The following is a 144,179-nucleotide window of genomic DNA, read 5'->3' on the forward strand; positions in this document are numbered from 1 at the left end:
GGTAGTCACCATTGATCACCTGTACGTCGAAAAAAAAGACTGAACAGAGTGAGAATTGAACAACAGATACAACTTCACAGCTTTTTTCATGTGCCATACTTTTTAGATTCCTGTACGACTTTAGTTAAATTAAAAAACAAAAAAAACTCAAACTTTACATAGACGCTGATTTTTATATAGAAGCTGATTAGTCATTTACATTTAGCATAACATATTATCAATTAGCATCATTTATTCAAAAATTCTGATAATCTAATAAACGATTTTTTCTTGTCCAGTTTTCATCAGTTTTTTTGCTTATGATTATTCAGTCTATTTTGATTCTGATAAAACACTTAACTTCTAACTAAAAAGACAATTGAGTAAGTTCCTCACTAGGCTTTTTTGCCTTTTGATGGCCTTTCGATTATGTATATATAAACCTCATAGAACAATGCTGTCTGTATATACATACTTGAGAACAAATTATCATTATTACATTTTTTAAGTGCTTCTGTACCATCGTTGTAATCGAATGAACGGGAAATTATATCCCTATTCATATAGGGTCACCATGATTCTGATGCGAAGATCACTCATACCCCTGATGTGGGGATGTGGGGAGTCCAAAGTGGGATCACTATCTTTTCCTGAACACTTTAGCATGCTGCTTTATTTGACATGCAAATCACACCAAAAACTATGATCGTCTGATGAAATTCGACAAAAACGTTCCTTATGATTGTTGATGAAACAATCCCAGACATCTTTGAAAACATTCTTATTACTCCCTAGTGAGACCAGTGGAATATGGGTCAACATTTTAGATTAAAAGTGTCGCCGTGGAGTTGTTGTGATTGTTTGTTGAAGGGATTGATTTGCGCGGCGTAAAGCTAATGCTAGCGCTGCAGTTGTTGTAGTTGGAGCTCGAGAATCATTATTTATCCAGCCTACTTCTAGGTCATTCAATTGGACTTGGCTTTGGGTGTTTATTGTGACCGGGCAAGCCTTTTTTTGATGTTATAAAATCTCACCGGATTTTTTGTTGACGCGTCAACTGATTTGAAAAATGTAAATTGATCAAAAACTGTTGACTTGCTGTAGTTTCGCCTGATTATAGATGTATGTACAGTTTTAAATTTTGTGCAAGTTTTTTGTCTGTTTTCTAAATTAAATGTTTCTTGAATTTACGCTTTCATTTTAACAGTATTAGTGTTATGTGAAGAGTGCATTTTAGTTGTGAAATTTATACTTTTGATATGTGAGGCATCGTTGAAATAGTTGTTAACTCTTCAAAAAATAACTGATTTGCAGTCCGCTCTCTATTATTCATAATTGCTATGGATAATTCCTCGTCATAATTTTATGCGTGGCTCGACGTTTGATTAGAGTCTCCGGATAGGAAGTAAACGAGTCCAAATTTGATCAGACAAATGTTTAATAGTAAAATGAAAGGGAAGAATTAGATCATTTCACGTGGTAAACTACTGTAAAAGATTAATTGCATTGATGTTTTATCATGATGAACAGAAATACATGATCATCTGTTGAATTATAGGCAGTTTGCCAAACAATTTGTTTATGAAAAATTCAAGACGCCCAGCAACGCCAAGCAAATCAAATTTATTAAAACTATATTCTTCTTCGTCAGAATTAAGGAAACGCGACTCAAAAGCAATAGTTTTGGAACGGTCTTGTCGAATTGTTCTAGCGGTTCTCCTAAAGCCGCGCCCAACGGATCGCATTGAATAGTTGATTCGAGGTTCGGATTATATGAGAATGGTTTTGATGTTCCATTTGGTAGATTAGCAATTGTGTTGCTAATACTGTTTAATTTAGATGAATCCACTATTCAAATGTGACACTTCAAATCTCCTGTTATTAAATTAGAGGTGAAAAGCTTATGCGAATTCACGTCGAAAAGTTGCCCTGGAAAACTGCTATATTTGGACTTTGAATTACTTCGCGCTCAAAACTAGAGGGTTAGAAGAACAACTGAAATTGATTAAGATTAAGAGAAGAACGAAATGATAAGTAAAAGTTGACGACATGAACCAATAAACATCCTTTCGAGACAGAGGTAAAAATATTAAAATGTGAAATTTTTACAGTCATGAACATAAAATGCCTCAGTGAATTGAGGTCAATTAAATTGGTACATAATTTTCTAATATGCCCCATATCCGCCGCTTTGACAGGGTTTTGAGAGTAACAATAACTGAAAATAAATTTAAAAATTAACCAAGTATTAAGTGTCAATTATAGTAATAAAAACATGAAAATGTAATTAGTAAAAAAATATTTTCTGGTTATCATATCTAAAAATTTATATTTGCTGGTTATCATAGCTAGTAATAAGTGGTAGTTAAAATTAACTGGATTTCATAGCAACTGTTGAACAAAATCACATGAAGAATTTGGTGGCGTAATTGTGGTGAGTTTCCACAAAAATTCAGCAAACGTGGAAGATTAACAAAAGAAACGAGATTACTTTAAGATTTTTTGAAATTAAATTGAATGTTTGTCACGAATGAGAAACAGAGTGATAAATATGTAACTGAAAGAAATGAACAAAAAAAAAATTGGAAATGTATCACGAAGAAGTGACGAATTATTTAAGAGCCTACGGAATGAATTTAAAGATTTACATGAAATTGAAGTTTTAGTTATTAAGTTTGATTTAAAATAGTCCAAAAAAACGTAGTCTGAAGGAGAAGTGGTTATTGGTCTATTTCTCGTATATGGAGGGCTAACTACAGGGAGTTCAAAGTTTGAATCTTCGGATTGAGGTTGTGTATTTTCCTCCTGATCAATGGTTGCAATTACGGGCTTTCCGTTCTTTGTCTTTTTGGAACAGGGATCAACTCAGATTTGCTAACGGAACAGACAGAACTTTCGAATCCGTAATAAGTCGGAGTTTTTCTGGTACGTCTGCCAGGTGGAGTTGAAGAAGTCAAAATTGCGGAGGCTGGAGAACCAAATTGAGTTGGTGTACTTCTGCCACGAGTGACAAGTTGATGAGGTTTGAATGGTTTTTGGGCTGTCATTGCCTTCGAAATGTCGCTGTTTGCAGAAAAAAAAACCCAAAAGATAGTCAGTATTTCTTGACGAACCTTTGTGTCACCACTGTACTTCTTTTTCAAGTCTTTGTTGTGTTGAGCAGTTTTTTCTTCAGTAGTTTTCTCTTATGGGAGAGGTGTTCGTCGTGCATATTGCCAAATAAGTGTATTTCGCTCAATTTTTGCACTAAATTTGGCAAAATCATTATTTCTTACTTTGACTTCAGGGACTGCTGGCTCTTTGAAGACAGTAGTTCTAGAGCAGGTGTGGGTTCCTACCCTTCCAGGAGCGAGGTTAAGCCACAAACCTCGAAGATCCTTCTTTGATCGCTTTGTCACTTTCAGGGTTAATTTTAGCTCAAACTACTTCTCTCTTCTGGGTATCAGGTTGCTAAGTTTTGGATGCATAATAAGTCTTGACATGGATTTATCTTTGTCACCATTATATAATCGACCTGCATCTAATTGAGCGCGTGTCACGGCCTCCTCAATCATGATGTCACTCTTTTCATCCGAAACTTATCCGTTGTCATCCAAATATTCTGCCATTGGAACTGTGTCGTCGTGTAAACAGTGATTCGATATTTGTTTGCTTGTCAAAATTCTTGAGTTGGTAGGGGACCGTAGGTTTTGTCGGATAAACTTACTGTCGTGTATTTTGAGAAGCGATCAATGCTTGCCAAAAACCGTATATCTTGAAGTTTTTAATTTGTTATTGATCCTCAAAAATCTATTTGTATTCCTTCATTAGATTCAAAACAGTTTTATCGTGATTTCCACTTAGATGCAGGTATAACCGGGTTCAGGTTCTTACCTATATCCGTTCAGGGTTAGCATTTGGCTGGCTCATCCTGGGTGGTCCTTCCAGCCAAATGGGTGGTTAAGGTTCTCCAACTTTATGGGTGTTTAAAGTGGAGTAATTCCAGACAAGCCTCCTATATAGACTTTGGTATTGCTACGCGTTTGTCAATGCATGCACATCATGAACGAACGTGAAGGTGGCCCCAGTATGAATGCATATAAAGATAAACCTCCTTACACCGTCGCTCGTCATTCTGTAAGTTGCAGTCGCGTACCTTTTTGAGAAAAGCATCTTTTGTTATGAGGATCGCCAGGAACTTTGGTGAAAAGTTAGGTGAGGCACATTTCATTTGGGTGTCTTTTGTCCCAAAATTGAAGCATTTACATGAATTTAAGTCGAATTTTCATTGAAGTTATGGTTGGATTGAAAGTCACCCGTCTTGGGTATCCGGAAGGAGTCTGAGATAATGAGTTAGTGTTTCTCATGTTGTTGAAAACTTGAGAAGGGAATAGTGCTGAGTTTGCAAAGAGAGAGAAAAATCAACTGATTGGTCCGACCAATCAAGCCAAAAAACTGTTCGGAACTGTTTGCCTGCTGAGCCTTAGTGGCACGAGTTCAATATGCTTTTTTACAGCGTTATTGTGCTCTCTTTGACATTTTGAAGGTGCGGATTTTCTATAAATTGCAGTTACTTTAAATTACTTGTCATTTTTGTTTGTTACTTTTTGCTTTTTAATTTCGTTGGCGAGAAATTTAGTCTACGAGTCCCATTTTGGTAGCTGGTTTGTGTTCGATGTTAAAATCAATGGGTAATAGTCGATTTACCCAACGTGTGTGACGACTATTTTATGGTTTAATAGATTGATGTTCTTTCATAATGGATATTAATGCTCTTTAATAGATGATGAACAAAAAAGAATTTTCTATATAGAAATTAACTGAATTATTCCACAGATCAAGTTACCCCCAAAGATTCTAATTCATTGACATTATATCTTTCCTCATTGCTGTTAAGGAAAGGTGATGCAAATGCTATTGTAATCAAGCCTGATGGTGATAGTTGTCTTAATGCTTTATCTAAACCTGCGCGTGAAGCATCGCGTATGATGCGGAATTCCAAATGTGTTTTATAAAGCATGTTTTCGGTTTTATTTGCTACACGACTTTAATGTGTTGTTTAATATTCGTTATTCCATTCAAACTTTGTGTTTTTTTAAGAGAGGGCGCAACGAAGGGCATAGTTGTGAGAGATTGGGATAGAATTTTATTAAATAATGTACTGAGCCTAGGAAGGAACGTAAATGTTTAGAACTTTGTAATTGCTGAAAAATTTAAGATAGCTGAAGTTTTTATTCTAATGGGGAGATACCGGATTGCCTAGCCATTCAATTTTGTCTGCACAAAATGGTAGTTAATTAATTCTAAGGCCATCCACCCCAAGTTTTTTCAAGGCATTGAAAGACTAATTTAAGATGTTCCTATCTAGCTCCTCGACTAACGAGAATTATATCTTCAAGAAAGCAATGTGTGTTTGTTAATACAACTAGAGTGTAGTCTATTACTTTTTGAAATGCTTTTGGCATATTAGTGAGACCGTAGTAACCAGTAAAGAATCGATGTGCCTGTACTTTCGCCACTAGTTAAATTTGCAATGGTGGGACGTTTCCGGATCCAAATTTAATTGAATATTAGCGTTCCAACTGCAATGTCGTAGAGTATGTTCTTTCATTTGATGCGTTTGTATTAAAAATTTGTTGAATAGGGTCTATTGGACTTTCAAAACCAGGCATCTAATATTTGTTTTTATGAATAGATTTAGTGAAGGTTTTGGAATCTAAAGCAAATTTTACAGTTTTACTCCGTTTAACAGTAATAACGATTGGGTAATTTTGAATAAGATATGAAATTTTTATCAGAGCAGCTATTAAGTTTTCTTATTTGTTTCTCTTCACTTAATTTTTGAAGTGATTCGATATTTGTTTGCTTGTCAAAGTTTTTGAGTTTGGTTTTGTACTTACATTGCTTAGTGGTGTGTTTGTTTTTCTGTCAAAATGTGCTTGGAAGTGCGTTACGCTTGTTGTTTTTTGTTAACAAACGCGTAATTCATATGATATTGACTTTATTGTGAATGTGTTGGTTTTACTTGCTAGCTTCATGCATTTTAAGCATTTAATATTTGTATCAATCGTTCTACTAATCCACTAGCTGGATGATTATTTGCAGCTGCGGTTATTTTATTGATATTATTAAGTTTGCAAAAACTTTTAACTGTATTTCCTTTTAAACATCGAGCTTGATCTATATGAAAATTTTGTGGCATCCCATGAAATTTAAAGTCTCATCTAAAAAATTTACATTGCTGGGACCGTAGGTTTTGTCGGATAAACTTACTGTCGTGTATTTTGAGAAGCGATCAATGCTTGCCAAAAACCGTATATCTTGAAGTTTTTAATTTGTTATTGATCCCCAAAAATCAATTTGTATTCCTTCATTAGATTCAGAACAGTATTAATGTGATTTCCACTTGGATGCAGGTATAACCGGGTTCAGGTTCTTACCTATATCCGTTCAGGGTTAGCATTTGGCTGGCTTACTCAGAAAATCGCGATGCAATTATGGCCAAAAGCTTACTCGCCAATGGATATCATTCCCCAACTTCCTGGGTGGTTAAGGTGGAATGATTCCAGAACTGCCTCCTATAAAGACTTTGGTATTGCTACCCGTGTGTCAAAGCATGCACGTCCTGAACGAACGTGAAGGTGGCACCAGTATGAATGGATATAAGGATAAACCTCCTTACACCGTTGCTCATCATTCTGTAAGTTACAGTAGTGTACCTCTTTGAGAAAAGCATCTTTCGTTATGAGGATCTCCCGGACAACTTTGGTGAATAGTTAGGTGAGGCTCATTTCATTTGGGTGTCTTTTGTCCCAAATTTGAAGCATTTACATGAATTTAAGTCAAATTTACATCGAAATTATGGGTGGATTGGAAGTCACCCGTCCTGGGTTTCCGGAAGGAGTCTGAGATAATGAGTTAGTGTTTCTCATGTTGTTGAAAACATGAGAACGGTGTTGTGCTGAGTTTGCAGAGAGAGAAAAGTCAACTGATTGGTCCAACCACCGAAGTCAAAAAACTGTTCGAAACTGTATGTCTGCTGAGTCTTAGTGGCACGAGTGGAATATGCACGGTTTACAGCGTTAATGTGCTCTGTTTGACATTTTGATGGTGCGGATTTTTTATAAATTGCTGTTACTGCAAATTCATTGTCATTTTTGTTTGTTACTTTTTGCTTTTAAATTTCGTTGGCGAGAAATTTAATCTACGAGTCCCATTTTGTAATCGGTTTGTGTTCGATGTTAAAATCAATGGGTAATAATCGAATTACCCAACGTGTGTGACGATTATTTTATGGTTTATTAGGTTGATGTTCTTTCATAATGGCTAGTAACGCTCTTTGATGGATGATGACAGAAAAAGACTTCCTATATAGAAATTACCTGAAGTATTCAACAGATCAAGTTACCCCCAAAGATTCTAATCCATTGACATTAAATATTTCCTCATTGCTGTTAAGGAAACGTGATGCAAATGCTATTGTAATCAAGCCGGTTGGTGATAGTTGTATTAATGCATTAACTAAACCTGCGCATGAAGCATCGCGTTTGATGCGGAATTCCAAATGTGTTTTATAAAGCATGTTTTCAGTTTTATTTATTACACGAATTTAAAGTATTATTTAATATTCGTTATTCCATTCAAACCTTGCGTTCTTTTAAGAGAGGGCGAAACGAAAGACATAATTGTGAGAGATTGGGAAACACTTTTCTCAAATAATGTACTGAGCCTAGGAAGAAACGTAACTGTTTAGAATTTTTTAATTGCTGAAAGATTTAAGATTGCTGAAGTTTCTATACTTATGAGGAGATACCGTTTGTCTAGCCATTTAATTTTGTCTGCACAAAATGGTACTTAATTAGGTTAATTCTAAGGGCATCTTCCTCAAGTTTTTTCAAGGCATTGGTAGACTATTTTAAGATGTTCCTATCTAGCTCCTCCACTAACAAGAATTATATCATAAAGAAACCATTGTGTGTTTGTTAATCCAACTAGAGTGTAGGCTATTACTTTTTGAAATGCTTTTGGCATCTTAGTGAGACCGCAGTAACCAGTAAAGAATGTGCCTGTACTTTCGCCACTAGTTAAATTTGCAATGGTGGAACGTTTACGGATCCAAATTTAATTGACTTTTAGCGTTCCAACTACAGTGTGGTAGAGTATGTTCTTTCATTTGATGCGTTTGTATTAAAATTTTGTTAAATAGCGTCTGTTGGACTTTCAAAGTCAGGCATTTAATATTTGTTTTTATGAATAGATTTAGTGAAGGTTTTGGAAGCCAAAGCAAATTTTACAGTTTTATTACGTTTAACAATAATAACGATTGAAGATATGAAAATTTATCAGAGCAGCTATTAAGTTTTCTTTTTTGTTTCTCTTCACTTAATTTTTGAAGTTCAGTATTTGCTAAGGGTTGAAGGTTAAACAGTAATCGTCTGCTTTTCTGATTATTTGGAGTAACGTGTTTTGAAAAATTGAATTAACAGTGTGTTTGTGAGACTTACTAATACGTGAGATGAGAGTAGGAAAAACAAGTGCTTGTTGTTGTTTAACAGGGCATTGATTTTGATTAACGTTTACTAATTGTGTTGATTTGTTTCCAGAGCGTCCTAGCTTTGAAAAAACATCACGTCCAATGATTGATCGATGTCTGTCTTCTACGACTGTAACTTTAACGTATTTAGTTGAGGATTCGTTGCCTGTTACTGTAGTTTTAATGAAACCAACTATCTCGATTGAATCATTGGAGAACGTTTTTAAACCTTGTAACCCTGACGGTTTTATCCATTGGCTATTTTTGTTGCTCATAACCAATACATTTGCAAGACTTTTGTTGATAATCGGGAACTTTTGTGGGAACTCTGCAAGAATCCACTAATGTTCTACTGCTGATGTTGCCAAAATGTACTTGAACATTGGCTGGTATTTTTTCCTTGAAGTTTTGGTCGTCTATGATGACTGCTGCTACGCTGTTGAACTCGAAATCATCATAGTCAGATTCGTAGTTTGCGTTGTAAAGATTATGTTTGTTTTGCGTTTTGTCTATTTGATTGAAATATTCATCTACCGATGGTGATGTTGCTACAGTAGCAGCACAGTAGCACTAATGGCTTGTTCTAGCGCTTTCTTAGGAGATTTTGTCTCCTTTATGAATTAACTTTGGATTTCCCCATCTTGCATATTTGCCATGAATACGTCGCGTATTTTCAATTTTTCATGACTGCCGAGATCAAAATTAAAAGAACGTTCCCGCAAGCATACCTAGAATTTGTTGAGTGGTTCCCTGGTTAGTTAGTTCTTTCCTTGCCAGAAAAAAATAGCGATCGAAAGTTATGTTTCTTTGTTTTTTTAAATATTTTCCAGAATATACCACACGTCTGTTGTTGTTATTTGAAATATCTGGACAAAATATTATTGTTAGCAGAAAATTTTACGACCTTCCGTGCTTAAACTAAGATAGATAAGGAAGACGGCTTTGCTGTCACAAAATTTCCTGGATCTGTTCCCGCAGCCTCGATCTTTTCACATTTGTATTATTTTAGCAATATTTAGCCGTGTAATCTTTAGCTGTTCGTTTCAAATCTCCCGTTTGCGTTCACTTTGAGCCATGCTATGATCTACATCCTCATAGATTGGTTCAGAAGGTTAGGTTACCTTATCTGGAGGTGCCTCGCATAGAATGTGTAGCAAATTCCTTTATAATTGCTAATTCAGAATATTTTTCCAACATTCCCATCGAAGTGGGGTTTACAGAAAGGGTGTTTTCCAAAAGGGTTCAAATCCAAGGCGAGCACGTTCTTTTGCTGTTGACTGTGCCATGTAGCAAAAGTCAACAGTAGCAACTGTTCAATTTAAATGATTTTGATTTGCGGCACGAATCCATATTCGGATGTGACAGTTAAAATCTCCCTTTATTAAGTTAGAGGCGGAAAATTGATGCAAATCCACGTCGAGAATTTGCCTTGGAAAACTGCTACGTTTCTACATTGATTAACTTCGGGCTCGAAACTAGAGGGTTAGAAGAACAAATGAAATTGATTAGGATTAAGAGAAGAATGTAATGATAAGTAAAAAGTTGGTGGTATGAACAAATAAACGTCCTTTCCAGACGGAGGTAAAAATATAATCAAGTGAAAAGCTTACAGTCATGAACATATCATGACTCAGTGAATTGAGGTCAATTAGTTTGGTACAATATTTCCAAATGCACCACAATGGTGTTCAAGCAAGCACATCAGTCCAATTATGCGTTTTGGATAGTTTGAAAATTGGTCGTCACTGGAAACAAAATTTAGCTATATTGGGTATAAATTTAGCAAGAAGGTAGTGAACTCAATCTGAAAATCATAATATTTGTTTTAGGTTTTGGGGCAATCTGAAGCCAATATTACCTGTGCCTTCCTTTCATCTGGTTGTTTAACAGTTTGTGTTAACTTATTGCCAACCCAAATTATAATATTTTTAGCGAAATGGGGTTTCGGCCAATTTAATTGCAACTTTTGTCATCTAAATGTTGAGACAAGCATTTACCAATGTAAAGTTGTCTTCTAGATTCGCTTGGCTGACAGGAAAAATATAATCTGGAGAGTAATGAGCATCACCCAATCCAATAAGAGCGTCATCCATCGCTTTTTGAAAATCGGCATACCATTGAAGCCATAGAGACCTATTTTAAAACGATAAGAGCGGGTATCATATTCACTAACAGTATTGAAACTACAATGGGGTGTCGTGGCTAAAGTAAATTTATTGGCTGTACGTAGGCGTACTTGAGATCTCTCTTTGAGGAAAAAAAACAGATTTTTGCTTTGCAATTACAATCAAAACATTCGATATTGTATCAAGGAGTAATTCGATTATGCGCATTTGCTATTTGTTTTTATGAGCTGTTTGCCTAGGTCTTTCGAGTCTAATGCTAATTTTATTGAATGATCACGCTTAAAAGCTATTACAACAAGCGAAACCAAGTTTTGGTCAGAACATGGAATTCAAATTTTTTTGATGTTGTCTTCTTTAAAGAATGTCTCTAGCTCAATTTTTCTTCATCGGGTTAAAACGTTATTTACAGACTTACCCTGGGGTGCTCTTTGTGATACTGTTTTTTTTTCATTGTTAGAAATAGACCAGCAACAATTTTTCTCGGGGTTTGTTTTCAACAACCACAACCCTGATACCAACCACCATTAATTTACTTGGCGGGCACTTCATTCGTTCTTACTTGAACCTTTTCGTTAGAGAATCACGTTAATCTTACAATGCCTAATCTATCTAATTGGCTGTTTTGCAGCTTAATTTGCACTGCAACCTGACAGATTACAGTTGTGCTTGCACTACAGTAATCGAACAGCTTTTCACAATGCATGTTCCCCAACGTCATAATTGTCAACCGTCACTATACAGTTGTTATCAGAAAACTCATATATTGAAACACTCGCTTCGTTGTAGTTATTCACAAAATTTTAGTTTGTATCCGTTGTCTGTTGGCTTCCTTCTGCAATGTTGTTATTTCCTTTTTTGCTGAGCAGTTATGGGGTGCGCGTCTCCCTGATTTTTTCATCTATCTAAAAACTTTCGGAAGTGACTCCCTTTACTGATGTTGTTGCATATTTTCCCATCAAGTGGTCACTTTTGGCGATGGTTAGGGGAAGAATGCACTTTTGGCCACAAATCCTAAAGAGCTTATTTTGGTTGCGTTGATTGGAGCGAGTTTTTTTGTGAAGGAGAAATAGTGCTCGCGTTTGAAGTGCCGGAGACACAGTGCTGGAATTGAAGAAAAAATTGCATCTCATTATTAATAGCCATTTTTACGACTCGCTGGGGATCAATCGCTGCATTTCCGCATAAAGCTTATTAGTTATAAGCACATTGTGATTGAGGGTCCCCCACTTAACATAGTCGACAATGTTCCGCGAGCATTTAGAGAATTGTATTGCATTGAATTGGTCCGATTTCTCCATTGTTTGTTGCCTTTTATACAAGAACAAATATCGATCAAATCTGATGATAAAAAGGCGTGTTTTAGCAGTTTTTCATCATCTCTCGAGCAGAGAATTCATCAATTTTGATATGTTGATTTCTTTGATTGAGTAGACGGCGTCATTTTTTCCCAACATTCACATAATTAGAGTATGTAGACACAATTTTGGTATGCAGTAGACCAAGTTTTGTCGTCAAACATTTCCATTTTCATTGATTCCTTGACAGCGCATCTCCCAGGAATGTCTAAATTGTGAAATACGAAGCGCTCTTTCACGTTCAATCTTTGTTTGCGTTTGCATTCGGAGTGTGTGTGCCCCGTAGATAGATAAAAGCACAGATCGCCTTGTTCATCAGATTTTGGTCAAAAAAGAATGTCAGTTCTTTCGCTTTCTCTTGATGAGAAACTTTGATTAATCTAAATTTTCGGCATTTTCAATTTTAGGGTCGTAGTTTTCTCCCAAAAGGGGTCGACTGAAAAAGATCTTTGACAGTGTCACAAGATGCTAATTGCGCCCGTGTTATGCGTAAATCACGCAAGCAATTGAATGTGGGATTGTCGGTGCGAAATTCAGCTGTAAGTTGTAAGCAGACATTTTCTTTTCCTTGCCAAATACTCAAATCGCGATGCTAATTTAATAACTCGAGCTATATTGAGAATAACCAGAACATCATTTTATTGTCGAAGAGAAAAATTCGACGAAAGAATTATTATTGCAACAAAATTTTCACGACACAAATTGGAACAACAAATTAATTATTGAAAATTTCAGATTTCGCTGGGCAATTGCAAGAATCAAACTGAGGCAACGATAATGAACAATAGAGCATCATATGATATGTAAAACTTAGTGCAAATTGCTATGTATTAAGCGGGAGTCTTTCAAAAATTTTCGTATCTGAATCAAACGGCCTCCAAGAAAAAATTTTTTTTTAATTTTCCGTTGGTGCATTAACATTAAAAATCATATAAAATTCTGTTAAATTTATCTGATATGACAAAAGGTGAAAAAATAGACGGCAATTGAATATAAAAGTCTCAAAATAGCTTGAAAAGATCTTCAGCTATCTGTTTACAAATCCTTATTACCAAAAGCAAAGCAGCTACTTGAGTCAAAAAATTAGTGTCGAATTGAAAATGGGACCTACTTAAATTTCTGCAAGCGATTAAAACATTGTAAAATATTTTTGGGACTTTCTTGCTTCCGAATAATGCGTCTGCAAAAATCTCTTTCTCTCATTTCTTTCTTTTTTCGTTAAACATATTGAACTAATTACTTGCTTCCTTCCGTGGCATTGATTTTTACAACCTGACACTTCAGCAATTATGAAAATCGACGATGACCTAATTCTTTCCGAGTCTTAGAACTGAAGCTCACCATAACTCTAAAAATGCACAGCGCCTAAATAATAGTCATCTGAATAGCTGATGGTTGCTATTAAAAATTGTTGTTCTGTTGGTCGGAACACTTCCTGCTCAAAGCACAGCCGATGCCCAATCTTTTTACCCTATCTTTTTACATATCTCTTTTTACATACTTTAGCAGAGATAATCTCAAGTTTCAAAATAAAGAAAAGAGAAACAGATTCGAGAGAAATCATTGACACTATGTAAGAAATCATTGACACTATGTATTAAATATATGGAATTAAAATTTCTATGTCAAAAGTTATCTCGAAGGAAAAACCAAAGTAAAAATACTTTGGTTTTTCCTTCGAGATAACTTGACATAGAACTTTTAATTCCATATATCTAATATAACTTACATAGTGTATGATCATAAACCTGTGGTCCAAAAATTACTTTTTTTCCTGAATTTAAAATTGATAAATGAGTTGACTGCACTCTCAATTCTTGTGTTCAATAAGACTGTTCATTTCATTAGTCAACTTTATTAGCAATTGCAGAGGTTTTTTTTCTGTTTATTGTTCAATCAATTACTCATCTTAAATATCAAGATCTTCATATCGACCACTTTCGTTGGCTCCGGTTACGACTTCAGCTGCTGTCTCTTTTGGTTTTGGTTTATCGGCCGATTGTTCGACGTCCTCTTTGTCGGGCTGTGGTGGCGCAAAAATCACTGGTTTTTCTAATTTGGTAGCCCGGAAGCCAAACGTGTCTCGGTATTTCACTTTGCAATGTCGAGGGTGGGTAAGCCACCATTGCATTATGTCTTGGCTGAAAGTAGAAATAAGTATTAAAATTTGATTTTCCACCGATATTCAAGTCTTGCAAAATCGACGGTTATCTAGTAAGAATCCTATAAGAACAACGGTTATCTGCTAGGAATCTTGCAAGATTAACGGTTATCTGCTAAGAGTATTGTAAGAGCCCTTACAATATGACGCATAATCATACAAGAGTCTTGCAAGAGTCTTGCAAGATCTTAGCAGATAACCGTCCCAATTTGACTAGGGTACCTTTTCATTGTAAGATCCGTATGAACTATTAGTAAAATTCAATACTTGATAGCGGCTAAATTAAATTTAAGTCATATAACAATTCAGCTGTAGTAGATAATTGATTGTCATTCTTATATAACAGCGCTTTACCATTTAAACAAGTTTAATACTAAATTGCTGTCGCAAAGGTCAAGTGCTCATAATCGGCAATGGGGGTTCATTTTTGTAAATGACGTGGTAAATGCGGCAAAAAATAATTGGTCAGTAAATTTGCACAATTTTTTAATAAACCATTGCTGTTTTCGCTTATGAGGCATTTTATTTTTTAGGGAAACCTAGGAAAAAAGACTAAGAGCCTCTTAGTCTGATAGGGGAAAAATAGATTTGTCATTCTTCTTTTTCTTCTGTCGAGTTTTCATTTTTCGTTTTCGCATGAAAGACAAAATAGAAAAACATCATTTTGTAGCCCTTAGATTTAATTTTTATCATAAAAACTACAAATTTTATTGCAGGTTCAAAAAGGGCATTCAAAAAATTCACTCATAGCACTTTTTAAGATATCTTCAACTGAAATCGCCAATTCCAGAAACCTCAAATGCAGCACTTTCTGACATAATTTCAACACTTCAAAGTTCAGAGTCTTCAGCTCTAGAGAACGGGGCTGTGGAAATTTTGTAAGGAAAAGTAAGAAAATATGTAATATAAGCTCTGATAGTGCTGAAGTTGTGCTAAGAAAACAATGAAATTGCGATGAAAGTATGTTAGTTCTGCACACAGTTTAAAATGTGTATAGAATGTGTTAAAAATATGTAATAAAATTGATGAAAGTGAAGAAATTATGAAAGAGATGGGCTAAAAGTGTGGTAAATAGGTTAATAAAGAGTCGAAATTGTGCAAGTGCTAAAATTATTTTAGTTTCAGCATGCATAATTTTCGGCAAATTCCTCGACCAGGGCTGCAATGCAAACTTATTGGTACGTTTTATTTACAACTATTGAACGCCCACAAGTGGTGATAAAAAGAGCTGAAAACAAAATGTGTTCTGGTTTTAGCGAGGTGAAAACGAACAAACATGAAGAATGTGTAAAAATAAACACCGATCATGACTGATTATTTTGTAAAAGTGCCTGATCATGACTGATAATTGTCAAACAGTGCCTGATCACGACTGATTATTTTCTAAAATTACCTGAACAAAACTGATTATTTTTTGAGAGTGCCTGATCATTGCTAATTGTTTTTTTTTTTAAATTTTGATCATGCCTGGATTTTGTCTGGATGAAACTGACCAATAACAAGCACCTCAAACTTGGTTGTCCGGGGTTGCCCCTGAACTATTCAGACCACTATCTTATGAGAATATAAGTCCATGAGAATTTGGATTATGAGAATATGGACAAAGGCGTATGGATGTACTTTTTTTCACCCTCAGTGATTGAAAAATTCAAAATCTTGCAAGTATCTTGCAAGCTATCTTCCCTAATGATGAGCGGATTCAAATCTTGCAAGAATCTTGTAAGATGATTCAAAACTTGCAAGATTCTTGCAAGAATTTTACAAGATAACCATCAAGGCAAAAAAAATCGGGGTACAAACGTTTTAGGAAACATTTTTGAAGCAAATTATTTGTTTATTAAACAAATTACAAAACCGAATTCAAAGAAAAAAAATAGCTCGGATTCAAAATATGGAGAAAGGCGTATGGATGTATTTTTTTCATCCCCAGTGATTGAAAAATTCAAAATCGTTCAAGAATCTTGCAAGTTTATGAATTCTGGAAAATTTTTTTGTGTTTTTTGGTAGCTGAAACTAACTGTAAACCAAGTGAAACGACTATTTCCTGAATTCCTGATCAGCAGAACTCTATTTAACTGACTTTTTTCGTAAACAACTTTTGAATGAGAAATCTTGCAAGAATCTTGAATGTTTCTTGCAAGATTTTGAATTCAAATACAACTTCCCGAAAAGTAATCAAAGATATCTCGAGCCATCAAAATCCTTCTTTTTTTAATTTCAATTTACCGAAAAAACAACAAAAACAAACACTTTCAATCTTTCTCTTATTTTTAATCAAACGAATTCTTTAAGAATTCGATGAAGAAGCTAACAGTTGACATTTTACTGATCCTATCGGTAATTCATGGTCACTTTTGTTATTGTAAAAATTATTTGAATCACTGTTAGGTCTAATCAACTTTTAAGATTTAAGTGAACCCTTTTGATGCCTTCAGTTGATAGCTATTGGTGTTGATTACCTTGAAGTTTTTTTCATTCCAAAATTATAGGTGTGTTTTTGAACTTGACTTGACTTGAGATAATTTTCTGACACTCTGTTTGCTATTTTGCATTTATACTGATTTCTTTTTATCTGGTTTAGTCGTTTTGTTTGTTTCGGAGAACTGTGTTAGTGCGGTTTTTTGCCGTACTGAATCAGTACTCCTATAGTTTATTTCAGTAACTGCGCCACTGCTGGTCCCCAGCCCAGAATGAAAAAGGAGGAGGGATGAACCACAAAAATCATACTGGAAAATCTCGAAAAAGTCGGATTTTTAACTAGACTTAATTTGAATTTCCTACAGTAGCTTAACTATTTCAGCTCGATCAACCACTGAATGCAGCCAGCTAACCAGGTAAAAAAAATATCGAAGAATTCAAAATCTTGCAAGAAACTTGCAAGATGGATTCATAATCTTGCAAGATACTTGCAATTTGAATCCAAAATCTTGCAAGATTCTTTCAAGATGAGTCAAATCTTGCAAGAATCTTGCAAGCAGCTTGCAAGTAGTATGTAATCCCTTCCAAGATTGCTTGCAAGGTTCTTGCAAGTTTTGAATCCAAATTGCAATGTTCTTGCAAGATTTGAATCCGCTCATCACTACTGATGTTACTCTTTTTCATATACGCACATTCTAGCCTCAAAAGCGTTGTCTTCTTCATCTGACTCAAAATCACTGTCCAACGAGAATGAAGTTGCATCTTGACTCTGTTTCTCCTCCTTTGACTTTTTATCTTCCTCCTCTTGTTCTAGAATCTTCTTCATCTTTCTCTCCCCATGTACAAAGAACATCTTTGAGTCGTGGTCGAATGTATACTCGGCCAAAACCATTGTGAACCCTTTCGATGATTTGTGCTAAAAACACTTCACATCATTTTTTTAAGTTCACGTCATTTCACATCACTTCACATCATTTCACAAGTTTTTGTAAGATCTTTGCGTGGTTTTCTCGCGAAAAACAGACTTAAAAGCTGATATTCAATTTTCACAATATTCACAATGCTGTTTTACGTTTGATATTGTAGGTTTCAAATCACATTTTGGAGTCAATAGATACCATACGGAACAACAATTAAGTAAAAATTCAATTTTTGACAGAAAATTACTCCATCTTGCCATCAAATTTTGGAGAAAAATTTTACACCATTGATCCACTGTTCTCGACTACTTACGAAATTCAGATAATACGCAACGGTACTTGACTGTCACAAGAAAAAGAGAGTTGTCTGAAAATGTCATATGTTTTCATGTTTGTTCGACACTGATTTTCGAAAAAGTTTGAATTTGCGTTTGAGAGTTGGACGGAGTTAGTCAATTTTTTATTGGAGAATCTGGTAAATTAACATAGCGTGTTATTGGAATTTCAAGGAAGACTATTAGTGCAAGGGATCAATGGTGTAAAAAAAAACTTCTCCGAAATTTGATTGAACGATGCTGTAATATTGCCTCAGTATATATATAAATATATATATATATATATATATATATATATATATATATATATATATATATATATATATATGTATGTATATATATATATATATATATATATATATATATATATATATATATTGACGTTCATTTTATATGGCTTGTTCTGTTTCTGTTTGACATGCTGTTGCAATTCGAAATGTACAATTTTCATGAGCAAAAAAGAACAAAAGTAACTCAACCTTAAATCAAGATCTAGCACACAGCATTCTTAAAAATTTTGCCAAAAACGTAGCTTGCTATATGTATCTTCAGCAAAGGAATTGGGAATCTTTCGAAGAAATGGAACAAGATTTCCTGACCCGAAATACTAGTTCGGACAATGAATCACTTATGTTTTGAGGCATAACACAATCAGACGGACAAAAACTGTTTGCTAGATTAGATCTTCAATCAAGCTAAAGGTCGTTAGAAGCTTATGTGAAAAGGTTAATAGAACTGAAAGCATATTGGCTTGTAACTTAAGAACTTATTTGAACTAAAATTGTTCTATTACTCGATGTCTTTTGGCACTTTTTAAAAATTCTTAAGGTATACCATTGAAAATGTTTTTTTCGTACCATAATGTATGTATGATTTTAAGATAATATACTTTTAAGATTCTTAGATTTTGTACATACTATCATAGATATACAGACTCAATCGATATTTTTTCAACAAAATGTTTGCATCATCACAGAAAAGTAAATTGCCATGGCCAAAAGCGCTAAATGCGAAGCTATAAAACAGTCAAGTGGGGGTTTTTTTCTGTGGGGTATTTTTCCTTTGGGGTTTATTTCTTCTCTGAAATTAAGTGAGGAGTATTTTCCTTGGATTTCGTTGCGAAACCGATTCTACCCCCCTCCCCTCCAAGCTTGGTAGGCGTACAACTTTTTACCCCTAGGCGCACGTGCTATTTTTCATAGCAATGTTCCATAATTGAAAAAAGACAATTGCGGAGAAACAGAATGCATCCACATATTATAGTCAGTCCCATAAAGTTGAAACGCAGTGGAACGTTTCAAAGGTCAAAGTTCAATTTTAAAACGTGCAGATATCTAGCAAAACACTGTCCATTTGCAAGCCCCGAGCTTTTCGATCGTTCGCTTGCGTTGCAACTTTATGGGACTAACTATATTTCAACGCACGCATTATTTAACAGTTAAACGAAATATTATACCTTTATCAGGTCAACTTACCCGTTCCACTTCTGTTCTTTGGACTGATTTGAATGACTTGATCTCGTGTCTTCCGAGAGGAACTCTCTTCGTATGTGTCAACTGCAGTGGACGCAAAATCACCATGGCTGAAAAAGGCGAACGTTTTCTATCTGATTGCTTCATACAGTTATTGAAACATATTGAGAAAAAAAATGATTTGAGTAAAATAGCGTTTTATCTTTCATGCAAAAAGTCAAATCAAGCACTTTCGAGAATTCAGACTTTTAGCTAGTTGTTGCAAATGAATTGCTTTAGAAGCTGTAGTTATTTACCCGGGTCGAGGTGTCACCGCCATTAACCGCAAAATTATGTAAGATAAGCGGTGAATGCGGAAAATTTTGTAAGATAAGCGGTGAATGCGGTGAACTTACATAAACCAGGTGGTGAATGCGGTGAAAAAAACCTTAATCGCCCGGTAGCGGTGAAATTACATAATTATACCGCTGAATTTAGCGGTGAAATTACATAAATTCACCGCCTCGAAACAAAATGTCCAAAATATGTAAGATAAGCGATGAATGCGGTGAAATTACATATATTCAACGCTTAATTTAGTGGTGAACTTACATAAATTCACCGCTTGGAAAAAAGTGTTAACATTTTGCGAGAAGAACAGTGAATGCGGTGAAATTACATAAATTCACCGCTTAACTTAATGGTGAACTTACATAAATTCACCGCTTAGAAAAAAGAGGTAAATTTGTGTGAGAACAGCAGTGAAAGCGGTGAAATTACAAGAAATCACCGCTTGTTTTAATGGTGAAACTACACAAACTCAGCGCTTGGAAAAAAAGTGTTAAAATTTGGTGAAAACAGCGCTGAATGCGGTCTAATTACAAAAATTCAATGCTTGTTTTAGTGGTGAAATTACACAACCTCACCGCTTGGAAAAAAGTGCTATAACTGCACGAAAACAACAGTTTTTTGAATCCGTAGCTTTTGGAAATTTAATATTTTGTTTTTTTTGAAATCGTGAAACCATTGTTTGATTTTGTCAAAACTCACAAAATACCCTGGCCTTAGGATGAGGTGGGAAATTTTTCCCACTTCGCAGTAGAGGTTTTGGGTGTTCAGTAATTAATGAGTGTTCTTTAATTGCGTACTGATAAGTCTACGTTGCGATGTTTTTGGTCGTTTTGCGTGATTTTCCTAGGAATTGGGGTCTTATAATAGCCCGAAAATTGGGCTAGGCCTAATGTTCTTGACGATTTCTCCCAATCTACTTTACCAAGTGAGACGCTCATTGCTGCAATTTGTCGGCACTAACCTCCGTTTTTTTAGTGTTTAATTGGTCTCTCAAATTGGCCTAATCGAAAAGTTTTTAATGTTTATAATTGAAAAAACTCGAAGTAAAATTTTGTTGTATTTTAGGGACACGCTTCACGTTTCAGATTTTTTTTCCTAAACTACTTTGCCAATTTGGCCGGGCATAATAGCGTTTTGTTTAATTTAAGTTTTCATGGTATGCAGTTTTTAATTGTTGTCTAAACTGACATGATCGGAAGGTTATTAAGCTGTAAATTTTAAAATTCAAGAAATAAAAATTGTTATAAATTTTTTTTAGTATTGATGTTTTTTTCTTCTAAATTGGGTTAGTGTTAATTGCGTTATTCAGACTTTTTGTCTATAGAACTTTTCGACTCCTTAGTTTTCGGGAATTCATTTTTTGTTGGCAAAATCTTGATTTTGCCGGAAGTTGGCGTTTCCCATTAGCTCAAAAATCCGGGTACGCTTCATGTGTTTGACAATTTTTCTAAAACTACTGTACAAAATTGCATGGTTCTAATTTCGTTTGTTGACACCAAACATTTCTTGAATGTAGCGTTTAGTTGTTTCCTGAAATCGGCCTACTCAAAAAGTTATTAATGTTTAAATTTAAAAAAAAGTTCGAAAAATTTTTTTTGTGGCTCACGCTTAATTCTTCTGATGATTTTTCTTAACTTATTCCGCCAATTTGGTCGTGCACAGTCCTGTTTTACTAATTCTAAGTTTTTACAGGCGTGCCGTTTTTTAATTGGTGTCTCAATTGGCCTGCTCAGAAGGTGATTAGACTTAAATCTGAAAAAAATTAATAATAATGATGTCTCAATTTTTTTCAGTACTGATGTAGTTTTTCTTCTAAATATGGTTATTATTACTTGCAATTTGTATTATTTAGGCTTTGTTTGGGTCTTTGAAGGTTTTCGAATCCTTAGTTTTTGGAAATTCATTAATTTTTTTTGCGAAAACGTTTAATTCTCGTTCGAGTTACATTTTTGTCAAAAGACCCAAAACAAACCGGCCTTTATGGCGAGGTGGGATTTTTCCCACTTCGAAAAAGAACTTTTGAGTATTCAATAACTACAGAGTGGATCTGAATTGCGCTCAGAATGGTCTACGTGGCGCCGCTATTTGTCGTTTTGCGCGCAGAAACTGGGCTCTCGCAATAGCCGAAAAATCGGGGTATGGTTCATGTCATCAAAGATTTCTCCATAACTACTGTACCAAATTGCACGGTAATTGTCGCATTTTACTGAAACTAAGCTTTTATTGCTTGCAACGTTTAGTTGAGTTCCCAAATCAGCCTAATCGAAAAGTTAATAATGTTAAAATTTGAAAAAAATGGAAGTAAAAATTATATTTTCGGGGGCACGCTTATGGTTTTTGACAATTTTTGCAGAGCTACTTAACCAATTTGGCCAGTCATAGTCGCGTTTTAGTGACTGGGAGATTTGTAAAGGCCTGCAGTCTTTAATTGTTGTCTAAATTGGCCTGCTCCGAACGTTTTTAAACTGTAAATTTTTAAAGTTTAAAAAATAATGATGTTTTAAATGTTTTCCAGTACTGATTTAATTATTCTTCTAATTTGGGTTATTGTAGCTTGCAAATTGTGTTATTTAGGCTTGGTTTGTGTCCCTGAAGCTTTAGGATACTTTGTTTTTGTCAATTCAACAACTTTTTTATTATTTCCGAAATCATGAAATTCTTGTTAGATTTCTTTTTTTTATCAAAACACACAAAACACCCTGGCCTCTAGGGCGAGGTGGGAAATTTTTCCCACTTCGCAGTAGAGGTTTTGGGCGTTCCGTATCTTATGAGTGGACTTGAATTGCCTTCAGATTTGTCTACGTGGCACCGTTTTTAGCCGTTTTGCTAGTGTTTGCGAGAAATTGGGCTCTCCCAATAGCCCAAAAATCGTAGTCTGCTTCATGTCATCAAAGATTTCTCCAAAACTACACTACCAAATTAAACGGGCATAGGCGCGTTTTGTTGCTTATGAAACCCTTGTGATTGATGTATTCAATTGTTGTTCTGAGTCAATAACCGAAAAAAGTTATTCATGTCCAAACTTTGAGAAAATTTGTAATTTATGGTCATATGGGGTCTTTTTTGGTCATTTTCGATTTTCTCATTCAATTTTTGACCAAAATGAGTTGTTACTGGCTTGATCTGTTGCTGTTAAGACGTTCTTCTCTGGAATGGCTAGTCACATTCCTGAAAATATCCTTTAGAACACTTATTTACTGATGAATGCAGAAAATTAAAATTTTTTCTCAAATTTTATGGCAGAAGGGTGTTTTGCGCAATTGAACAAATTTTTCGGCGTGCGTTTTGTGTTTTCTAGAGACTATTTAGGTTGTTGAAGCTAAATGTGTCAAATATTGGGGTTAATTCATCAATTTATCTTTTTTCGCGATTTCATCAAAATTCTGTGGATGTTGTTTTATGTCAAAACACACAAAACATAATAGCCTTCATGGTGAGGTGGGAAAATTTTTCCCACCTCTCCATGAAGGTTTGACGTGACCTAGAACTTGGAAGTGGACCAGAATTACACCCACAAATACGCCGGGAACGCTGTTTCACGTTGTTTTACGTCGGTTCCGGAGATCTTGGGCTTCGATTTTAGCCCAAAAAATGGGGTACAGAACAGTATATTGTTAATAACTCCTAAAGTACTGGACCAAAATAAACGAAAGTGGTCGCATTTTGTTAGCACTGAACCCCTCTTGCTTGCAGTATTTAGTTGGTTTCCTAAATCGGCCTAGTCAAAAGTTATTAATGTTCAAAGTTGAAATAGTTCGAATTTTCGGGCTATTCTGGGTGACCCAAATTTCGGTACTACAAAAAACCCGATTTACCCAATAAATGTTAGTGTTTTAGAATCCTCAGTTACTGGGGAGTGTCCCCATATATATTTTTCATACTAGTTTGTGATGTTCAGACTGTCAATTTGTCCTCTGAACAGATGTCACTTCGCTTTTTCGCAATTTGGTACGGTACCTTGTTTTTGCTATAACTCCTTCTACAGTGCACCGATTGGGCTCATTTTTTAATATGATGCGTATCTCAAGCAGTGCTACAAACAAGGCGTTTGTTTTGTTCAGCCGTTTTCGAGAAACTACCCTGTAAACTTGACCCCATTTTGACCCCAGAAGCGGATGACGGTCAGTCTGATCACTTTTTTCACTTCGTGAACACCCGATTTAACGGACAAATGTTAGTGTTTCAGAATCCTCAGTTTATGCTGAGTATCCCTATATATATATATATTTTATGGTGTTTTACGTAGTCCAGGTGGTCAATTTTAGCGAAACCTGCTCCGTACTTCTCCTATTTAGTCATTTGGTACGGTACATTTATGTTGGAATATCTCCACGTAGAGTAAACCGATTTTTGATCTGTTTGTTGATTTGAACTCAGCGTGAGCCGTACTTGAATCCCTGTAAATGGCGTTTTGTTTCTTTCAGCCGTTTTCGAGAAAATGGCCAGGACACATACCTCCATTTTTACCTATTCGTGTCCGGGTACATTTCGGGTATGTACATGTTAGACCAACAAAAAAGACGAATTTAGCCCCGCGAATTGGTTCTTTAGACTCCCCTGATGGTGAGCATTCTCCTCATATATGTTTTATAGGGCGTTTTCCGTAGTTCAGAAGGTCAATTTTAGCTCTGAAAGTGACGTATCTCTCTTCTGGGGTCAGTTGGTACGGTACCTTATTTTTGCTATAACTCGTCGAATAAAGCACCGATTGGGTTCATTTTTTCATATGATGCGTATCTCAAGCAGCGCTACAAACTGTACTAAGGGGGTTTATTTTTGTTCAGCCGTTTCAGAGAAATTGGCCAGTAAACTTGCCCTCGTTTTAGCCCCAGAAGAGGTTGACACCAGTGGTGACACCAGTGGTGACACCATTGACACCTTGAAGCGTTGAACTGTGTTTTAGAAAATTAGTGTTTTGAATAGCCCGTCTAACGTAGATTCCGAATATATATACTATATATATCATTTTCTGTGGTTTAGGTGTTCAATTTTAGCTCTGGAGGTGGTGTATCTCTCCTCCATGGTCATTTGGTACGGTACCTTCTTTTTGCTATAACTCCTCGAAGAATGTACCGATTGGGCTCATTTTTTAATATGATGCGTATCTCAAGCAGTGCTAAAAAGGGTACTAAGGGTGTTTGTTTTTGTTCAGCCGTTTTTGAGAAATTGGCCAGGGAACTTGGCCCCGATTGACCTCCTTGGGAGAAAAACACCACTGCCCATCGACTTTGAATTTCTAAGTACTTATCAGAAACAAGTGATGGTATATATAGTTTTAAAGCCCGTTTCACGGGCAATTCAATGAGCTATGTCTCGTTTCAATTGGTTCAGTATTTCAGAAGTTATTAACAATTTTCGACCTCGAACCTCCGAAAATGACCACATGCTCACTCCTCGATCTTTAATTTTTCTTTAATCAGAGTGTTTATGTTAACAACCAGTTAATATGAGTTACAATATCATTGTATCAAATTTTTAAGACTATGTTGAACGTTTTTGGTTTGCTCTTCGGGAAACAATAATCGAACGAGCGTTTGGTACCAATTGAAAAAAGGGCATGGTGACTGAATGGTCCGGAATAGGTCTTTTTCATCGGGTCAAAGAGTTGTTCAAATCGAACCAAACTCGGTATGTATTATCCCCTGTGTATATAGTGTCTAAAACAAAAAGAATTTTTGCTAAAGCTTGCCTAGGAATAAAGTTAGTTTTTCATACGGAAATTTGCGAAATTCGCTATTAGCGAATTTTAAAAATAGGTCTTTTTTATTGAATCAAGGAGTTGTTCAAAGTGAACCAAATTGATATCCCAAACTACCAGTACTATTTAGGTTGTAATGCAAAACGAATGGTTGTGCTAACTTTCCTAGAAAGAAAGTTCGTATTTCATACGGAAATTTCCTATTATCTCCGAATAATTTTGAATAAGTTTATTTAAGAATAGGTCTTTTTCATTGGGTCAAGGAAATGTTCAAAGCAAACCAAACTTGGTATGGAGAATCTCCTGTGTAATAAGATTATAATAAACCGGCAATTTGTGCTTTGGGGTCAATACTTCAAAAACTCGTAGAATAGAAATGTTAAGTTCGGAAAGCTATAGCAATTTTTTTTGTTTTACTCTCTAGATACACGTGGTTTGGCTCCATTTGAACAACTCCTTGACCGGATGAAAAAGACTTATTCCGGACGATTCAGTCACCATGCCCTTTTTTCAATTGGTACCAAACGCTCGTTCGGTTATTGTTTCCCGAAGAGCAAACCAAAAACGTTCAACATAGTCTTAAAAGTTTGATACGATGATATTGTAACTCATATTAACTGGTTGTTAACATAAACACTCTGATTAAAGAAAAATTAAAGATCGAGGAGTGAGCATGTGGTCATTTTCGGAGGTTCGAGGTCGAAAATCCATATTTGAAAATTAAATATTCCAAATAATCGCAAATTTCCGTATGAAAAGCTAACTTTTTTCCTAGGCAAGCTATAGCAAAAATTCTTTTTTTAGACTCTATATATACAGGGGATGCTCCATGCCGAATTTGGTTTGATTTGAACAACTCCTCGACCCGATGATAAAGGCCTATTTTTAAAATTCTATGATCGCAAAATAGTTGTCTATGTGTTGTCAAATTTCGAGCTCTAAAAACTCTCTATTTAGTGTTTCAACTTAAATTGTTTTTCAACCTATTCAAGGACTTACTCAATTAGTTTGAGGATCTAAGGAGGAGTGTCAACATATAGAAAGAGTCTGAAACCGAATGACTTTTTGGCCTAGCTGCCCTTTGAAAAACTAAGTCAATACGCTGTCAAATTTGAGCTCTATCTAAACCGAGCCAGCGTTAAAACTGGGTGCACCCATTCCCGGGTATCAGGGGACGCCACCAAGTGTGAACTGGGACCACCCACCACGGGTCGGAGTGGGACCACTCAGCCCCGGGTATCAGGGGTATAGGATTAGGGTTTAACGATTCGCGTTTGGGGTTTTTCTCTTTAATTTCTCTGACATTTTTTCAGACCTGAGCTTTTAGAACTGATTCTATTGACATTACTGTTTTAGATTCTTTGCCTTCTGCACATAAAACTTTGATGATGGACCCAAAACGTGTCGGCGTTCCGTATGCAAACTTAGTAGATGAACCCCCAAAAAAGAGGTTTAAGCCGAGCTTCTCGAAACAGCAAATCCAGGGACGATTGTGGAAGGAGATAAATGGACAAAAACTCGAGTTTCTGTATAACAACTTTGATAATGAGAAGAAGATCAAGACTGCAATCGTGGGAGATTTCATTGTGGACTCCCTTTGTGTAGATGGATGCGTATCTTTGTCTCTGTCTGGTGGCAGAGTGGAACAGTTCTATGCCCTTTTGGACACCTTAGAGAGTTACAAAAGTGTCATTTTCACAATTGGGGGAAACAATCTCTCTTACTTTAATGAGGCGGGGGAGGAACCCGAAATTGTTATGGGAAAGATACGAAAGTTCTATAATGCGATTCGAGAATTGCCACAAAAACCCAAAGTAGTCGCCTGCACAGTGCTAAAGAGATGCCAGGCTAAGCATTTTAACATCGACCGGTTTAATGCAATGCTGACCAGTTCTTCCATAAATTTTTATCGTATGCACCAGCATGTGCATAAGGCAAAATGCTTTAAAGACAGTGATGGGATTCACCTAACAGAAGAAGGTTTCCATGCGCTCGCTTGTGGAATCAACAAATGTATCATAGACAAAAAACTTGATTGATTGATTGATTGAAGTCCTTACTTGCAGTCCTTTTGGTTTATTCATAATTTGCCACTTCATATGACATTATTTGAGCAGTTTCAGTTTGACCAGTGTCAATTTGACCGGTTGCAATTTGACTTTATTTGTTTTATACATTTTCGTTCTCTGGTGGTTTTATATATTGATAACATTGAATTCTTAGTTTCTTGTAATTTTTTTGGAACAGTTTGCTACTGTAGTTGCATATGATCTGAAACAAAGCTGTACTGACCACTGGAAAATAAAGTTGTTTTGCGAGAGAAAATTCTTTCTTAATTTGTATAGGAAAAACTTTTTCAGCTGGCGAATTGCTCGCTGCGGCTTAAATAAAATAGAAATATCTGTGGACTTGTACAGCGGGCGTTTTGTCTGCTGCGGCCTATGAGAATAATTGATTAGATTTACTTGCGTAATTCAGTGGACATTTTGTCTGCTGCGAAATAGGTCTAATAGCGTACTTTTTCAGCGGGCAAATTGCTCGCTGCGGCTTAAAAAAAATAGAAATATCTGCGGACTGGTACAGCGGGCGTTTTGTCTGCTGCGGCCTATGAGAATAATTGATTAGATTTACTTGCGTAATTCAGTGGACAATTTGTCTGCTGTGAAATAGGTCTAATAGCGTACTTTTTCAGCGGGCGAATTGCTCGCTGCGGCTTAAATAAAATAGAAATATCTGCGGACTTGTACAGCGGGGGTTTTGTCTGCTGCGGTTTATGAGAATAATAGATTAGATTTACTTGCGTAATTCAGTGGACATTTTGTCTGCTGCGAAATAGGTCTAATAGCGTACTTTTTCAGTGGGCGAATTGCTCGCTGCGGCTTAAATGAAATAGAAGTATCTGCGGACTTGTACAGCGGGCGTTTTGTCTGCTGCGGCCTATGAGAATAATTGATTAGATTTACTTGCGTAAATTAGTGGGCATTTTGTCTGCTGCAAAATAGGTCTAATAGCGTACTTTTTCAGCGGGCGAATTGCTCGCTGCGGCTTAAATAAAATAGAATTACCTGCTGACTTGTACAGCGGGCGTTTTGTCTGCTGCGGCCTATGAGAATAATTGATTAGATTTACTTGCGTAATTAAGTGGACATTTTGTCTGCTGCGAAATAGGTCTAATAGCGTACTTTTTCAGCGGGCGAATTGCTCGCTGCGGCATAAATAAAATAGAAATATCTGCGGACTTGTAGAGCGGGCGTTTTGTCTGCTGCGGCCTATGAGAATAATTGATTAGATTTACTTGCGTAATTCAGTGGACATTTTGTCTGCTGTGAAATAGGTCTAATAGCGTATTTTTTCAGCGGGCAAATTGCTCGCTGCGGCTTAAATAAAATAGAAATATCTGCGGACTTGTACAGCGGGCGTTTTGTCTGCTGCGGCCTATGAGAATAATTGATTAGATTTACTTGCGTAATTCAGTGGACATTTTGTCTGCTGCGAAATAGGTCTAATAGCGTACTTTTTCAGCGGGCGAATTGCTCGCTGCGGCTTAAATAAAATAGAAATATCTGCGGACTTGTACAGCGGGCGTTTTGTCTGCTGCGGCCTATGAGAATAATTGATTAGATTTACTTGCGTAATTCAGTGGACATTTTGTCTGCTGCGAAATAGGTCTAAAAGCGTACTTTTTCAGCGGGCAAATTGCTCGCTGCGGCTCAAATAAAATAGAAATATCTGCGGACTTGTACAGCGGGCGTTTTGTCTGCTGCGCCCTATGAGAATAATTGATTAGATTTACTTGCGTAATTCAGTGGACATTTTGTCTGCTGCGAAATAGGTCTAATAGCGTACTTTTCCAGCAGGCGAATTGCTCGCTGCGGCTTAAATAAAATAGAAATATCTGCGGACTTGTACAGCGGGCGTTTTGTCTGCTGCGGCCTATGAGAATAATAGATTAGATTTACTTGCGTAATTCAGTGGACATTTTGTCTGCTGCGAAATAGGTCTAATAGCGTACTTTTTCAGCCGGCGAATTGCTCGCTGCGGCTTAAATGGAATAGAAGTATCTGCGGACTTGTACAGCGGGCGTTTTGTCTGCTGCGGCCTATGAGAATAATTGATTAGATTTACTTGCGTAATTCAGTGGACATTTTGTCTGCTGCGAAATAGGTCTAATAGCGTACTTTTTCAGCAGGCGAATTGCTCGCTGCGGCTTAAATAAAATAGAAATATCTGCGGACTTGTACAGCGGGCGTTTTGTCTGCTGCGGCCTATGAGAATAATAGATTAGATTTACTTGCGTAATTCAGTGGACATTTTGTCTGCTGCGAAATAGGTCTAATAGCGTACTTTTCCAGCAGGCGAATTGCTCGCTGCGGCTTAAATAAAATAGAAATATCTGCGGACTTGTACAGCGGGCGTTTTGTCTGCTGCGGCCTATGAGAATAATAGATTAGATTTACTTGCGTAATTCAGTGGACATTTTGTCTGCTGCGAAATAGGTCTAATAGCGTACTTTTTCAGCCGGCGAATTGCTCGCTGCGGCTTAAATGGAATAGAAGTATCTGCGGACTTGTACAGCGGGCGTTTTGTCTGCTGCGGCCTATGAGAATAATTGATTAGATTTACTTGCGTAATTCAGTGGACATTTTGTCTGCTGCGAAATAGGTCTAATAGCGTACTTTTTCAGCAGGCGAATTGCTCGCTGCGGCTTAAATAAAATAGAAATATCTGCGGACTTGTACAGCGGGCGTTTTGTCTGCTGCGGCCTATGAGAATAATAGATTAGATTTACTTGCGTAATTCAGTGGACATTTTGTCTGCTGCGAAATAGGTCTAATAGCGTACTTTTTCAGCGGGCGAATTGCTCGCTGCGGCTTAAATGGAATAGAAGTATCTGCGGACTTGTACAGCGGGCGTTTTGTCTGCTGCGGCCTATGAGAATAATTGATTAGATTTACTTGCGTAAATCAGTGGGCATTTTGTCTGCTGCGAAATAGGTCTAATAGCGTACTTTTCAGCGGGCGAATTGCTCGCTGCGGCTTAAATAAAATAAAAGTATCTGCGAGCTTGTACAGGGGGCGTTTTGTCTGCTGTGGCCTATGTGAACAAATGATTAGATTTACTTGCGTAATTTTTAACTGGATCCAAATTGCTCCACTGCTTCCCACTTATAGCATCTCATCCCAAAAGTTACTTCGCCATTTTTAGTTTTCAGAAGTGATGCCACTCAATAAGTTGTTCTGTTATTTGTTCAGAAATGAAGCGGGAGACCTACAGTTCTTAAATTTGATTGATGACCGATGGCCAAAAATGGTCATAACGCAGAAAATAAATCTACAGCTATTGAGTGAAGTAATCTTAAACCTAGAAACAGGCAAGCAAAGCTACTACTTAATCTGTAAAGGCGCCGAAGCTGATGTGAAACGGAGATATGATGCGGATATCCTGGAGGAAAAGAAGTTGAAATCTCTGCAGTCGAAGACCAACCCAGTGGGCAGCCATCGAAAGCTTGAAAAACAAGTGACAGAAAAGGGATCAGATAATTTAACGAATGTAGTTGTGAGAGAGGAAAGCAGTAAAAATGGAGGTGAAATTTCAGCCTCTGGAAGTGACAACTATATGGCTGTTGAGAGTTCTCACCAGAAGGACTTGATGACTAAGAGTGTTTATAAAGAGCCAGTGAAAAGAAAAGCGGACAATGACACGAGGCTCTCTGAATTGATAAGAGAAACGAAGAAAAAAAGCAACTTGGATTCTATGGTTTGTCATTTTTAAAAATAAAAAAGTCTTCTAAAAAATAGTAAGATTCTTGCCAGTAAGGTTCCTAACGTAAAATTATTTTTGTTCAGTGCTGCCATAACCACAAGGATGTATGTGCTCTCCTCAAGTCTGACGAAGCGAAGTTTGCTAGCTTTATAAATGATCATGCCCAGGCTATGGTAGACTAGAACAAAAAACTTGAGCAAGAAGTGCAAAGTTTTAAGTCATTGGTTAGTTTTCGTGCAATTATTTGCTGCTTGTACTCGATGACCATTTTTGGGTTCTTGTAGGTCCATGAAGGGACGAAAATTAACGAAGAGGAAGAAAGTGCAGTACCAGAAATTGAAGCTGATGGCGTCGCGTGTGTTCGATTTCTTGAAGGAATTGACTTGTATGACCTTGGTTACGTGAAAAATCCAGAGGACGCTGGCAAGAAACTAAGAACCAAAATTTGGAACTGTGACGGTTTGACCGAGAAAATGATTTCGCCTTGTAAAAAAAACCACGATCAACGTGTTGCCGCAACTCCGGAAAAAGTAGCTCAATTTAAGGGTGTGTTTAGTTTTTGTTTCATCACTACAATAGATTGGGCACTGTTAGATTGATAAGTTGGTTTTAGCCCACATCAAAAAACTTTATGGTAAAGCCAAGTTCACAGAAGTCTACCCAAGAGCTCGTAAAGCTGCAAATCAAGCGGGAAGAAATAGAAAGAACTTCCTCAGGAGAAAACAGAGTAAAGATTTGAAAAAGAGTGATTCAAAGAGAGAAGAGTCAGAAGTCGGAGATGAGGCGCGAGGTTTTTAGTTTGATTACAGTTTGTTAGTCGCTCTGAGTGAAATGGTTTAGTTTTACATTAAGAAGTTTGATGTTAGATTTGATGTACTTAAACATTATTTACCCTGTTGGCATAGCAGATGAGCTAGTATTGTTATAGTTTTAATACGAGTTTGGCATATTTTGTGATGAGAATTTCATAAGCAGGATTTTATTCCTTAATCGTTTTGATTTTGTCCTCGATAAGCAAGCAAATTAATTGAGCTTCTTGTTATCCCCAACTGTTTTGAAATCTTTTTGATTGAAAAAGAGGGTGGATTTTTCAAATCAACAAGCCGTAGTTCTAATTAAACAAGCATTGGAGTGCAAGTTCACCATTATAGGTGAGTTCTCTAAGAGGATTCTGGCACACGAAGTTTTTCCAGCTTGGAAAGTTTTGCTGCGTTATTCCATAAATAACTTCCTGTTGGCGCAATTTTTAGATACAATGAAAAAATCTGGCAAAAACAAGAAAAAGAAGTATTCTCTCTCTATTGACAAGGAACCTCTGCAGCAGCCAGCTCATCAAAGGAAATTGACATTTGAGGGATGTTCATTTAGTCAACCAATGTTAGCACGTGGCTCCAATGAAACAATCGATAACCAATTTGAAACGGCAGGACCATCCTCGAGAACACGAGTAAACCCCACAAAAAGACTAAATGAATCTGATTCTGAAGTCGAGATAAACAACTCAGTCAAACTATCTCTGATGAAAGCAGAACAGAAATAGATTTTCGTTGGCTCTAAGGAGGTGCATCTATTGGGTGTTATTAGTGAGCTATGGCCAGAAAATTTCAGCTATATCCAACGATCGACGTCGGAAGAAAATAAAAGTACGACTCTGAAAATTGATGGCATGGATGTTTCGTGTCGATTGCTCTTCAAGGGTTCCAAAAAACTGCAAAAAAAGTCTACGAAAAATATGAGGCGCAATTGAAAAGTGGTGTGAGACCTGAAAGCTTGAAAGTCACGTTTGTTAAGGTCGATCGTAAACGACAAGTCTTTGATGACGTGAACTTCCTATCAAAGACTGGCACGAATACCAAGCAAAGCTCCTTGCCGGCTTTAGGCGGGTCTCCAAATCAATCAAAAGAACCTCGAATTACCTCTAAGGAGACGACATTGAAGACTCCAACACAAGTGGGGCCCATTGAATTGCGTGATTTACCACCTTGTCCAAAGCTTACACCCGCCAATCGTGGTCAAGACTCAGATCCAGATTCTGATTGCGACATGTTTGAAGAGTTTGCCAACGCTCACGAAATGAGAATGGCTTCTTTGATGAAAGCTTTTAATGAAGAGTGTGTGAGGCAGACCAAGAGAAGGAATTTTCTTCTAGAAACACTAAAGGATCAGGTAATCTTTTTTATAAACATATGACGGTCTTTTTATCGTGAATGAGTTTGGAAAATCAGCTTCTAGATATTCTTCTACAGATACATAAAAACCAGGCAGTCTTTGTTATTAAGGTAGGAAAGGTCTTTTTACGGCTATTGAGCTTCAGAAAAGAGCTTTTGAAAATTTTGATCTAGAAATACCTAATGATTTGTTAATCTTTGAGATAAAGGTATAATTTTTGTCTTTTAATTGTTATTGAGAGTTTTTAAAAGGCTGCTTTTATAGCGACTGCTTTTAAAAGAGGATATCTCCTACTTGAAACACAACTTCCAAAGCGTGGATGAGTATCCCGAATGGGAGGTACAACAAACGCCAGTCCTCCATGATGGATTTGATTTAATGACTATCTCCGCAGGAAGCGATGTGGGATCATTTGGACGTTCGATTGGCACTCATCTCTTTTCTTCTGGAGAAATTAACAAGCTGATTTCCCCGAAGCGAAAGGTGGACAAAATTCGTTCTCCGGTATCTGACGAGCTTTCGGAAAAATTCAAAAATGTGGTGCGTCAGAAGTATCCGGCAACTCCAAATCTTGCCTACAAAGTGGCAAGGAAATCGTACAATCAGTTGGTTCGAGACAGCTGCAGGTTTGCTGAAAACGAAGGTCATGTTACTGCTACGGCAACTAACAGTTCGTTCCAACCAAGTGACTATTCTGTCGAAAGATCCAATACTCAAGAGCAATTAGATGACGAAGCTTAAATAGAATTAGAATTATTTAGATTTAGTGTTAATTAGAATTATTGTTTAAAGTTTATCATTGATATCCAGAAGTCAAATCGCAGTTTTAATCTGTTCAGTCACGTGCGTTTGCGCTGAGAATTTACGAGGAGTCAATTTATTGGTTTTTAAATCAAGTTACAAATGTTTTCGGTGCCAAACTCTAAATTATGTCGTTTAATTGTTTGTTAAAATAGCTTGAAGATAGCTTTTCTGGAAGCATCTTGGTCAGATTGAAAGATTTGAATGAATTCAAGTTTTGTTTTCCCAGTTCTAACTGCTCGCAGTTATTTTAGTCATGTCTTTCTAATGCATTTTCTGCTAACACTTTTTTGTCGCGCGTTCTGTTGTTACAGCGCAACTGAACCAACAATATTCGGTTATGTTCATATAGTATTGATTGCGAATATGGCTCTTCAGGTGCGAAATGTCAGTTTGTGAAAAGCTAGTGATAGCTGATGCTTTTGTTGTGTCCAATATTTTGAAGCCGCAAGAGCGTAGGCCAATGATGATGTACAAAATTGATGACTTCTCAGATTTTCTTAATGAGGTGAGCTCGAATTCAACTCTTGCCAAGACTTTAGAAGGCTTTTCGAAACTGTACCGGGAGGCAGATAATAGAGGTTACAGAATTTTGCCGGACAAGTTTGGAGGTTTTGGCCTTTGCAATGTAACTGGGAAATTGCTGAAGCCAAAATTTGAGCCACTGGAGGACATTGTTGGAATAATTGAAGAGATTCCCGATAGTTTGAAAGAAAAACTGAGCCCCCTTTCAATTATGAAAAGCAGTTTTACAGAGTAGGAAGTGGTATTGCTTGGAGTGACAAGATTTGTCAATCACAGTTGTTATCCTAACACACGTTATTTCCAGGGATACAGCTGCAATTACTTGCCGTATAAAGCATTGAGACTTCAAGTCATACGGTCAATAAAACCAGGCGAGGAAATAACAGTCGATTACGGAGATTCTTTTTTTGGCAGCTTTGGAGAGTGCAAATGTGATTATTGTGCTGAAAAACACTCTTCTCGAATTGAACCAGATGCGAGCAATCAGGAGGGCAAATTTTTTGCTTCTTGTGAAAATCGTTCAGAGTTTGAAGGCCCGAGTTCAGACAATTCTTCAGAAGGCACGCATGTTTCAAGCCCAACAGAAAAGCAGTCAAAAATTGGCTCCCCTCTTTTGTTTAGTCATTTAACTGAAAACGAGACATCGTCGGATGATTCAGATGTAGGAAATGCTCTTGCAGAATCTGTTGGCACTTTCTCTGAAAAAGATACCGTTGGGGAGATTTCTGTTAATAGTAAGGCAATATACAGGAAAAGAAGGTTGGGAAGACAGCACAAGGGTAGCGTCAAGGTGCACCGATCTTCTAAAACTGATCCTGTTGAAGTAATTGACGGCTTTATTGAACAGACAGCAAGTTTTTCCGGTCAAATTGATGACGAGCAACCACTTCTATCAGATTATGATCCAGTTCCGATATCTGATCAAGTGATATCGTCTTCCGTTGCAGCACGCGGCTACTCCTTTTTTACAACTGATGATCAGTCGGAAACAAGTAGCGAACGAAGCCCAGACAGAACGCCATTAGTTAGCTCATCAAGTTTTCCTCAACTGAATTTTCCCGAGAACATTCTATGTGGGAACTCCAACGTTACAGTCCACAATGCCCTAATTTCGCTTCTAACCCTTGTGGCAAAACATGGGGGCTCGGACGAACTTCTATATGATCTGATTAAACGAGAGCAATTTATTCATCCTAATTCTGGGTTCCCGACGCCTTTCAGCGTGAAAACGCTGATTCCTGAACTCTCAAATAACTATACTAAAAGTCACACGTGTTACGATAATGGCGAGTTGATTTGTCTGCATTTTTTTGAACATCTTAGATCTGTTGTAGAGAAAAATCACGAACATATTCTGAGGTACAGTTCAACCCGAGAACAATATAAAGACTTGAATTTGGAACCCGTCTTAGAAGGTGACTGCATGCGCCTCCGACTGATTGTGAATACAGATGGAGCCATTGTTCGTGATAGTGCGAACGAGTCGGCATACCCTGTGTGGGTTGCTTTAGCGGATCTGCCACCAATTCTTCGATCGAAATATGAGAATATTGTTCTCTGTAGTGTTTGGCATGGAAGTGGGGATTTGCCTTGGGACGATATCTTCAAAAGTTATCAACAGGAAATATCAAGAAAGTTCACTGTAAACGCTGAGGACTATGTTTTTGATGCAAAATTTAAGACAATTGCCTTAATTGTAGATCTTCCTTGCAAGAGTAGTGTCCTTAAAATGAAAAAATTTAACGGGTATTATGGTTGCACTTTATGTGAAATGTGAGGCAAGCATAGGCTTGGGGCCCACTTTTACCCTCATAGCGAAGATTTGAAAATGAGAAAACCGGAAAATCATTATCGCCAATCTATCCTGTTTGAAAGCGGCGATGTTGATTACAGGAAATCAAACAAAGAAGACGATCCCGAAATTGATAGCAAAGGTGTTCAAGGTTACCCTTATGTGTTTAAAGTTATTCCAAATCTTCCTCTCACTGCCCCTATAGATACGATGCACCAACTTTGTAAAGGTGTTGCTAAAGACTTGTTGGAGTTTCTTTTTGAGATCAGTGGATCTCCAGTCACAATTGAGTATGCAACAGTCAATCTAAAATTACCGTCAGAGTTTAAGCGAAGTGTTCGTTCTCTTGATAACTTGAAGCATTTCAAAGCAAATGAACTAAAAATGTATCTCCTGTATCTAGCGCCGATTGTTTTCCGACCTCTTCTTAACGACTATTCAGATTTCCGTGATTTAAACTACCTTGTTTTTGCACTTCGTTCGCTCTATGAGAGTGGGGAAAATGCTTCTTTATGTGGATTGCTTTTGGAAGCTTTTTGTAGAAATATGCATTTCAAATACCCAGGAAGACAATTTGAGTCGATTAATTTTCATCTGTTGCGGCACCTCGCTTGGCAATGTGAATTTTTTGGACCCCTGTGGACCACTTCTGCGTCACTTTTTGAATCTGCTAATCATTATCCAATCCGGCCTATAACTGGAACAGTTAACACGTGCAAGTTATTAGTTCAAAGATATGTCCGAAATCGCGAACTGATGCTGTCAAATCTAAAAGACGATTCTTTGAAACCTTTGGTTTCGAATTTACTCGGGAAAAAACTGCCAATTAAAGAAGACTACAGGTTTGTTGAAACACAGGAAGTTAAAATGTTGGTTGATCAGTTCCCCTCCGCTAAAATTTTCTGCCGATATGACGGAAAGTTTCTTCTTGATTGCGCCTGCTACTCCCGAAGCACTAGTAATAGCTATGTTGAGATCGGAAAAAATTCAAAAGTGGGACAATTGATTGCATTTTATGACAATGGAACAGTGCGATGCTTGATTCGCGTCTTTAAAATTTTAGAAAGACTTCCCATTAACTTAGAAGGAACTGACTTTGCCGAGTGCTGCGAAAAATTTTGAACCTCTAGGTTTTGCTGTTGAACAAACGGAAGAGACTCTTCACTATGACGTCGATGATACCTGCAAATTAATCCGGATTTCATACGATCAATTGTATTTTGTGAAACTGCTAAAACACTTTGAGCATGATTAATACTTTGTGTCAAACTAGATATCAACGTAAAGTTTTTCAACCTAGTGAAGGACTAATTCAATTAGTTTGAGGGTCTAGGGAGCAGTGTCAAACTCCGAATAGAACCAGAAAGCGAATGAATTTTTGACCTAGCTGGTCTACGAAAAAAGTTGTCGATACGTTTTTAAATTTCGAGCTCTGAAAACACCTATTTAGTGTTTCAACATAAATCGTTTTTCAGTCTAGTCAAGGACTTATTCAATTAATTTGAGGGTCCAAGGAGGAGTGTAAACATTAGAATAGAGTCTGAAAGCGAATGAATTTTTGACCTAGCTGGTCTACAAAAAAAGTTGTCGATACGTTGTTAAATTTCGAGCTCTGAAAACACCTATTAAGTGTTTCAACATAAATCGTTTTTCAGTCTAGTCAAGGACTTATTCAATTAATTTGAGTGTCTAAGGAGGAGTGTCAACATTGCAATAGAGTATGAAAGGGAATGAGTTTTTGACCTAGCTGGTCTAAAAGAAGTTGTCGATACGTTGTTAAATTTCGAGCTCTGAAAACACCTATTTAGTGTTTCAACATAAATCCTTTTTCAGTCTAGTCAAGGACTTATTCAATTAATTTGAGGGTCTAAGGAGTGTCAACATTGGAATAGAGTTTGATAGCGGATGATTTTTTGGCCTAGCTGTTCTACAAAAAAAGTTGTCGATACGTTGTTAAATTTCGAGCTCTGAAAACACCTATTAAGTGTTTCAACATCAATCGTTTTTCAGTCTAGTCAAGGACTTATTCAATTAATTTGAGTGTCTAAGGAGGAGTGTCAACATTGCAATAGAGTATGAAAGGGAATGAATTTTTGACCTAGCTATTCTACCAAAAAAGTTGTCGATACGTTGTTAAATTTCGAGCTCTGAAAACACCTATTTAGTGTTTCAACATAAATCGTTTTTCAGTCTAGTCAAGGACTTATTCAATTAATTTGAGTGTCTAAGGATGAGTGTCAACATTGCAATAGAGTATGAAAGGGAATGAGTTTTTGACCTAGCTGGTCTAAAAAAAATTGTTGATACGTTGTTAAATTTCGAGCTCTGAAAACACCTATTTAGTGTTTCAACATAAATCGTTTTTCAGTCTCGTCAAGGACTTATTCAATTAATTTGAGGGTCTTAGGAGGAGTGTCAACATTGGAATAGAGTATGATAGCGAATGATTTTTTGGCCTAGCTGTTCTACAAAAAAAGTTGTCGATACGTTGTTAAATTTTGAGCTCTGAAAACACCTATTTAGTGTTTCAACATAAATCGTTTTTCAGTCTAGTCAAGGACTTAATCAATTATTTTGAGGGTCTAAGGAGGAGTGTCAACATTGGAAAAGAGTATGATAGCGAATGATTTTTTGGCCTAGCTGTTCTACAAAAAAAGTTGTCGATACGTTGTTAAATTTTGAGCTCTGAAAACACCTATTTAGTGTTTCAACAGAAATCGTTTTTCAGTCTAGTCAAGGACTTATTCAATTAATTTGAGGGTCTAAGGAGGGGTGTCAACATTGGAATAGAGTATGATAGCGAATGATTTTTTGGCCTAGCTGTTCTACAAAAAAAGTTGTCGATACGTTGTTAAATTTCGAGCTCTGAAAACACCTATTAAGTGTTTCAACATAAATCGTTTTTCAGTCTAGTCAAGGACTCAGTCAATTAATTTGAGTGTCTAAGGATGAGTGTCAGCATTGCAATAGAGTATGAAAGCGAATGAATTTTTGACCTAGCTGTTCTACCAAAAAAGTTGTCGATACGTTGTTAAATTTCGAGCTCTGAAAACACCTATTTAGTGTTTCAACATAAATCGTTTTTCAGTCTAGTCAAGGACTTATTCAATTTATTTGAGGGTCTAAGGAGGAGTGTCAACATTGGATTAGAGTCTGAAAGCGAATGAATTTTTGACTTAGCTGGTCTATAAAAAAAATTGTCGATACGTTGTTAAATTTCGAGCTCTGAAAACACCTATTTAGTGTTCCAACATAAATCGTTTTTCAGTCTAGTCAAGGACTTATTCAATTATTTTGAGTGTCTAAGGAGGAGTGTCAACATTGCAATAGAGTATGAAATGGAATTAATTTTTGACCTAGCTATTCTAGCAAAAAAGTTGTCGATACGTTGTTAAATTTCGAGCTCTGAAAACACCTATTTAGTGTTTCAACATAAATCGTTTTTCAGTCTAGTCAAGGACTTATTCAATTTATTTGAGGGTCTAAGGAGGAGTTTCAACATTGGATTAGAGTCTGAAAGCGAATGAATTTTTGACTTAGCTGGTCTACAAAAAAAATTGTCGATACGTTGTTAAATTTCGAGCTCTGAAAACACCTATTTAGTGTTTCAACATAAATCGTTTTTCAGTCTCGTCAAGGACTTATTCAATTAATTTGAGGGTCTAAGGAGGAGTGTCAACATTGGAATAGAGTATGATAGCGAATGATTTTTTGGCCTAGCTGTTCTACAAAAAAAGTTGTCGATACGTTGTTAAATTTAGAGCTCTGAAAACACCTATTTAGTGTTTCAACATAAATCGTTTTTCAGTCTAGTCAAGGAATTGTTCAATTAATTTGAGGGTCTAAGGAGGAGTGTCAACATTGGAATAGAGTATGATAGCGAATGATTTTTTGGCCTAGCTGTTCTACAAAAAAATTTGTCGATACGTTGTTAAATTTCGAGCTCTGAAAACACCTATTAAATGTTTCAACAGAAATCGTTTTTCAGTCTAGTCAAGGACTTATTCAATTAATTTGAGGGTCTAAGGAGGAATGTCAACATTGGAATAGAGTCTGATAGCGAATGATTTTTTGGCCTAGCTGTTCTACAAAAAAATTTGTCGATACGTTGTTAAATTTCGAGCTCTGAAAACACCTATTAAGTGTTTCAACATAAATCGTTTTTCAGTCTAGTCAAGGACTCATTCAATTAATTTGAGTTTCTAAGGATGAGTGTCAACATTGCAATAGAGTATGAAAGCGAATGAATTTTTGACCTAGCTGTTCTACCAAAAAAGTTGTCGATACGTTGTTAAATTTCGAGCTCTGAAAACACCTATTTAGTGTTTCAACATAAATCGTTTTTCAGTCTAGTCAAGGACTTATTCAATTTATTTGAGGGTCTAAGGAGGAGTGGCAACATTGGATTAGAGTCTGAAAGCGAATGAATTTTTGACTTAGCTGGTCTACAAAAAAAATTGTCGATACGTTGTTAAATTTAGAGCTCTGAAAACACCTATTTAGTGTTTCAACATAAATCGTTTTTCAGTCTAGTCAAGGAATTGTTCAATTAATTTGAGGGTCTAAGGAGGAGTGTCAACATTGGAATAGAGTATGATAGTGAATGATTTTTTGGCCTAGCTGTTCTACAAAAAAATTTGTCGATACGTTGTTAAATTTCGAGCTCTGAAAACACCTATTAAATGTTTCAGCAGAAATCGTTTTTCAGTCTAGTCAAGGACTTATTCAATTAATTTGAGGGTCTAAGGAGGAGTGTCAACATTGGAATAGAGTATGATAGCGAATGATTTTTTGGCCTAGCTGTTCTACAAAAAAAATTTGTCGATACGTTGTTAAATTTCGAGCTCTGAAAACACCTATTAAATGTTTCAACATAAATCGTTTTTCAGTCTAGTCAAGGACTCATTCAATTAATTTGAGTTTCTAAGGATGAGTGTCAACATTGCAATAGAGTATGAAAGCGAATGAATTTTTGACCTAGCTGTTCTACCAAAAAAGTTGTCGATACGTTGTTAGATTTCGAGCTCTGAAAACACCTATTTAGTGTTTCAACATAAATCGTTTTTCAGTCTAGTCAAGGACTTATTCAATTTATTTGAGGGTCTAAGGAGGAGTGTCAACATTGGATTAGAGTCTGAAAGCGAATGAATTTTTGACTTAGCTGGTCTACAAAAAAATTGTCGATACGTTGTTAAATTTCGAGCTCTGAAAACACCTATTTAGTGTTTCAACATAAATCGTTTTTCAGTCTAGTCAAGGAATTGTTCAATTAATTTGAGGGTCTAAGGAGGAGTGTCAACATTGGAAGAGAGTATGATAGCGAATGATTTTTTGACCTAGCTGTTCTACAAAAAAAATTGTCGATACGTTGTTAAATTTCGAGCTCTGAAAACACCTATTTAGTGTTTCAACATAAATCGTTTTTCAGTCTAGTCAAGGAATTGTTCAATTAATTTGAGGGTCTAAGGAGGAGTGTCAACATTGGAATAGAGTATGATAGCGAATGATTTTTTTGCCTAGCTGTTCTACAAAAAAATTTGTCGATACGTTGTTAAATTTCGAGCTCTGAAAACACCTATTAAATGTTTCAACAGAAATCGTTTTTCAGTCTAGTCAAGGACTTATTCAATTAATTTGAGGGTCTAAGGAGGAGTGTCAACATTGGAATAGAGTATGATAGCGAATGATTTTTTGGCCTAGCTGTTCTACAAAGAAAGTTGTCGATACGTTGTTAAATTTCGAGCTCTGAAAACACCTATTAAGTGTTTCAACATAAATCGTTTTTCAGTCTAGTCAAGGACTCATTCAATTAATTTGAGTTTCAAAGGATGAGTGTCAACATTGCAATAGAGTATGAAAGCGAATGAATTTTTGACCTAGCTGTTCTACCAAAAAAGTTGTCGATACGTTGTTAAATTTCGAGCTCTGAAAACACCTATTTAGTGTTTCAACATAAATCGTTTTTCAGTCTAGTCAAGGACTTATTCAATTTATTTGAGGGTCTAAGGAGGAGTGTCAACATTGGATTAGAGTCTGAAAGCGAATGAATTTTTGACTTAGCTGGTCTACAAAAAAAATTGTCGATACGTTGTTAAATTTCGAGCTCTGAAAACACCTATTTAGTGTTTCAACATAAATCGTTTTTCAGTCTCATCAAGGACTTATTCAATTAATTTGAGGGTCTAAGGAGGAGTGTCAACATTGGAATAGAGAATGATAGCGAATGATTTTTTGGCCTACATGTTCTACAAAAAAAGTTGTCGATACGTTGTTAAATTTTGAGCTCTGAAAACACCTATTAAGTGTTTCAACATAAATCGTTTTTTTCAGTCTAGTCAAGGACTTTTTCAATTAATTTGAGGGTCTAAGGAGGAGTGTCAACATTAGAATAGAGTCTGAAAGCGAATGAATTTTTGACCTAGCTGGGCTACAAAAAAGTTGTCGATACGTTGTTAAATTTCGAGCTCTGAAAACACCTATTAAGTGTTTCAACATAAATCGTTTTTCAGTCTAGTTAAGGACTTATTCAATTAATTTGAGGGTCTAAGGAGGAGTGTCAACATTGCAATAGAGTATGATAGCGAATGATTTTTTGGCCTAGCTGTTCTACAAAGAAAGTTGTCGATACGTTGTTAAATTTCGAGCTCTGAAAACACCTATTAAGTGTTTCAACATAAATCGTTTTTCAGTCTAGTCAAGGACTCATTCAATTAATTTGAGTTTCAAAGGATGAGTGTCAACATTGCAATAGAGTATGAAAGCGAATGAATTTTTGACCTAGCTGTTCTACCAAAAAAGTTGTCGATACGTTGTTAAATTTCGAGCTCTGAAAACACCTATTTAGTGTTTCAACATAAATCGTTTTTCAGTCTAGTCAAGGACTTATTCAATTTATTTGAGGGTCTAAGGAGGAGTGTCAACATTGGATTAGAGTCTGAAAGCGAATGAATTTTTGACTTAGCTGGTCTACAAAAAAAATTGTCGATACGTTGTTAAATTTCGAGCTCTGAAAACACCTATTTAGTGTTTCAACATAAATCGTTTTTCAGTCTCATCAAGGACTTATTCAATTAATTTGAGGGTCTAAGGAGGAGTGTCAACATTGGAATAGAGAATGATAGCGAATGATTTTTTGGCCTAGATGTTCTACAAAAAAAGTTGTCGATACGTTGTTAAATTTTGAGCTCTGAAAACACCTATTAAGTGTTTCAACATAAATCGTTTTTTTCAGTCTAGTCAAGGACTTTTTCAATTAATTTGAGGGTCTAAGGAGGAGTGTCAACATTAGAATAGAGTCTGAAAGCGAATGAATTTTTGACCTAGCTGGGCTACAAAAAAGTTGTCGATACGTTGTTAAATTTCGAGCTCTGAAAACACCTATTAAGTGTTTCAACATAAATCGTTTTTCAGTCTAGTTAAGGACTTATTCAATTAATTTGAGGGTCTAAGGAGGAGTGTCAACATTGCAATAGAGTATGATAGCGAATGAATTTTTGACCTAGCTGTTCTACAAAAATAGTTGTCGATACGGTGTTAAATTTCGAGCTCTGAAAACACCTATTTAGTGTTTCAACAGAAATTGTTTTTCAGTCTAGTCAAGGACTTATTCAATTTATTTGAGGGTCTAAGAAGGAGTGTCAGCATTGGAAAAGAGTCTGAAAGCAAATGAATTTTTGACCTAGCTGGTCTGCTAAAAAAGTTGTCGATACGTTGTTAAATTTCGAGCTCTGAAAACACCTATTTAGTGTTTCAACAGAAATCGTTTTTCAGTCTAGTCAAGGACTTATTCAATTTATTTGAGGGTCTAAGGAGGAGTGTCAACATTGGAATAGAGTCTGAAAGCGAATGAATTTTTGACCTAGCTGGTCTACAAAAAAAGTTGTCGATACGTTGTTAAATTTCGAGCTCTGAAAACACCTATTTAGTGTTTCAACATAAATCGTTTTTCAGTCTAATCAAGGACTTTTTCAATTAATTTGAGGGTCTAAGGAGGAGTGTCAACAATAGAATAGAGTCTGAAAGCGAATGAATTTTTGACCTAGCTGGTCTACAAAAAAAGTTGTCGATACGTTGTTAAATTTCGAGCTCTGAAAACACCTATTAAGTGTTTCAACATAAATCGTTTTTCAGTCTAGTCAAGGACTTATTCAATTAATTTGAGGGTCTAAGAAGGAAAGTCAGCATTGGAAAAGAGTCTGAAAGCGAATGAATTTTTGACCTAGCTGGTCTGCAAAAAAAGTTGTCGATAAGTTGTTAAATTTCGAGCTCTGAAAACACCTATTTAGTGTTTCAACAGAAATCGTTTTTCAGTCTAGTCAAGGACTTATTCAACTTATTTGAGGGTCTAAGGAGGAGTGTCAACATTGGAATAGAGTCTGAAAGCGAATGAAGTTTTGACCTAGCTGGTCTACAAAAAAAGTTGTCGATACGTTGTTAAATTTCGAGCTCTGAAAACACCTATTTAGTGTTTCAACATAAATCGTTTTTCAGTCTAGTCAAGGACTTATTCAATTAATTTGAGGGTCTAAGGAGGAGTGTCAACATTGGAATAGAGTATGATAGCGAATGAATTTTTGGCCTAGCTGTTCTACAAAAAAAGTTGTCGATACGTTGTTAAATTTCGAGCTCTGAAAACACCTATTTAGTGTTTCAACATAAATCGTTTTTCAGTCTAGTCAAGGACTTTTTCAATTAAATTGAGGGTCTAAGGGGGAGTGTCAACATTAGAATAGAGTCTGAAAGCGAATGAATTTTTGACCTAGCTGGTCTACAAAAAAAGTTGTCGATTCATTGTTAAATTTCGAGCTCTGAAAACACCTATTAAGTGTTTCAACATAAATCGTTTTTCAGTCTAGTCAAGGACTTATCCAATTAATTTAAGGGTCTAAGGAGGAGTGTCAACATTGGAATAGAGTCTGAAAGCGAATGAATTTTTGACCTAGCTGGTCTACAAAAAAAGTTGTCGATACGTTGTTAAATTTCGAGCTCTGAAAACACCTATTTAGTGTTTCAACATAAATCGTTTTTCAGTCTAATCAAGGACTTTTTCAATTAATTTGAGGGTCTAAGGAGGAGTGTCAACATTAGAATAGAGTCTGAAAGCAAATGAATTTTTGACCTAGCTGGTCTACAAAAAAAGTTGTCGATACGTTGTTAAATTTCGAGCTCTGAAAACACCTATTAAGTGTTTCAACATAAATCGTTTTTCAGTCTAGTCAAGGACTTATTCAATTAATTTGAGGGTCTAAGAAGGAAAGTCAGCATTGGAAAAGAGTCTGAAAGCGAATGAATTTTTGACCTAGCTGGTCTGCAAAAAAAGTTGTCGATAAGTTGTTAAATTTCGAGCTCTGAAAACACCTATTTAGTGTTTCAACAGAAATCGTTTTTCAGTCTAGTCAAGGACTTATTCAACTTATTTGAGGGTCTAAGGAGGAGTGTCAACATTGGAATAGAGTCTGAAAGCGAATGAAGTTTTGACCTAGCTGGTCTACAAAAAAAGTTGTCGATACGTTGTTAAATTTCGAGCTCTGAAAACACCTATTTAGTGTTTCAACATAAATCGTTTTTCAGTCTAGTCAAGGACTTATTCAATTAATTTGAGGGTCTAAGGAGGAGTGTCAACATTGGAATAGAGTATGATAGCGAATGAATTTTTGGCCTAGCTGTTCTACAAAAAAAGTTGTCGATACGTTGTTAAATTTCGAGCTCTGAAAACACCTATTTAGTGTTTCAACATAAATCGTTTTTCAGTCTAGTCAAGGACTTTTTCAATTAAATTGAGGGTCTAAGGGGGAGTGTCAACATTAGAATAGAGTCTGAAAGCGAATGAATTTTTGACCTAGCTGGTCTACAAAAAAAGTTGTCGATTCATTGTTAAATTTCGAGCTCTGAAAACACCTATTAAGTGTTTCAACATAAATCGTTTTTCAGTCTAGTCAAGGACTTATCCAATTAATTTAAGGGTCTAAGGAGGAGTGTCAACATTGCAATAGTGTATGAAAGCGAATGAATTTTTGACCTAGCTGTTCTACAAAAATAGTTGTCGATACGTTGTTAAATTTCGAGCTCTGAAAACACCTATTTAGTGTTTCAACATAAATCGTTTTTCAGTCTAGACAAGGACTTATTCAATTAATTTGAGGGTCTAAGGAGGAGTGTCAACATTGGAATAGAGTATGAAAGCGAATGAATTTTTGACCTAGCTGGTCTACAAAAAAAGTTGTCGTTACGTTGTTAAATTTCGAGCTCTGAAAACACCTATTTAGTGTTTCAACATAAATCGTTTTTCAGTCTAGTCAAGGACTTATTCAATTAATTTGAGGGTCTAAGGAGGAGTGTCAACATTGGAATAGAGTCTGAAAGCGAATGAATTTTTGACCTAGCTGGTCTACAATAAAAGTTGTCGATACGTTGTTAAATTTCGAGCTCTGAAAACACCTATTAAGTGTTTCAACATAAATCGTTTTTCAGTCTAGTCAAGGACTTATTCAATTAATTTGAGGGTCTAAGGAGGAGTGTCAACATTGCAATAGTGTATGAAAGCGAATGAATTTTTGACCTAGCTGTTCTACACAAATAGTTGTCGATACGTTGTTAAATTTCGAGCTCTGAAAACACCTATTTAGTGTTTCAACATAAATCGTTTTTCAGTCTAGACAAGGACTTATTCAATTAATTTGAGGGTCTAAGGAGGAGTGTCAACATTGGAATAGAGTCTGAAAGCGAATGAATTTTTGACCTAGCTGGTCTACAAAAAAAGTTGTCGTTACGTTGTTAAATTTCGAGCTCTGAAAACACCTATTTAGTGTTTCAACATAAATCGTTTTTCAGTCTAGTCAAGGACTTATTCAATTAATTTGAGGGTCTAAGGAGGAGTGTCAACATTGGAATAGAGTATGATAGCGAATGATTTTTTGGCCTAGCTGTTTTACAAAAAAAGTTGTCGATACGTTGTTAAATTTCGAGCTCTGAAAACACCTATTAAGTGTTTCAACATAAATCGTTTTTCAGTCTAGTCAAGGACTTATTCAATTAATTTGAGTGTCTAAGGAGGAGTGTCAACATTGCAATAGAGTATGAAAACGAATGAATTTTTGACCTATCTGTTCTACCAAAAAAAGTTGTCGATACGTTGTTTATTTTCGAGCTCTGAAAACACCTATTTAGTGTTTCAACATAAATCGTTTTTCAGTCTAGTCAAGGACCTATTCAATTTGTTTGAGGGTCTAAGGACGAGTGTCAGCCTTGGATTAGAGTCTGAAAGTGAATGATTTTTTGACCTAGCTGGTCTACAAAAAAAGTTGTCGATACGTTGTTAAATTTCGAGCTCTGAAAACACCTATTTAGTGTTTCAACATAAATCGTTTTTCAGTCTAGTCAAGGACTTATTCAATTAATTTGAGGGTCTAAGGAGGAGTGTCAACATTGGAATAGAGTATGATAGCGAATGATTTTTTGGCCTAGCTGTTCTACAAAAATAGTTGTCGATACGTTGTTAAATTTCGAGCTCTGAAAACACCTATTTAGTGTTTCAACAGAAATCGTTTTTCAGTCTAGTCAAGGACTTATTCAATTTATTTGAGGGTCTAAGGAGGAGTGTCAACATTGGAATAGAGTCTGAAAGCGAATGAATTTTTGACCTAGCTGGTCTACAAAAAAGTTGTCGATACGTTGTTAAATTTTGAGCTCTGAAAACACCTATCTAGTGTTTCAACATAAATCGTTTTTCAGTCTCGTCAAGGACTTATTCAATTAATTTGAGGGTCTAAGGAGGAGTGTCAACATTGGAATAGAGTATGATAGCGAATGAATTTTTGACCTAGCTGGTCTGCAAAAAAAGTTGTCGATACGTTGTTAAATTTCGAGCTCTGAAAACACCTATTTAGTGTTTCAACATAAATCGTTTTTCAGTCTAGTCAAGGACTTATTCAATTAATTTGAGGGTCTAAGGAGGAGTGTCAACATTGGAATAGAGTATGATAGCGAATGATTTTTTGGCCTAGCTGTTCTACAAAAATAGTTGTCGATACGTTGTTAAATTTCGAGCTCTGAAAACACCTATTTAATGTTTCAACAGAAATCGCTTTTCAGTCTAGTCAAGGACTTATTCAATTTATTTGAAGGTCTAAGGAGGAGTGTCAACATTGGATTAGAGTCTGAAAGCGAATGAATTTTTGACCTAGCTGGTCTACAAAAAAAGTTGTCGATACGTTGTTAAATTTCGAGCTCTGAAAACACCTATTTACTGTTTCAACATAAGTCGTTTTTCAGTCTAGTCAAGGACTTATTCAATTAATTTGAGGGTCTGAAGAGGAGTGTCAACATTGGATTAGAGTATGAAAGCGATTGATTTTTTGGCCTAGCTGTTCTACAAAAAAGTTGCCGATACGTTGTTAAATTTCGAGCTCTGAAAACACCTATCTAGTGTTTCAACATAAATCGTTTTTCAGTCTCGTCAAGGACTTATTCAATTAATTTGAGGGTCTAAGGAGGAGTGTCAACATTGGAATAGAGTATGATAGCGAATGAATTTTTGACCTAGCTGGTCTGCAAAAAAAGTTGTCGATACGTTGTTAAATTTCGAGCTCTGAAAACACCTATTTACTGTTTCAACATAAGTCGTTTTTCAGTCTAGTCAAGGACTTATTCAATTTATTTGAGGGTCTAAGGAGGAGTGTCAACATTGGAATAGAGTCTGAAAGTGAATGAATTTTTGACCTAGCTGGTCTACAAAAAAGTTGTCGATACGTTGTTAAATTTCGAGCTCTGAAAACACCTATTTAGTGTTTCAACATAAATCGTTTTTCAGTCTAGTCAAGGACTTATTCAATTTGTTTTAGGGTCTAAGGAGGAGTGTCAACATTGGAATAGAGTCTGAAAACGAATGAAATTTTGACCTAGCTGGTCTACAAAAAAAAGTTGTCGATACGTTGTTAAATTTCGAGCTATGAAAACACCTATTTAGTGTTTCAACATAAATCGTTTTTCAGTCTAGTCAAGGACTTATTCAATTAATTTGAGGGTCTAAGGAGGAGTGTCAACATTGGAAAAGAGTATGATAGCGAATGATTTTTTGGCCTAGCTGTTCTACAAAAATAGTTGTCGATACGTTGTTAAATTTCGAGCTCTGAAAACACCTATTTAGTGTTTCAACAGAAATCGTTTTTCAGTCTAGTCAAGGACTTATTCAATTTATTTGAGGGTCTAAGGAGGAGTGTCAACATTGGAATAGAGTCTGAAAGCCAATGAATTTTTGACCTAGCTGGTCTACAAAAAAAGTTGTCGATACGTAGTTAAATTTCGAGCTCTGAAAACACCTATTTAGTGTTTCAACATAAATCGTTTTTCAGTCTAGTCAAGGACTTATTCAATTGATTTGAGTGTCTAAGGAGGAGTGTCAACATTGCAATAGAGTATGAAAGCGAATGAATTTTTGACCTATCTGTTCTACCAAAAAAAGTTGTCGATACGTTGTTAATTTTCGAGCTCTGAAAACACCTATTTAGTGTTTCAACATAAATCGTTTTTCAGTCTAGTCAAGGACCTATTCAATTTGTTTGAGGGTCTAAGGAAGAGTGTCAACATTGGATTAGAGTCTGAAAGTGAATGAATTTTTGACCTAGCTGGTCTACAAAAAAAATTGTCGATACGTTGTTAAATTTCGAGCTCTGAAAACACCTATCTAGTGTTTCAACATAAATCGTTTTTCAGTCTCGTCAAGGACTTATTCAATTAATTTGCGGGTCTAAGGAGGAGTGTCAACATTAGAATAGAGTGTGATAGCGAATGAATTTTTGACCTAGCTTGTCTGCAAAAAGAAGTTGTCGATACGTTGTTAAATTTCGAGCTCTGAAAACACCTATTTAGTGTTTCAACATAAATCGTTTTTCAGTCTAGACAAGGACTTATTCAATTAATTTGAGGGTCTGAGAAGGAGTGTCAGCATTGGAAAAGAGTCTGAAAGCGAATGAATTTTTGACCTAGCTGGTCTGCAAAAAAAGTTGTCGATACGTTGTTAAATTTCGAGCTCTGAAAACACCTATTTAGTGTTTAAACAGAAATCGTTTTTCAGTCTAGTCAAGGACTTATTCAATTTATTTGAGGGTCTAAGGAGGAGTGTCAACACTGGAATAGAGTCTGAAAGCGAATGAATTTTTGGCCTAGCTGGTCTACAGAAAAAGTTGTCGGTACGTTGTTAAATTTCGAGCTCTGAAAACACCTGTTTAGTGTTTCAACATAAATCATTTTTCAGTCTAGTCAAGGACTTATTCAATTAATTTGAGGGTCTAAGGAGGAGTGTCAACATTGGAATAGAGTATGATAGCGAATCATTTTTTGGCCTAGCTGTTCTACAAAAAAAGTTTTCGATACGTTGTTAAATTTCGAGCTCTGAAAACACCTATTAAGTGTTTCAACATAAATCGTTTTTCAGTCTAGTCAAGGACCTATTCAATTAATTTGAGGGTCTAAGAGGAGTGTCAACATTAGAATAGAGTCTGAAAGCGAATGAATTTTTGACCTAGCTGGTCAACAAAAAAAGTTGTCGATACGTTGTTAAATTTCGAGCTCTGAAAACACCTATTAATTGTTTCAACATAAATCGTTTTTCAGTCTAGTCAAGGACTTATTCAATTAATTTGAGTGTCTAAGGAGGAGGGTCAACATTGCAATAGAGTATGAAAGCGAATGAATTTTTGACCTATCTGTTCTACCAAAAAAAGTTGTCGATACGTTGTTAAATTTCGAGCTCTGAAAACACCTATTTAGTGTTTCAACATAAATCGTTTTTCAGTCTAGTCAAGGACCTATTCAATTTGTTTGAGGGTCTAAGGAGGAGTGTCAACATTGGATTAGAGTCTGAAAGCGAATGAATTTTTGACTTAGCTGGTCTACAAAAAAAGTTGTCGATACGTTGTTAAATTTCGAGCTCTGAAAACACCTGTTTTGTGTTTCAACATAAATCGTTTTTCAGTCTAGTCAAGGACTTATTCAATTAATTTGAGGGTCTAAGGAGGAGTGTCAACATTGGAATAGAGTATGATAGCGAATGATTTTTTGGCCTAGCTGTTCTACAAAAAAAGTTGTCGATACGTTGTTAAATTTCGAGCTCTGAAAACACCTATTAAGTGTTTCAAAATAAATCGTTTTTCAGTCTAGTCAAGGACCTATTCAATTAATTTGAGGGTCTAAGAGGAGTGTCAACATTAGAATAGAGTGTGAAAGCGAATGAATTTTTGACCTAGCTGGTCAACAAAAAAAGTTGTCGATACGTTGTTAAATTTCGAGCTCTGAAAACACCTATTTATTGTTTCAACATAAATCGTTTTTCAGTCTAGTCAAGGACTTATTCAATTAATTTGAGTGTCTAAGGAGGAGTGTCAACATTGCAATAGAGTATGAAAGCGAATGAATTTTTGACCTATCTGTTCTACCAAAAAAAGTTGTCGATACGTTGTTAAATTTCGAGCTCTGAAAACACCTATTTAGTGTTTCAACATAAATCGTTTTTCAGTCTAGTCAAGGACCTATTCAATTTGTTTGAGGGTCTAAGGAGGAGTGTCAACATTGGATTAGAGTCTGAAAGCGAATGAATTTTTGACTTAGCTGGTCTACAAAAAAAATTGTCGATACGTTGTTAAATTTCGAGCTCAGAAAACACCTGTTTAGTGTTTCAACATAAATCGTTTTTCAGTCTAGTCAAGGACTTATTCAATTAATTTGAGGGTCTAAGGAGGAGTGTCAACATTGGAATAGAGTATGATAGCGAATGATTTTTTGGCCTAGCTGTTCTACAAAAAAAGTTGTCGATACGTTGTTAAATTTCGAGCTCTGAAAACACCTATTTAGTGTTTCAACATAAATCGTTTTTCAGTCTAGTCAAGGACCTATTCAATTTGTTTGAGGGTCTAAGGAGGAGTGTCAACATTGGATTAGAGTCTGAAAGCGAATGAATTTTTGACTTAGCTGGTCTACAAAAAAAATTGTCGATACGTTGTTAAATTTCGAGCTCTGAAAACACCTATTAAGTGTTTCAAAATAAATCGTTTTTCAGTCTAGTCAAGGACCTATTCAATTAATTTGAGGGTCTAAGAGGAGTGTCAACATTAGAATAGAGTGTGAAAGCGAATGAATTTTTGACCTAGCTGGTCAACAAAAAAAGTTGTCGATACGTTGTTAAATTTCGAGCTCTGAAAACACCTATTTATTGTTTCAACATAAATCGTTTTTCAGTCTAGTCAAGGACTTATTCAATTAATTTGAGTGTCTAAGGAGGAGTGTCAACATTGCAATAGAGTATGAAAGCGAATGAATTTTTGACCTATCTGTTCTACCAAAAAAAGTTGTCGATACGTTGTTAAATTTCGAGCTCTGAAAACACCTATTTAGTGTTTCAACATAAATCGTTTTTCAGTCTAGTCAAGGACCTATTCAATTTGTTTGAGGGTCTAAGGAGGAGTGTCAACATTGGATTAGAGTCTGAAAGCGAATGAATTTTTGACTTAGCTGGTCTACAAAAAAAATTGTCGATACGTTGTTAAATTTCGAGCTCTGAAAACACCTGTTTAGTGTTTCAACATAAATCGTTTTTCAGTCTAGTCAAGGACTTATTCAATTTATTTGAGGGTCTAAGGAGGAGTGTCAACATTGGAATAGAGTATGATAGCGAATGATTTTTTGGCCTAGCTGTTCTACAAAAAAAGTTGTCGATACGTTGTTAAATTTCGAGCTCTGAAAACACCTATTTAGTGTTTCAACAGAAATTGTTTTTCAGTCTAGTCAAGGACTTATTCAATTTATTTGAGGGTCTAAGGAGGAGTGTCAACATTGGAATAGAGTCTGAAAGCGAATGAATTTTTGACGTAGCTGGTCTACAAAAAAAGTTGTCGATACGTTGTTAAATTTCGAGCTCTGAAAACACCTGTTTAGTGTTTCAACATAAATCGTTTTTCAGTCTAGTCACGGACTTATTCAATTAATTTGAGGGTATAAGGAGGAGTGTCAACATTGGAATAGAGTTTGATAGCGAATGAATTTTTGGCCTAGCTGATCTACAAAAAAAGTTGTCGATACGTTGTTAAATTTCGAGCTCTGAAAACACCTATCAAGTGTTTCAACATAAATCGTTTTTCAGTCTAGTCAAGGACCTATTCAATTAATTTGAGGGTCTAAGGAGGAGTGTCAACAATAGAATAGAGTCTGAAAGCGAATGAATTTTTGACCTAGCTGGTCAACAAAAAAAGTTGTCGATACGTTGTTAAATTTCGAGCTCTGAAAACACCTATTAATTGTTTCAACATAAATCGTTTTTCAGTCTAGTCAAGGGCTTATTCAATTAATTTGAGTGTCTAAGGAGGAGTTTCAACATTGCAATAGAGTATGAAAGCGAATGAATTTTTGACCTATCTGTTCTACCAAAAAAAGTTGTCGATACGTTGTTAAATTTCGAGCTCTGAAAACACCTATTTAGTGTTTCAACATAAATCGTTTTTCAGTCTAGTCAAGGACCTATTCATTTTGTTTGAGGGTCTAAGGAGGAGTGTCAACATTGGATAAGAGTCTGAAAGCGAATGAATTTTTGACCTAGCTGGTCTACAAAAAAATTGTCGATACGTTGTTAAATTTTGAGCTCTGAAAACACCTATTTAGTGTTTCAACATAAACCGTTTTTCAGTCTCGTCAAGGACTTATTCAATTAATTTGAGGGTCTAAGGAGGAGTGTCAACATTGGAATAGAGTATGATAGCGAATGAATTTTTGACCTAGCTTGTCTGCAAAAAAAGTTGTCGATACGTTGTTAAATTTCGAGCTCTGAAAACACCTATTTAGTGTTTCAACATAAATCGTTTTTCAGTCTAGTCAAGGACTTATTCAATTAACTTGAGGGTCTAAGAGGAGTGTCAGCATTGGAAAAGAGTCTGAAAGCGAATGAATTTTTGACCTAGCTGGTCTGCAAAAAAGTTGTCGATACGTTGTTAAATTTCGAGCTCTGAAAACACTTATTTGGTGTTTCAACATAAATCGCTTTTCAGTCTAGTCAAGGACTTATTCAATTAATTTGAGGGTCTAAGGAGGAGTGTCAACATTGAAATAGAGTCTGAAAGCGAATGAATTTTTGACCTAGCTGGTGTACAAAAAAAGTTGTCGATATGTTGTTAAATTTCGAGCTTCAAAAACACCTATTTAGTGTTTCAACATAAATCGTTTTTCAGTCTAGTCAAGGACTTATTCAAGTAATTTGAGGGTCTAAGGAGGAGTGTCAACATTAGAATAGAGTCTGAAAACGAATGAATTTTTGACCTAGCTGGTCTTCGAAAACAGAAGTGGATTTGTCGTCAAATTTTGAGCTCAAAAACTATAGCGTTTCAACAAAAATTGTTTCTTCTCTCTTTCTTTTCCTCTTTTTCTATCTTTCTCGCTCTCTCTCAGTCTGTCTCTCTGTCTACTCTCTCTCCCTCTCTCTCTCTCTCTCTCTCTCTCTCTCTCTCTTCAGTCTCTCTTTTTTCTCTCCCTCTTTTTTTCTTCCTCTCTCTCGCCCGCTCCTCGCCTCTTTTTGTTGCCTTCTGGGCATCTGCTCGCTTCTCTCTCTCTCTCTCTCTCTCTCTCTCTCTCTCTCTCTCTCTCTCTCTCTCTCTTTCTCTCTCTCTCTCTCCAGTTTTCTTTGCTTATGGCAAAGTCCTTTTCTGCTTTTTAGGATTGCCTTCTGGGCAAATTCGGTCGTTCGCTCGATGTCACGGTCGTCTGGTTTCGTTTTGCTCGTTTTGCGCTCGCTCGTTTTCCGTTTGTTCGCTTTCAGGCTCTTCGTTTCGCGCTCGCTCGCTTTTTGCTCGTTCGCTTTCACGCTCGTTGTTTTCGTTTTGCTCTCGCTCGCTTTTTGTGTGTTCGCTTGCACGCTCGTTCGTTTTTGTCAAGCTCATTTTGCGGTCGCTCGCTTTTCGCTCGTTCGTTTTCACGCTCGTTCGTTTTCGTTTCGCTCGTTTTGCGCTCGCTCGCTGTTCGCGTGCTTGTCCTTTTTTCGTCGCTGCTCTCGCTTTCCGCTTGAACCCCACCCCTTTTCTGAGTCCCCTTTCTTGTGCTTTTAGATGCTCACTTATATGTTTGTTTGTTTGTTTCTTCAGCGCGATAACCCCCCGCCCTTGTTTGTGACCCCTTCGCGCAGCACAATACCCCCCGCCCTCTCTCTGCCCCCTTTCTTGTGCATTTAGATGTTCATTTATATGTTTGTCTCTTTCTTTCTTTAGCGCGATAACCCCCCGCCCTTGTTTGTGACCCCTTCGCGCGGCGCGATAACCCCCCGCCCTTGTTTGTGACCCCTTCGCGCATTAGTCTTAGCTATTTAGGGTCTTTGTTTTTTTTCTTTGGCGGCTAGGTCAGGTGCGCTCCTTAAGGAGCACAGTAATGCGCCGGCTCTAGTCCTCAAAGAAGCTAAAAAGGCCCATGCAAAAGCTAAGACAAATTTACTGCAGCAAAAACCTGAACGCAAAAAATCGGAAAAATATGTAAGATAAGCGGTGAATTTATGTAAGTTCACCGCTTGAGTAAGCTGTGGTCATATAAAAATTCACCGCAAAAATTGGAAAAATATGTAAGATAAGCGGTGAAAAGTTAGTTTTTTCACCGCAAATTTCGTACATAATTTTGTTGCGGTGAAATGCGGTGAATGCGGTGAAATTATGTAAGATCACCGCTCGAGCAAGCGGTGATCTTACAAAAATTCACCACAATTCACCGCTAAAATATGTAATTTCACCGCTAATATTAAGCGGTGAAATTACATATTTTAGCGGTGAATTGTGGTGAATTTTTGTAAGATCACCGCTTGCTCTAGCGGTGATCTTACATAATTTCACCGCATTCACCGCATTTCACCGCAAAATTATGTACGAAATTTGCGGTGAAAAAACTAACTTTTCACCGCTTATCTTACATATTTTTCCGATTTTTCCTCGACCAGGGTAGCTCATATTGCCCTTTTTTTCTGTTTTTTTTGCATAAAAGGGAAGTTCTAATATTACAACTTTTGGTTAAACTTGGACACCACCCGAGTAAAGGTGTCACCGCCATTCAACGCAAAAGTATGTAAGATAAGCGGTGAATGCGGTGAAATTGTATAAATCAGGCGGTGAATGCGCTGAAAAAAATCTATCGCCTGGTAGCGGTGAAATTACCTAATTTCACCGCTGAATTGAGCGATGAAATTACATAAATTCACCGCTTTGAAAAAAGTGTCCAAATTATGTAAGATAAGCAGTGAACGCGATGAAATTACATAAATTCACCGCTTAACTTAGTGGTGGAATTACATAAACTCACCGCACGGAAAATTTACCCAGGAATAAACAACTTTTTGAAACTTTTTTTAGCGGTGAATTTATGTAATTTCACCACCAGAGTAAGCGGTGAACTTGTAAAGCGCGTGTGTTTTACAAAAAGTAAAGTGAATTTGATTTAAGTTCAAGCCAAATATGCTGTATTTTAGTGCGAAGTGGCGCAGTGGAAGATGAAAAGCCTGATATTCAGGAGGTGAGAGGTTCGAATCCGTTCCAGGACGGTAGTAAGGCGTGAACTGTGCTGAATATGTGTACGTTCACCGCTTACTCTAGCGGTGAACTTTTATAATTTCACCGCATTTACCACATTTCACCGCAAAATTATGTACAAAATTTGCGGTGAAAAAAAAACAACTTTTCACCGCTTATCTTAAATATTTTTGTGATTTTTCCTCGACCCGGGCATTAACAGCCCTAGTTGGAAACAAAAGTTATTCTTTTGGAAATCTCAAATGTGTACCTTTAGTTTCACTTTTCCAATGAAAAGTTAATCTTGCAGGATCTTTTATGATAGTCAACCTGGGTAAATTGATTACAACTTTCGAGGGTTGAGGTGCCAACGCTTATCATTGCTAATAGTAGAAATGTGGGCAATGAAAAAAAAAGTGTTTCGTAAATTTCTTGGCCATTCTAATGAATCATTCTCCGCATGATTCATCGCATTTACAGCTAAACTTTTCGCGGTTTCACAATAGTTTTTCGCCGCATTTTACTGCAATTTGAACATTACTTTTAGGTATGATTCATCAGCCTGGGTCAAATGTGACAAAAAAGATGAATTACAATGTTTTTCTACGCTGCTCACTTCCTGCCTCCTTTTAAGGTCATTTGGAACCGGACAAAACTGAAATTCAATTCATTTTTAAAAATGTTAATCTGTGAACCTTCACTCTCTCCAAGTGTCCTTTTTGCAGCCTTCTGTGATGACCTGCGCCTCCTTCTGCCCCCTGGTAGGTCTCCTCCAGAGATTCCCCTGGAACTTCGTCTCCTCATGCCACTCCTCCGCCTGTCCACTGGGGCTGATCGCCTTCTCTGCTTAGGAGCACTTTTCCTAACGTCACACAATTCACTCAACTTTTAAAGTATCAACTGCTATAAAAATATTCAAATCTTGATGAACTCTTAGCATTCGTTTTTACAAAATGTCAGATTACAAAAGCACAAACTAGGTCACATTTTGAGCCATGTTTTCCATTTTTTCATCGTTTTAACCTCATTGTCAATATAAGCGCGATTCGGCCAATTATGATTCAAGGATGGTAGCTCAATTTTGGCGTTATTTCAAAATTTTTCAATTAAATTTAGCGCACAGTTATTTAAAGATTGAGGGCAGTTTCTAAAAGTAATCTGCTGCAGTGCATTTTGAACCTAACTTTGACGTTTTTCAGCGCATCTCAGTTTCCTATTATGAAAAGTATGACAATAAATTTCAGTATCCGTCAGCGTAGTTCTCCCATTTAAAAAACTTATGCTTCGACTCATTATTGAGTGAAAATCAAAAGCCAAATTTTCCCGAGTAATGAACAGATTTTGACATCTTTAATGCTGTTTTCGTGCTTTTGATCAAATTATTACCAAAAAGATTTGGAATTTAACGAAAATTGAATTGCTTCAATTTCCGTTTCAAATATCAAGTTTTTCTTTACACAGATTTTAAAAGAGAGACGAGTGGGAAACCTGAAACTTTGAACTTATACAAAGTTGTCAGTCAATAAAAAGGCTGATTCACCTTAACCAGTCGCACCTAAATTAGAGATCAAAGTTGAGATCAAAATATTACTCCGCAAAAAATAATGAAAAACTATATAGAAATAACAAAATAATAATATATAGAATTTCATATAGTACAAAAGGACGTCATTCAACAAGTTTTATTTCGCTAAACGTTGGAGAAGTAAAATAAACGAGCCCAACCATTCATTAGCTCTAAAGGCGATATCGAATAAAAAATAGACCGACTAACGTTGGATGAAATGTTCTCGAATGACAGGTGAGGGCAATTTAATTTAGGGGTATAGATTAGAATCTTTTTGGTGAAAAACTCGGATCTGATAGATGTTCGAACCCATGACCTCCAGGAGAACAGTCCGACTTCTCAACAACTAAGCTACATTCGTGTTGTTACTCTTCCGCTAACAATCACTTTCATATTAGTAACAAACTTCATTTCAGAATGAGAGCAACTGAAGTCTCTCAAAATAGAAGAAGTGAGTCATGAACAAAATTACTTGAGAGGTCACAGAATGTTCTAGAATAAAAACGTAAAAATGATCAAGCTAAAATTTTGCATAAAGAAAGACCAACACGTTTACAATAATTGCCTTAAACTTCGTTCGAGATCAATTAGATATCTGCATATAAAAGTCCAACAAAAAAATTTTATATAGGACAACATTCCAATTTCCGTACCTCGACCAAAATTTTTTAATGATTTTTAAGTTCAGAAAGAGTTCACATTGGGCAGTTTTTTGTTAATGTAGAAAACTGAACACTAAAAACAGCGTGAACACTTTTTCTGAGGTGGAAAAAAACTAGTTAGAGAGTCAAATTACGCTCGACTGCTGTAAAACTGGACAGCACAGTAATTATATCACTATATCTCCTACTTTCAAGCTCATTGTGCTTACCATTACATCAACTGGTATTACACTCTCAAACTTATAACCCGTTCTGCCGTTTTTGTTCCTCGAGGCTCTGTCTCCCTGGCTAAGGTTACGCTGAACAAGGTCGCGTCAAAGTTAAATTACACACAGTTTACAATAGATTTTAGATTTTTGTTCTATGAACTTTCTTTCACTCCCATTATTTTGCCCATTTCGATTTTGCATTTTGTAACTATTTTTTCTCTCTATAGCGGTTGAGCTCAGAAGCTGGTCCCTGGGCGCATAGCCTAATAACGTTTCTAAGCAGACACAGCTACTGTGAATATGATCCAGTACTGATATTTTAAACAATGTCCGTTACTTGCAAGACTTCATCCCTCCAGATAAGTGTACAGTGAACAAGTAGAACATCTGGTCAAGCTATGTTAAACGATCTTGTTTTAAGCGTCAAATACGCATGTGTAGGTCTAGAATTCTAGAATGCAAAATTTTTCCATATACAGTGCCAGATATTAAAACTGTTGGCATTTTAAAACTTTGAACTTTTGAAATTTCTGAAATTTGTGAAAAGTTCTGCTAAATTCTAGCTTGTCTCGACAAAACTATGCAGTTCTCGACGAGTTCCAGATTTTCTCAGTAACATAAGAGTAGCTTAACCTATAGTTAACTGCCAAAAGATTGACTTGGATTTAGAACTTGAATCATTACTTGGGCTTTTTGTGCTTGAGATAGAGCTCGCTTGTTGACCTCACGTTTTTCGCCACAAAGTCAGAGCCCAAGTCCAATGCAACCTCGAAACCCTCCTGTGCCTCCTCGTCATCATCATCGTCACTTTCTTCCCCCTCGTCATTTCCTCTTTTCTTTCCCACTTCTCCTAACTTTTGTCATTATTCAAATATTCCTCTTTAAAATTAGTTCCATTTTCTTGAGAATCACTTCATCTTTATGCTTCAGTAGACCTTGAGTATATCCATAATTGATAGCTTATATTCTATGGTGCGTATTGGAATAGCATTGGCTATCCATGTCGAAGTCCTCATACAAAAAAAATGCGGGATCTATTCTGTTTCCCCCCAAAATTCGTATGGCCATACTCTTCCGTCGTCGTATGATCAGACCCATCCAGATCATAAGAAAATCTGGACCTTTCCCTTTTGTGCCCCCCCCCCCCCCCTCGCTTAGTGGGTGCATATTATTTGCACCCCCCATACGCACTTGCCATATTTTTACATAATGATTCACTATGTAATGGCACGTGCTCTGTAACTGGGGGGGGGGGGCATAACGTACGGGGGGGGGCATAACGGTACTGGGGGGCACAAACACGGAAAAGATCCGAAAATCTATTCTAATTATCGCTGAATAATTTTGCTTTGCTAGACTTACCATCCGATTTATAATTTAAACCGATTAAGGGATATGAAGGAATAGTTGAATAATGTGAAGTTATGATTTTTGGTCTCCTTTTCGGGAATTGACATGGCATTGCGTTGTTTGAATGATAGAGAGATATTTGCGTCCGGACTCTCCGCGCGACCATAGTCAAATCTGACACAACAAAACCGGGGATCTATTCTGTTTCGAACCCCCCAGCTTAATGCGCATAAATCTTTTATCACCCCCAGTCGCACGTGCTACTTTCTTACATAGTAACGTGCTATATAACAACATATAATTTACAACTGGGGGTCATAAAAAACACTGGGGGGTGGGGGGGGGGGAACAGAATAGATCCGGAAACTGTCTCATGTCTTACTGATAGAGTAAGATCTTAAAATACTGATCTTTCTACACCTCTATAATTGAGTATAACAAATCAAATATAATGTCTATCTCGGCCTAATTACCCTGGCCGAGACCGGATTTTAATCTTGCAAGATCTTGCAAAGTTATTGCAAAAGGATGTTAATTTTGCAAGATCCCACAAGAATCTTGCAAGATCTTGCAAGATTAACATCCGAATTCGACTCGGGTAGGCTATACGGATCGTTCACAACAGAAAAGTACGCATTATATTGTGTAGGACGAGATTATAAAACTAAAGTTTAAATGAAAGTGGTGACACATATTCGGTTAAGGGATCGTCGCAGTGGAATTTTTGCTACCTGTACAGTAAGAGAAGGCAGCCATTTTTTGGATGAAGATTTATTAGCATTAATCATAGCTCCCCGGGGACATTTTTTAACGTTTTTAAACTATGAGATTAGTATGACGTACCTTGAATCTTTCCCACCGTCATCTTTATTTGGCTCAGGGCTGAAAAAAAAGAGGAAAAGGTTGATATTGTCTATACTGGGTTTTATCTAACCTCGCCATTCTTCAGATTTTCACAGTGACCTCCGGTTTAGCCAGCTTGCGCTCGAAATTTCCGTATTTCCGTTTCAGCGCACGAAAGTCATTACAATGGTTTGAGTGTGATCACAAGTTACCCTGGTCTGGGCTATCTGCTTGCTGGGTGACAAAATTAACTATAATTAAAATACTTACTCAGACTACATTTTAGAGAAATCAGAAGAAAAACTTTTGCCTGAAAGTAGAAAACCAAGAAAGAAATACAGCCCTTCACATGTATTAGAGTGATCTCAAATTAAGTGAACAAAAAATAATTATTTCAAACGTCTATTGTTTTTTATGGTATTGCATTTAATTAAATGCGACTTGACTTAATTAAAAAACTTCTCGCTAACTGTTTTTAGTGATCAAATGTGATATGAGCATAGCAAACATGCATGATTATTTCCTTTTCATAATGCAATTGCCCTATTTTTTGCCCCTTCAGAAAGAGACGAGACACAATTCTCTTCTTCCATGTAATGAGACACTTGAAAATGGATCTTTATGGTCTGATTGCCATCTGTTACCGAGTAAACTAAATGAACAATCTATTTAAAGCGCTATTTAAATAAAAGAGCAGCGAGAAATCTATGCGCTATCCAGCGAGAAAGTTTATTACGTAATCTCTTAACCATATAAGCCTTATATCCGTTCTTTTATACGTAGAGAGCTCAGAAAAAGTTCGTTAAACATAATTTTCGTTGAGCCTACTAATATACTGAATCGATTGCGCTCTTTTTAGGCTTAATATTTTTATGTTTCGAAAACGTATCGGTGACCAATCTGAGTCGAAAATCGACTCAGACAAATACCTGCTAAAAAAGATCAAGCTGGATTTGCCGGGCCATGGAGAGGGGCTTTTTGGCCTTTATACGTTGTTGAATGCAGTTATCGATCGCGATCAATTTAAACTAACGATTGTGTGTTTTCGCACCTTTATTTTTGATGCCGCTCCCGGCTTGAGAAATTGCATTTCGCCTGTGATAAACCTATGAAATAAATAACGCTTGCGTGTGCTAGGAAATTCAGCCGAAAGTTTTCCGGACACCCGCTTGCTGGCTGGAGCTGCAAACACTGTACAGCGCTGTGATTTTACAATCTGCGTGTAGCCGAACGAAAATGCGTGGTGTTGGTTGAGATTTTATATAGTTTCTTGTTATATATTACTTACAAGCGTAGATTCGTGTTTATCTTTTGTATTTATTTGAGCTCAGCAATCTGGCGCGGGACATAGTCATTAACTTGTTTTTTATTTCGATGCCAGTATTTGTGTTATTGGTAGTGAAAATTTGAACCAAAACGTCAAGTATTTTGGCGCAGCTTGATTGAAATCAAAGCATAGGTTACTCTGGGCTACAACTTGATTACAACAAAGGTCCGATAGCGAGATATTAAAACGTTGAGGGTCCTGTTAGTGAACCTATTTCATTTGTTTCGTTCACGAGATCTGAAAACGTTCAGTTTGAAAAATTACAATCAAAACATCATTCGAGACCTACAATTTGTTCAACCTTTCTGCTATTATCGGTACAGAAACGAGCAGCAGTCTGGGCAAAAATGTGAAGTCTTCGCCAGATGGTTGAAAAATACGAGGTGGAATTGGAAGGAAAGGAGAAGTTGATTTTGAGACTGATCAGAGGCTGAGAAAAAAAAACTTGTAAGACTCATCCAAGTTCTCATCAACTTTCTTTCTTCTTGATGTTATATTTTAACCGGCAAATCTAGACTCCCAGAACCCATTTCCTATCCCATATAACAATTTTTTCGAGTTCACGGGTCACCGATATCCCACCCCATACACATTTTTTGTTGAAAAACATCAATTTTGAAAATTTTTGGTCAAAATTTAGAATTGACCAAATCGGGGTGAAGGTTGGTACTTGGGTAAGTCTATTACACCTTTAAGCGAAGCGACCGAAAAAAAAAAAGTTTGAAAAAATTGACCAAACTTGAAAAAATTTTGCAAAAAAATTTATATAAAGCGTTGATAGATGGCAGATAGAACACTTGTATAAAAAAGAGTATAATTAAGAGTTTGGTCAAGATTTTCAAATTTTGGAAAAAAAAAAGAATCAGATAACTGACTTTTTTTAAAAAATAAGCGCTTATTCTTGGTAACTCGCAAAAAAATTGTGCATTTAACATCAAGGTTCGGAGTTTGAGCAAAGCTCAAATCAATTATGTTGTAAAAACATTATATGGTTTTCATATTAGCTGCAAGTTCACTTCATCACGCCATAAAAACTGCGCCTCAAGTAACACAAAATCGTTACAAACGTAACGTTTACGCATTACCGGGTTTAAGTTTCAACCCTAACGCTTTGAAAGTCCGAAAAACAGCGCAGTTCCAGTTGAGTCATTTCTTTCATGATAAGAAGCGCCTAGTTATATGGCATGATGTAGTGAACAATTCGCTTTCACGTCATCGAAGCAACAACAATAAGCCTTTAACACCTTCACAGCTTATTGCAGTGCTTGAAAACTATCAGGAGCGCATAGAAGCTATTGTGTATTGCCTCAGAGAGGGAACTCCTGATATTTCTGATCAGCTCAAGCGTAGTACTCTAGTTACCATACACTTAGTGAAAGACATTGTGTCTAGACGTAAACAGAAAGATCTTAGTTTACTCAAAGAGTACAGAGCATTACACCAAAGGCCTGCGCTTGAGCTGAAAACACTGACCATAGTCTTATCTCATAAGAACAACCTCCGGTCCTTGATAACACGGTCCCGACCGAAAAAACTTTCCAAGCGCCGTCGAAAAACGCTCCGCAACCGCCATGCGTACGAGGAGGCGGAACTTACTCAAGCCTTTAATAACCTAAATGTCTCGTAGTCTTGCGTTGTTGCGCGGGTTAGTTTGTGGTTGATTCCTTCCAATAGCGCTTTACTAAACGTTTCACTCTCCCCATTTTGAGTTATTCACTACCGTCCGTTTTCCGCAGGTTATCTGGGTTCATTTTCCGTTTCCGTCCTCTTTGTTTCCGTGTCTTCTTGTTTCTTTCTATTCCCCGTTTATTTGTTGTATGATGTAGTATGTTGAGTTTTGCTGTAGTAAAATTTCCTGCTAGTATGCTGGTCTGTTGTTTAGTCTCGTTCTTTGCTAGGGTGTGACTTAAGTTCATTCTAGAGTTACGGCTGGTTTGTTTCGTGACTTTCACCACACTTGTTTGCTAGCAATTTGTTGTAGCTTTATCAATTTTCGTAGTATGCCTTTTTGTTGTCTGGGTAGGGTGGTTTGCTAGGGTGTGACTTAAGTTTGTTCTGGAGTTACGGCTAGTAAATTTACTGACTTTTTCGACTTTGGTTATACTACATCGTTGCCGTAAATTGTTTCATGTTTTGATGCCGTTGATAAAGCCCCAAAATGTTTTGTGCTAGTTTACCTGGCAGTAGCTCCTCTCCTTCTTTCTAGGGTGTGACTTAAGTTTATTCTGGAGTTACGGCTAGCTTGTTTGGTTGAGTTTGTTGCTGTGGTCTGCTAGCATCGATCTTCCCGCCTCCTCGCTTGTGGTTTCCGCCCCGCCCGTGCCGTTTTCCCGTTTCGTCGCGCGCCATTCGCCCGACGCTCCCGTTTGTCCGTCCGGTTTCCCGTTGCGTCGTGCGCTACTCGTTCGGCGTCTCTTCCCGTCCGTCCCGTCTCCCGTTCTTCCCCTTTTCGCGCTTCCTGCGCACCGTTCTCTTTTTCTTTCGCCGGGTACTATTGTACTCGACGAACTTCTTCGCTCTTTGGCGGTTTGCTAGGCAAACCGTCACACTAGGGTTCGGTATAACCCATTTGTGTTGTGCTGTTGCATGTCTGTGTACTTTATAATAGTACTAAATTAAACTTGTGGTTCCTGTTTTTCTTAAGATCATGACAACTTTGCAGGAGAAATTCAACAAACTTTATAGTGCAAGAGCAAAATTAGAGGCTGAACTTAATAACATCTATGGGGAAATTAACAATGCTGTTGATAAGCAAGATAGGAAAGTTAAGATCGAACGTCTGATTGTGAAGTGCAAAGATGCCTTTACTAGAGTAGTTGATAAGAATGAAGAGCTCTTTGATCTGGCACAAAAGACTGAAGATCCAGACGCTGCCTGTAAGAATCTTGAGAAATGGTTAGAGACTGTAACAAAGAAAACTGACGAGTTCATTGCTGCCGCTCGAGGGTATATCAATTCGGTCCAAGACAAAGAGACAGCAGAGATGTATACCTCTCACCACTCAAGATCAGGTTCGCATATGACTTCCTCAAAAAGATCAAGTCAGCGTCAACGAGACTTAGAATTATCAAGACTAAAAAGGGAGGAACTTGAGAAACAACTTGAGGCAAGGCTTCGCATTGCTAGACAACGTCTTGAAATTGAAAAACAAACGAAATTGCGGGAATTAGAAATTGAGCAGCTTGAGGAGGATCATCGCAAGGAAGTAGCTGCTGCAGCCCTTGAGGAAATTGAGTTGATGACAAAATCAGCAACAGGCGGGTCTGATACAAGCAAAATGAGTGGGCTCTTTACGGAAAGAAGTTCAGTCAAGAGCAAGAAACTTGTTCAAGATTGGGTTAATTCGTCACCAGCCGGGAACATGGCAGATGTTGCAAACGAACCGAGTTTGCACTTTTCTGGTTCCATCGCCCAATCCAACCAAGCAATTGTCCAACGACCTTCTTCAGCTCAACTTCCAAACTCACACTTCAATCTCAATACACATGGTCAAGTTGAGGCCAACATCAACCTCCCTGTCCATGAACCAAGTAGTAGAACCAATGTAACCAATGATGCACATGTTGCAAACAACATCATGCAAGAGCAGCGACAGCCTCAATATACGCCTCCATCACCACCAATAAACTTTGGTATGCCAACTCAACTAAACGCCCCAAACACAGCCCGACAACTGTCTCAAGCAACAATGCACTTCGATGGTTTACAGTTAGATCATCAATTCCCTCGCAGGTCGAGCATGCCGGGACAGTTGAATTTAGTCAGCCCATCGCGTTCACTACCTTTAAACACACTTGTTCCGCAACAAGCACACATAAATGTACCAGCCCCTCCATCCCCCGTTCTAAACCCCGCACCACCGCATTTTCCGTTAATCCCACCAGCATTCCGCTTTCCTCCTTCCCCGCCACAAGCACACCCACTGCAAGCCACTAACCCCGTGGCGAATAATGTCAACCTGTTACCCCATTCTCCGCCTGCACCATTCATTTCCTCCGCAAACAATTTCGTACCTCAATTAAATCATCCAGCACCTCCACAAAAGAATTTTCAGCCCCAAAACTTTGTGCCCATTACCCACGCGCCTCCTGCTCCTCCAGATCCAAATGTCTGGCGTTTTCCGGCAGCAGTCCCACCAAATGCATTACCACTTGTACGTACATCTACAAATTTATACACCGCACAACCGGCCCCTTTAATCAACCCTCATATATCTACATCGCACCGCTCCCCTCATGCACAAGCAGCAGCAGGCGCTCAGAATTACGTAACATCAGACTTCATGCAAGCGAATCCATTTAGTTCTTCCACAGGTACCGCCCCCACCTTTGTCACTCCGATCATTCCGCCAACGTATGGAGCTACCGTTCCAAACCCGTTGTGTTGGGGAGGCCCGCCGCATCCCACACCTTCGGCTCCTTCTTTGGACTCTGCGGATTTGATAAAGCAGTTGGCGGACGCAATTACTTGTAAGAAGAACGATCCACTGCCCGAGTGGAAGTTGTCACAATACAATGGTGACCCCCTGCAGTGGCACGAATGGTTCGGACAATTTAAAAGCGCCATAGACGCACAGTCCTTGACTGATGATGTCAAGTTAACATACTTAAAAACTCTTGTAACTGGAAAAGCTAAAACCGCCATCGCTGAGTTCGCATACTGTGGTGTAATGTATAAGGATGCACTTAAGACACTCGAACGTAAATTTGGCCAACCACAGGCAGTAGTCAGTGCACACTTAGAAAAACTCAGCTCTTTTCCACCACTAAAGATGCACAATAGTGATAACATCATAAACTATTCTGCAACAATTTCAAGTCTTGTTGGGGTCTTTAAATCACTTTCATATGACACAGACCTTAAGAGCGCCTCACTTCTCAACACGGCTGTGCAAAAATTGCCGCCCAATCTGAAAGAGTCTTGGTCACTCTTCACAGTGAAGAAACATTGGGTTAAGCCAACACTCCTTGACTTCAACGATTGGTTGAAGGAGAAGGCCGAGGCACATGATTTAATGAAACAAACTTCTTCGAAAACAAGAACTGAGGATAACACCAACTCAGTAGTAAAGACCAAAGTTGCCTCAAGAACTTTTGCTGCTAATACACAAACTAAGGGCACTCAGAGACCAGCCTCAACATCGGCAACGCCTGCAACCCCTCGCTGCATTGTGTGTAAAGGTATCCACCGCATCTGGGAGTGTAGGGTATTTAAAGAAAAGTCTCCCACTCAGCGAGCAAAGGTAGTGGCTGAAGCAAAACTGTGTTTCTCATGTTTGAGAGAAAAGCACATGTTCAGGCAATGCCCAAATCCCAGGAAATGCAGGAAGGACGGTTGCAACAGGTCCCATAACACACTTCTCCATGGAGCTGAGAGAGTTTATCCATCAAAATCCCCTTCAAACGGCAACAACAGTAACTCTAATGCTGGCGCAAATCAAAGTAAACTTCCTAGTGTCCAATCATCGAGTAAGACCACAACTTTGTCATCTCTGAGTAATGTGAAAGGCCTCCTCCAGGTGACTGAATTACAGTTAAAGAGCCCTTCCGGTAAAGACACCACGGCCTTAGTTTTGTGCGATACCGTTTGCAGTAACTCTTGGGTGTCCAATGATCTTGCAAATAGACTTGGTTTGCACGGTACAGCATTGAAACTGACAGTCAAGGGTATAAATACCGAGGAGGTTGTAGACACTAAGTTAGTTGAACTAATTATAACACCACGCGACAACCAAGCATTTGAACCATTTAAAGTAAGCCCTTACGTCAAGGAAAATTTGAATGTAGGCGCCGATGTCATTAACATTAAAGCACTTCAGGAGACATACCCGCACCTGGCAGTTCTAGACCCAGTTACATATTGCTACGGAAACATCGAGATGATACTTGGACAGGATGTGTATCATGCCATCCGCCCGTTAGAGTACTTCGCTGCCGATGAGAAGTCCTCGCCCTTCGCTGTTCGCTTGCCCATAGGTTGGGTTCTAAGCGGCCCTCTACCGTCGTCTTCAGGTTTAGTATCGACTTGTTTCAAAGCCAATATGGAGCAGGATTTTGAACTCGCTAGTCAGGTAAAATCTTGGTACGACATGGAGTCGTACGGCGCACTTAAGCAAGTAGACCCACGATCCGCCTCGGATGCGCGTGTGCATGAAATTCTTGAAAACACCACCGTGCATAATGGAAAAAGGTACGATGTCGGAATGCTATGGGCTGAAGATAACATCGAACTGCCCAACAATTATTTCTCAGCGCTTGTTCAATTAAAGTCTTTGGAAAAGCGGCTAACGAAAGATCAGACATTAAGGGAAAAGTACTCGAATACCATCAAAGAGGACTTAGACAAAGGCTACGTAGTAAGGGTCAAAGATGCGCATAAGGTGGAAAGTCGCTCGGAACGAGAGTGGTACCTACCACACCATCCGGTTGTTAACCCGAACAAGCCGGGCAAGGTTCGTAGGGTACTAAACGGAGCAGCAAAATTCCATGGCGCATCTCTCAATAAGTCATTACTCACCGGACCTGACCTACTGCAAAACCTAATCTATGTACTCCTACGGTTCAGACAACATCCATTTGCCGTATCCGCCGACATCGAGGGAATGTTCCTCCAAGTTGGAGTGTTACCATGTGATCAGCCATCATTGCACTTTTTGTGGCGGGAGGACCCCACATCAAATGTTGTGGTACACCAGTATACGCGCCACATCTTTGGGGCAAAAGATTCGCCCACCTGCGCCAACTACGCACTTCAGTGCACGGCACGCGATAATGCTAAGGAGTACCCAGAAGCTGCGAAAGCCGTCCTTGAGAACTTCTACATGGACGATTACTTGGACTCAATGGAATCCCCCGAAAGGGCCCTCATTAGGTCGAAGGAATTGGTACATCTTCTCCATCTAGGTGGGTTCAAGCTTACTAAGATTGTAAGCAATGTACCAGATCTGGCTGACCGAATTGATGGGTCTGCTCAATCCACTGAACCGAAGGTCATCGTTTCATCCAAGGAGGAATCAATGCACGTGCTTGGGCTTAAGTGGGATCACAACAACGATACTCTGGTTGTGAGTAGGGGTACTAACAGCACCATCACGAAAAGTTTAACACAGCGCTTGGTCTTAAGTCTTGTGTCAAAGGTCTACGACCCAATTGGTCTTGTTGCACCGTTCACTATTGGTGCTAGGTTAATCTTGAAAGACATTTGGCGTGTCAATGGACAAAGTTGGGATGACGAATTACCTAAAGACACAGTTGACAGATTCCTTGCCTGGTGTGTTGAACTGCCGCGGTTAGCTGAGATTACTATACCGAGAAGTTTCTTTTCAGGACCATTCCAACATCTTGAACTCCACATGTTTGGTGATAGCTCGCAAGACGTATTCAGTGCAGTAGGATTTCTTAGGGCTCAAGTAACTTGCTCCTCCGGGGAGATTATAACAGAGCTGGCGTTTGTCTTGGGCAAGGCCCGTGTTGCACCTATGAAGTTAATGACAGTTCCTAAGTTGGAATTACAAGCCGCTCTCCTCGCTGCCCGTTTAAAAGGGGAAATCTGTCGAGCATTAACGGTTACTGTGGACAAAGTCTTTATGTGGACAGATAGTACCATCGTCTTGCAGTGGATAAACTCAACGAACAAACACCCCATCTTCATTGCAAATCGTGTTAGTGAAATCCTGGAGAACACCAGCGTTGACCAATGGAACCACGTCGCCACTTGTGATAATCCGGCAGATGCTGGCACGCGTGGCATGTCCGCTGAAGTTTTGCAATCAAGTAGCTGGGTGAGGGGTCCTGACTTCTTGAGAACTAAGCAATTCCCTTTTGTACCAAATACCGACGTCGTTGACAACATCAAGCTCGGCGTTGTAACTAAGGAACAAGATGATGACTCCATCTCATCTCTAGCCGCATCCGTAACCAAGCCCCCTAAGGAACAAAGCATCAATCTAATCCCGTTTGATAAGTTCAGTTCTTATCAAAAGTTACTTCGTGTCACCGCATATGTGCTCCGTCTTTTACCATCTCATGAAAGTTACCGTACCGTAGACGGCAGCATAGCCAACCCTGTTGAGCTTGACGAAGCCGAGCGTCATCTCCAGTACTTGGTTCAGGGAGAGTCCTTTAATACTGAAAGAAAGGATCTTCTTGACAACAAATCCTTTAAGAAGAGCAGCCGCATTGCTCAGTTCACTCCGTTTATTGGGCCTCATGGTCTCATCCGTTCTTCTGGTCGACTCCGACGGCTAGTGGAAATTGACTTTGACACTAAGCATCCTATCGTGCTGGATGCGCGTCATACTTTTGTTAAACTGTTTCTGCGGCATACTCATTCGAAAAACCATCACCAGGGCATCGATTACTTACGGTCAAAGGTACAGGAACGTTATGCCATCCTTAAACTACGTTCCACACTGCGTTCCATCAAATCAAACTGCGTCTTGTGTAGAAAGTTCCGTGCAGCAACCATTCAACCTATCATGGCAGACCTCCCAAAGGAGAGACTCGCATACCAGTCTCCTCCCTTTACCAACACCGGGGTTGATTACTTCGGCCCATTCTACGTCACAGTTCGTCGGACTACCGAGAAGAGGTGGGGATTTCTCTTCACTTGTCTCACTACTCGTGCTGTCCATGTTGAAGTTGTCCCGTCCATGGACACTAGTTCTTGTGTAATGGGAGTGGAGCGGTTCGTCTCCCGTCGGGGTACTCCTGCTATGATTTGGTCGGATAATGGTACGAACTTCATTGGAGCGGAGAAAGAGCTCCGTGAATGTGTGGAAAAATGGAATACGCTTAACATTGCCACCGAACTTGCACATAAGGGCATTAAGTGGAGGTTCAATCCACCCAGTGCGCCACACCAAGGTGGCATCTGGGAGAGGTTAGTTCGGAGTTTTAAAAGAGTACTGTACACTATCCTCGGTACGCGTCGCCTCACAGATGAGGTTTTGAACACTACTTTTTGTCTGGTCGAATACGCACTAAACTCACGTCCTTTAACGCCCGTAAGCGCCGACCCGTCCGACCTAGGCGCTATAACACCTAATCTTTTGCTACTCGGTAACCAAGCAACCAGAATTCCGTCTATCGTTGGCGTCGACGAGTTCGATCATCGTAAGCGATACGCCCGTGCACAGTCATACGCCAATGCAATTTGGGCACGTTGGCTCAAGGAGTTTGTACCTGCGTTGAACCGTAGATCTAAGTGGCAGACGCCTGCCGAGCAGCACCTCAAGGTCGGTGATTTAGTTTGGATCGTTGAAGAAAGCAACCCTAGGGGTTACTATCCAACCGCTCGGATTGAGGAACTTCGGTACGGCTCCGACAGCGTCGCCCGCTCCGCCGCCTTACGCACGTCATCCGGATCGCTCGTCCGCCCACTCGTTAAGCTTGTGCCAATCCTCCCAACATTTTCTTCCGGGCCGGAGGATGTTACCGAGTAAACTAAATGAACAATCTATTTAAAGCGCTATTTAAATAAAAGAGCAGCGAGAAATCTATGCGCTATCCAGCGAGAAAGTTTATTACGTAATCTCTTAACCATATAAGCCTTATATCCGTTCTTTTATACGTAGAGAGCTCAGAAAAAGTTCGTTAAACATAATTTTCGTTGAGCCTACTAATATACTGAATCGATTGCGCTCTTTTTAGGCTTAATATTTTTATGTTTCGAAAACGTATCGGTGACCAATCTGAGTCGAAAATCGACTCAGACAAATACCTGCTAAAAAAGATCAAGCTGGATTTGCCGGGCCATGGAGAGGGGCTTTTTGGCCTTTATACGTTGTTGAATGCAGTTATCGATCGCGATCAATTTAAACTAACGATTGTGTGTTTTCGCACCTTTATTTTTGGTAGGTTTGAGTGTGATCACAAGTTACCCTGGTCTGGGCTATCTGCTTGCTGGGTGACAAAATTAACTATAATTAAAATACTTACTCAGACTACATTTTAGAGAAATCAGAAGAAAAACTTTTGCCTGAAAGTAGAAAACCAAGAAAGAAATACAGCCCTTCACATGTATTAGAGTGATCTCAAATTAAGTGAACAAAAAATAATTATTTCAAACGTCTATTGTTTTTTATGGTATTGCATTTAATTAAATGCGACTTGACTTAATTAAAAAACTTCTCGCTAACTGTTTTTAGTGATCAAATGTGATATGAGCATAGCAAACATGCATGATTATTTCCTTTTCATAATGCAATTGCCCTATTTTTTGCCCCTTCAGAAAGAGACGAGACACAATTCTCTTCTTCCATGTAATGAGACACTTGAAAATGGATCTTTATGGTCTGATTGCCATCTCTCGGCTGCTCTCTTTTATTGCTCTTTTTCGCTTCACGATTTGTGTTCAATTAAAACTAATTATAGACGCCATTAAAAAATCACGCACAGTTTTTTGTTGCATATTTATAATGTCAAAAATATGCAGATTACAATAAAAATTTGATATAAATCATTGAAAAGGCTTTTGAAAAAATGCAGCTTTTATAAGTCAAGTATCAACCTGTGTCGAACTATAATAATTTTTAAAAAAAAAATTGGTAATGCTAATAGATAATTTATGAAACAATATAAAAAGGTTATCTTGTTTGCTTTTGAAACTTTAATAAACAAATAAATTACGCATCTTTTGATTAATTTTTAAAATAAAAATTAGATCACATCGAAACAATCTCAAAACTGTCATTGCGACAGGAATTGAAACAAATTGATTGGGAGAAGTTAACATTTCATGAGCACTTACTTTTCATTCATAAAAATCTCCCAGAAGCAGGACCTAAAAATGTTCTCTGATTAGCTTTTCGACACCTATCTGAACGAGAAGATTTCAAGAAATCATTTAGATTTTGATTTAAGAAAAACTACTTTTACAAAAAAATTTGAAAAATTTGACCTGTTCTTTGGAAAAAGTTTAATGTTTTATAAATAATCTATTGTGTTTTGACCAGGGCGTGTTTGCTTTCCAATATTCTAAGACAACTAGTCTGTAAGCAATGTAACGTATTGTACCAGCTTAATATACCAGAGAAAAACAGTTGAGATCTGCATACGTGTACTTCTTGTCGGCGCCAAAAAAATTGCAAAAAAGAAACTAAAAATTTTATGCCATTGTATCATTGACACAACTTTAGGGGACATGTATTCTTAATTATGACACTCTAATTCAAAAATGTTGCCATATCTCGGTAGTTCAATTAATTGGAAAAATATTTATTATCTTGCATGATCATTCAAAAAAGTCAATAAAAGTCAACTGAGGCAAGTGATGGGCATTTGAATCGATGATAATGCCCTTCAGCAAAACAAAGTGACTTTCTTTCCAATGGCAACAAAAAAATTCAAATGTTCTGCTTATATGCTTTTGTAAATTTTTACTTCCGTTTAATTCTTTTAGGATAACGTAGGCTGAATATAGTGACATAATTTCAAGACAAACTAAAATTTCAATGCAAGTAAGGTTAATTTGTATCGCCTCCAGTACCCTTTTTGCTTTACAATAATTGACCTAATTTATCATGCGTTTTTTAAGCAATGTTTTTCTTTCATGTACCAAATTAATCAAAAACGCTTTTCGTCTACCGTGACTAAAACATTAATTATGATGAAATCTTGTCATTCGCTGATAAAAAACTTTTTCCAAGAATTGAAATTGAAATTACCTTTTTTGGTATCGATATTTTGTTTACACATTACAAAAAATATAATGTCTCAGTAAAGTTTTAAACCCAGTACACCAAGTTTTATCAAAATTATTATAATAATATGTAATCAAAAATAAGATTATTAAATCAAACAAACTTGCAAGAGAATACACGAAACAAAAAATCCACATTATGATTTTTCCATAAGTTAAAACTAACTCAGGATTACAACGTCAACTTTGAATCAATCTTAAAACGCAGATCACAAAATATTCATACATGCATGAGCGTAAAAATTTTGGAACTTGATTTATATTGTTTTTAGACAGAACGGACTCTTTACTGTGAAGTCAGAGAAAATAACAACAATAAAACTCGTGCGAGTTTGTGCATAGCACAAAATTTTCTAACATACGTCTTTCGTTTGCCGAATAATTGTTCCCAGTTCTGAGAGTTAAAGCTCTTATCATTATTAGGAAAAATCTTGAAGCAAATAAGTTGATAGAGCAGTTTCCGTTTAATTTAGAATACTAGACTGAAATCTGCAGAAAAATCCATTTTATATACTCAACCAGATACAAAAAGAAAGAAGGAAAGAAAAAAGAAAGTACGATTTTCAGAGAGTAAACACTTTTTTCGATATCAATGTGCTCAAAAATGCTCGTTTAGAAATTCTTAAGTTCTTTAAAAAATCCACCCCACAAGACTAAAGTCACCATTGCAGTAGTATAATCCCGCTAGTGGGGTTTAAATGTGTTTGATCCCTTAAGTTAGTCTGTCTTTAGTGGGAAAAAAGTGCATGCGCTTACAGAATTTTTCTGACTTAGTTTAATACAACAAAATTGGAGCTTTTCCTAAAAATTAAAACCTTTTTTTCTAGAAATCTGGGACTTTTCCGTTTGTGTCCCCAAGCTTAGTGGGCGCGTACTATTTGCACCCCCAGACGCACGTGCCATGTTTTTACATAATGGTTTACTATGTAATGGCACGTGCTCTGTAAATTGGGGGCATAACGTACTGGGGGGACAAACGGAAAAGATCCGAAATCTGTTTACATAAAAGCTGTAGTTTTCAACAACATGGACTTTGATTACACTACGTTTGAACTTCAATTTTTGTGTGTGTGGATTTTAATTACATTAAGGATGAATTTTTATTACAAAGCGCGTGGAAATTAACTAAACTTTCTAATTGTACTTTTATTTAGAGCGTGAACTCTAATGACAAGCTTCTGCCAGCACAATTAAGTTTCCTTCGTTTTCCTGCTTAAGTTCAAATTTAAGGTAACCATTGTTCATTGGTTGGGAGATTCACAGTGTTGGGCGAAACAGAATAGATCCATTAAAACTTAGAAACTTCTCTTGACGTTCACCTGGTTTGGCCAGGAAGGACAACATCCTTCTCTGGACTGTCGAAATTGTCCATGAAGATAACGACTTCACTGGGTTCTTTATTCATCTCTCACCCAGTTTCATACAGTTTATTTGAGCAAATAATAGTTTAAAAACTGTCACGTGCTCTTGAACGTTTTTTTGAAAAATGAAAGGGTCATATACAGTCACAGTTGCAGATAAAATCATTCGGACCTATACTGCTTACGGATTTTTCCAATTGTACCCCCCATACAGTAATATAATGTGAAGGGGGGGTTGAATTTACTATACTTTAATGTCCCTAATGTACCTGTTCCGAGCCAATTTAGTGGGGGGAGGAACTATATACTCAACTGGGTTTTTTCTGCTCGGTCAATTTTCGCCGATCAATATATTCATCGTAGAGGATTGTGACTGGTATCGATAGAATGCTTGCCAAGCGTTGAATTTCGAATTTCAAAGAGTTTTTGAATTTCGTTTTGTCCGAGGTTTAATGGAAGTTCAAAGAGTTGTGAACGTTGGCCTAACTTGCGCTGATTTGTTCACATTTATCGTATTTTTTGCTTAAGTTTTGATCAATTTTTGTTAAAATATAAACAATATTAACAAAAATATCATTGGTTTTACATTTGATGTCCAAAAAGATTTGGTCAACTGTTCGAACCCACTTTTTAGAAAAATTTCTGGCTAAATTTTTTTTAAAATTCAGCATTTTAACTTTTTTCTCATAAAAAATGCCGTCAAATATGCTTCTTTGGCCGAATTTGTCGGAGTTTGACTGGCAATGCTGATATTAAAACTGCAGGACCGACCTTCCTTTACTGAAAAATTGGCAAATTGTGCCTCCGAGTTCTAATAAAAACTTCAGGAATTAACACTTATGCTGTCTTTTGGTAATTTAAACCGATATTTAAAAAAATGCATAGTTTGTTTTGATCCATTAAAATTTTTGTTTTACAGAAAACCCTTACCCAAAACAATTGCGTTTTTTAACTGCCGACCAAAGTTAGCAAGCTAAGTTTGGGTCTAATTGTTGAGTTTTGCAATAAAAATGGGTTCGGTTTTTTTTGGTCTGTCTTTTTCGAAATATTTTCTTGGATTTTTTTCATCCCAATTTCCGCAAACTCTTTTCTCAATGAAAAGTACAGTTAATAATAGATTCCTTTTCCTCACAAATGGAAAAAATTTTTTTTCTAATGGAGCTAAATTGTTTTATGAGGGAAGCTCATAGTTTTTATGGCTCCGGCAAACTGTTTTTTGTAAATATTTATTCAGTCTCAGATTTTTAAGATTTTGATGCCCCTTTTTGAATTCATATGACTGAGTCCAAATATTTCAGTTCCTAATTGGAGCTCTAACTAGCTGTGGAGGACCTTTCTGAAACTTTCAGCTGATATGTAATGCTTTTTTGGTATCATAAATCGATAAGTAACCAAAATTCTTCAATTGTTTTTGATATAATGCCTCTTTTGTCACAATAATTATTTCGGTAACATTTAGCATCTTGTTTGTACCAATGGAGAAGCAGGAGCAGCAAAATCAGTTTTGGTCTAGTTGTGGAAATTTAATGTTTAAAATTTATGCGGATTTTAATGAGGCGCTGTGTGTTTTTTTTAATAAATTTGCCCTTTTACTTCTTTTTGTTATTTACAGACCAGAATGATTTCAAAATCTACCTCAAAAAATGAAATATTCACTTCACATGCAAAACGGAAGCCAATGAACAAGCTTAGTTGTTTCAGCGAAAAGCATATATTTTATAGCTCCTACGCCGTTCGCATAATAATGTTCTCGAAATTTTCAAATCTGCCTGTAATAAGTTTAATGTGTAGTTTATTGTAATAGTCTGAAGAATTTTATAGACAACTGCTTCCTAAGCATGTGGGTTTGTGTCCCCCAGCTTATTGGGCGCATACTATTTGTACCCCCCAGACGCACGTGCCAAGTTTTTACATAATGGTTTACTATGTAATGGCACGTGCTCTGTAACTAGGGGACATAACGTACTGGGGGGGGGGGGGGGGGACAAACGGAAAATATCCCAAATCTGTTTACATAAAAGCTGTAACTATCAACAACATGGACTTTGATTACACTACGTTTGAACTTCAATTTTTTGTTTGTGGGTTTTAATTACATTAATGATGAATTTTTATTACAAAGCGAGTGGAAATTAGTTACTTTAAATTTTCAATTGTACTTACTTTGAGATCGTGAAATCTAATGACTAGCTTCTGCCAGCACAGTTAAGTTTCCTTCGTTTTCCTGCTTAACTTTAAATTTAAGGTAACAGTTGTTCTTTGGTTGGGAGATTCACGTACAAATGTATTCAAATTTGCTCTATAGTTTTTGGGTCAAACAAGCCCAAATGTTACGGGATTCATAGAAGTTGAGCATCTTTTCTGTTTCGGCCTCCAGTGTTTTTTACGGAATAAATATGTTGCAAAATATACCCTACTTGCAAAATATGTTTTGTTACAACGCATATGTTACTGCGAAGAACATAGCACGTGTTATTGGGGTAAAAAAACTTTAATGTCCAAAAAACTCGGGGGCGGGGTGTGAAGTTTCACTGTTGAAATTTTTATTGCCGCTGCAAAATTGTTAAGGAAGTGTGGTATGGTGGACGGTCTTCTATGAATTACTGCGACCCATCTAAGGAGTTGTTGAGACTCCAACCCAAGCACCCTCCCCCATTGTCAAAAATTACCATAAATAGTTTTAATGGCGACAGAGAATTGCAAATCAGAAATTAACCCGGATCTATTATGTTTCGCCCCCCCCCCTCCCCCCCCCCCCCCCCCCCCCCCCACCTTAGTGAGCTTATATTTTTACGGCCCCAGGAGCACGTGCTATTTTTTACATAGTAACGTGCTATATAATAACCTATAAGTTGTAACTGGGGGCGTAAGAAACACTGGGGGGGGGGGGGGGGAGGGGGGGGGGTGGCAAACAGAATAGATCCATTAAAACTTAGAAACTTCTCTTGACGTTCACCTGGTTTGGCCAGGAAGGACAACATCCTTCTCTGGACTGTCGAAATTGTCCATGAAGATAACGACATCACTGGGTTCTTCACTCATCTCTCGCCCAGTTTCATACAGTTTATTTGAGCAAATAAAAGTTTAAAAACTGTCACGTGCTCTTGAACGTTTTTTCGAAAAATGAAAGGTCCATATACAGTCACAGTTGCAGATAAAATCATTCGGACCTATACTGTTTGCGGATTTTTCCAATTGTACCCCCCATACAGTAATATAATGTGAAAGGGGGGGTGAGTTTACTATACCTTAATGTCCCTTTGTCAATTGCAACTTTACAATTTTCAATAAAATTGTGCGAAATCATCAATTCATAGAGCCAACCACGGGTTCCGCCGACAACTCTGCAAAGAAACTTACGGAACAAACTAGACATAAGCCACAATACCTCTTTGACATAGCTATTTTAATAAGCTCTTTGTCATCAAGGCATCTGTATTGTTTCTCAATACAGTATTATTACCCCTTCTGTTAAACTTAAGTTTAACAGGAACAAAGAGATCGAATTATCACGAAACGTTGTTCTCATAAAAGTTTTAACAGTACCTCTATTCATATTCCCAGATGATAATTTTAATAGACACAACTTTGCAGGTATATTGTACTCTAACTAAGCCATAGGATTCTTTAAGTACTTATGCCATTGAATGAACCTTATTTTTGTTCCGACCCACATTAGTGGGGGGAGGAACTATATACTCAACTGGGTTTTTTATGCTCGGTCAATTTTCGCTGATCAATATATTCATCGTAGAGGATTGTGAGTGGTATCAATAGAACGCTTGCCAAGCATGGAAATTCGAATTTTAAAGAGTTTTGAATTTTGTTTTGTCCGAGGCCTAATGGAAGCATAAAGAGTGGTGAACGTTGGTCTAACTTCCGCTGATTTGTTCACATCTATCGTATTTTTTCGATTAAATTTTGATCAATTTTCGCTAAAATATGAAAAATATTAACAAAAATATCGTTGGTTTTACGTTTAAGGACCGAAAAGAGTTGGTGAACTGTTCGAACACACTTTTTTAGAAAAATTTCTGACTAAATTTTTGAAAATTCAGCATTTCAAATTTTTTCTCATAAAAAATGGCATCAAATATGCCTCTTTGGCCCATTTTGTCCAGTTTGACCCTCAATGCCGATATTAAAACTGCTGAAAAGATTTCCCTGTACTCAGTTATTGGCAAACTGTGCCTCCGGTTTCAAGGAAAAGGTTCAGGAATTAACAATTTTGCTGTCATTTGGTAAATTAAACCGATATTTAGGAAACTGCATAGCTTATTTTTGATCTATTAAGATCTTTGTTTGAAAAAAAAGTCTTACCAAAAATTTTATATAATTGCTTTTTTTAACAGCCGAGAAAAGACCAAAAGCTAAGGTTTATTCTCATCGTAGACTTTTGTGATAAAAAGTGTTCGGATTTTTCTGGGTCTGTCTTTTTCGAAATATTTTGCAATTTTTCCATCCCGATTATTAGAAAGTCTCTACTCAGTTAAAAAAACGGTTTTAAAAACATATAGATCACTTTTTTTACTCAAAAAACCTAATGGAATATTATTGTTTTATGATGAAAACTCATGGTTTTTATGGCTCCGACCAATAGTTTTCGTAAATTTTTATTAAGTCTCAGATTTTCAAGAATTTGATGCACTATTTCTAGTCGTATGACTGAAACTAATTATATAAATTCCTAGTTGGAGCTCAAAGGAGCTATGGTGAACCTTTCTGAAACATTTATTTGATACATAATGCGTTTTTGGTAACATGAATTGATAATCATCCAAAATTCTTCAATTATTTTTGATTAAATGCCTCCTTTGTCAAAAAAAGTTGTTTCGAAACCTTCTACCTTTGATACTTTTTCTCTTTCAAAAGAGAAGCAGCAGAAGCAAAATCACTTTTGGTCTAGTTGTGAAAATTTACAGTTTAAAATTTATTCAGATTTTAATCTGATTTTAAGAGGCGCTGTGTGCTTTTTTTTGAAAATTACTTTTACCTTTTTTTTCTTTTTGCTAGTTATTGACCAGAACAATTTCAAAATCTATCTCACATAGTGAAAGATTCAAATTAAATGCAAAAAAGAGGCCAATGAACAAACAAATTTTGAAAATCTACGGTTGTTATGTCTGATGGTTAAATTTTTTTTAAAAAAAAATAATGGTTTTTTGACATTTGCCAATTTCAAAATTTTTTTGCGATCTTTAAGTGGAGTGTTCTTAAAGAGAGGAGTCGCATTCATTTTTAAATGAATTACTATGTAGTCTTAACTGCTATTATAATATTTAATTATTGGTTCTTTGGCGTTTATACTACGAGTTTTACATAAACTTTAGTATTTAGTTTTGTGACATTTTCCACTTTTTGAGGTTCTCTTTTGCTGCCTTGTCTGATCACCACACTAACAACTCATTGATGACGAATAGCAGGGATTGCGCTGAAGTTAGGCACAATTGTCTTTGTTCATGTTTTTATTCAATAGATTCTGATCTTATAGGCTTCGACAACCTTTCTTCGCAAAATTGGACTGACTTTTTGCATTTTGTCTGTATTTGTTCTTTTTGTAGTCATATGACAATTTCGATTATGACAGGTCTCAACAAGATTTTGCCAGAAAGTTTAATTGAAGCGATTGAATGACTTCAATTGCTTTTATGATTAGCATTAGCTTCAATTGCTAATTGCTTTCTTGACTTTGGATTTAATTGTTTTGAAAAAATTTAAACGTATTTTCTGACTTTGCCCTTTATTGCTTACTTACTATTTTTTCTATATTAGGACAGTTTTCATATCTTGTTTAGTAAAATGCAAGTCATTTGTTTAAGTTAACTTTTATTCTGATGCTATTTTGACATTTTTACTCAATTTAAAAAAAAATTGGACAGACAATGAATATTGGTCGAAATTAATGCTTGTTGTTGTTCTTTGATTTTGTTGACTGTTTTGTCTCTTACTCTAATTAATGCCATTTATCGTCGTCTCTCTGATAATTTATTGTTTCATTTGTATATTGGTTACAGCTTAAAACAATTATTTTCGAAGTTGTTTTTGAAAGTTTTCTCTTCCTCACGTGGTGAGCATTTGAGTCAAAAATGTGGTTGATCGAGGTCAGAACATCATATGCGGAGGAACATTACCAAACTTCCTTATATGTTTTGATCAAAATTCAGTTTTAAAAGAAGAGGGTGGAAGTACAAATTGGCATAACATCAGACGGTTACGCTAACGTTTATTTTAGCTAAATTTCATGCCTGGTGTTTTAACAACTATTATGGGGTGAAGAATGTATTGTAGCAACAAATTCAAAGGATACCTCCTTGGAGCATTGAATCAAAATAATCTCAAAAACTGGTCTGTTCTGCGATAGTTATGTGGAACCTACTAGTATTCATCTAAAAGGAGCATTAGAGCTGCATTGTCACTTTTTTTCATATCCTCTGCTATTAATAAAATTCTCACTATTATAGATTAAACATTGAAAAAAAAATTTAAAGTCCCAAAGAAAAGAAATAAAAAGAAGACTACTGTATTTTTTTCGAAACACGTCCATGTTTTAGCTAGCAGCAATAAAAATTAGCCATTACCGAACTTTTAATTATCTAAGGAATTAACTATCACTGAGCAACTAAATAGAGCTTGCTTGCTTCCTAATTCTTAGTAAACTGTAGTTTATTACTTTGTCTGTTTTCTTTAAACTAATTTTACAAAATATTATTGCATGTATTTGCTTCAAATCTTTGTATTCTTTGAACACCTTTTCTGTTTAGAATTTATTTTTTACTGGCACTATAGTTTAACAGCATTGTATTCTATTAACCGCTATTATTATATACTATTATTCTTTATATAATAACAACATTCTATTAAGTTTTACCGCGAAAGATGGAAAAATTTGTCTTGAGAAAAAGTATTTTTCCGTCCGTTCCATTAATTGGGATTTAGGGTTTCACACAAGGCTGACACAAGGCTGGCCTTTATTCTAAAGTAAAATTCTAAAATTGGGATACAATGCCTGCTGTGTTACCGAGTGAATAAATGTACGCGAGACATTAATATCCAATCAAAATAGAGCATTTAAAATACGTATAGAATTGCGTCCCATTAACTTAAAAGGCTCAAAAAAGTTCGCTTTACATAACTTTGAGTAATCCTAATGATAAGACCTAACAAATAAGACAAAATTCGGCTGAATAATTTTTTTTCGAATTCATTGGTGCAGAATGGTGACCGGCTTTGATCTCAATTTCAAAAATGGACTGATACCAGACAAATGAGCAAAAGGACTTGGCCGTCTAAGAACACTTGTTGGCTTGCTCGTGGCCAATACTAATACGTTGGTTTGTCGTTAATACATTGCTTAAATGAGTTATGTGAGATTTCAAATAGACTGAATTGACTTTCGCAGGAGTGTTTCATCTTTATATGTTGCTGCTCCCGGCTTATGACCAACGCTTTAGCCTAATTGTTGATATAAACGTATTTAGTGCCGATGGTCCGAATTAATTAGGACGGGCAGTCCTTGTTCCTGTTTGGTCGATTAAGAAACGAGTTCGTGAGCTCTGATTTTACGTCTGATTGCAACCTTTGGATTGCTACCCCCAAGGGCACCCGATTGTTTGTTCCCCGTACCGCTTACGAACAACAACTTTCTTTACTTACCTCCCCCTTACGTTTTGCGTTTTATTCGACTGATACAAGATTCCAGCTAATTACAGCTGTAAAACGCGACCGGCCTTTACCGCTCTGAACAACACAAAATAGTTATTGTTGGGGCTCAATGACCAAATCGTGGTGGAACTTGAGGTCACCTAAAGAGTGTCAAAAGAAATCAGCCCATCCGAACTACCCGTCATTTTGAGAACCTGGATTGTGCAGACGGATCAGATGTGTTGGATGCAGCTTATAACTCCAACCTCTGGAATTAGAGGCCAAACGGTCCACACGAAAAAGGGAGGACAGTCCTAAGTCAGTGTTGGCCTCACCTATATCATCAAAACTGTAAGAAAGCCAAAACATAACTCCAATTGTTCGCAGTAATTTAAATTCTTGAAATAAGACGGCAAGAAACCCAATGCCTGAATTTTTGAAATTGAATGGGGTAGTCAAATCAAAAATATTGGACAATTGGACACCAATAACCCCCCACAGTTCTATTCTTTAAGAGAGAAAAAACATTGATTTTGAAAATTTTTGGTCGAATCGTCGAAATTTTGTTAAAAAGTCACCACGTCGGTTCTTATATCAAAAAAGACGTCTGATAAAAAATGAGAAAACGTTATACTAAAATGTTCATCTTTGAAAGTTTTTGGTGAATTCTGACGCAATTCAAAAAACAGAGGAAATCAATATCGAATATCGATAAGCTTTCTTTCAGGCATAAAACCATCCAAGTTCCTGGATTGCACTTCCGTATGCAAGAATCTGGCAATAAAAATGAACAAAATTAGAGAAAAAATGGGATAAAAGTATAAAACATTGAAAAATTAGTCAAAAATAGATTTTCCTAACTTGAATGTTTGTCATTTGAGTTAAAATCAATACAGAAAAGTTGTGAAAATTAAACTGCCATATTTTTGTCGCTAATTTCAATATCGTACAGACTGCATTTTTTTGTCTTCTAACTTATCAAATCTCCCTGCTCCATTTATTGGTCAATAGCGTCGCTCTCCCAAAACTCCGTTTTTCATTTTTCTCTATCCAATCCTTCTACTTTCTTTGAGTTTAAAGTCGTATTTCTCCGCTTCATTGATTTCTTCGATGTAGTTTTTGTCATATCTGATGAAGTACGTGTTTGTTTTTGTTAAAGTATGTTGATTTTGCTACTATGCTGGTTTGTGGTTTTGGTCTTGTAGCATTCCAGGCTGTGACTTAGTTGATTCACGACTTACGGCATACTTTTCAACATCTCTTATTTACTGGCTCGCATGCTGTAGTATAATAATTTCTGCTGCTGTTTTTTTCGTGTCGCGTACATTATTTTGATTCAGCGATCACTTGCAGAGCCCGTTAGCTTATTTCTTTCACAAGTGCGATTCACGGCGCGGACTTTAAAGTTGAACTAGTCTCGTTTACTTGCGGTGCGAGATACAAAGAGAGGTTTGCAACTGAACTTGAATTATAGAGAATGAAATTATGAAACTCAAGTGCTTGTAAGCAACTGAAGAGACGTGATCAGACATGTCCGATCACGAGGCAGATAACCAAGACAGGATGAAGTATGAACAAACTAAGTCACAAAATGAACGAACATAAAATGGTTAACAAGGCAAATAAAATTGAACTAAATTAAATGCATCGTATAAAATTTTACTGCATCAAATAAATAAATGGAATATGATATCCTTGGGTATCACATACCCCTTGTTGCGACAAAGAAAAATTGCGGTATTAGCAAATTTTTCATATATATAAAATAATAACAGTTTTTACTAATTAATACTTGGTACCCGGTTAAATAATTAAAAACAATATATGCACTGGTTATCACAGCTAAAACCAAAAAAATATTAGAATAAAAGTTTATAATTTTGCAATTTAAGCAGTTTATGTAGATTGAAAGATAATGCAGTTTTGATTTGGAAGTCATTCATCAATTTTCACTTGATTTTCAGCTTAAAAGACGGTCATAGATCGCACCAACGTCGGGGTGCCGTGATCGAGGATTGAGAGAACTTGCGGGGCGGGTGGCGAGACCTCTCCGATTATCGGCGAAATGTTTGTTCCTTCCGGCTGTTGTTCGGCAAAATGTTCAACAGTTTCGACAGATGATGCACGTGGAGGTTGAAAATTTTCTACGTCCCTCGCTCTGCGTGGACGTTTAAATGGGGCTGCAATTGTCGAGTCTGACGACGAATTCTCAAAACCATAGTAAGTGGGGCTACTGCGGTTTCTGTCCGAAGACCTTTTAGCCTGTGGAATTGGGTTTGCTAGTGCTGACGAAGATGTAGGCTGAGGAGAAGTTGCTTGCTCACTATGGGAAATAGCCTTTTCGTCTTGTTGTTGATTCCGAAGTGCGAGAAAATTTGGAACTTTAGGGATGCGCCCTCGCATCGCGCGTGAATTATTTGATTTCGAGGATAAGACTCCGCTGCCCTGATCGAGTCCGCATACACTTTCAATGGAGTTCCAAATTATGCAATATCGCTGCTTCGCACTGTGACAATAGGTTTGCCAGACTCTCTAATAGTGGATGCAGTGGGACTAACTTTCAAAATTTGCAATCCAGGAGCAAGCACCTCAAATAAGCCTTCTAAATTTTTCTTCGAATGCCGCTTGCCGTGTATTTTCTCGGCCAATTTAAGTTCGACAGCCCGTTCTTCGAGGGGAAGAGGTCGACAGACTCTTGTTCGGAGAAAGCGTGATTCGCCGTCCTTGCTCTCTCGTTGTCTAATATGAGCCTCCTGCGAAGCCCGAGTCATTCCTGTTTCAACCTCTAAGACGCTTCGGTAGCCGTTAATCCACTTCTCATCTGGAAGGATTTCCTTTAGCATGACTGTGTCTTCATCTAAATAGTGGTTTACAATATTTTCATATGAGAGATTAGATAATTTAGGCATCGCGTTATTAGTCGATTTTTCTTCTTTGATACATGCAAGTCTAGTTTTAATCGTTTAAATGAGTCTTTCTACAAAACCAATAGCACGATGATTGTTCACCGGAGCGTCAGTAATATCAATATTGTTTTTGTTACAAAAAATCTATTCTTGATGACCAACCAAACATTTCGATTGATCCAATCGAATAGATCGAGGAATTCAATGACCTTCAATATATATATATATATATATATATATATGTATATATATATATATACATATATATATATATATATATATATATATATATATATATATATATATATATACACAGATATATCCAAAAACTTTAAATCATTCGTCAATTAGTTTTGGTTTGTCATATATACATGTAGTGGGGTGTTTTGAAAAAACGATCAATAGCGGCTAAGAAATAAACTTCGTATCCTTTGTCCATTATTAATGGACCTCCAAAATCAATTTTAATTTCTTGATTTGGTTCAACATGAGGTCAAAATTGCTTAACAGGAATTACAGAATTAAGGTTCTTACCAATCACTGTACAAGGCTTGCATTCTGTTGCCTTAACAATAAGCTCTCGATTTATGTAGGGCCACCAGCAGTGCGTGGCCATACAAATCATACCCCCGGTACTTGGTTGGCTTGCTCAAATATCATCAATCAACGCCTCTCGAAGAATGTTTGGGATTGCGACCTTTTCATCAACACACACACACACACACAACCGGAACCGACATGCAGGTCCCTCCAATAAGAATATATGTACGGGTTGAGGGCTTTTAGACGACTTTCTTTTTTTTAAGCATATAATTCCGTACCTCTTTTAAAACTGCGTCCTTGCTTGTGAGAGATACAATAAGAGACTTACTAAAAATTTTACTTACAATCTGGTCAAATGCGGGGATCTCTGGGCTAGGCGTAAGGGGGGTACTGACATTGGTAGATAGGGCTGGAGACGTTGGCGTTATTATTTGAGTGAAACTTGCGGCATGAGTGTTACTCGGAGAATTAGATCGTTGACCTGCAGGGGGAGATGTAGTTGGAGGCGTAGAAAGTTTATTCGCAGTGCGAAAGGCGTCAGTGAGGCGAACTCTTTTGATACGCTTTTTAGAAGGCATGCTGTATTTATTTCTGTTGATATAATTAGTTTCTAAGGTGTGTCTGAATTGAAGAGGATTATTTGATTTAGGAATAGGCAACTGATTTCTAAGATGATTCAAGGCAAAAAGCACTGATTCTATTTTTGGGTTATGACTTCTAAAGGTATTTGTAGAATGTCTCCTAATTGCCGGGAGTTTAGAATTAGTGATTTGAGTTTCGCGCGTTGCGAGAGATAATTCATTCCGATTACAGTAGGATTGTTTACAACGTGTTGTAATTTGCTTAGCAAGTGAAGTGTTAATTGGCATTTGCGACGCAAGATATGCATATTTCAATTTGTTGAAATTACCACTAGTATTTTGAATGTGATTTCGCGACCCGGTTGATAAGTAAGAATCATGCTTGCGTACGCGCTTTGCGTTTGTGCTAATTGAATTTATCGCATTAATTATAGCCCCAAATTTAGGTGTCATTTATCGTACGGGATCATGTGATTGGATTATTTTGTTGAATTGAGCAGCAGATTCATTAGATTTTAGTTTGAGGGAATTAACTGATGCAGAGATCAGTTTTAATTTTGCAACAGTAAATTCTTCATCATAAGCAGATTACTTTTAGCCTTTTGGTTTGGGTGACAGGAGATGTAGTCAACTAGTCCAGCGGGTCAAACGGCTGTTGTATGATTTTTTGGATCAATTTTCTGTTAATATAAAAAAGAAGAGCGCTGTGATCTGTAATAACTGTTTGCCGTAGAAATAATTTTTAAAACATTTGATAAACCATACGATCCCAAGAAGTTCGAGTTCATTAACACTATAACGCTCTTCACATGATTTTAAGAATCGGATCGTAAATGCAAATGATTTCCACCCGTCAACTGTTAATTGTTCAAGAGCGGCAACGAGGCCGGAAAGGGAGGCGTCACATTTTACGCGCGTTTCAAGTTGCGGGTTATAGTGGCTATTTTCCCTGGCGTCTGCGATGCGGTTCTTTATTTCCATAAAAGAATTTTCATGTACCTCAGTCCAGATAAATTTAGATGACTTTCTTATTAGTGGTCAGAGTGGATGTCTAATGTGGGCTAAATTTGGTATAAAATTGCTGATATATTGTACTGAGTCCAGAAAAGAACGGAGTTTCTTTAATGTCTTTGGGGCTTCCAGAGACAAAAAACGGAGGTCTTGCTCTCTATAGGTGATATACCTGATTGTGAAATATGGTTCCCGAGCCAATCAATTTCAAGTTTTTATAAACGACATTTTGGAAGGTTGATTCTAAAATTTCAATCATCTAAGACATTTCAAAACGTACTGTTTATGTTCGGCCTCTGATCTTTTACTTACAATAAGAATATCATCAAGAAAAAAAAGTGTTTTTTAAACCAATGAGAGTATAATCTATGCCTTTTTGAAGTCCGCCGGCATATCTGTAAGCCCATAAAATCCAGTTTGAAATCTGTATGTGCCAGTCATGTCTTCGCTTATTATTTTGAAATTACAGTAATTTCCTGTGTTAGGATCCAGATTTAATTGGCTGTACGCGCATTTCAAATCCATCGTGGCAAAATAGGTTGTCTCCTGCGGTGCGGGGCACTAATCTGTTGAGAAATAGATTCGATGAGCGTATCAATATTAGGCATTTGATAATTATTTTTATGATTATCTTCATTTAGTATTTTGGAGTCTAGAGACAAATTAATTGATTGATCTCTTTTTAAGGTAACCGCAATGGGGGATATAAAATATTTGCCAGGGCAACTCGAAAGTTTTATTATGTGTTTTTCGTCTAATAATTTTTTGAGTTCCATGTTGACTTTATCTTGAAGATTTCCTGGTATGCGTCTACCCTTTTGTTGTCTAAATTGAAAATTAGATTTAGCCACATGATCTTTAGATCTTCCCATGCGCGAAATCAGGTTAGGAAAGTTTTTAGCAATATGTTCTGTGAATTCAGACAACGAAGAAATGGTGTTGACCTGGTTACCTTGTACTGAAGAAGACTGTGTTACCGCTAGATCCAGATGATCGAACAGATCTCTACCGATGAAATTTTTGAGACCGTCCGCAATGACGGTGAAAGTTGTCGAATTCGATGTCCATCCGTTGCTCGTGATGAGAGTCTGTATTTTGCCTTCGATATGAATCGGTTCGTTGGAGAATGTTCTATAATTTGGACTGACATTCTCATGAATCCAGACAGCATGTGGACTACTTTTCACTACTTGCGTCGCGAGTGATCGATTAAGAAAACTGCATGCACTCCCTTAAGAGTATTTGAGATGCTACCAATTTTGGTAGGCATAATGAGAGGCTCGATCTTCGCTATGTCATTTTCAATTAATGCAACTGCATTATCTTCCCCACTGCTGTAGTCGGACTCGTACAATTTGGTTGTCCGAAGAAAAGTTACTTAATCTTCTGGGTGAGGTTCCTCATCTACTGTGTTCACTGTTCTCTTCTTGGAGTTTGGGGTTTTGTATTCTTTTGTTTTCTACAAACTTTGGCGAAGTGGTTCATTAACCCGCGTTTATTGCAAATTTTTCTCTTCACGATGCCTTGATCGCGTTGGTTAAGTAGCCAATTTCCACCACAATTTGAGCAATAAAGAGATGGTCTACTGTTCGGTTTCTAGAAGTTATTTGAGATGGACCAATTTGCTTTTGTCGGAAACTGAATTGCGTTTCCACTGGCTGAGATGAGTGTCTTGTTATGCTGTTGAATTTGATGCTGGTTTTGCATCCGGAGTTTCGTATTGATAGCCAACTCTAGTGCCTGCCGCGACTCTACTCTCTATTTGAGGAGTTCTTTTTGAACCTCCGGATCAATCAAGTTATTGATGAATACATCACGTATCGGAGTTTCTTCTTTATTCTCAAAGTCACAATTTTCTGCTAATTCTTTTAGATTACCATAGAAATGTTCTACTGTTTCTCCCCGGAGCTGCTTTTTATGAGAAAGACGTGTTGGTCGAAAGTGATGACGTTTCGGGGACGAATGAATGCGTCTTCCACGATCTTCCAGAATTCTGCAGTGGATAGTGTTTCGATCAGGATGTGCGGGTTCTTACAGTTTAGGATCCGACGTCCTTCCACCACAATGCTCAAGTAGAGCACGGACACTGTTGAGGCAATGGCTTGTCTTCACACATTATGCCAATTCTGATTAGACGTTGGCACTTGTTTAGCCAATTCATATTTTGCTGGGCTATACGAGCATTTCATTCTCTTTCTGATTGAGCAGATGAACCAATGATTGTTTCCTCACATATAGGTTCCAACGAGAGATCCACCATCTCGGGTTTTGGTCCAAGTAGAGTGTCTAGGATTATATTCTCCTGTGCCATTAGTGCCAATTTATAATGCACTCTCCATTTTTCCCAGCGAAGAGGGGGATCGGGTGTTGGCTTAATCCAGAAAGCGTCCCGAGTGGTGTACGCTTGTTTGCTGACTGCGCCATGTCGTACACTTTTTAGATTCGTCGGTCACTTGCAGAGGGCGTTAGCTTATTTCTCTAAAAGTGCAATTCGCGGCGAGGAATCTAAAGTTTAACTAATCTTGTTTACTTGCGGTGCGAGATATAAAGAGAGGTTTGCAACTGAACTTGAATTAGGGAGAGTGAAATTATGAAACTCAAGTCCTTGTAAGCAACTGAAGAGATGTGATCAGACATGTCTGATGACGAGGCAGGAAACCAAGACAGGATGAAGGATGAACAACTTAAGTTACGAAATGAATAAACATAAAATGGTAAATAAGGGCAAATGAAATTCAACTGAATTAAAAGCATCGTATGAATTTTTGCTGCATCAAATAAATAAATGGAATGTGATATCCTTGGGTATCACATCGGGTTTAACTCTATGATTGTTAATTGCTTTGGTCTTGAAGCTTTCTAGGATGTGACTTAATTGATTCACGACTTAAGGCAGTCTTATCAACATCTCTTGATTCCCGGCTCGCCTGTTGTAGTATATTAATTTCTGTTGCTGTAATTTCGTGTTCATCTGTGTGATTATTAGTTGGTTTGGTCTTTTAGCTTTCTAGGGTGTGACTTTTAAACTCTTAATTTACGCTTGGTTTTTCTCTCGAATTTTCAATTTTGCTGGTTTACATGCTTTGTTTTGTAATTTATGGATTTTTGCTGTTCTATGTTGTTGTTTAATGGAATGACTGTAAGTTTGTTTTGTCCTATTGTCTTCTTTGGTGTCACTTAAGTTTGTTCTGGAGTTACGGCTAGATTGTATCCTGGAATTTCGAACTGCCATAGTCTGTTCAGGTTTGTTCTATTTTTGTTGTAATTATGTTTATTATTGTTCCTATGCTGATCGGTTGTTTAGGTTCAAGTATTATTAAGGTGTGACTTAAGTTTATTCTGGACTTACGGCCAGTAAATTTTTGCTCTTTTCAACTATTTAGTTTACTATTCTTTCGCCGTAAATTAGTTTGTTCGTCAGATACTAAGCCCCATAATGAATGGTTCTAGCTTGTCTTGCAGTAGACTCACTCCATCGTCCTAGGGTGTGACTTAAGTTTATTCTGGTGTTACGGCTAGTTTGTTCGGTTGAATTTGTTGCTGTGGTCTGCTAGCATATTACTTCCCCACATCCCCGCTTGTTGATTGCTCATTTCCCCCCACTCTTTCCCGTCTTTCCGTTTCGATGCGCGGTACTTGCTCGACGTTTCCATTCAGACCGTCAGTTTTCCCGCCGCGTTGTGCACCCGTCGCCTGATATTTGCGTTCTGTCTGTTTCGTTTCTCGTTTCGTCGTGCATCGTTCGCCCAGCGTTTCCGTCCCGTCCGTTTCGTGACGCGTTTCTTAACTGCGTATCCGCTCGATTCGTTCGGTTTCCCATTTCGTCGTGCGCCGTTTGCCCGTCGATTCCGTACCGTTCGTTTTGTTTCCGTTTGGTCGTGCTTTACCAGCCGGGCGTCCATAGCCGGTTGCCTGTCTTCCTGTTTGGTCTCACGTTTCCAAAAACAAGTAAGACACTCTCTCTTATTTTTGTTACTTACTTTCATCGAGTAAATCGTTACTCGGTAACAGCATTCCTACTCTTCGAAGTCTTGATTATCAAGTCGTCGTCCATTGGGTTTGCTATAACCTTGTATCTAATTGTTTAGTTAGAAAGTATTTTATCTACGTCAAGAAATTATCCGTTTCAAGATCATAGTCGGACAGCAACAGAAATTGAAAAAGCTCTATAATGAAAAATCTAATCTAGAATCTAGAGTTGAACGCTTGGTTTCTAAATTCAAAAAGTTTTTCAGTAATCTGATGCAGAGGAGAGAAGAACTATTTGACTTGGCCAGTAAAACCGAGAAACCAAACTCAATTTATCGTGTCCTTGAACAATGGTTGGATCATGTAACTAACAACAATGATTAATTTTTGCTTGCGGCTAGAAGCTATAATGACTCAGTTGCTGACCGAGACACAATATGCGAAGGCGTTATTCCTCAAGGCCAGGCTAGAAGAACTTCGCTCCTAATTGCGTCAACAATGTGTAGCAAGCGTAAACAAGGTTTTCTTATGGCAAATCTGAAACGCAAACAGGCTGAAAAACATGAACAAGCCGCCATGTGCCTTGCTGAGCAAAAACACGAAATTGCCATACTTATTTAAAAAAAAGCTTGAAATAAAAATGAAGCAGATGAAACTTGAGAACCACAGCCAGCGTGTTACCACAGCTAAATTAGTTGAGGCCAATATAATGGATAATCGCTCTTTGTGATTGGGTAAAATGGGTAGATTGAGTAAATTTGTTTTCCCACGGTACCTCATTGACTGCTGCAAGTGAGTTGAACTTTTCTTGTCGTTGTTCAACAACCGTTGACCATCCCGTAAAAATACTGCCTCGCTAGTCCTCTAAAAAATAAGTAATGTTGCCGGTAACTTCAATCATCTTGAAAAGCTATCACAGTACTCACGGCCAGGAATTGCAATTTTTGAGGCCCAGCGAGATGCATTGTATCAGGAACACCTCCATGCTCAATGGCAGCAATCCATCTTTGATCGAAGGGTCGAGCAGGCACAAAATCCATCCGGCAGGGTTGTGGTGAAATTAGTGAACGAATTTTCCAGCCGACGTACAAAGTATTGCACTTCCACCACCTCAACTATCTATGCAAACTCCCCGGCCACCGACACCTGTTATGGCGCCATGGAACTCCTACATTTTTGTACTTAATTTTTCAAAAATCTCGAAGTCAAATCAAATCAAGGATCAATCCGCTGTACATTTGAGAACAAAAAAATCTAGTATGCCTGGTCAGCTGCATCTGTCCAAACCCATTTTTGAACAAAAACATTATCCACCTCAATTTAACATTCTACATGAATTACAACTCTCTATTACCCATCCCCTGCATAATGTTCTTCCACCTCCAAACCAACTCGTGAACCCGCCAACCTTAACCCCGCCTCAACAATTATCTAATCCTCAGCCTCCCGTGATTCCGTCGTCTATTCCAGCGAGTGCAACAACTTACCTAACCGTCCCCAACAGTCCAGAGCAAAACACAGTCCAATCGCCCCAAGCCCGCCTAGTACCGTGTCCCAATGCACCAAAACTTCCCCCTAACTGGAACCCTGAGCTAAAGTTGTGGCATTTTCCTCAGAATAACCCACCAAAAATAATGGAGCCGTTTTCAACAAGTTTCAACCGACACTAACCCCAAGCATCGCTAACTCCGCCATCAGTCTACAAATCTCGCAGTCATCTCTACTACACAATGTCATTAGCAACCACGCAGCAACCTGTGGTATCCCCGTTAACCCCTTCAATACAACAACTAACGTCGCGCCACTTTTTGTCACGCCATTTATAAATCCAAAATACGGACATAACACTCCGATGCCATTGTACTCGAATAACCTACCGAATCCCACGCCTTTGGCGCCTGCAACCAAAAATGCAAGCCTGATAAAGGCATTGGCGGACACCATAAATGACAACAGGAATGACCCGCTACCCGATAGGAAGTTGTCTCAATAGTGGTGATCACCTACGCTGGCAGGAATGGTATGGTCAATTTAATAGCGCAATTGACTCTCAATCTCTTCCTGATGACGTTAAACTGACATACCTTAAGACCGTCGTAGTTGTAAAGCTGAAACAGCTATAGACAAGTTCACCTACTGCGGCGCAATGTACCAAGACGCACTGAGGACCTTAGAACGTAAATTTAGCTAAACAAAATTTGTCGTAAATTCCCATTTAGACAAACTCAGCAGCTTTTCACCATTGAAGATGCACAATACAGGTGATATCATTAACTATTCAGGGTGCATTTCAAGTCGTTTCGCGGTTTTAAGTCGCTCTCATACGATTCGGATTTAAAGAGTGCTGCGTTTCTTAACACTGCCTCACAAAAGCTACCATCCATCATCAAGGAATCATGGTCAATCTTCACTGTCAAAAAGCTTTGGTCGATACCTACTCTTCTGCATTTTAACGACTGGTTAAAGGAGAAGGCCGAGGAGCACGATGTAATGAAGTATACCACATTTTAATCCAAGATTGAAGATTCCATCAATCTAGTAACCAAAAAAAAGGTTGCAGTGAAAACACTTGCCTCAAATACGCAGCAGAAAAAACACCGGAAGCTACAACAGCGTTCGTCAACATCTATTCCAAGCTGCATTGTAAGCAAAAGCAGCCATCGAGTGTGAGAAGGTCGTGTCTCCAAGGAAAAGACAAGCAGCGAGCCAATGAAGTAGCTGAGGCACAGCTCTGTTTTTCTTGCTTGCGTGGTAACCATACGTTTAGGCAGTGCCCAATTCCCCGTAAATGAAGAAAAGATCCTCACAACAGCTCACATAACACCTTGCTTCGCGGAGTTCAAAGGGTTTTTCCATCTAATCCCTCTACTAACAACATCAATAATTCGAAGTCAAGTGTGGGTAGTAGTAGACCATCTATCGGTCAACAGCAATCAAGCAAAACAACCACTTTGTGTTCTGTCATAAATGTCAAAGCCCTCCTTCAAGTGACAGACTTGCAACTAAATAATTCATCAGCAGTTAATAGAACAGCGTTGGTTTTACTCGATACCGCTTGCAGCAACTCTTGGGTGTTCGATAGTCTTGCAGCTAAACTCGGTTTGCAAGCTAAAGCATTAAAATTGACCGTCAAGGGGGTATCAATAAAGAAGATCTAATTGACACAAAAGTGGTACAATTGTCTGTAACATCTCATGAAGATCAAGACTTTGAAGCATTTACTGTGCGTCTCTATGTGAGAGAAACATTAAACGTAGGTTCCGACATCATTGATACGAAGTCCATGCAAGAAACTTACCCACATCTAATTGTCCTAGATCCAGAAAGACATAGTTATGGAGACAAGGACATGAAACTCGTACAGGATGTTTATCATGCTATCCGTCCGTTAGAGTACTTTCCGGCCGACGAAATGCGCTCATCGTTCGCTGTTTGCTTGCCCATAAGTTGGGTTCTAAGTGGCCTCCTCCCGTCAAATTAAAGTTTAGTCTCGCTGTGTTTCAAAGCAAATATTGAACAAGATAATGAATTGTCTTGTCAAGTGAAGTCATTGTACGATACGGAATTGTACGGCGCGCAAGCAGGTTGACCCAAGATCCGCAACCGATGCTCGCGCGCCCAAAATACTTGCAACTACAACTTTTCATAATGGCCAAAGCTACGATTTTGTTATGTTTTGGGCTGATAACATCTTCTAACTCTCGAAACACTACTTTTTGTCACTGATGCAACTTAAAGTTCTCGAGAAACGGCTTTCGAGAGACACATCATTAAAAAATAGTTACGCAAAAAACATCAGAGTGGACATTGAAAAAGTTATCTAATAACCTTCTGACGCTCACATGGTCGAGCTGTGGTCAGAAAAAAAAGGTATCTACCACATTATCCCATCATTCCGTATTCAATCCGAAAAAACCGGGAAAAATGCGTAGGGTACTAAATAGTGCAGCGAAGTTCTATGGCACTTCTTTGAAAAAATCTTTGCTCACTGGCCCCGACTTGCTCCAGAACTTAATCAATGTACTATTCAAGTTTCGTCACCATCACTTTGCCGCAGATATTGAGAGTATGTTCTTCCAGGTTGGTGCCCTGAAAGTGACCAGCAATCAACGCTCTTTTCGTGGCGGGAGGATCCCACAACAAATGTTGTAGTGTATCAATAAACGCGCCAAATTTCTGGGCTAAACAATCGCCCAATTGAGCTAACTATGCATTGCAACGCACCACCCAAGAAAACATAGTTCAGTGCCCAGAAGCAAGCAAAGCCATCAAAGAAAACTTCTACATGGATGATTACCTGGGGCTCTCAATAGATCGAAGAAATTGGTGCATTTTCTCCATCAAAGTGGGCTCGAGCTTATTAAGTTTGTAAGCAATGTACCAAATCTGGCTTATCAAACTGGAAAGTCACCGCAGTCCGCCGAACCAACAGTAATTGCGCCATCTAATGACGAATCTTCGCATGTGCTTTTGTTGAAATGGGATCCCAACACTGAGACCTTAATTGCGTTAAGACGAACCCTGTTAATACGAACCAGTGCAGTGAATAAGTTTTAAAACAACGCTTGGTACTCACTCTGTGTCTAAGGTATTTGATCCTATCCGTCTAGTGGCACCACTTATTGTTGGTGCCCGATTGTTACTAAAGGTCATCTGGCGTGTCATCACGCAGCCTTGGCATGAAGAGCTACCAAAACACACTGTTGAAAGGTTCCTCGAAGGGAGTGTAGAACTACCCATGCTTGCTGAAATCACTATACCCAGGAGCTCTTTCTCGGAAAATTTTGAACAACTGGAAATACACAGGTTTGTTGATAGTTCGCAAGAAAATTTTATTGCTATTGAACTTCTCCGAGCTCAAGTAAATACTTCGGGTTGGTCCTAAACTGCCCCTGCATTTGTTCCGGGTTCAACTCATGCAGCTTCTATGAAGGTCAAGACTGTTCCAAAGCCTGAATTACAAGCAGCGCTACTGGCCGCTCGATTGAAACAAATATCTGTCGAGCTCCCACAGAGAATGACAACAGGGTTTTTATGTGGACCGACAGCACTACTGCTTTTTAATGGCTTGACTGTACAACCAAGCACACATTGTTTTTTGCGAAATGTGTTTACATGATCTTATAACACACTAGCGTTTACGAATGGAACCACGTTGCTTCAAGTGATAACCCGGCAGACGCCGGTACTTGTGGTATCTCCGCTGAGGTTTTGCAATCAAGTAGCTGGGTGAGGGGCCCAGAATTCTTCAATAAACCAAACCATTCCCGTTCGAGCCAAGAGCTGAAGTAGTTAATAACATCAAACGCGGTATAGCAACGAAAGAAATTGATAATACTATTTTATAATTGCAGCATCCGCAACTAAATCAAATGAAGAACCAACTCTGCAACTAGTCCCCTTCGATAAATTCAGTTCTTATCAAAAACTGCCACGAATAACAGCGTACATACTCTGGCTGTTACCTTCCCATGAATGCTACCGTAATCTCGATGGTAGTATAATAGATCCCACTGAACCTGACGAAGCCGAGTGTCATCTTAAGTATCTTGACTTTCTGGGGGCTAAAATACAAGAACGTTATGCAATCTTTAAGTTACAATCGTCATTGCGTTTGATTAAATCCACCTGCATTACGTGCAGAATGTTCCGCGCATCCTCTATGCAACCCATCATTGCTGACCTCTCAGTAGAAAGACTGGAATACCAGTCTCCTCCCTTCACTAACACTGGGGTCTAATACTTCGGCTCGTTTTACGTTACTGTGCGTAGGACTAGCGAAAAGCGGTGAGGTTTTCTTTTCACATGCTTAATTAATCGTGCCGTTCATGTTTTCCGTTCATGGACGCCAGTTTGTGCGTGATGGGAGTGGGATTTGGCGATAGTTCGCAAGAAATCTTTACTGCTTTTGAACTTCTCCGAGCTCAAGTATCTACTTCGAATGGGCCCCAAATTGAGCTTGCATTTGTTCCGTTTTACGTTACTGTGCGTAGGACTAGCGAGAACAGGTGAGGTTTTCTTTACACAAGCTTAACTAATCGTGCTGTTTATGTTTTCCGTCCTTGTACGTCAGTTCTTGCGTGATGGGAGCGGAGCGGTTTGTCTCCCTTCGGGGAACACCTGCAATTATTTGGTCAGACAATGGTAGCAACTTCGTTGGCGGGGAATAAGAGCTAAGCGAGAATTTCGAAAAGTGGAATACTATCAACTTAGCTGAGGTTCAACCCACCCAGTGCGTCACACCAAGGTAGCATCTTAGAGAAGCCAGTTTTGATCGAATACTTTACAACATCCTTGGTACTCGTCACCTCACTGATGAAGTTTTGAACAATCCTTTTTGTCTTGTGGAGCGCGCGGTTAACGCACAACCGTTAACGCCCGTAAGCACCGACCCGCCCGAACTAGCGCAATAACACCTAACCATTTACTTGATAACCAAGCATATGCAATTCAGTCAGCCGTTGGCGCTGACGAGTTCGATCACCGTAAGCGTTACGCCCGCGCATAGTCTTACGCTTACGATATTTGGTCTCGGTGAATCAAAGAGTGCGTCCTGACACTGAACCGATCTTCTAAGAGGCAAACACCTGCCAACCATCACCTAAAGACTGACGACTTGGTTTAGGCAGTTGAGAAGACCAATATTAGGAGTTACTACCCTACTGAACTGATCACTGAATTTTGTTACGGCTCTACTGGCGTCAAATGCTCCGCCGTACTGCGCACTTCCACCGGACCGCTTGTCCACCCACTGGTAAAATTAGTGCCCATTCTCTTAACATCTTCTTCTAGGCTGCAGGATGTTACCAAGTACGTTAAAGTATGCGAGAGATTATTATCCAATCAGATTCAAGTATTTAAAATACGTATAGAATTGCGTCCAATTTACGTATAATGCTCGGAAAAAGTTCGTTTAGCATAATTTTATGTAGTCCTAATTATAAGACGTATCAAATAAGACAAGATTCGGCACAATAATTTTTGGTTTTTTGGATTCATTGGTGCAGAATGGTAAACGGCATTGATCTCAACTATCAAAAATAGACTGACACCAGTCAAATGAGCAAAAAGAGTTTGCCGTCTAAGAACACTTGTTGGCTTTATCGTCACCAAAACTAGTACGTTGATTTGTCTGTACGTTACTTAAATTGGTAGTGTGATATTTCAAAAAGATTGAATTGACTTTCAAAAGAGTGTTTCACCCTTATATGCTTGTTCTTCTACCAATCAGCAAAAATTGTTAATTGATTTAGTTTGTAATAATTGTTTTTTTAAGCAAACTACACATATTTCTTTTTTATCAGTTGTTCTTTATGTGTATTTGCTCAATTTATCTTTAACATCTGGAAATCAAATCTTCTCAGAAATTGGAACAATAAGATCTAAGAACAATTTTTAGAAATGATCAGAACGTATTACGAGGATCCTTTTGTAATTTCATGAGTCACAATTGGTTAATTATCTTGATGCCAAAACAGCCAAAGGCGGCAAAATTGAGTATCTTGCTTCGTTTTTAGTTTACATTTTTCAATTTATCGTGTAATTTTTTAAGAGAATCTAATTTAATTTAAATTGTCAATATAGAGATCGTAGTAGTTTTGTAGTTTTCAAAATTTATGCTGTGACTACATTTCTTGCTCAATTTTTTTTCTTTGTTCAATTCCTACCAGAACCTAAACTGCTAGCAAAGTGCTCAATATTGTTGTTATCGTAGTTTCGGCCAAGCGAACGAGCTTTTTAAAATTTTAATCATTGTTTTAATACTTATTTTTTTGCTACGCAGAAAGAAATGCGTCGTGAACATGCATTTCAGTTTTTGTAATTGACGGATCAGTAAGTTGCCTTGTGTTTCATAATTTGATCTCAGAACTGTAACAGCATTGTTATCAAGATTTTTTTCTTCGATCAATTTGATTTCTACAAACACACAAAGGAGAAGAATTGTGGCTGTGATCTCTTTGAATTTTTATAGTTCCTTTTTCCTCTCGTCCAGTATTTTTACTGTTACCAGTTTCAACCTCTTTCATTTTGCCACAATTAATTCACCGCTGTCTTTGCTCCTCAATTACAACTCCTCTTGTTATTAGATCAATTAAAATTCACAATTAGGAATGCCTATAGGGTTCGGGCAATGAGTTTTTGTGTTAATACCCAAAATTATATCCCACAAAATTATTTTGTTTCCTCGTAGGAAAGGAAATTTCAGAGTTAATTTTTCCAATTTTTTTGTCACACTATTTCTTAAAAAGTAACATCAGCAAATAGAGCGATAACATTCGACTTGCCTGATTTCATCAAGTTTACTGCTGTTGAGGATCAACCTATTTCATGAAGTTTCCAAAATATGGAAAAAAGACTTCAACGTCGAGATGCTCCTTCAAAATTATTATGATCAGAAAAACATTAACGCACCAAATGATTCATTGAAAATTACAGCTCAAGCATTATGGCTCCAAAAGCAGGCTAATTTCTGTTCAAACCTGATTTTTAAATAAACAGATTTATGTTATAAGTGATTTTGAATGGACCGAATTGTGATTAAATTTATTCTAACTAGTCGATACATGCAGCCTAATAAAAGTGAGCCATATTAGATCACCTCCAGTGATAAGCACCAGTTATACCAGTTCGCAAAGCTGCATTCTTTTCTTCAGGTATCGATATTTTTAGAAGATACTTTCAAACCTGAAAATGGTCTCAAGAGGGGTGGGGGGGGGGGGGTGAAATCGATTTTGAAAACAAATTTTGTTTCATCTCTTACAAAACAGTCGAAGCATCAGAGCATTATCTTTGTACAAAGGATTATTGATTTAGGGAAAAAGTTATCCTACGGGGCTTCAACGCCGTTTCTCAGGCACCATCGAATATATCTAAGAATAAATATATATTGAGAATGACTAGCTAACATGCTCCCCCTCCCCCCGCTCACAAAATAGTTTTACTTCTGACTTTGATAGCCAAATGGTCAAGTGTGCTCAAAAAATGAAATTAATTAAAGAACTCAAACATCAAAAGCTCCAATGTGATGAATAGATTGAAAATGTTGTTATTTTGAAAAACAACTTTCATTTACATCAAAATTTTGGTTTGAGATATAGGGCTGTACATGTAAATGTCTGAGTCGCTTCCGTAATTTCTACAAACCAGGGCCGAGGATTAAATTACCCTATATTTTTAGTTGTTCGTGCGTATCGGGTAATCAATTCAGAGTTTATATATTGACCTTGTGTTAGAATGACCTCTATGTACAAAGCTCACATATAAAAGCTTTGTATTAAACCGCTCACGTATCTCTACGATAAACATATCGATTAGTCAAAATTGAATGAACAAAAGCATCTGAGCATTTAGTTGAGCACTTGAGCATTTAGTGCCTCCCCGGCTGAATTGGGTCAGAACAAATAGAGAACTCAAAGACCCTCATGGAAAATGACGATTTCTTTTTTTTCAAACAGCGCATACCGACTCTATTTTGTTTTTGCAATTATGACAGGTGTTTCTGAAACTCTTTATCATTGAAGCACAACAAGCACGTTTTAAATTACTTTTAACAATTTCTGTAGAATTCTTACATAACTTTTTGCTTGCGCGCACTGCTTGAACCAGGAAAGCTTTGCACCCAGAGAAAAGTATGTAGTAAAAGTGGACTAAACAGTGTGTCGTACTCTACTAAATTACACGAAGATATAATTTCAATTTGAGATTGGATTTCGACAGGCGAAACGCTTACTAATTTCTGAGCTTGGTTTTTGGACCGGAATCAAAGAGATTAATGCAACTGATATTGAATTGACAAATGAAGAAGAGTGAATTCAAGTCAATGACAACAAAAGATTTCAGGAGAACAGACGTGTCTGATCAAGAAGAGGGAAATAATAATCATATGAATGAACAAAAAATTAAAAGTGGGCAACGTGAAATAATGTCTAAAGGTAAATGAGGGATAAAGGGAAATAAAAAATAAGAACTAAATTATGACAACGTATAAGATATACTGCAATAATTAAATTCATAATTAACAATAATAGTAAAAGTATTACATAACCCCCTTGAATCAGAAAACAAAAGTACAAATGAGACAATTTTTTAAATTAATGCTTGGTCCCCGGCTATTTACGTAGTAACAATATTTTTGCAGGTGATCATAATTAGTAGTATGTTTTAAAATACAATGTGAGTTTTTAGTTCAAGTACGTTCATTCAGAGTTTTCTTGTGTTTCCGCCCCATATACTGTCTTTGAAATGGCAGCGCATCTTCTTTGGGGATCGGCTTCTATAATGCGCTAGATATCACACCCGCGGGTCATGGAACGAAACAGTTCCGATCACCGGTGAAATGCTTGGCTCTTTTGTAACTTGCTCCCATGTAGGTTGTACTGTTTTTACTACCAAAACGTTTTGGTGTTTGAAAATTTTCAACGTCGCCTGTTCTTTGTGGTCTCTTCGGTGTGGCGGATATTTCTGAATCGGGTGACGTATCTTCGCAACCATCATTTGTTGGCCTTCGGCGGTTGCGGCCCTATGATCTTTCATCCTTGGTTGCCGTAGACGTGGAGGGGGGAACCTGTTGAAGCGCTGAGGTCGGGGAATTTCTCCGACATTTAGGAAGATTATTTCTTCATCAAGTCTATTGAGACAATTACATACATGTTGCTGATGATCCTCTGATCCTTTGCTAACATTTACAATATCATCAACAAAGCAATATGTATTCTTCAGTCTTATTAAAGTGTAATCCTTGGCCTTTTGAATTTCCACTGGCGTATCTGTACCAAAACAAAATCCAGTTTGAAACCTGAGGCTGCCATATCGCCGCTCATTATATTAAAGATACAGTGACTAGATTTAATTGATTTTAAGCATAATTAAGATCCAGTGTTTAAAAATATGTGGTGTTTTGCGACGCGGGATCCCTAATTTGTGGAAAAATGGATTCATTGAGCGCATCAATGTTAGGCATTTGATATTTATTGGGGTTGCTTTATTGAGGCTTTTTGAGTCAAGTGCAGGCTTTATAGGTTGATCCTTTTTAACAGTAACTGCATTTGGTGAAATTAAAATTTTATCTGGGCATTTTGTAAATTTTATTATGTGTTTTTCGTTATTATTTTATGAAAAAGACACAACAAAACTTGCAAAGTGCCCAGATAAAATTTTTTATTCACCAATGCAGTTACTGTTAAAAAGGATCAGTTACTGTAATTTTTTAAGTTCAATAGTTACCTTGTCTTGCAAATTAATGGGTATGCGTCTCCCTTTTTGGTGTCTTGGTTGGAAAAGATTAGAAATTTTGATTTTGATGCATGATCTGTTGATCTTCCAATATGAGTCTGGAAATTGTAAGGCTATTTTTTTTCAAATGCGAATTGCGGTAAAATTTTGTTTACATGATTACCTTGTTGTGATGAGGATTGTGTGACAGCAAGTCCTAGGTGATCAAAAAGATCGCCATGAATGATCGTTTTGAGGACTTGAGCAACAACTGTGAAAGTGGCACCTGATTTATGCCAGCCGTTGCTAGTTACTTGTGTTCGAAGCTTACTCTCAATTTGTATTGGTTAGTTCGAAAATGTCCGCAATTGTGGTTTGTTGATTTCGCGTACCCATATTGCATTTTAGTTCCTATTGGCTATTTGCGGTTCGAGTGATTTTTTCAAAATGCTGCATGCACTTCCGGAGTCAACAAATAGAGTGTTTGAGATATTTCTGGACATTGATTGCCAAATATTCACGGAATCCTTGGATGAAGTTTGTCTTCTACTGTATTGACCGACATTTTTATTGGAATGTGTGCTTTCTGTGTCTTTTTTTTTCTACATAAATCTTCAAAATGATTTAACAGACCACAATTTTGGCAGGTTTTTCCTTTTGCGATTCAATTATTTCGATGTCCCGGGAGCCATGATTCCCCACAATTTGAACAATAGGTTGGATGTGGTCAGTTGCCTTGCCTATGGAAATTGTTCGAAAATCACCAATTCGAGGAGCGATTACTAGGCGGGTGTTGAATTGAATTAACACTGGCCGGAATGAGAGTCTTCTTATGTGCTTGAATCATATGCAGTTTTTGCGTCCCATGTTCCATATTTATTGCTAGCTCAAGCGCTTTCCTCAGCTTCACTGTCTGTTTTAAGAGCTCCTTTTGTATTTTGGGGTCGATTAGATTAGTTATGAAAATGTCTCTTATCAAAATTTCTTTCCTGTTTTCGTAGTGGCAATTTTCAGTTAAATTCTTGAGTTCTCTAGAAATGCTCAACAATTTCTCCCCGGAGTTGTTTTGTGATGAGGAACAAGTGTCTGTCAAATGTTATATTTCTGGGTCTGATGAATCCGTCTTCTACGGTTTTCCAAAACTCGGCAGATATGAGATTGTTTATCACTATGTATGAATTCTTGCTGATGAGGATTCTGCGCCCTTACATGCCAATACCAAGGTAGAGAAGGGAGACTGTTTTTTGGTAGGCGAGTGGCCATGGTTTATCTCCATGCATTATTCCTACTTCGATGAGATTTTGGCGTTTGTTTTGCCAATTCATATTTTATTGTACATTTGAAGCATTGCGTTCTTGTTCTGATTGCGCTGAAGATCTGATGATCGATTCTTTGTATATCGGCTCCGGGGCAAGTTCTACTATATCGTGTTAAGGGTCGAGAAGTGCATCCGAGAAGATGTTCTCCTTGGCGAGCAAGGCTAGTTTGTACCGTATCCTCCACTATTACCATCGGAGGGGTGGGTCAGGTGTAGATTTATCCCAACAGGCGTCAATTCCTAGTGGAGTTTTTGTTTGCTGACTGCGCCAAGTCGTACTCTACTAAATTACTGTCGTCTTCGCAACGCGCAGACATACTTCCAATTTGAGATTGGATTTTGCCAGTCGAAACACTTACTAATTTCTGGGCTTGATTTGCGGAGCGGAGTCAAAGTGATTCAGGCAACTATTATTGAATTGACAAATTAAGAAGAGTGATTTCAAGTGGATGTCAACAAATAAGATCAGATGAACAGACGTGTCTGATCACGAAGCGGGAACTAACAATCATGTGAATGAGCAACAAATAAAAAGCGGGAAACACGAATTAATGTCTAAAGGTAAATGGAGATTGAAGGGAAAAATAAAATTTAGAACTATGTTATGACATCATATAAGATTTCCTGCACTAAAATGATAATTAACCATAATTGTACAGATATCCTAGAGTGTAACTGTAGTTTATTTCTAAGAGTGTAATTTCTATAAAACAACACTCTTCCAATCCTTTCCCTGATAAAAACTAGACTAAAGTGTGCAATCATAAGAATTTTTAAGAGTTTAATAAGAGTTGAGAAAGGAGTGTAAAGAGTGAGGTAAAGATTGGGAAGAGGGTAAAACAAATGTGATTTCTTCAAAATTACGCTCTTACACTTTTTTCTCTGCTACTTAAGAGTGGAAATTGCTTTATTCCATTATTCTCGCTTTATAACGGTGGAAAAAAGTTGGACACCTCGGCCAGGGAGATTCTTTGAATGTGAACTTGTGTTGACAAAATAAATTACGCATCAACAAGTAGATCTTTGAGAAAAAAATTACTCGGTTCAAGAAGTGTTGAGACATTATTTAAGATAAGCGGTAACTAGCGTTGGCAATTTACAAAAATCCCAGCAACTTTCTATAATAATTTAATATAATTTAGTATATAACTTGTTGTAATAATTATACATCCTGCTTTAGGTTTCTATAGAACTGTTTCCCATTTTAACCGAACTCTAAAATCATGTACCTAGAAAGCAGCCGTAGGCTGTAGCGGAGAAATCTAATATTTCGTTTTCGTCCTAAATGCAACCATAACGGCACATTCCCCCACCGTACCCGTGCTCGTTTTCTCAATTTTTAAACATACCTTTGACGTGCAAACCGCACAATCTAAGAAGACAGTAAAAGGTAACTAAATTCGAGATCAGTGATAAATTTTAACCTTTAATTACGCAAGACCAAGGTTTAAGTTTCTGAAACTTTGGGAAACGCTAAATTTATGTAAGCTCAGCGTGTGCCAACGTAAAAATTATTTGAGAGCAACATAAGAACAAAATTCTGTCTATCGACAGAAACCAAAATTCTGTATATCAACGTATAGAAACGCTAAAATTATGTAAGACCTACGCTTGAGAAACGGTAAATTTATATATGGTCAACAAATGCAATAAAATGCAAAATCTTGCAAGACGAACGCTTAAAAACGGCAGAAAAATGAGCTTAGCGTTGATCGTACATATTTTCAACGCATTCACGCCATTCTTCCCTTTTTTTCGTTAGCATTTTGCGGGTCCCTCATGACGGACAATAGAAATACTAAATATGCGAAACATCATTAGTTTATATTTCAAAACCTAAGGAAGCCAAAAAATTCTTTTCAGAATATTCAGAATCTATGAGTTAATTAATAATCTAAGTCGAGAAGGATGCCAAGAATCTCTTATTTGCTGCAACTGTTCAACGCTGTTTCTATTCTCAGGTTCGGGTCAATATCAATCAAATTGATTAAAACTAAAAACTAGAGGTTTGTGTTTGAACATCATATTTCGGTTCTCAATGCATTATTTTTGCTGAGAATTTTTAATAGAATGTAGAAATAGAATTTTTTATATTTTTATATAATCCATTATATTTTTAGATTTATTTCTTAAATTTTAAATTTCTTAATGAATTTTTTGTCATATTCGGTTTTTAATAGAGATAATGAAAATAGTGATAATCAATTTTTAAGTTCAGCATTGGTCTCGACACTAGAGAATCAACCTGGGAAGAATTTTATCTTCCATCACTATAATTATCATAAACAATGGCCTCGTTCTTAATTCTGGCTTTCACGTACTGAATTTTGAGCAGTTTCAAAATACAGCTGAAGCCTTTTTATATAAGTGGACATCTGGGGACATCATTTTTGAGCAATAATAAGACAAGAAGGCTCGTTAAGGTGGTGCGTTCGCGCGTGATGTTCCGACCCGCGCTCATCTACATTTTTGACTTAATTGTCTTTTGACTTACATTTTTGACAAAGAGATAATCAAAAATAGATGTTTGAGCTTTACAAAATAGTTACGCAACCAAGATGATAATTGAATTAAATAATGTCTTGCCTCATTACAACAAGATCTGCCAATAAAAAGTCAACGAGAAAAAACAACAACAACAAGAAGCAACAAAAAGAAAATTTCATGGCAAAAATTCATTTTAAAGGCACCTAGTAACAACGTCAAACATCAATCAGACAAAATCCCAGCTACTCAAATTTATTTTTCCTAACTACACATCAGATGGGATTAATGAGACTAGGTATCCATTCGACAAAAAAAATGAGGCGAAACTCAAAACAAAATCAACAAATTTTAAACCAAAGAATTTCAAAAGCCTTAAAAATAATTAGCTTTTAACAAAATAATTCTCGATAAATTTAATAAAAAGTCGCATTAAAACCAATATCATCTGTCTCAGGTTCAACTAAGCAATAGGAACGGACTAAAGATGCAAAAAACTAAGATCAAAAAATTACAAACAATTCGAAAACAAAAATTAGTGAAGACAATAAAATCATTAGCTATTATCTTAAAAATATTTATCTTTCTTTCAACTTCCATTTATACTAACTCAGCTAACATTATACTGATTGAAAAAATAGGTTCAATTCGGCCATATTTAAAAATCGTTAGGATCTGTTATTACGCGATGTTGCTAAAGGAAGGGAAAAAGAAACGAAAACACACAACTCGAAAAGAACAACAAGCGAAAAGAACAAGAAAAACTGAAAAAATTGAAAAATCCTTAAAAATCTTAAAAAAGTGTAATGTCATAAACTTTAAGACTATTCGCGGTAAACTGAATGCTTCGGGTAACATCATTTTTTCAATCCTCATACACAAGCTAATGGGACCGATCAGCTTTTTATTGCTACCTAAATAATGAAAAAATCAAAAAACAGCAAATTCAAACAAAATTGTGGTCTTTTCATTAGGAAATTTTCTACTTTCACAAAATCTTCAACATCAACGGGATTTTTTTTTTGATAATTTGATTCCAAATATTCAACAAACTTGAACAAACACATTAAAACCACGAGGTGTTGGAGAAAACCCGTAGTATCAACTCCAATAAATTCAATAGCTTTCAACGGAAGCTAATAAATACGCTAAGTTATGCCTCGATGAGACAAAAAGGATGTTTTTCAGTAATAGTTTTTCAATAAGACATTACAATAAGTCATAGATAAAAAACAATAAACAAATGCAAAATCCTAAAAATAAGTAAAAAAGTGCGAGAAGAGAGTGTCGAAGCCATTTAAACCATAACTTTTTCCCTATAAATTTTATATATGATCCGTTGAACGTCATTTTTAAGCCAATGCAACTATCAATTATAGGATAATGTGTTAAGATTTCAAAAGAAAAGAAAAGAAAAAAAATCCAAAAATTTAAAAAAAATGCAAGCTCGTGCATCGAAGTCATAACAAAAAAAGTTAGAAGATAAAACCGCTGAATATTTTTGTTTTGTTTGAATTAGAAAAAAGGGTGTCCGGTTATTACTGAGATTGACTTGCAGTACACCAAAATAAGTTTAAGATCAGTTAATTTTTCTAAAAATTTTCAAAATTTTTTTTGAAGTCTCAACAGCCGTTAAATTCAATAGCTTGCAACAGAAGTCACTAAATACACTCAATTGGAGCGTATGTCTCGACTTCAGGACAGGGTTGTTTTTCATGCATAGGTAAACAATAAGCCGTCACAATAAGTCTTATGACTAAAGAAACGACAACAAATATAGGCAAAAACCAAAAATGAAGTAGAAAAGTGCGAGAGGAAAGTGTCGAAGCCATTTAAATCAAAAAGAATTTCTCTGAAAACCTTATCCATCATCAAGTAAACTTCTTCTCTAAGCCAATATGATCTATCAATATCAGGATAACGTGGTAAGATTTCGAGAAGAACCAATAATAAGAAAATATCGAAAAATTTTTTAAAATTTTTTGAGAACTTGTCGCATTGAAGTCATAAAGCAAGAAATTAGAAGATAAAACTGCTAACCAGATTATTCTATGTGGCAGTACAAAAAAGAGGGCCCTGTCTACCGAGACTGACTTACAATTCACGAAAATTAAGTTTATGATCGTTTAATGTTAAAAAATTTTCTCGAAAAAATCAAATTTAAAGGCTTAACAGCTTTAGCTGTCCACTGAAAGCTCTAAATAGGTTCAAATAATGCTTATTAGAAAACCTTTTGCACTTTTAATCAACGAGAAAAAGGCGCAGAGATCCAAATTTCGGTAAAACCTCAAAAACGAAATCAAAATTCCATTTAAAATTACAAAAACTCCGAGTCGAAGCCGAAAAAAAACACGAGCAATTACTTGAAAACAAACTTTTTGTTCCTTGGGCTTCTTTTGACTGTATATCAGGTTTTTCATTAACGGAACTTAGATATGAAAAGTGACTCGTTGCTAGGTGACCCATGAAGACAAAAAAAATAGGAAAAGTTTCCTAAAAAAAGAGCTCTGAAATAGAGTTCAATTTTTTTATAGTAAACTTTCCCATGAGACTAGAACTAATCTTTTTTATCGTCTTTCGTCTTTTAGAAACTCCATAGTACTTCATTTTGTGGCCTGAAAAGTAATTTTGGATTAATTTTTCAATAAAAAATATCTTACTTTGAAGAAAAATTACACTAAAATTCCAAATATTCCGTGTTCACACAAAATTTCAATCCTCGATAACTCCTCGAAAAAAAACTTTTTTGTTTTGAACTTTACGCTGGAATAGCTTTTTAATGAAACCACTCACATTTCTCTACGATGAATATATCGATCGGTCAAAATTGTCTGAACAAAAAAAACCCATTTGAGTATATAGTTCCTCCCCCCCCCCCCCCCCCCCCACAAGTGGGGTCGGAATAAAAATTTTGACAAGATGCGTAAAGAACGAAAAAAATTTAAAGCGTTCGTCCGGTGTCTGTGATTTGATTCTGGTGATCTTTTTTTTTTAAAAAAAAAGCTATATTATCATCACGCAGCAGAGTTTCCAGATAGCAGTAATTTTGACGATGTCTACTCTGCTGGCTCAAAATGTGTCCATGAGAGGAATAGCAACCACTATAAAGGCGAGATGCCGTGCTTTGAGCAGCAATTCGTCAGACAATTTATCTGCTGCTTTCACGCAGGTCAATTCTTTTTGGTTTCAAAAATTTTTCTATACGAAGTAGTTCAAACTCCGACCACTGCAAAAAATGATTTGAAAATGGTAATAATCAACAAATAGTTAGCTCAGGGGTTAGGACAGTTTTTAATCTGTCATCTTTGTAATTAGGGACACGTTGAATGTAATCAAATTGAATGTCTATAATTGTTCCGACCCCTCTTGAGGGGGGGAGGAACTATGTACTAAAATGGGTTTTTTTTGTTCAGTCAATTTTGGCCGATCGATATATTCATCGTAGAGAGTTGAGACTGGTATCATTAGAAAGCTTGTCCAGCGTAGAATATGGAATTAAAAAGATTTTTTTTGACTTTTGTTTTAGACAGGGAGATATCGAGGTTTAAGCCTTCGAGAAAATAGAGTGAATTCCGTTGATTTCATTCACCTTTTTTTGGAATTTTTGACTAAAATTTCGCCAATTTTGATAAAATTTAAAAAAAATTTCAAGAAAATGTTGACTTTACGTTTAAAGACAAAATATACATTCGGCTATTTTCATTGAATTTTTTTTTTGTCACAAATTCCGGCTAAACATTTCACAAAATTCAGACTTTTTCATCAAAAACAGCACGAAATAAGTTTCTTTAGTCCACACTGATTAAATTTGCGGGAAGCGCACACCCAAACACCACCAACACAATATCTATAGACTGAAAAGGGGCTAATTCAACTTCAAATTCCGTTGAGAGTGCTCTGTAAATAAAACTTTGCCGTTTTCTGCTATGTGAAGGCCGAGCTTAACTAAAGTTCCCATATTTGTTAAGCAAACAAATCCAGCTCTCAATTGGACATATGTTACTCAAACTTTGGTGTACGATATATTTAAAGCCAAACAATTACGTCAATTTTTCACTCGATAATTTTGTGATATTAAAATTGACATAAAGTGCGTATTGAAGCACAATTCCTCGAGCTGTAAATAACTGGTTACTGTGTCCTGTATCGACAAAATACTTGGGAAATAATTCAACTGTTGGCATCCCAAATTTTGATGTTGTCAAATCGTGAGTACAGAGAGTAAAACTCTACTTAAGTTTAAGTTTAAAAACTAAGATTAGCAGTTAGTTGTGAACTGAAATTGTAATGCAACGGTAAGAATATAGCGGATATACAGTTACAAAAGCAAATAGCAAAAACACAATATCCGGACAGATTTGTGGCCGATGAAACGAACTGGGCGGTGTAAAGCTTTCCTCGTCATAAGTGGGAGAGCAGCCGTTACATTTGGTCCGCCGACCCGGACAGTGGAAGGCAAACTGCTGTCCAATCTGATGAAGAGAGTGTCAAAGGCACCCACTAAAGAAAATCAAACGAAACAACAACGCAACACCAGTGAGGCAGAGCGAAGAGTTCAATTCACTGAAGCAGCTATTGTCCCATGCGAGTGGCTAACCCTGCGTAAAAGCAAGAAGCAAAGCAAAAGCGAACAGCACCCAGGCAATTCAAGCACAATCAGCAGAGAGCAGCTTCAGGCAACAGTTCAAAGGCACGACAACAAGCTTCAAGAGTTAGTGGACGAAGTCAACACTAGAAGAAGACTTGGTCAGAGAATAATTGCAGATTCAGATCGACCCAACAAACTAAAGGTACTCTATCAACAGACTGTTCATTTACTAGAGGAAGAAATACCCAAGCAATTGCAGCGTTGTAACCAACTTGCACCCTACCCAACAAACTTTCTTGAAGAACAACTACAGCAGGCAAGGGAGTGCAAAGCAAATCTGGATATTCATTGGCTTGCATATATAAGCAAAGGCACGCAACCAGAAATGAATACAGAGCAACGCAACACAAGTCAAGCAGTGAACGAAAGTGAGATTAACAACAACTATCCAACGGACAATTCAGCTACCCAAACGCTACAAAACGGCACAGTAGCAAACGATCAGAATACGGAGAATATTTCTGAAACATCTTCAGCAAAGCAAAGGCGCGAAGAACGGATGAAGAAGTTCGATTTTGAGTTCGAAACACAATTGCGGCTCGAACAGGCAAGGTTCGAGCGAAGGAAGCTAGAGCTCGAGATGCAGATGAAGGAGTTAGAAACCAAGCATCAACTACAGGAACAAGAGCGTGAACTGGAGCGCAAAGTGAAAAGAACAGCATAAGAGAATGATGATGCTCGTTCCCAATCAACCGGTGCTCGAGATAAATCACCCTTCAACTGGACCCCAAGGAGAAGAGATGTCTCTGACTGGGCCAGCAGGATCGACCCCCTTCTAACCCCAAGCAGTGCAAGAGCTCGCTTCGATGCAACCCCTGAACTGAACAGGCAGAGTCAGTTATCACGATATCGAAACCGTTCATCAAGTGCTAAAGACAGGGACGTTTCCCCCAGAGCTGGATTACGATACAACAGTGGATATGCAGGCAGCAGTAACCTACCTAAGCTGAAGTTGAACAGCTTCGATGGAAACCCTCTCGAATGGACGGAGTGGTCCAGTATGTTCATTGCTACGGTGGATAGACGACCAATACCAGACTCAGAGAAGATGAGCCATCTCAAGACCCTTCTGACAGGCAAGGCAAAGTCCGCGATATCTGGAATGGGCTACTCTGGGCAACTCTATGGTGCTGCTTGGAGCATTCTGGAGAGGAAGTTTGGAAGGCCTCATGTGATCATCGATGCACAGTTGGAGAGTCTTCGCAAGGCTAGTCAGGTGAAACCACACGACACAACAGGTCTGATCAGTTTCTCAGTTATTTTATCAAACTTTGTGAATGTGCTCACAGGCGATCTGCAATCAAGCTCGACACTGTATATGGCAGTAGATAAACTACCTCAAGTTCTCAAACAGAAGTGGTGGTTCTATGTTGATGATAAAGATGAAGGCTGGCCTGATCTGATTATGTTTGAAAAATGGCTATCACGAAAGGCATTCGTGCATGAAGGGTTTTCAGCGTTCAAGGGAGAGCGCAAGGACGAAGACCGAAGAAGCACGAACAGAGACAAACGGTTTTCAAAGACATCGAACTTCAGTGCGAGTTCAAATGTGGAAGAAGTGAAGCAAATGCATAACGACCACTGCCAGCTAGCTGACGGCACTCACAAAATTTGGAACTGTCCACTCTTCAGGAATATGAGTGTGAATGATCGGTATGCAGCAGTGAGGAAGCAACGCTTATGTTACGGATGTCTGGGCAAAGGACATGCAATCAAAGATTGTAAAGTCAATGCGTGCGGTATTAATGGATGCACCAGGAAGCACAACAGATTGCTACACTCAGGAAACCAAATGGACGAGGGCAATCACGCAGTCAACGTAAGCGCAACAACAATCAACAAGAGTAACGAAGTTACGAGCTTTCTTCAGATAGTTCCTGTCTCAATACAGAGCAGTGGCAGCAGGCTGAACACATATGCTTTCCTCGATAGTGGATCAACGGTTTCATTCATCGATCACAGTGTGCAACAGAAGTTACGAGACCAAGGCACCGATGCAACACTCAACATAGCAGGCATACACGGAACGAAGGATCTGAAGACAGAAAAGATTCCTCTCAAAATAAAGGGATTACATTCAAAGGTGCATTCAATCGAAGCGTTTGCACACCCGTCAATTTCGTTGGGAAACACAAACTATGACTACAGCAAGCTGAAGCAAAACTTCAACCACTTGAGTGTTCTCCCAAACAAGAGCTTCAACTTGAAGGAAGTTGGCATCATCCTTGGTCAAGATGCTTACGAGCTACAACGCCATTGGACTACAAGATAGGAACACGACGTGAACCTTTCGCCGTTCTAACAGAATTAGGATGGCTAGTCAGTGGACCAATGACGGGAAAGAGAAGACAAAATGTTTGTCATTTCGCCTTCACAGAGGATGTGAAAGTGGCTGAGAATATCCTAACGTGGTGGGACATAGAAACATATGCCTCCAAAATCAACGTCGTCAGTCAGTCAAAGAAGGAACTGCAGGCACAAAAGATGCTAGAGTGTACGACGAAGTTTACAGGCGAGCGGTACGAAGTGGGAATGCTATGGAGTGAACCAGAGCCAAACCTGCCGAACAACTACAGCTCAGCCTTGGGTCAGCTTTTCTCACTGGAGCGAAGATTCCAAAAGGACCCAAACCTGAAAAGTTTGTCTCAACAGTCAATAGATACCGATGTTGAAAAGGGATTCGTAAAGATACTGGCACCTTCGGGAAGGAATGGTATTTGCCTCATCATCCTGTGCTAAACCCGAACAAGCCTGGCAAAGTAAGACGTGTTTGCAATGCTGCATCAAAGTACAAAGAAGTATGCCTAAACGACACGCTACTAGCAGGACCCGATCTACTACATGGATTGACTGGAACGATATTCAGATTTCGTAAAGGACCAATAGCCCTAACAGCGGATATCGAATCAATGATTCTGCAAGTACAAGTTCCCGATTAGGACAGAAGTTGCTTGAGGTTTCTGTGGCGTCCAATAACTAACGAACCTGTTCAAATATACGAATATCAGCGACACGTATTTGGAGTTAAGATTTCTCCAACATGTGCAAATTACGCTCTCAAGCGAGTGGGACTGGACAATGAAGAAATGTATCCAATAGCAGCAAAGGCAATACAAAACAACTTCTACATGGACGATTTCATCAAATCAGTAGAAACCCCTGAAGAAGCAATCGAAGTCCTTAACCAGTTGCAACCTCTTCTCTCTCAACACGGATTCAAGCTGAAGAAGTGGATAAGCAACAACGATGAGGTTACCGAAGCAATCCCAGAGGACTTGAAGTCGATCAGCAACACAAAGCAAGTCGAGGTGGAACCCAACGCGGAGGGATCTTCAGTGCTTGGACTACAGTGGACTGTTACTGACGATAGTCTTCAAGCGTGTAGAGATACAAACAAAGAATTGAAACTCCAATAACTTAGCGGAAGATTTTGTCACTTGTCTCTTCAGTATTTGACCCGATCGGATTGTTTGCTCCGTTCAGTGTTCACATGAGACGACTACTAAAAGGCATTTGGACTAAGAATGGACAACATTGGGACAAAGAAGTGGAGCAAGGTGAGGAAGCAGAATTTCTAAGGTGGAAAGAACAACTTCCAATTGTAGCTGAAACAAGCATTGCTGGAAGGTACTTCTATACAGCAAGGGACAAAATTGAACTTCATGTGTTTGCCGACGCATCTGAAGACACGATGTGCGCAGTGGCCTATCTACGTTCACAACCCAAAGAGTACTCCGCCGACTTAGCATTTGTAATTGGAAAATGCAGGGTGGCACCGATGAGGCATCTTTCAATACCCCGCTTGGAACTGCAAGCAGCGGTGTTGGCAGTGAGATTGAAGGAACAGATAGTCAAGGAACATGAGATGAAGATAAGCAGTTGCAGTTTTTGGTCAGACGCAACTACAGTATTACAGTGGATACACAGCTCCCATCGTAAGCAGCAAGTGTTTTCGGCCAATCGAGTTGCTGAGATACTGGATACAACTGATGTTTCACAGTGGAAACATGTGAGCGGTATCAACAACCCAGCTGACATTGGCACGAGAGCAATCAACATTGAAGAACCCAAGAGAAGTGAGTGCCTCACTGGGCCGGCCTGGTTGAAGCAACCAGAAAGTGAATGGCCAGAGCAAGTGAACCTAGTCTTCGCCTCAGATGAAGAGAATATACCCGCATCGCTCTTTGCAACACAGACTGAAGAGAAGAAAGCTGTTATTCAGTGGGAACGATTCAGTAACTTCAACAGGCTAGTGAATGCAGTGGCATATGTGCGGCCAGTCATGAGCAAACACAAACCAGCAACACTTATAGTAAGCGTTGAAGAACGAGAAAAAGCAAAAGCAACAATCTTCAAGCTACTACAGCAAGAACAGTTTAGTGAAGAGATGAAATCTCTCAGGGCTGAAAAGAAAATTCCAAAAAGCAGCAAAATCCTACAATTCTCACCCTTTCTAAAAGAAGAGGGGCTTATTCAAGCCAAAGGCAGAATAGGAAAAAGTCAATTGGACTTTGATGCAAAGCATCCAATATTGCTACATTGGAAACATCATGCAGTTGAATTATTCTTGCGAAACGAGCACAAGAACAATCAGCATGAAGGCACTGAGCATGTAGGAAACATTGTTCAGCAGAAGATGTGGATCCTAGGCATACGAAACGCCTGGCGATCAATCAAGAACAAGTGTGTAACCTGCAGAAAGGGCAGAGCACAAACGATACTACCAGTAATGGCAGATCTACCCGAAGAACGGCTAGATGCTTCAACAGCCTTTACAATTGTTGGAGTGGACTACTTCGGCCCTTTCGTTGTGAAGATTGGGCGAAGGAACGAAAAGCGATGGTGTTGTCTGTTCACATGTCTAACTGTGAGAGCGGTGCATATAGAGGTTGTACCCAAGATAGACACAGATAGTTGTCTCAATGCAATTATGAGGTTTATTGCACGAAGAGGCAAACCAAGTACAATGATCAGCGACAACGGGACAAACTTTGTTGGAGCTAAAAGAAAATTTTGCAGAATATGTTGCAGCATGGAACAAAAAGAGGATCGAAGATCATTTGATTCAACAAGGGATCAGATTGAAGTTCAACCCACCCGCAGCACCTCACTTTGGAGGAGTATGGGAGCGGCTGGTCAGAAGCTGCAAGAAAGCAATGTATGCAGTGTTGGGGAACAGATCAGTCACCGAGGACGTTCTATCAACTACGATGTGTATTGTGGAACAAACGATGAACGCAAGACCGTTGACTTCGGTCAGTTCAGATGCTAATGACTTAGAAGCATTGACCCCTAATCACTTCTTGCTTGGCAACAAAAACATTTGCCTGCCCTATCTACCATGCGCAGAGGAATTTGTTGACCACAGAAAACTCTTTCGACAAACTCAAGCATATGCAAATCTCATCTGGGACAGATTTCGTAAAGAATGCTTGCCAACTTTGAATAATCGGCAAAAGTGGAGATCTACGACGAACGAAAGCCTTAAAGAAGGAGATCTCGTTTGGTTGATCGAAGATAGTGACAAGCGATGATACTACAAACTGGGTTGAGTTGTGGAGACCATGGGAGGGTCTGACGGAGTGATTCGATCAACGAAAGTTAGAACGAACGCCGGAGTTTACAAGAGACCAGTAGTGAAGCTCGCCCCTGTACTGCCAAACGAGAAAGATGTTTTCACTAAGGAAAACAGGGCCGGCGATGTGAAGACCGAGCTTAACTAAAGTTCCCATATTTGTTAAGCAAACAAATCCAGCGCTGAATTGGACATATGTTGCTCAAACTTTGGTGTACGATATATTTAAAGCCAAACAATTACGTCAATTTTTCACCAAAAACCTGACGTGGATTTCCAATACAACACAACAATTCTTGACGTCAGTTTTGCATGGAAAAAATGACGTTTTTAATGCCGTCATAGCCAACCAATCAACGATGCAGTTTTGACATGTAGAGCAGTATAAATAGAACTTGAAAAACTACCAAAAAGGAGCGGAAACTCGATAATTTTGTGATATTAAAATTGACATAAAGTGCGTATTGAAGCACAATTCTTCGAGCAGTAAATAAGTGGTTACTGTGTCCTGTATCGACAGAATACTTGGGAAATAATTCAACTGTTGGCATCCCAAACTTTGATGTTGTCAAATCGTGAGTACAGAGAGTAAAACTCTACTTAAGTTTAAGTTTAAAAATTTTTGCAAAACAAGTCTTAGACAGATATCTTTGTCTTCGATTCGTTCAGATCTCGGAGTGAACTGGTATACATAAAAGAGATTGCGTATTTCGTGATCTGTAGTAAACCCAGTCCAGTTTGATATTGAAAAAACTAAGATTAGCAGTTAGTTGTGAACTGAAATTGTTATGCAACGGTAAGAACATAGCGGATATACAGTTACAAAAGCAAATAGCAAAAACACAATATCCGGACAGATTTGTGGCCGATGAAACGAACTGGGCGGTGTAAAGCTTTCCTCGTCATAAGTGGGAGAGCAGCCGTTACATGCTATCTTTATTCGTTGATTATCAAAAACGCAGCATTTATTTTTGATTTTTTAACTAACAAATATCTATATCAATGACATTTCAAAAATAAAATTTTCCTAATGGACAATCAGCATTAGCAGGACTAGTTCTGTACCAATCTTGGATCATTACAATCCAAAAATAGTTCGGATCGTCGTCAGTTGGTTTTTTATAAAAAAAAATTCGATCTTTTTTATATTAATTAAATAACAGAACATTTCAAATCAAATCAAAGCTCACTATGACTGTGATACGTCCTATCGGCCTCCTAATTAACTTGAAGTTAGTTTATCTAGTTGATTGCTTGAAAGCTTTTGGTCGTTTTGACTTTTAAAATATTTGAATTTTAAATAAAAAATGGCTTATTGAAATTTGCCTCCACTTTTCTCTTAATTTGGTCAACTTGTAGCTTAGTGTCCGCAATTAAAGACTGCTCCTTCTTTCTACTGAATTCAAATTTAGTCTTTATTGCGGTTTTACGCCTTAAGTTATGATGTTCTGGATTTGATACTACTAGATTTCAAAATTTTTTTTATATTTTTTAGGTGTTAGCCCATTTTTCATTTTTTCTAGTGTTGTCAAATTATCACGTTATTGTCAGTTCATATATCTCTTTTTTGCGTTCAAAATAACGCACAATTAATAATATTTAAATCCTTAAAGGTATAGATTGTGGTTTGTTTTACCGTACTCTCTCGTAGAATTTAATTGAATTTTTTAATTTTGTCTTTAACTGTCGTTTTTGTTTTGTCCTTTTAGTCGTATTTAATTTCCTGTACAATGACCCGGTTTGATTGGCTTTTCCTGGAAGATTAGATGAGCCAATGTTTTGATATTAGAATATAGATAACGGCTTTCATGACTTTGAAAACAATTGATTTCCAAAATGAAAAAAAAAATTTCCACAATGACAATTTTGTTCCTTTTATTGTCCGTTTGTTACTTGGTCTCGTTAATTAAAGGCTAAAGAAGACATTAATTTTGTCAGGGGAAGGTGTCAAAAGGGATTGCTGTCGAATAATCTAATGTTTTTAAAGAATTCGTTAAGACTTTACTGGCTTCGACACGGGTTTTTCACAAAAAAAAAGTAAATTAACTTTTGATTTTTGTCATATTTGACGTTCTTTTGCAGACGTAAGATTCGTTCTGGACAATTGTAGGTCTCGAAGACCTCCTTTGGAAGAATAAATGTACCTATTCAATTTTTTCATTTTGTAATTAATGGCTTTCATGGCTCTGGAAAAAAAATTTTTCGATAAAATCAAGTATTACATAATCTTGCTTTTATCTTTTTGATCTAATTGTTACCTAGTTTCATTAATGAGAGGTAACAAATTACATTTCAAGGGAAGGTCTCAAAAGAGATTGGTGTCACAAATTATAATGTTTTAAGATAATTCGTTATGACTTTACTGCCTTCCACACGGGTTTCTCACAAAAAAAATTACGTAATTTTTTGATTTTTGTCATATTTGAGGTTCTTTTTGTAGACGTAAGACATATTCTGGATAACTGCAGGTCTCAAAGGCTTCCTTTAGAAGAATGGACGAATCTATTCAAATTTTTGATTTTGTGATTAATGGCTTTTATGTCTTTGGAAATAAATTTTTGGAAATTAAGAATTATGTAATACTTAATAAAAAATTAAGTATTACATAAATTTGCATTTTTCTTTTTTGTCCAATTGTTGCTTATTTTCAATAATGAGCAGCCACATAATACATTATTGGTGTTCGACGAAGGTGCACTCGAACATATTTTGGGGGCCAAAAGATGGCTTTACGGCTTCCAAAGCATTTTCTGGCAAGTTTTATTTGATTTTTAGGTTGTTGTCTATTTGTTGTTCTTTTTGTAACTGCATAAAAAATTGAATACGAAGAGTTCTTAATTCTCTTCTATAGAACGATTGGTAATTGTAAACCTATGGGATGTTTTCGTTGATTCCTAATGGTTTTCATTACTTTGGAATTAATTGTTTTCTAAAAAAAATTCAGCGAATTTTCTAACTTTAAAGTTTCTGTTCTTTTTTGTCTAAATGTTACCAAGCTTTTTTATGAACTGGTGAATAACAATTTTTTTGTGGTGAATTACAAGTTATTTTGTTTGTTTTCAGTTTTATCTGACGCTATTTTGACTTTGTTATTAAATTTTGTTTTTAAAACGGACATAAATGTTTTGATGTAATTAATGTTTGTTGTTGTTGTTTGATTTTGCCGTTCGACTTCACTCGCTTCCCTAATATCGGCATATCTCATCAATCTAATGCATCATTTTTTATTTCACTGAGTTATTGGTTTTTGAGGCTATCTTTTCGTTCATACACCAGTTTTTTTTTGAAAAATACTTGAGTTTTTTGTGTCTTTCCATCTGTTCCTCATTTGGTAGACAATTAAGCAAAAGTTGTGGATGAGCGGGGTCGGAACCTCATGTGAGATGACACATTACCGAGTCGCCTTGTTTAAATTTAAATCCATAACTTTTTTATCTGAAGAAACATATTTTTTTATTTCACAATTTCTTCAAAGCTATTTCCGATCCTTAAATGTAAGGCTAACATGCGTGTTACTTGAAATCAAAGTTTTTTTTGATAGAATTCAAAGACGAAGCAACAAATTTCTCCTTTCTTTCTCAACCTCTTGTTCTAATTTACATTAGAGTACTAGAATTGATTCGGCTCCAACTATAACTGTGAGGCATCATTTTTAAAACCAAAAACGGCAAATTTAAATAACCCGGGTCGAGAAAGAATTGGAAAAATATGCAAGATAAGCGGCGAAAAGTTAGTTTTTTCACCGCAAATTTCGTACATAATTTTGCGGTGGAATGCGATGAATGCGGTGAAATTATGTAGGTTCACCGCTAGAGTAAGCGGTGATCTTACAAAAATTCGCCATAATTCACCGCTAATCTATAATTTCACCGCCCTTACAAGGGTTCGGACCTCTCACCTCCTGCATGTCGTCCACTTCTTCTTCCACTGCGCCATCTCACTAAATTACCGTAATTTTTTTTGAATATAAATCAAATTCACTCTACTTTCTGTAAAACATACGCGGTAAATTTTTGTAAGATTTGCGATTTTTAGCTGTGAAATTACATATTTTAGCGGTGAAATGTGGTGATTTTTTGTAAGTTCGCTTACCCTGGAGGTGAAATTGCATAATATCAGCGCTTAGAAAAAATTTCAAAAAGATGTAAGATTAAGGGGTATTTTTAGTGGGAGTGTAAATCTAACAATCCCTCCCTTTCTCCCCATTAATTTCACCGCATTCTTTGCTGATCTCAAACAATTTGAACAATTTTTTCTAAGCGGTGAATTTATGTATGTTCACCACTGTGATGAGCAGTGAATTCATGTAACTTCACCGCATTCACAGTTCATCTTACATTATTTGTACATTTTTTTTCGAAGGGGTGAATTTATGTAATCTCACCGCTAAATTAAGCAGTGAAATTATGTAATTTCACTGCTACCGGGCGATAAAGGTTTTTTTCACCGTATTCATTGGCTGATTTATGTATTTTCACCGCATTCACCGCTTATCTTACAAAAATTTCCGCATTCAACGCTTATCTGACATAATTATGCGTTGAATGGTGGTGACACCTCGACCCGGGAAGCAACAGGCCAGGTATATACAACTGTTTTAGCGTTTATTCTTCTACCTTCAAGTGTGAGAACTTGAAACCATTACGGCATGCTGTCAATTATTGTTGGAGAGAAATATCTTTTTTTTACTGAAAAGCAGTTAATGATTTTTCTGGTGTGTATTAAACACATTTATCTTAGTTTTCGTCGAAAGTAATTAAAGTCACCTCGCTATTAGGTGTACGGAAGTAGTATAAAAAAATGACTAGAACCTCAACGGGTGGGGACGGACATTTTTGGATGCCTGATTTTCTCGGCCCGACAACAACGGGGTGGGACACTTGAAAATTTTTAAAATTTGAATAAAATGTTCCCCCTATTTTTGAGGTTCTAGACAGACTTTTTGAAGATTTTATGGTGTTATATTATTATTTCGTTCGTCTTAATTTTTCTTCGGCTGTTTGAAACCAGTTCGTATTTGCAAACTTTGCTACTTTGTTTATTTAATTTCCCGCCAAATTTTGCAACGCTAGACAGCGGAGCGTCAAGATGACTTGATTTTACACTGCATTTTGATCATTTTAATGCTTTGTAGCTTAGTATAGCAAATCTCGGCGTTCAAATATCCAATTTTAACAAAACATAACCCAATTTTTAGCGAAAAATGTTCCAATTTTTCGGTTTTTTGTCCCCCCACTAGATTTTTGCGGCAGAATCTTAGAAAAATTGCCGACAGATCAAAAAATTAAAATTATGGGAATTAAATAAAGGGTGTCAGGGGGAACTAAGGAAACCGGCTTCATAACATTTTTCGCTAAAAAAACAAAATTCTGGTTGAAAATAACTTTGTCTGTTCCAAAACTGTTTACTGACTTTTGTCCAGAAATATTTATTATCTGAAAATTTAATTTACTGCTTGGTTGTTTCCGATATTCCGTTCTGTGGTTTGCTCTCTGTCATTAAATCTTCAAAGTGGCGAACTTTTTATAAGGATTTTTCATCTCAATTCTGCCCCCCCCCCTTGTATTTTTGACCCTTGGTAACAAATTACTTGTTATTTTATAGCATTATAGGGTTATATTATAGCAATATTACAGCAAATATTCAGCAAGCTGGGGGGGGGGGGATAGTTTCGATTTTTCAAATATTTAACAGTCTAAAATTATGCAAGTATGTTTAATTATGCAAGAATACAGTAGTTAACAAAAATCCTAAACTATATATATATATATATATATATATATATATATATATATATATATATATATATATATATATATATATATATATATATATATATATATATATATATATTTTGAGAGTTTTGAGTAGAATCTCATAAGTTTTTCAAATAAGTTTGCCAATTTTAACCATCTTGCACTGTCGAACGAGTTCATGGAAAGCACTAATAGTGGGCAGCAACCTACAAATCATTGTAAGTAAATGAAAAAAAATTGAGGAATCAAAGCTGGAGTTTTTTAAAATCTTTTAAAATACAGAAGGTAAGACTTTTTTTTGGTCTCTCAATTCTTTGTATTAGAAAAAGCTACGAAGCGAAATGCATTGTTTCAAAAGTTTTAGAGATTAAAATTCAAGTCTTTGGTTCACAAAATAATTATTAATTAATAGATATTATGAAGTTTTAATTATTCAAAAATTGATGTTTGCACATCTTTCGATAGGCTATATGAATTGTTGTGTACATTCAATGAAGTGTTGAGTACATTTAAAATTTAAAACACTCATCTACAATTTTCAAATGACGAAAGTCTGCTGTGCCAGAAGTAAAAACGTCAGAAGTTGCTACTTAGCCAGAAGTTGAAACTCTTGACTTTCGTCAATCTAAAACGTGAAGTTGTGTGTTTTAAACGTGGTTAAGTGACTTTGCAGAAGTACCTTTGAAATTTTGACTGAATAACTTGAGCCGCTTTACGGTTCACAATAAACACCAGAAGTGCTCAGTGACTTCAAGCAGAGTCACGTAACTATTACTTATTCAGAATGAGAACTAAAGAGCGAAATCGTTGAATTGATTGTTTAGACTTGAATATTAAAACGTAAGAAATTTGTCTAATTGAAATAAAAATTCAATGAATACCCCGCCAGTCTTGTCAAGTCTGATTTTTTAAATTAATTTTTTCAAATTTTTAGCTAGTTCGTCAAGAAACATCAGAAACTTGAGGAAAATTGTGTTCTTCTTGAACCGAAGTGTGATTGATCTCAACATCTGCCATTGCGGGAAGTGCCAAAATCCTGAAATTGTTGAGCGACAAGACAGGTTTGTTCATGATTTGGGTAACGGACAACTACACATCACCCTGCGCAACAATTGAGTAAGAAAAATCGTTTTTAGTAGACCGGATATATGGGTAGGAACTATTTTTCAAAAAATCATCCGGTTCTGCTGACTTTTATTGGGTGTAACACAATAATAAGAGAAACCCTGCATGTATGGCAGCGGAAAAGCTGACTTAGTAGGTTCTCTGCAACACAAATTTGTTGCAAAAACGGATTTTGATACAGTCTGATATGTGCAGGAAGAACTGTGCTCTGTCACGCGCTGTGGCAGTTCAACCCCTCCTGGTACGTTGGAATACACCTTTCACTTTCTCACTCTTCACGCGTGCACCATCACAAACTCTCACTAAACACAAGAAATTTCTAGCCCAAAAAGGGGGGCCGGTACAAATTTAACATTTTAAAAAAGTCAACTGGGCCATATAAGCCCGGCTGTAAGTGTTTTTTGGACAATATAGGTACAAATACAGGATGAGACAAGACTTTTTAGTTTTGTTTGGTTCGTCAGTCCTCTTCGCTATTACTTTCTATGATTCTTGCTCGTCTTCTCTTTTTGGTAGGTGGTTGATCTTGCAGATTTTGTTGATCAATTGTTACTGGGAGGTTGGCTGGAGGTTGTTCATCAATTGTGATTAGAGGTTGGGGGCTGCTATCTGAATCTTCCATCGCTTGACTTAGAATGAATCCATCGCAAGCTGCGTCTGTAGAGGAACCACTGTCCGAAAACTCTGACAAATTATCAAAATCTACCAAATTTTGATTCAATTCGTCCTCGCTATAATTTCGCTGGTGAAAACCTGGGTCGGGAATTGAGTTGAAACTTGTGTTTAGAATGCTACTAGTTTGTGGAACGTTTGCTGACTGTTGCGTTTGACGTTTGTTTTTTTTGCTGCTTTTTGTTTTTTACCTGCTGCGAGCTATCCTGCGCATGCTGCCCGCTTTCCTGCGCCCGCTGCTCGCTTTCCTGCACCCGCTGCCCGCTTTCCTGCACCCGCTGCCCGCTTTCCTGCACCCGCTGCCCGCTTTCCTGCGCCCGCTGCCCGCTTTCCTGCGCATGCTGCCCGCTTTCCTGCGCATGCTGCCCGCTTTCCTGCGCATGCTTCCCGCTTTCCTGCGCATGCTGCCCGCTTTCCTGCGCCTACCGCCCGCTTTCCTGCTCGCTTTCGCCCAAGTCATCGGCGCCCCAATCGGGGTCATTCATTATTGATTTGAAGAACATATCCTCTCTTATTGAACGATGACCATATGGCAGCATGGAAACTTGGTCATTCATAATAAATCGTTTGTCATCGTAGCCTGACAAAGATTTCTTGTTGACCACAATTGTGTGCAGCCTGTGGTTGCTTGAAGCTATTCTCGTGTTGAGCAGACGCACCACCTCACCGCCCAAAAGAGTTTGCTTGTACAATTCATGCGTCATGCTGCGACGTGCATCTTTTGTGACCCCTTTTGCTGACTGTTTGGTGCAACCTGAAAAAAAAACTTAGTTTATTTCAAATTCATTCCATTGTTTCCATACCCAAAGAAACTTTATTTGCTAGAATGATTTGCATATGCCTGTTTGTTTTGATTACTTGTGTTTGTAGAGTGAAAGGGGGGCTAGTGAAAAAGACTAGCCTTCAGCGAGCTTGATTTAATACAGTTTTGGCTTGAGTCCACAAAACTCAGCAATTGGCCGGCTTCCTATCTCATCTTTGAATTTAAGAGTGACACGTGCATTGTCCCTGCTATACAAGGGGTGTTCTGGTGGAAAGTTTGAAAAATCAAATTGTTCAGCGACCGACTTTTTCCGTTGTATTTCTGCAAAGAAGTCTCTTGAACGCACTTCATATACGAAAGAGTCCGTGTCTGAGTAAAGTAAATTGCAGTCAAAGTTTTTCTTCATGACTTTGTAGTGAAACTCGAACATGAACTTCTTTGCCAAATCCAATATACAGGCACCCACTATGGTTGGTTTGTCCAAAAGTATTTCTGATTGCTGAAGGCATACTGTGACAAGATCTTCGCTAATAATTTTTGATGATTGGTACTCGGGCTTGTCTGTCCACTTTAGCGTTTCCTCTTCCGTGTGGGTTATCCTGACTTTCATTCGGTTTCGCTTTCCCTCATAAGTTTTTCCAAACGATGAGTTAACCATCAATTTGAAAAAATCCTCCTCAAATTTATTCTTCGCTTGCTTTCGCTTTTCGGTGTTCAGTTGTACGTAGGGTGCCAGCCACTTTTGCTGTTTGAACGAAAGCACTCTATGAAGCTTGGTCACTACCAATCCTAGTTCAACGTAGAGTTTGAGGGTTTGATAGTGCAGAGTGTAATTCTGTTTATCGAACAACGTCTGAACGAGCTTTTTCACCTGCGGGGGTTTTTTAATTTGCATGTCGGCCAACAAGCTGTTTTGATACTCACTGAGCCAGCATTCATCAATCGCATCTTTTGTGGGCGCCAAAGGAAAATCAGAGTGTAGATCGTGCAGGCTGTCGGGATAACTGAAATCGACTTCAACTATGTATCCAACCTCATCATCATCAGGCGTATTCAATATTCGACGCAAAATTTCCTGGGCTTCCTCATCGGTCCATTCACTTTTGTCAAACATTTCGAAATCATGGAGGGGTAGGGGGAATTTTTCCATGATTCCTTCATACAGATTATTGGCATCGATCATTATTATGGATGAGGAAATGTTCTTCGGTTTGTAGTCCGAAAGAAACTTGTTGTTTGCGCGACAGAGCCGCTTGCTGTAAACCGAGCTCACGCCTCCTCTTATAAGACTTTCTACCATGTCGAGGTGTTCCCTTTCTGTTAGAAGATGTAGTTGAGGGTTGCATATTTTGAGCATTGCATCTCCCGACAAGTTGGAAGCCGTGTGATACTGGCAGCAGTCGAGCCCGTATGTATCATAGCACACTTTTCTAAAGCTGAGTACTACTGCAGCGAGGAGAAACACATCTGTTGTCAAATACAAATTGTAGTAATCACCAATGTTTTGGCACTTGAATAAACTGAACACTTCGAGGGCTCGCTTGTATTCATCTTCACTCACTGTTACCTCGTACTGCTGCAAACTGTTTGTCCATTTCTCGAGAGGGGGAAGCTGGGCCTATTGCAGTTTTTCAAAGCTATCGACGAAGCAATAAGGGAACGAGCCTTTTTGTTTTAGCAAATTAACCGATGTTGTTGGCCACGCTTGAAAATGTTGTTCCAATAAGGTGAATTGATCAGATGGCAGGTTCTGTACCAACTTGTCGAGCGATGCATTCATGAACTTAAATGAGTCCAATAGTCTGATATACTCATACTGGCTTGTCCAAACACCTTTCTTGATTTGTGTTGTTTTCATATGCACTCCAATTTGCAATGAGATGAATTTCTCACTCGTGCTTGGCACAACTGAAATTGTGTTTTTGTCAATCAGACTTTGTAGTGCTAGTACTACGTGATGAAGATCATAGTTTGCCAAGTTGTGCGCAAATAGGGGGGTGAAGTTTAGAGTTTTGCGTTTCAAATTGCACTGCGCATGTGCCCATCCCAAAAATTTTCCTGTGAAATGGCAGTGGTCTAGAACAGTGGGATCTAGTGAGGATGTATTCAATTCAGTTTCACAAATCCAACACAAACTAGCTTGATCTTTAGTGATTGTTGGCTCACCGGCAAAGTTCTTGTGTTGTTGTTTCACGTCGTATATATCCCTAGCAATTTGTTCCAGTGACTTAACAAATTCAACCATGACATTCGGATCACATTTGAGATCGAAGTAGAATGGCTTTGTTTCATTTAAAGCAACGAAGAGCAAAGCATAACTACACGGCTTGTGTTCCTCCAATGCTCTAGTAACTGAGTTTTGCTGTGTATTGATAGTGTTAGCAACTGGTTCAATTATTGACTCCAGATCGAAAAATCCAACTATCGAGGCAAACCATCGGGCTTGAAAATTTTTGAATTCAAAGTTTTGCTGTTTGGCTTTCGGCATTTTAATTATTGCTTGCGTGTTTTGATGGCATATTTCTTCATGTCTCTCATGTCGATCCAATGAGGTGCTGATGTGGAAACAGTTACGACACAAAAGGTTGTCAATGCGCTGGTGTTTTCCCAGATATTTATGAATAAGTGCCTTGATATTTGTGATCAGGACATAGTGATGCATTCATCCATCACTATGCAAGAGCAGATCCAGATTGAAATTGTAGTTTTTATAATTTGATATGCGGAAAGGAATCAGTTTCTTGTTCGAGTGTCGAAAAACATTAACGCGTACCAAGTTCAGCAGTTCAAATTTTTCCATCTGGTGAAAAGCCATGGGCATCATGAATTCATCAGCCGCTTGTTTTGCTCCTGGATTTTCCGAACTATACATTATTGGATTTGACTTTTGTCTCCATGAAGCATTGGCGGGTATCAACCGGGGTCCGAATGTGTTATGGTACTGAGCTGTATAGCAGTAGAGAAAACATTTCTCGTCTTGTCGGTTTCGAATGTTCAACAGGTACTGTCATTTTGCTAGCTCAGTAGGCAGAGCTAAATATGAAGAAGCAGCAATTGGTTTTGACCTGGCGAGCCTCAATTCAATGTTTTCAATGCTATCTACTGTCCAGCCGCTACCATGGGATGCAAAGTTGTTCAAGGCAAGCAGCATTTGTTCAACCATTCCAGCGAAACAGGATTTGCTCAAGCCTGTGAAGTCGACCCGCTGCATTTTTGAGTTGATGTATATTTTGATGGCGATCTGGCTGGCTGCTAACATTTTCATCGCTCGTTGGTTTTGTGAGTTCTACCAGTGCGCTAAACTGAAGTTTTTGTGCTTGATTTTGGGTGTTGAGTTGAACAACGTTTTCAATCTCATCACGTTTGCTACGCATGAAACTTAGCAAGTGTATTTCATGTTCTCCCACTGGTATGTCATATGTTTTCAAAACACCGCCGAAAGCTTGCTCGGACGGAAAAATTCCAGAGTTTGGGTTGTTTTCAGCATTAGCATCCCATACTGGCAGTCCATGATTTTTATTCATGTGCTCCATGTACTTGAGGTTGTCCGTGAAAAACTTGTTGCAGTATAGGCAATAGCGTGGGTGGGTTGAGTTGTGTTGTTGTCTCATATGCGTCTCGAGCTCGACAACTTTTTCATTAGCAAATGCACACTCATCGCACACAAATACGTTTGTTTGTGCATAATGTTTATGCACATCTTTCATGTGCCGACGTAAGCTTCGTTTGTCCGAAAGTGTCTTTTTGCAAACTCTACACTTCTCTGAATTCATTACAGGTGTAAGAACTTGAGACAAATAAGGAACTGGGGTGAACGTTTTCAAGAGGAAAGAATGAAAGTTTTTTGCTGTCGCTGATTAGTTGAAAATTATTTCTGTAACTTGAGTTGAAAGTTAAGGCAAAAAGCAAATGAGAAAAATTTATTGTTGGAGGGGACACATTTTCACAACACTCTCAACCAATCAGAGTGCGCGTCTTTTTTGTTTACTTTTGGGACTGAAAGCTACTGCTCCACAAATAGTGGTTGGGGGGGGCAGCAAGTCTACCAGACTGTTGTGTCAATATCACAGATGCACTTGTTTACCTGCTTTGCTAGTTTTTGTTGGTTCATCACAGGTGATTCTGAGCTCACAGTTTTACTTCTTATTTACATAGCCTAGTTTCGTTTCACTTTCTCTACTGAATAATAGCAATTAGTGAAATATGTTTATTGACTGTTTGTCATGATATGAAAAAATCCAAGCTTCAACTGGGTTTATTTCAACCCGGTCTGTTTTTGCTTATTTGTTTACGGCAATGTCTCACATACTTGTCTGTTCAATGTCTGAATTTCGCCGCATCGCCCAAATCTTTCTCTCAAAAAATCATGCAATGTCTAGCGCTAAGATTGATTGTTAGAGAAAATTAAATTAAGAACTAGTTTAAAGAAGGAAACACAAAGTTCATACGTTGGAACAATGAAAAGCAACAAATGAAATGTTCAATATGCACAATGAGTTTGAGGTGGGTTTGTTTTGTTTAGAGTCGAGATAACTTGATGACCTTCTTGACGGGGGCATAGCACTGGCTCAATGGAGGTGTTTCATCGAAGTTGATATCATCAGAAAAATTGTTGACAAGCAACGCGAGGCTTTCCGGGGTTTTTGTTTCTTCACTTGGCGACTGATCAAAGTTCCAAAAACCAGATATTTGCTCAACTTCTTCTAGCTGCCCCCAATTGATTCTCCCAAATTTCAATGCAGTCATGATCGTAGTCTGCAAAAAGTTTTCTTGTTCGCTTCGCCAATTTTTTCACATCCTGCGTTTTTGTTTGAATGGGAGTAATACATCCATAATATCGATGAGCATATGGAGACTCTTCTTGTCGTAACGATTTTTCTGGCGTTTTTGTAAGATGAAATAAATGGTTTTGTTTTGTGTATTCAAGTATTGGTTCAATGTAATTAACTGGAACAATAAAGCTGTTTTTTGTGTGCCATAAATCTGTCTTATCATCAAAGCTTTCCTTTACAAGGACAATATTTTTGAAGTTGTGACACATTCGCACAAGGGTTCGAGTGCCTCGTTCACTTGTCTTTGCAATTTCTAAATATTCAGCAGCCATATTACAGGTGATGGATAACAATTGAGATGTTTTTTGTTCTGATTTTACGGATTTAAACGGTAACAACGCACACAGTTTTCTTTGTAAGGAAAATTTTATAAAGAATTAACAGCACCGAGTCTAGAACCAATTCTAGTAACAAGAGAAATGAAAACTTGTTTTTATATGATATGGAACTGAATGGAGAAGCAGGATGAAAGCAAATTCTAGGAGAAGGTTAAGTAACAAAAGACTTGCAGTAATGTAATAAGGTGCCAAAGAACTAAAGAATTTTCACAAAACTTATATTGAACAACAAGAAAGAACCAATGGCGGAAAGATTGAAAAAATTGTTGCAGACCGATTTGTTTATTTGACTTAATCATTTCATCATTATTCCGTCATGTCTATAAATAGAATTATGTCATATTGACCAAAGTTCAATTGGGTTGCTCTCGAGAAATATAAATAGACTCGAGTAGGCGAGCTATTTTCTCCATTGCTAATGAAAATTTGTCAGTTTTTAGATTTAGAGGTCGGGACTTGTAAAACTGTTTTCTGCTATGGCCTTTATAATGCTTGGCCCGGCGATGTTGCATTAGTGAATGGAAATTTTTAAATTGCCTTGGGCAATTGTGACATTGAATGGGTCTTGATTCAGCAGGGTAGATTTTTTCCGATCTTTTGAATTTCATATTTCGTATAAACGTCATAGCTGATAGAGGAGTATAATATTGTTTACACGGTAGGGTGGGTGGGTTTGTTTGTTCAGCTGTTATCTTGTCTAGACATGTTGGCGTGGGGTTTGAAATTGTTTACATTCGAATAAACAGTAACTTATCAGTCATTCATCATTTCAGATTACTTTGATACAGTTTGTCTCAATATATGCAACATTATGGGTAATGTTTTGTCGAAGGATGCTGAGTACAGTGACTTTCATTTGGATCTGTCGCTCAATAAAAAAACGGCTTGTTAGGGCTGCTGTTAAGAATTATCATACCACTGGCACCTATTTATCCTTGAAATTGTTCAAACGTGGTAGTGAACAGGTTGACTGGGATTTCAATCAAAAAATTACACTTTCGGCGCCAGAGTTTCGGTTGATATGTCAGAACATAGAAAAACTAGAACAAATGCTTGATCAACCAGTTGGCATGATCGATTCACTTCTAAAACCGGATTCAACTGATGACTCAAAACGTCCAGCAAAACGGGCCGGCAAAACACCAACTCAGCGCCAAAAGAAGATACCAAAAACGTCTGTAAAAGTCGATGAGGATTCGGAATAATTTCTATTACACCTTTTGCTTCCTGTCATTGTTTATGCATTCATAGTTAGTTAATTAGCTTTTGTTTTTTGTTCGTTATGGTTGAGGCAATATATGAGAACAGTCCCGAATATTTCAAGAAATTTCAAAAACGTTTCAAGTACAATATTTGTGAGACGGAACCAAAACTTGAAAACACAACAATTGAAAATTATGCATATGGTTATCATTCATCTGCAACAGTTATCGAAGGCTGTACATTTGGCTCCAATCATTATCATGTTATGTATGAATTTGGTTCGCAGGATGATAATATTTTCGATTCTCTTTATGTACCTGCGGTGATACCGTGTCTCGTTAACTGTTTCAAATTACTTATTCAGCCAACGCAAAAAACTTTGTTAAACGTGGTGCAATAATTTCACGACTACATGTTGCTGTTGAATACCTTTCAAAATCAACTTCTTCAGTTACCAAGAACCAGAAAAAACTTCCAGCACCCTTGAATGAGGCAGCAGCGACATCTATTAGTACTTTTACGGCCAACAAACGTTCTTCTAAAGTCCCTGATATAACTTTGAAACGATTTTGCCAGCTTATGCTAGGTGAACACTCCTCAACTCTTTATCAGATAATGGATATTCTGCTTAGTGGCCAAGGGAGTTTTGTGCGAGAAACCTCAAACTCTTTCATAACATTTCAGTTTTGTAAAAATTGATATTCAAAAAATGTTGTTGTTTCAAAATTAAATTAACTTTTACTTCATATGTTTTACAAAAGCTAGCAACTCTAATTCATTTACATCAGGTATAAAAGGAAATTTCTCACTATAAAAATAATGAACAATATATATGCAAAATAAACCACAAAGCTGGGAGTCTGAAGATTGCAATGGAGACTGAATGTCTCTTCTATGTTCCATGATATCCATCATTATCTCCAAGTCTTTACACTGTTGTAAATGGTTGAAAATATCCTTGTAGGTAGTCAAGGGTAGAGCCAATGGATCTGCAAAGTATATTATTGGGTATGCATATCGTTTAGCTAGCACTACCCAGTGGGTTCCAATAGAGTTGGATCGTGATGCATTAACAATAATAAATGTGTTGGTTTGCAAGTTCAGAGGATAATTATCAGCGGCATAATCTCCTCTGAATTTGAATTTGAGGTGTTTACACTTTTTCACTTGAAGATGAATTTGATCTTCGTCCATTAGTATGTGATCATGGGAAGAGCGTTTTTAGATGCGTTTCTAGCGGAGTCAATATAGATAGTAGATGCTTTTTCTCCAAGAAAAAATATTTCAACGTTATGAGCTAACGCTGCATCGAATTTGAGTTCAACAGACAATGATGAATTTGTTAGCTCTGGATGAATAAAGTCATGAGTTGCCTCTTGAGTGCTGGTCAGATCAAATACCATTATATAATGGTTTGCGAACTCACTCAGAGGTATTCCATGGCCATTTTCTACATAAGCTAATGCACTCATTGAATTGTAGTACAATCTCTTGTTGTCAGTTGTTGACATTGGAGTTCCAGCCGTTGCAAAACCGTTTCGATAAATGGTTATCTCTCTTAAACCAAACTTTTGATAATGGAATGGATTAGCGGTGTTGGTACCGATGAATGCCGTACCAACGCATAATGCAACAATGACTCTTCTGATTGGCTCTTTAGTGAAAATATCCTCATGTTTCCAGCTTTGTTGGCCTGTTGTAGCCAAGAATGTTTTGGTAATTACTTCATTGTATCGGTAAATTGCCGGAGTTTTCAATAATGTCTTCTCAATTGCACCTACAACATTATCTGACACCGTCATTTTCCTGATAAATAAATTAGCCTCATCTATTTTAACCTTGTAGTGTTTCGCTGCGTCTTCGCTGATGACGGCAAAGTCATCTTGAGATCGTCTCATTGAAATGCGTAAGGTAACTCCACTAACCAAATGTTTCTCAAACGAAAAGAAAGCAACCGCCAACTTTCCATATAACGTTATACGTGCGGATTGTCGCACTGTTCTTTTTCTTATATCTGATATTGCTGCTGGAATAGTGCCCGGGTTTTCCTCATACTCGTAACCCTGACATTTTAGCCAGGTTTTCTTTGCGTCTGTACCGTGAGAGAATTCAGTTTCTATGAAACTTTTGTGTGCATAATGTCCATTAGCTGTTGAAATTTTGATACCATTTGCAGAAACAGTACAGTCGGCGAAAAGTGAATGAAGGATATTATTAGCAAAATATGGAAGATCACTGGCATTAGCGTCACCCGTTGTGTAGCGCAAATCCATTCCATCTGTTTGAAGTATTCGACACTTGATCTCCAGGTAAATTTTTTGCAAGTCAATAAAACTGTTGCGATCACCAACAACTTCAAATTCCAATGATGATCCTGAGGGCGAATAAAGCGGTCCTGTTGTTTGCTCGAATGATTGATCAAATGTTACCAGCAAAGGTGGTTTTTCAAATAAGTCTAAAGAACTCTGAGTAGCTTCAGATGGTATTACAATATTAGTTCGCATTTTTCACTCGCGAGAAAAAATCCAGACGACTCCTTTTTGGACGGGGTTTTTGAGAAATGATTCTTCTGGTTGAGATTTTTCGTTTTTCGTTTGAGCGAGGTCTCGTGTATTGTCGTCTTTTTCGTCTAATTATTTTACGACCTAATGCAATACGTGATTGAAGAGATCCACCTATTTGTTTGCGAGCTGTTTTGGCTACTGTACTTTTCAGTGCTTGTTTTGCTGACTTTCTTTTGGTTGCAACTTCTACTAACTCTGGTGCTCCCTGAACCAATAAATCACGACCAATCTTTTTCGCTGCGGGCCAGAGAAATTTGCGTGCTAATGGCAGAGCAACTCTTCCAAAACCTGCAGCAAGCGCTCCAAAACCGCTGCCTCTTTGTCTGTAGTGTCCGGAAAAATGCGGCATTGATTGAGATGCTTGATTGCTGTAGTATGCCTCCATATCAAATAATTTTTTGAAATTTTAAACTGACTATAACTTTTCCGGTTCCAGTAAAAGGAATTAGTTTTCCAGTTTCGTTTCTCAACTCTACCTGGATGTTCTGAATGTTGTTTGATAATATTGGCTTGTAATCCAAATTTGTGTAGGACTTGTGGTGTATGGGTGTCACTGTGTTTATGCTACCGTTTCTCAAACGTCTTTCAGACTCAATGATTTTTATTACCGGAGCTCTCACATCACCAACGTTCTGATGTTCAATTATATCAATGTATACAAATATTAGCTGTGATCCACAAGTAATATCAACTGGAAAATCTCCAACATGTCGGTTCAAAGAGTTGCCTGCATTTTCTGACTTGTAACCAATATGAATAAAACCATGATTCGAAATATCTCTTATTCCTTTAAAACCAAGAATACTGGGTACTTCTTCATCTTCGAATGACAAACCTTCGTTAGGTCCAAATTTCAAAACTAACTTTTGCGTTACAGTGTCAAAATCATAGTCAAACTGTTTCAATTGAGCGATTCGAAAAATTTCTTCCAGAAGCTCTTCTGAACTGTTGTATATACCTTTGCGAATTCTTCGAAGTTGTCCGGTGCGGTTATGTGAAGCATCAAGTTCAGCGCCAGAACTGACATACGCAACTATTTCGGCTGAGTTTACATTATTGATGTTTGATGGAAATGATATTGAAGCAAGGGCAACTTGCCAATCTCCATCTAACTGTAATGGTTGGACAAGTTGATTTCGAAACTTGGCCATAGTTTTATTGGTAAAAATTCCCATTGATGCATTTGATATCAAATCAATAGTAAATTCTTTATTAATACTCTTGTTTAGTTTTCGTCACAGGAATGACGTTCACTTGGACTAATTCTGTTTCATAAAATTTACCTTTAATTATAACGTTGCTTGCGTCTATAAGGTTGTATGTTGGTGGACTGAGGGTGGCAACCTTGAATACTGTGAAGACTTCGTCTGTCTAATTTTGTTTATAACCTTTCCTAAATATTTCGTCTGGCTTTGCAACCCGAACCAGGTCTCCTTCTTCGTATTTTGGCTTGTACTTTTTTGTGCTAATTGCGAGGGATATTAGAAACGGTTCATGTTCTTTAAAAGTTTTATTAGGTGCAAGTTGGGTAACACTATTAACACGACTGTTTATAGTATTTACAAACTGGGGCAATTCCTTAATATAAGTGCAAGTCCAATTTTCCTCCAGGTATTTGTGAATAATGTTTTTGAGCGATCGAATATTCCTCTCAGCAAATGCCGACTTGGTTTCGTTTTCTGTTGTATATAAATGAATCTCCTTCTTTTCACAAAATGTTTTAAATTCACCTTTAAAATCGGATCCCTTGTCTGTCCAAACACTTTCTGGTTTTTTCTGCTTTATCATTTTTTTGAACGCTTCAACAGCATCTTTTGCATACAAAGCCTTCATTGGTTGCACCTGTAGGTATCGCGATAAAACATCAACAGCCACCAGTAAATGTTTGACTCCATTGTTGTGATGGGCAATTTTATCCATATACGCCACATCGACAGACCAAATTTCGTATATTCTGTATGCAACAGCTTTTAGTCTCGGAAAAGTTTTTCTGAATTGTTTGTATTTTGTGTACGGGGCTTTCGACTGAAGGTATTGAACCACTTTGGATCTTGGTAAACCACTGGTTTTCTTCAAATTAGCAATGCTACCAAAAGCTGCACTACCTTTTGTGTATAATTTGTTCAATTGTTTAACGTGAGAGGAAGTAATTTGTCCACGAGCTAGACGGTTGGATTTCGTCTTTTGCATCTTCAAAGCTTCCTTCATCGTCGCCAGAAGCTTTTGATTCTTCTGTTCTCGACACTCCTGATTCTTCGTTTTCTGGTTCATCCTCAAACAACTGTAAATTTTCGTTTAGTGATAAGGCAAGAAATCTTTTTGCGTATGTATTACAAGTTAATTGTGAACTGATATCTAGAAAGGTCAGGACTTTGTAATGTTCAAGTGAAAGCTTAGATGTTTTTAGTTGTAGATCGTAAAGAAAATCTGCGACAAGTATTCCCGTGCTTGACTTATTAACCATTAGTCTTGATGTCTGATCCAGCGATAGAGATTCTGACTCTTCTATTTCTTCCAATATTATGCTCGCTTTTTCAAACTTTTTTCTGTCAAGGTGTTTAATATCTCTCAAAACTCGCTCCCTGGAAATTTTTGTATCAATTTTGTCACCTCTAGTCTCATTCAACTCATCTCTGATATTCTCCAAAATATTATCGGTCTGCTGTTGCGTGTCTTGTTGCGTGGTAGAAGGTGCTGGTGGAGACTTGCTTCTTTGCAACAGTGATATTTGTTTTGCTTTCTCTCGGACATTTTTATTGTTGAGAAGTTGGGCAATTTGAGGTTGTTCATTCGCATACATTTGACGAGGAATTAGCACAAACTCTTCAGTGTGCATTTTGCTCCAGAAAAGCAATACAAGGTAACGCAATCAGTTTAATTAGACGAATTCCAGAGTCTGATCGAAAGATTTTGATTCTCTCACTTTTTTCAACTCGCCTGTCTGCAAGTTTACGTAGTGGTTTCTCGAATTTTTTTAATTCAACTTTATTGATTGGTACAACTCCAGAGAGTACGTTCATCACACAGTCACTCAAGAACCAAATGAAATCACCCTGATGTAATATTTCTATTTGAGCTGTGTTCTCATTCCTCTTATTCGCCCATTGCTTGAGCATAAGCAAATGTTTCTTTTTCATTTGTAATTGTTGTAATGACTGCTTCAGGGGACGAAATATAAAAAATTGAAGGATCCGGTCCGATTAGTTGCGATGAAAAACGTAAACCCTGACTGGTTTTTGGGTCGAGATCAATCATCAAATGTCCAAAGGGCTCCGCAGTTGCTAGTTTGTATGCTTCTTTTATCAGTTGGAGACAATTCAACTGTTTTCCAAGATATTCAATTTGTTGAATGTCACGAAGCGACTTGAATAATATTATGTGTGTTGTATTCAGATCAATGGTTCTGGACCATTTGCTTTGATGGAACAAATTATGCTTGACGTATATAACATGTAATTTGCGATGACGTCCTGAGGTAGCTATTTTTAAAAATTCTTTATCGTTGAAGATTTCTTCACATGAATCGTCATAGATAAGCAGACAATGTGATAGATTTTTTGTTATATCAAAGCCTGAGTATTTTAGAAACTCAATCCCTGGTATAACTCGTTGCATATCTTTGAAAAGTGGTTGGAACTCTTTGTAAAAATAATAAATTTTTTCAAAGCGTGGATAAAAGGTCGAACCTTTTAGCATTCGAAACAAGAGTTCAGTTTTACCACAACCACTTGGTCCTACAATAGAAATGAATACCCTGTCATGTGTTAGAATAACTTTGTTCATAGTTTGGGGTTAGGTAAAATGTAACCAACTAAACTCGATAAGAGAGCAATCCAAATTGATTTCTCTTCACGGCTTTCTGATAATAGAAAGAGCATAGAGAAGCAAAGAATGATCATTAAGACAATGATACTAACTTGATCAAAAAATATTACTTCGGACCTTGGCACTGTTGAATTTGAACAACAACGCCATGGGGGCCTCTCTTTGTTGTTCACATCAAGGACTAAATTACTGATACCGGCGTCAGCCTCGTCTCTTTGATTCATTGGAGAAAAATAATTAATTGAAAAGTGAATTGAAACAAGGATGATATAAAAAGTTAAATTTTTGAATTATTTACTGGGCAACTGTTTCATAAACCAGAACTCAAACAAATTGAAACCTTTAATATGACTTTTTATCTCTAGTTTATAACAAACGGTTGACGAGTCATTTTCCTCGAACGATGGTTGATTGAAGAGTTTTTCAACTTCGGGTTGCTCCAAGACATATAACCGCAACTCATTCGGCATCTCATTAAGTGATATCTCACGTTCTGGTGGTGTTTTTTTCAATCTAAATTGAGGAACTTTTTTGGCCGCCCATTGCTTCCAACGTGGGATTCGCTGCTCTTTGGGGTACTGCATAGGCTTCTGATTTGTTTTGTTCATAGCCATAGTTGAACTGATTCCGATGTTCTCGAGCTCTCTGTTTATTTTTTACGTACAGTTGGAAGTGATAGAAATTATCTATCACGGGCAGGAAAGCCCTAAAGCTGTCCAGCTCGTCGGGAGAAAGAGTAATGGTTGCAAAATAACGTTTTGCTGCTGCACTATAAAGCGAGTTGTAACGCGATTGTTGTGCTGTGTTTGGCCTGTTGTTGAGATAGTTCGCTCGGTTCTGTTGATTGCTTGAAAAATAATTCTGTATTGGTGGAGAGGGATCCTGAACTCTGTTGAATATTACAATCGGCTGATCGTCAAGTGGAGTCAAGCAAGTGAATATCTTCAAGTTGTCTGACAGATAAGTTGTTAAAGTTGCTGTGTCTTCTCTGTGCATCACTTTGTGTCCACTGTGAGAATATTCTTGCTTTACGTTCCGCGCAGTGGTTTGATAATTGATCGTTTGTTGAACGAAAGTTTGAATGATGATAACAGGAGGGAACTTGTTCTTCTGATATTATCTCTGAGATTCGGGGACAATTTAGATTCTCCAGATTATAAACAGTTTTTTGTAAAAGCTTACTGAGGAGCTCACACTTTTCAATGCCTTTGGCAAAAAAGTTTTTCCGTGTGAATCGGAAACTGAAACTCAGACAGATTGTTTTCAAATCACAGTAAGGTATATCACCTTCGTCCCAATCAAGACCGTGTAGGTTATTGGTCAGCCAAATAACAGTTTGTCTATCGTGTGCGGGTAAATCAGCGAATTTAAGCGGTGGTTTGAAAAATATTGTATCGTTGTAACTGGAACACAAACTCAGTTCTTTTATAATGAATCCAAGTGACTTGAGTTTGAAACCTTCGAGATCGAGGACAATAATATTTGTGGTTCTGCTGCTAAAATTTTCTAGCATTCCAATTCACGAAACAATTGTGAATGAAAAATTTTCACTGATAGAATGAATAATATTCCTGTCAGGTGCCCGAAAAGACAATTGTTTACTGGTGAGTAACGGAAAGCGTAAACATATCCAGGGCCTTTGTTTCGGCAATCTTTTATAAATCCAGCGGCGTCATGCAATGCAGCATGAAGTCGTAGCACTTTGCTCCGTTTCAATAAGGGATCTAGTCTTGAATTATCAATTCCAATGAAACCACCATAGGGTCTTAATTTAAGTGCTATTTCTCCGTCAACTTCTGGATCTAACAAAGAACAAGCAGCTACGAAATATAATTGTCGATAAGATATGTGTGTATAGTTTATGTTACATCTCAGTGATAAAATTTTCTCATGAATGAGCTTGATGTCTTTTGTTCCTATTGTGTTCATTATTTACTGTTTACTAAACGTGAGCGTTTAAGAGTTTTTGTTTATAAATTTTTGAATTCTGATTGGTTGTCAACTTGAATAATAAATCAAGCACTCCGATTGGTCAATTTATTTGGAAAGTTTTGTGACCCTGAACATGTTTGGGCATGATCTGATGACTCTCCAATTAATATATCATTAATGATTTTATACATCTACTAACAGGTTAGTTGTTTTACTGTTGTTTTCACCAATTTATGTATGCATTTATGGACATAGGTGATTATGACCATAATTGTGTACATACTTAGGTAAAAACTTGTTTTTCTTGAAATCTGTATCTATGTATGTATGTATGTATGTATGTATGTATATATGTATGTATGTATGTATGTATGTATGTATGTATGTATGTATGTATGTATGTATGTATGTATGTATGTATGTATGTATGTATGTATGTATGTATGTATGTATGTATGTATGTATGTATGTATGCATGAATCTATGTATGTAGGTATGTATGTTTGTATGTATTTATGTATGTATGAATGTATGTATGTATGTATGTATGTATGTATGTATGTATGTATGTATGTATGTATGTATGTATGTATGTATGTATGTATGTATGTATGTATGTATGTATGTACGTATGTAGGTATGTATGTATGTGTGTGTATGTATACATACATCAATACATACATATATAGATACTCACATACACATACATGCATACATATGCATACATAAATACATTCATACATGCATACAACAAAACACACAAATTTACATACATACATACATACATACACATATATACATATACACGTTACATATATACATGTATATACATATATACATTTACATAATACATACATACATGCATACATACATACATATACATATACATATATACATATACACAATACATATATACATGCACATACATATACATAATACATACATATACATACACATAAATACATATACACAATACATATATACATGCATATACATATATATATGTATGTAAATATGTAAAATAGGGGGGACATTTTATTCAGATTATCAAAATTTTCAATTGTCCCACCCCGTTGTTGTCGGGCCGAGAAAATCAGGCTTCCAAAAATGTCCGTCCCCCCCCCCCCCGTTGAGGTTCTAGTCATTTTTTTATACTACTTACGGAATTCGATGGAAAGACGTTTGACTCAAAAATCTTGTCAGATTTCAGATTTTTTGGATGGAAAATCATTATTCCTAAGACTTATCCGCTGTTTCTACAATCTGTTTATGGAAGATGTTGAAGTCATATCTGAACAAAGATTATTACCAAAGGTCTCTTCTAAGAACCACTAATCCAGCATGCGTGCTGCATACAATAAATAAAAGTAAACTCGAACTCAAGTCACTGAAGTGTAAGTGCTGTGCTCTGGGGTTACAGTGATATTCAGAAGTGTGCAGCATGCAGCTTTCAGAGCAGTATGATATGCGTCACAGAAGAAAAACGAAATCCTCAAAGCGTATCTAAGCCGGAATAGAATTCATTCACTCAGTGGTATTCCGACTGTTAATTTATATATTTAATCCAGACTTTACTAGGTTGCCACGTTCAAAGACTGGTTGGTTGAAACACCAGTGAACCATTTAGACGTCAGGGAGGCCTCCATTGAGCTGACTAAGGACCTAAAGAAATAGTAATTAAAAAGCTTCAAAGAAAGCGCGGATGCTCTAAGACAGCGAAACATTTGAGCACGTAGAAAGATTTATTCTCATAACATGCAAACCTAAAATGAAAACTTACAATATCGAAAAGAATAATTGAAACCGGTTGATTTCAATTGTGACTTCGCTGATGAAACACGTGAACTCAAATTTAAGATGATGTTCGTCTTTCTAAGAAATTTGTTTGTTTTCATAAACTGTTTGTTATGATTTTACTTCTCAAATCTATTCTCGAAAATCGAAACCAATGCGTGAAACTGGGTATTGACTTATCAGATAAAATAACTATTAATCATGGTGTTCCACGAGGAACTGTGTTAGGACCTCTTATTTTTCTGTTATATGTCAACGATTTTTCTGAAAAGCTGAAAGGTGAAAATGATGTTGTTCAAATTGCGGAAGACACTAGTATTATATGAAAATTTGAACGTAATGAAAATATTCCCCAAAAAACTGAAAAAATATTAGAACAAACAGACAAATACCTGACAGAGAATCAACTCACTTTAAATGCCGATAAAACAGAGATGTTATTATTTACAAATCATACTAATTCGGATCCAGAGTTTTCTTTTAAAGGCGAAATTATCAAACCAGCTCATGCATGTCGTTATCTGGGAGTACAAATTGATTCAAACCTAACCTTTGAAAATCACCTGAACTCAGTTTTAAGCAAAATGGCTTATGCAATTCGTTCTTGGTATCTTGTAAGAAATCAAATACCTTTGAAACTAAGAATTGATGTTTTCAAGTCAGTTTTACTCTCTCATTTTTCTTTCAGTGGAGTATTCCTTCAAACTTTTACAGTGAAAAGCATAAACCGCATAAACAGGCAAAATAACTGGGGAACAAAAGTTTGTTATTTTTCTCAAAAATTTGACCACTCCATTGATCTTCTCATTAAGGATCGTATCCTGCCACCCGAATTGTTTATCTCAAAAGTTAGCCTAATGAAGCTACAAACAGACATAAGACAATGGGAAACATCCGAAAATTTTAAAATGTTTTCTAGTCGCCATTACGCTAAACAGAACAAGAGAACAAATCAAATTATTATAAAAAAGAAAACGAAAACGAAGTGGAGTAACAAATCCTTAATCTTGAAAAGCGTTCAAAAATGGAACAAATTGCCCTCTTCAATAAGAACTTTTAAGAGTAAAACTTGCTTTAAAAATGTTTTAACCGAGTTTTTGCTCGATCAACACAAGAAAAAACCCGTTAATAGAAAAATAGGAGCCTTCAAATTCTATTTTTACCTATGAAAACCAACAGCCACAATTTGAAGATTATTATATTAATAACAATGCTGATTAATTTGTTTAACATTTTAGAGCATATAGATGTCTAACCTTAGGGTTATAGTCTGAGTAATTTACATGTTTCAAAAAAAGTTATCTAAACAGTAAGCAGATAATGTAACTTCAGAAATAAATTTAATCAAAAAATCCGAAGAAGTTTTACCTCAATATCGAACTTGCCAATTATTTACTACTTTTTTCTTGAAAATATCCTCTTTATTTTGTTTGTTCAGATACTGTTTAAAATTGAAAACATGGCTTTCTGGTGATAGAAAATGGTGGAGCCAGTAAATGGTTTTTTTGCTGAATATGAGAGTCTTGATTCACATTTGTCAAAAGTTCTACAATTATAACTTTGATAACTTATATTGTTGCAGTTTAATTCTGTGATA

General features: G+C 37.3%; 2 protein-coding genes across 4 annotated transcripts; both read right to left on the reverse strand.

The window, feature by feature from the left end:
• Positions 1-13,710: 13,710 nt before the first annotated feature.
• Positions 13,711-78,942, reverse strand: LOC142338631 (uncharacterized). 3 transcript variants are annotated; one of them, XM_075388473.1, is made up of 8 exons: positions 75,850-75,976; positions 61,504-61,542; positions 60,750-60,834; positions 59,995-60,164; positions 57,568-57,734; positions 19,282-19,388; positions 17,252-17,467; positions 13,711-14,113 (listed from the first exon to the last, which is right to left on the reverse strand). In XM_075388473.1, exons 1-8 carry the CDS (start codon positions 75,933-75,935, stop codon positions 13,961-13,963), a joined length of 1,023 nt encoding a protein of 340 aa, XP_075244588.1. In that variant the 5' UTR covers positions 75,936-75,976; the 3' UTR covers positions 13,711-13,960. The 3 variants fall into 3 exon arrangements, with proteins under 3 accessions (XP_075244588.1, XP_075244586.1, XP_075244585.1); XM_075388471.1 differs by lacking the exon at positions 75,850-75,976 and adding an exon at positions 78,848-78,942 and having other exon boundaries at positions 13,718-14,113; positions 17,244-17,467; XM_075388470.1 differs by having other exon boundaries at positions 13,718-14,113; positions 17,244-17,467.
• A 46,177-nt stretch (positions 78,943-125,119) lies between these two features.
• On the reverse strand, positions 125,120-128,582 carry LOC142338149 (uncharacterized). The gene is made up of 4 exons (XM_075387785.1): positions 127,782-128,582; positions 126,482-127,712; positions 125,758-126,085; positions 125,120-125,330 (listed from the first exon to the last, which is right to left on the reverse strand). The coding sequence occupies exons 1-4, from the start codon at positions 128,580-128,582 to the stop codon at positions 125,120-125,122; spliced, it is 2,571 nt and encodes an 856-aa protein (XP_075243900.1).
• Between the last annotated feature and the right edge of the window lie 15,597 nt (positions 128,583-144,179).

The sequence above is a fragment of the Convolutriloba macropyga genome, chromosome 4, assembly GCF_964194025.1.
Source record: "Convolutriloba macropyga chromosome 4, txConMacr16.3, whole genome shotgun sequence".
Lineage (NCBI taxonomy): Eukaryota > Metazoa > Xenacoelomorpha > Acoela > Convolutidae > Convolutriloba > Convolutriloba macropyga.

Bases quoted from the DNA above. Each gene is read 5' to 3' on its own strand.
- LOC142338631 (XM_075388471.1), bottom strand. From the start codon at position 78,933: ATGAGTGAAGAACCCAGTGATGTCGTTATCTTCATGGACAATTTCGAC. The intron at 57,735-59,994 runs GTAATGATTCAA...GTGTGACGTTAG, and splicing joins CTCAAGCACAAAAAGCCCAA to GAAAAGTGCTCCTAAGCAGA. The intron at 17,468-19,281 runs GTAAGTTGACCT...AAGTGTTTTTAG, and splicing joins AAAGAACAGAAGTGGAACGG to CACAAATCATCGAAAGGGTT.
- LOC142338149 (XM_075387785.1), bottom strand. From the start codon at position 128,582: ATGCCGAAAGCCAAACAGCAAAACTTTGAATTCAAAAATTTTCAAGCC. The intron at 127,713-127,781 runs GTTAATTTGCTA...AAACTGCAATAG, and splicing joins AAGCGTGGCCAACAACATCG to GCCCAGCTTCCCCCTCTCGA. The intron at 125,331-125,757 runs GTAGGCGCAGGA...GTTTTCGGACAG, and splicing joins AGCGAGCAGGAAAGCGGGCG to TGGTTCCTCTACAGACGCAG.